The sequence below is a fragment of the Nelumbo lutea genome, chromosome 5 (assembly GCF_056320005.1).
Source record: "Nelumbo lutea isolate HS-2025 chromosome 5, American lotus-T2T, whole genome shotgun sequence".
Lineage (NCBI taxonomy): Eukaryota > Viridiplantae > Streptophyta > Magnoliopsida > Proteales > Nelumbonaceae > Nelumbo > Nelumbo lutea.
This window is the reverse complement of record NC_142688.1, coordinates 461,149-605,327: the sequence shown is the minus strand read 5'-3', so window position 1 is coordinate 605,327 and position 144,179 is coordinate 461,149. Positions and strand designations below refer to the sequence as shown.

The 144,179-nt window shown below is 38.5% G+C and overlaps 6 protein-coding genes, 3 long non-coding RNA genes and 1 pseudogene across 10 annotated transcripts in view; 7 read left to right on the top strand and 3 right to left on the bottom strand.

The window, feature by feature from the left end:
- The first annotated feature begins 1,233 nt into the window (after positions 1 to 1,233).
- LOC148849688 (uncharacterized) lies at positions 1,234 to 2,572 on the top strand. Its single transcript, XR_016099366.1, has 2 exons — positions 1,234 to 1,558; positions 1,646 to 2,572. It is a non-coding gene; the product is annotated as an uncharacterized LOC148849688 (long non-coding RNA).
- Positions 2,573 to 3,140: 568 nt separating this feature from the next.
- On the bottom strand, positions 3,141 to 12,867 carry LOC148849687 (pyrophosphate--fructose 6-phosphate 1-phosphotransferase subunit alpha). The gene is made up of 19 exons (XM_088945404.1): positions 12,403 to 12,867; positions 11,601 to 11,773; positions 11,076 to 11,188; positions 10,772 to 10,846; positions 10,348 to 10,461; positions 10,183 to 10,250; positions 9,858 to 9,941; positions 9,180 to 9,233; positions 8,567 to 8,647; positions 8,371 to 8,464; positions 8,193 to 8,266; positions 7,904 to 8,014; positions 7,753 to 7,797; positions 7,609 to 7,665; positions 5,019 to 5,123; positions 4,815 to 4,931; positions 4,424 to 4,527; positions 3,636 to 3,801; positions 3,141 to 3,507 (listed from the first exon to the last, which is right to left on the bottom strand). The coding sequence occupies exons 1-19, from the start codon at positions 12,490 to 12,492 to the stop codon at positions 3,379 to 3,381; spliced, it is 1,854 nt and encodes a 617-aa protein (XP_088801530.1). The 5' UTR covers positions 12,493 to 12,867; the 3' UTR covers positions 3,141 to 3,378.
- A 33,824-nt stretch (positions 12,868 to 46,691) lies between these two features.
- BUBR1 (BUB1-related (BUB1: budding uninhibited by benzymidazol 1)) lies at positions 46,692 to 52,245 on the top strand. Its single transcript, XM_088947002.1, has 11 exons — positions 46,692 to 47,080; positions 47,213 to 47,272; positions 47,855 to 47,999; positions 48,127 to 48,284; positions 48,657 to 48,738; positions 48,831 to 48,897; positions 48,989 to 49,043; positions 50,425 to 50,593; positions 50,728 to 50,801; positions 51,634 to 51,711; positions 51,802 to 52,245. The coding sequence occupies exons 1-11, from the start codon at positions 46,890 to 46,892 to the stop codon at positions 51,863 to 51,865; spliced, it is 1,143 nt and encodes a 380-aa protein (XP_088803128.1). The 5' UTR covers positions 46,692 to 46,889; the 3' UTR covers positions 51,866 to 52,245.
- Positions 52,246 to 55,828: 3,583 nt separating this feature from the next.
- Positions 55,829 to 56,720, top strand: CP12-3 (CP12 domain-containing protein 3). Its single transcript, XM_088947077.1, has one exon. It carries the CDS (start codon positions 55,965 to 55,967, stop codon positions 56,397 to 56,399), a length of 435 nt encoding a protein of 144 aa, XP_088803203.1. The 5' UTR covers positions 55,829 to 55,964; the 3' UTR covers positions 56,400 to 56,720.
- Positions 56,721 to 56,860: 140 nt separating this feature from the next.
- On the top strand, positions 56,861 to 59,742 carry LOC148849684 (small ribosomal subunit protein uS7 pseudogene; annotated as a pseudogene). Its single transcript, XR_016099720.1, has one exon. The product of XR_016099720.1 is annotated as a small ribosomal subunit protein uS7 pseudogene (transcript).
- A 23,378-nt stretch (positions 59,743 to 83,120) lies between these two features.
- LOC148849683 (calponin-like domain protein) lies at positions 83,121 to 90,393 on the top strand. The gene is made up of 7 exons (XM_088946581.1): positions 83,121 to 86,430; positions 86,524 to 86,661; positions 86,996 to 87,175; positions 87,258 to 87,452; positions 88,777 to 88,875; positions 88,964 to 89,557; positions 89,732 to 90,393. The coding sequence occupies exons 1-7, from the start codon at positions 83,818 to 83,820 to the stop codon at positions 90,086 to 90,088; spliced, it is 4,176 nt and encodes a 1,391-aa protein (XP_088802707.1). The 5' UTR covers positions 83,121 to 83,817; the 3' UTR covers positions 90,089 to 90,393.
- A 4,896-nt stretch (positions 90,394 to 95,289) lies between these two features.
- Positions 95,290 to 101,542, bottom strand: LOC148849682 (uncharacterized). The gene is made up of 2 exons (XR_016098831.1): positions 100,738 to 101,542; positions 95,290 to 100,474 (listed from the first exon to the last, which is right to left on the bottom strand). It is a non-coding gene; the product is annotated as an uncharacterized LOC148849682 (long non-coding RNA).
- A 6,555-nt stretch (positions 101,543 to 108,097) lies between these two features.
- On the bottom strand, positions 108,098 to 109,517 carry LOC148849681 (uncharacterized). Its single transcript, XR_016099530.1, has 2 exons — positions 109,050 to 109,517; positions 108,098 to 108,822 (listed from the first exon to the last, which is right to left on the bottom strand). It is a non-coding gene; the product is annotated as an uncharacterized LOC148849681 (long non-coding RNA).
- Positions 109,518 to 135,214: 25,697 nt separating this feature from the next.
- GALS1 (glycosyltransferase family protein (DUF23)) lies at positions 135,215 to 137,616 on the top strand. The gene is made up of 2 exons (XM_088944537.1): positions 135,215 to 136,501; positions 136,901 to 137,616. Exons 1-2 carry the CDS (start codon positions 135,411 to 135,413, stop codon positions 137,244 to 137,246), a joined length of 1,437 nt encoding a protein of 478 aa, XP_088800663.1. The 5' UTR covers positions 135,215 to 135,410; the 3' UTR covers positions 137,247 to 137,616.
- A 6,561-nt stretch (positions 137,617 to 144,177) lies between these two features.
- LOC148849679 (protein RGF1 INDUCIBLE TRANSCRIPTION FACTOR 1-like) overlaps positions 144,178 to 144,179 on the top strand; it is a 2,458-nt gene continuing 2,456 nt past the window's right edge. Inside the window, exon 1 of the mRNA XM_088943223.1 lies at positions 144,178 to 144,179. This exon is cut by the window's right edge and continues 147 nt beyond it. The gene's annotated coding sequence lies outside the window, so the exon portion shown is untranslated.

The window sequence follows — 144,179 nt, the reverse complement described above, 5'->3', positions numbered from 1 at the left end:
CCCATCTATATGGTAAAACTAAGATTTGTGGATTGAACAGTAAGAAAACCCATTTATTTTGTTTGTCATGTCAATAAAGCTATCGTGATTGATTCCCCTTGGGGTATTACAATGCTCACCACAATATTTTTAGTCATTTGCTTATTATTTGTATAAGCTTCTCAAGTCTTTTGCTTTCACGTTTTAATATTTTTTTATTTGGACATCAAGAAATAATTTTGTGTTTAACAATATTTTTATTTCAACTAATAGAAAAATTAAGTCTTGTAATCACCATGGTAAGGTAAAGGTTGGTCAGTCTCCAAAGGTCCAAAGGTGGTGGCGAGAAAGAAAGAGGATGTGGGGAAGAGAAGAAAGAGAGGAGAGGGAGAGAGAGAAAGGGGAACCTCTTGAGAAACCCTAGGTCATGGTTATGATTGTGTTGTTCCCCTGGGGAAGGATTGCTTTCCCCTTTTTATAGAGAGAAAATTAAGGTTATCAGAGAATGAGCTCTTTCCTGTTAGGAAAGAGGATTTCTCCTATTAGGAAATTAGTTCTTATTAAGATATCATTATTAGAGAATCCTATTCCTCACGGATTCTCTCCGTATGTGACCCTATTATACTGACGTGGCATGGGTGATGTCATCATTCGATGTGCGTATCCGCATACGTAATTAAAAGACGCACGTGCAACTAGTATCTATTCCCGTCTTACCATGATCTGTGGTTCTGCAATGGTGTCAGGTTCATCGTAGTTTTACGCGTGTTCAGATTCATCACAATCACGGATTTATGATGAATTCATTGCAATCGTGCGATGGGTTCTGAATTCACCGCAATCGTGCAATGGATTCTGAATTTATCGTAGGCGTCTATATAATATTAGTTTGACATTTTTTGTACTCAGAATGTCTTAGTAACCACTATGTACTTATAATTCTATTTCTATAACTATTCTGAAAATAAATGATGGGCAAATTTTTTAAACTACTTATATTGTTTAACTAATTCAAAAATTGTATCTTTACTATTTAATTATTATCTTAAAGTATATTCAAATTTTCTGAAAATTGAGTAATTGCCTTCCGTTAGGGTTCCATTACAATCCATCGTAATTCGATTACATGTCACACCACGTAGCTGTTATATTTTGAAAAAGTGGCAGTAATACGCTTTCTGTATTGAAAACAGAGAAGATCTCTCCACCGCAACCTTCAAGCAAGTTTTGAAGTAGCTGTTATATTTTGAAAAAGTGGCAGTAATACGCTTTCTGTATTGAAAACAGAGAAGATCTCTCCACCGCAACCTTCAAGCAAGTTTTGAAGCTCTTTTGTACCCTGTCTTTGTGGTCATTCTTCTCGTTGTCGTCGTGTTTCGGCCGACAAGGACATGCGCCCGGAGGAATTTTTTCTCGCCGCCGATATAGTACTCCTGGGGACCATCGAAATCATCGTTAGAGCCGAGACTAGAAGCACAATTCAGATCAGCAAGTGTAAAGATGCACCATGAATCTTGTCCTTGGTGATTGTGAGGATTTTCAGAATCTCCCACCTGCGAAAGAAAAGAAGAATAAGAGCGTAAAGAACGAAGAACCTTCTCTTCGTTTTTCGTTTTGTTTTTGACTTCTTCTCCCTCTTATTTTCTCTCTAATTTGAAAATTGCAGGTCAAGCATTTGTTCGGCGCAAAGGGTCAAACTTGCATCGTCGAGTTTCATCGATCTGGTTGCAGACTTTGGAGGACGGAGGACGGAGGTCAGAGGGTCTAGTTGTAGAAAGAGCTCTCTTTCTTGCATCATCGAGTTTCGTCAGTTTGGTTGTAGACTTGGAGAACGGAGGGTCGAGCTTCAATTCGGCACAGAGGATAAGAGGGAGCATATTCGTCGATCTGGTTGCAGACTTGGAGGACGGACTTCAGTTCAGCACAGAGGATGAGAGAGAGAAGAGCAGAATCATTGCTCTGGTTGCAAACTTGGACGAAGGGTCTAAATTTCAGTTCCGCTGCTGCTAATGCCCCGGATGTAGCAAACACACCTATGGTTTGTCCCTAGGGAAAGCGGTGAGCTTGCAGAAGACGTGAAGCCCTTCCCTCTGCATATCAGCGAGGAGAAGAAGTCGAAAACAAAACCAAACATGAAGAGAGGGTTCTCGGTTCTTCTCCCTCTTATTTTCTCTGTCACCCATCACTTCCTCTTTTCGTGTGCCTCAACACCCCACCTTGGTTCATCTGGCGAGCAGTGTCAAGAGAACAATTGGGACTACAAAGTCAAGACTGCATAGTCAAGCTACAACTCATTCCAACTCCTACCGGATCTGCAACTCAATCACTATTTCGCTTGCATCACCCTTAGAGAATTGCCTTATAAAACCTTGAGAATGAATCGGAGGAAGATCCCCTTTTCTGCTAAAAACTTTCATGTCTCCTCCGTCCCAAAGATGGGTCGATATTTTGAAAATTCAAAAAATGATGGAAGGTAAATTTTACATTTTTCTTTTTTATGACAATTGTGCAATAGGGAACTTTAAGAAATTTGCCCTTAAATGATCCACTTATTCATCCTTCCTCTGATGCAAAGGATCTCTTTAGTATCAAAGCCGCCTTCTTATTTGCTTCTTACTCCGTTTGAAATCATTATCCAATGCGATGGAAGTGTAATCCAGGGGATGGGTATCTCCTTTAGAATGTGTTTGAATCTATTAATTCTTTTCTTCTGTATGCACGAGGGAGAAAATCTCTATAAGGAAAACCAATTGCAGCAGAACTTTTTGCGATCTACTCTGCTCTGCTGCTGGTTAAAGAAAGAAAATGGAAGAGAATCATCATTTTGTCCGATGCAAAATTGGTAATAGAGTTTCTGGAAAAGGGATGACCTACAAATTTATCGTGGGATATTTCACTTTTGTAAAGTTAGTTATATTCATAGACTGTCAATTAAATCTTTGGATATAGGTAATGGTGTGTTGCGACAGCCCTCCATGTATTGAACCTGTGTTTCGGCTAGCATATAGTTCTTTTTATCCATAAAAAAAAATCAACAATAATCTACTCTATGATGTCAAATTACCATCAACAAGGGAAGGGTGTGATGTGGAATTTAGGGTTTTAGATGGCATAAATTTGTAGAATTTAAAACCACAATTGAGGACACTGATCACTTAAAATTTTCATGAAGGCAGCTCTTTATTTACGTCAAAATGCCTCAAGGTAGGTGTCAGTTGTCATACCTAGCATGTTCAGGATCAAAAACAGACATGGGATGAGGCCAAAAGGGCATTTCAAGTTTATAGATGTCAAGAATATTTTTTAATCTCCAAAAATTGGAGATTGGTAATGATAAATTTAAAAAGATAAATTGTTCAACCGACTCAAGATTTTGCTGGTGCACACAAACTTTTCAAATTAGATCGGGGTCTGCCCGTTGAACGAATGTGCCGACATGACGGAGAGAACCTCTGTGACAGAAGCCATTGCACTCAGTGCTGCTTTAAGAACCTCCTGTGAGCACCCTGGTTTCACAATGTTTCTCACCTGAGAAGCGGGGAAAATACAAGATGTGAGAAAAGATAAATTTAAATAGGTGTGTGTACAAATTCATGCATGTTTTCAAATAACCACAGAATTAACAAGATAAGAATCAGAATTAGGAACCAGAGAACCTTATCAAGATACTCTTGCAGCTTCTTGATCCGGCCCATGTAGTCCTGGTCTTCAACGCACAGGGTCACCGTCTTAGCATCAACACCCGGACCTTCAAACTGAAGGGGTCCTGGGTTTCTGTACACATCGTCCATCAAAAATTTGGCTGCATTTTGTCCAAGCAATCTGTAACAACACCCGCCAAGGAAAACACAACAAAAAGGGAAGAAACGTATATATATATTAGTCTAACATCGACGAACGCAGGGAAATTATGACTTCTATGCAAATCGGAATCTAGATGATTCACCACGTTATGTTGTAGACATCTATCTCGCAAAAGAAAAGATTGCACTTCATATTTATTCAAAATGTAAAAATAAGATGATTCTCAGCTGCAGGTTTATTTTGCTCAAAAACTAGGGTCCATTTGGTTCACAGTCAAAATCAGAATTTTTTTTACTCAAAAACATCACCTATTCCGCCTGTTTAGTTCCGATGGTAATTGAAATAGAATGAATTCCATAATATATATGCACAGACCCCAAGGAGGGTTTGCATTGGGTAAAATAGGGTTTTGGAGGGTTTAAAGTCGCTAGTCTTTTTTTGGCCGGCTAAAATGAGATTCTCATTTCCAAGGGGGAGGTTGGAATGGCCATTCCCTCAAATGTGGAATACCACTCCACCCAACCAAACGGCCAATCCCATACTCTTATTCCTGTGAACCAAATGGACCCTTAAATTTTGTTTTGTTTTTTACCAAGACTCCAAGTAAACATCAACAAAAGACAACATAATAGAAACATACCCATATGCTTTGCCTTTCAGATCAACAGAGGCAGGATGAACAGCAGGTTTTCCAATTGAAGCAGCCCTCGGACCATGTGACCATCGCTTTACTGTCATCATTGCCTAACCAAAAGAAAACAATCAACAATTTTATTCTGAAAAACAAGCATTGTCCAAAAGAACACAAACAATTAAAGTAAAGCTAACTATCTTTCAAGAAGAAAGCACAGAAGGGAATGCAATAAACTTTGAAGATTGTGATGTTCTCAGTAAATGCATTCAATGATAGAGATCAGAGCTACCAAGAAGGCATTTAACAAAGTCTTCTAACTGTGCTGAATAAAAACTTCCCAAAACTACAAATCAAGATGAACTTTGATGCTCAAATATTAACAGAATGGAAAACCAACCGTAATTGGAGCAGCTCCACATCGCCACTTGTTCACAGGATTTTTCAGGTTGGTTATGGTTGCCATATAACCATTCAAACCAGCTGCTAGAATGTGATAGCATACGTGTCCAAGAACCTTCATGAATTCAATTTCTCGTTACTGCAAATGAATAACAGATAACCAAGTAGCCAAGAATAGTTATAATAACCAATGAAAACATACATAGGCATAATCGCAGTCAAATTTTGATGGCAAAGATCCACGAGCCTGATAGCCAAAAAAATGGCAAATAGCATTGAATTTCTTCCCTTTGTAAGTGCCTTCTTTCTGTTCCAAGTCACCAAAGAAATCAGTAATCAGAATGACCCAAGGCAAAAAGAGACCCTGAATATGGCTGACTGAAACCAAACCCTTGGAAAGAAATAAGTCTATTCTCCACGCATGCATTTTGTCCACAAAGAGGTACGTTTTATAGCATTTACAAATAACAATTTACCAATTTGAATGGGTCCAAAACAGAAAAAGAAAATGCCAAAGAGAACTCAGATCCAGTGGAACAAAAGGGGAGAAAAAGGCAAGAGGCGTGCTGTTATGGATGCATTCCTCGGAAAGACGTACCATTGCCGCCAGCAGCAACAGGAACCTGACCCAGCGCCAGATTAGATTAGATCATCTTGCTTGTTCTTATCTTATCTTGTTAGTAAATTATCAGATTAGGATTAGTTTATCTTGTTATCAGATTAGGATTAGTTTATCTTATTATCAGATTAGGATTAGCTTATCTTATCCTTAGCAATATAGAATTGGAAGTCTCCCTATTCAGCAAAGAGACTCCCTAAGATTAGGACTCTTGTAATCTCCTATTTAAGGAGACACCATTATTGAATGAGGATATCGAATATTCAGTCAAAAAAGAGAGTAAAGGAGAGTTAGGTGATCTCTTGAACAAATCACCATTAGGGCGCCTAGATAGGTTCATCAAGAGCAGGGAGGAACAAGGGAAAACAGAGGGTTTCACCCGTGGACCGACCCGTGACGAGATCCTATTCGCGGGCCCATAACAATTTGGTATCAGAGCCGATCGTCATGGGAGATCTACAGCAGCTATCATCCAAGGTCCACGAACTGGAGCATAGGCTCGTACAAACCAGCAGGGAGGTTTGTGAGGTCAAAGACGATGTCCGGGAGCTGCGACGCTTGCTGGAATCGTATTTCTCTAACAGGGAGAGGAATCCAAAAGGGGCTGTAACCACAAACAGCTTCCGACCAGAATTGACGGAGCCGTCCGACGAACAGCAGCAGCAGCAGCAGACTCTTCTTGGTCCTCAGCAGAAGCAACAATATGATCAACAACAACAACTTCTCCAAGCAGCTATTACTAGTCCTAGTATAGTTGCCCCGAAACTAGCCCCTAAGCCCTATGGGCCCTTCAAGGTTCTACGACAGATTGGCAGTGTGGCCTACCAACTGGAATTGCTAGAGACCAGCCAGATTCATGATGTCCTCCACATCGCCTTGTTGAAACCATTTACGGGTGTTCCTCCGGACCAAGTCCCCTCCCTGCCACCCCTGCAAGATGGCAAACTGATTCCCCAACCTAAAGTTGTCATCCGCTCTCGTTTCAATCAAGGAGTTCTTGAAGTCTTGGTAAAATGGTGTAGCTTACCATCGGCCAAGTCACATGGATCCCATTGACAGAGTTCCAAGCCACATATCCGGAGTTCGAGCTTGAGGACAAGCTCGTAGTCCAAGAGGGGAGTAATGTTATGGACGCATTCCTCGGAAAGACGTACCATCGCCGCCGGCAGCAACAGGAACCTGACCCACCGCCAGATTAGATTAGATCATCTTGCTTGTTCTTATCTTATTCTATTGCTCTTATCTTATCTTGTTAGTAAATTATCAGATTATGATTAGTTTATCTTATTATCATATTAGGATTATTTTATCTTGTTATCAGATTAGGATTAGTTTATCTTATTATCAGATTAGGATTAGCTTATCTTATCCTTAGCAATATAGAATTGGAAGTCTCCCTATTCAGCAAAGAGACTCCCAAAGATTAGGACTCTTGTAATCTCCTATTTAAGGAGACACCATTATTGAATGAGGATATCGAATATTCAGTCAAGAAAGAGAGTAAAGGAGAGTTAGGTGATCTCTTGAACAAAACACCAGTAGGGCGCCTAGATAGGTTCATCAAGAGTAGGGAGAAACAAGGGAAAACAAAGGGTTTTCCCCGTGGACCGACCCGTGACAAGATCTTATTCGCGGGCCCATAAAACATGCATGCACATTCCATTTTTGAAAAGAGTGTCTTTTGTTGGGTGAATGATGTAATACAATATAATATTTCGTTGTTAAAAATAGCATTGCAATGTTTCCTTTTTCAAAAATATACTATATGGACTTCAGAAAACTCACGTTCACTTCTTTTCCATGATCACCATCAAAAAAGTTCAGTGACCAAACAACCTCTAAGAACAAGTAAAAATACAGCAAGACCAAAAAAAACAAGATCAACAACCCATAGATGCATCCCTAGGACTATAGCATGAAAAGTATCTCAAAAAAAACAGAGTATCCCAACATAGGTGGATTCTATGGAAAACATCCTTTGGAATAGAAAAATTAGAAAGAGAAATAGAATATCCAGTATGCAATAAAATATTAAAATCATCAATAAAACAAAATATGAAATTACCAGTTAAAAATAGTAAAGAACAAGAACAATAACATACAAAAGAGCAAAAGAAAAGCAAAATGAAAGGTACAGAGAAGAAAGTAATTTACACATTGTATTAAAACTTACCAAGCGTTTATTCATTTCTGCCTCCACCAAATGTGCCAAGAGTTTTTCAGTCTCAATCTGAAGATGAAAGCAAAAGTAACATAAATATAATGATAGGTGTCCATGACTCCATTAAATCATCATCAAGAATTCAAATTTCCATACCTGGGACAATTGAGCTGAATCATCAGACTCGGGGTGAAGGAGAAGCTGCACCACAAAACATCTGGTTTCAGATGACAATCATTACTGATTATAGTTTATATAAATCATCAAGAATGTCTTTCAATTAATGTGAACAGGAGAAAATTTGAACCTGTCTTTTGATAAAGTGGGGCAAAAATTCAAACAAGGCAGATGCCCAAGGTGAAAGTTGTGAAGAAATGTTTTCAACAGAAACACCTTGCCTGTGCAACCCATGAATTTCCTGAGGTGTTGCAATACCAAAGCATAATTTCAGATCAATGGATTCAATTATGATATATGAGACTTTGAGAACAGTTTATCAGCTTTAAGTTCAGCTGAAAATAACCTACGTAAAAAACAATGCCAAAAAAACATATATTCCAGTAAAAAGATGCATGTGTGATGTAACTGTGAGCTACCTGCAAAAGAGCATATATTTCAGGAATGCTTTCTATAAGCCCCTCTGGAAGTAAGATAACCCCATGATACTTGTCTAATCAGAAAAAAAAAAGGAAAAAATAGCATAAGCTATTGTCATGATAACAACAAAATTAATTGTAATATTACTAATATATTTTCAAGTTAACCATTCCAAACCTTGTTCGGCCCTGGCTTGAACTGCATCACAAATTTGTTTTGTTATGTCAAAAAGAGTGAGCTTTGATGAAGCAACCTCCTCACCAAGGATCACCTGAGGGATACTTGCAGAAAACAAACTATATTTAGAAGCCAGGAAGATAAGGCAATTTTGTAACTATATCAACGAGTGCAATGTCTGATAGGAAAAGCTGACCATATTTGGATGTGACTGGAGAGTACATTCCAAAGCAACATGCGATGCTTTCCGGCCCATGAGTCGGATAAAGTAATAATACTGGGAAAAAAAAGATACAGAAATTGAGGATCCAAATAGGTGATCTATCAATTAAGTCCAAAAAAACGTACAATGGTGAATACATAGTCAATTTGAAAGCGGAAACAGAAGAAGCTATGACCAGAATGTAGAGCCCATGCAGTAACAAGAAGGCCATTACCCAATGTTGGCACCAGCTATTTGGGACCTTTGGCATTGTTTTGGTACAAAGTGGCACTCTCAGACTTGAACCCACAATCTCATACTTGACAGACCAAGATTTTACCATTACACCAAGTAATGGTTCATTTTGACAGTACCCCCCTTAGCCTAATTTTCTAAGCCCCCAAAAAACCACCAATTGTTTCCATTGAAGAGAATACCAGCCAGAATAATTACTATATTCATGATTGACTAAACGAGATCTCTTTGCTCACCAATAAACTTCTAGTCAACATAGTCTATTCCCTACATAAACATAACTAAAGGTAGATTTGGAAGAGAAGGAAAGAAAATGAGAGAACTACATTTTCATGGATATCAAATAAATTACCTTCTCAGCAGAGAGAGCATCAGTGCACACATTGCTGATGAGCTGAGAATTGACCTGAAGGAGCAGGGGAGGATCAAGATTAGCAATTTCTTTGGATAGTGTGAATTGAATAACTTGTGCATAGAATGCTTGAGTAAAGGGAGAACAAAAAAATAAATCTGAATCGCCTATCCAGGTTTTACAAACAGCTACAAATACTATATATATATATATATATATATATATATACCAGTATGTTACATTGAAACACCGTCAAAGTCATTAAATCATCTATAAACAAATTTAAAATATACCAGATCCACTCTTTTTACAAAATTATTCTGGAGCAATAACATCTTCGTAATATTAATGAAATGTCATTCCCTTTTTATTTAAAAATATGTGATTATCCAAAAGTCGGCAATGGGAAAACCTGGATAGTATTAACATTTTCAATACCTGGAAATAAAAGATTGACTTTTGGATAATCATATCAAAATAGTATTTAACATTTTCAACCCCTGGAAATGTTGAACTTTTGATTTTCAACCCTGATAGTTAAAGAAGAGCCTGGAATTAATAAACTGTAGAAATTTCAAATATTCTCAATGAAGCTAACATAAGTTTTCCAACATGCACAAACATCATACTATTCAACCTTTATTAATATCAATAATCATGGAAAAAAAAGAGTAATACCTTACATATTGTATCAAACCCAACATTAGCTTCAACAAACTGGTTTTTGAGGTCTCCATTCAATGTAACTGGAACTCCAACCACCTAAAAGGCCCAAACATTTATGTTACCAAAATACACAAAATAAGCAAAGCAAATAAGACATTAAGAAAAGAAGAGAACTCAGGGCATATGTTTTAGGTGCGCAAGGGCTGCATCAAGTATTACAATATTGTAGGCAAGTTTTGTAAAATTAAAGATGCCTAAGAAATACTCAGAATACATTAAAGACATAAACCTAGTGCTTCAAATTAAAGCCTCATTAAACTATTCTAGAATGAAGTACCTTTGTTGTGCATTTTGCTTCTGCAAATGTCTCAGCAAGCTGAGCAGCATCAGTGTTTGATGTTACACCTTCAAAAATTAAAAATGTATTTAATTATAAGAAATTCTAGATCTCTATAAACCTACAACAGATTGTAATCTCATTTGCAAAAAAAACTGTATCTACCTCCAATTATGACAAGGCCATCCAATTTCAAAGCTTTGCATGAGGCCAATGCAGCATTAACCTGTTCAGATGTTCTCATTTGATCTTTCGTCCGGCCAAGCAAATCATATCCACCTTCGCAAATTAAACCACATAAACCTCGACTTGATTATCCCATTGCTAATTGGGGATACATAAATGGCAGAATGGAACTTCAAGATGCTTGCTACTCAAAGGTTATGTTTGGTTTGAAGGAAAAGGTAAGGAAAGGAATGAAAATACAGGAAAACCTATACAAGGTTTGTAAAGGTTTCGCTACATTTCCCTTCCTTTCCGTTCTTTTTCCTTCAAACCAAACACAGCCTAAAAGTTAAAGCATTAGAGATCGATTCAAGGGAAAACATTTGGTAGATTTTTCTAGAGTTAAAAGGGGATGCATGTGAACCTTGGTTTTTGTATGAAGAAAGAATATCATCTGTGATTTCAAGGGTTTTCTGAGCAAATAAACCTTCAGTACCACCTGCATCAGAAAAGAAGAGGAACCAACATTGATGAAATTGTGTTGCTGTCTGAGCTCTTGAGGTAAACAACATTCATTGTCAACCACAACATCAAACTCATGATAGATGGCCTTAACCCCAAATAACTTATTTCCACATGTTCATATTGCATATAACCAAATGGACCACAACTACACAATAAGTTACCAATAAATCCAAAAGGATAAAACCACTCCCAATGACACTTACCAATAAATCCAAGCAGAAAATTGTTAGAATTGTGGATTTTAAGAGCACTGTGAAGGCCCCAGATGACATTATGCCCTCCTGGAGATTGTCTCCCACAGAAAACCACTCCCACCCTGTAAGGAACATTTGATAATGTAAAGCATAACTCCACTTACAAAGCAGGATATACAACATACAACATGTACTAACCACTGCTGCATAAATGCAATAAAAATTGTCGAAACCCTTATAAATTTAGAGAAAATATTCATTGACAACGTGTGAAGTAGAAGCTTACCACTCAAAGTTGTCCACAGATATCATTCTTAGTAGAGAAGTACGGGTTGAGTTTAACGTATCTATTAAATTTATCACAGTAGCATCTCTCAAATGGGGGAACAGAGGATACATGAATAGACCAACAGATTTCATGACAAGGATAATCAGACTCGACCAAAAAACAACAGATGGCAAAAATTAAGTTTCAACTAACAACATTAATCACCACGAGTAAAAAGATAAAGAAAGCAATCATCAAACATATACCTGATTGCTGGATGCTCTGTAATTATCTGAGCATCAGGAACCTGGGCCTTGGGCCTTAGAAAGTGTGCCAAGGGCTGGCCATATGTATGTGGAAAAGCCCGACTGATGCTGTGGGCACCAGAAGGATCTGCAGTTGTGGTTGCATCACCAAATTCCACCCTGACCGTTGTTCCCTGTCAGTAGGAAATATACGATCAGAAGCATGATGGCACATACAAGAAGCGTCCCAGAGATGAAGATAAACACGCTTCAACGAATACATTTACAAAATATAGTAATCAAAAAGCACATGAATTCAATGCATCTTGTGGTCTGCGTCGATTTCAAAACAGCTTAAGACAGATGCACGGGAAAATTCGCCCACGCTACTTCCAAGTAGAAAAATGAACGGACTGCATTAAAAATCTGAAAAATATCAGACAAGATGGAAAAACTCTTGGCTCTATAAGACAGCGGCGCCAATGCAGGCACTAAATCGAATAAAAAAAAGATGAATGAGAAGAATATTCAAATCAACGAAGACTCGACTTACTCGTGCTCCACTAAAAGGGAGGATAAACAATATAGTTCTGAAGATCCGAATTTTGATTCAAAAAGAAACCAAAAACGATAATATATTTTCTATGAAACGAGAAGGAAATATGCAAAGCATGAATATAAAAACATAGAACCAACTACCAAGAGAAAATTTTGCTCATCCAGAATGGAACTAAAAAAAGGGAAAGAAGAAAAAAGGACGAGAGAAAAGGGACAAGAAGAAAAAGGAACCGAAACCCTAGAAGAGAGAAAGTAGAGGCGGTGCCTGGAGACAAGGTGGAAGTTCCGGCTCGTAAAGAGCACGATATTTTTGCAGATCTGAGAGTTGTCTGGGAATGCCAAAATCCGAATCCATTGTTGGCTGTGTTTCTGGTTTGCTTCGTCTGGATGGTAGCGGCGAATACAATGAAGAAGAATGCTACCACCTACCACTCGAAACCTGTTAAGTTGAGCGTCCAATTTATGATGTATCCCTCCCTCCCTAGTTGGTTGGAAACTTGGAACTTGGAAGGCCGTCTTCGCTTGTTCGTACAGCAAAGATGCAAAGATACTGGGCGAGGTGCTATGTATGCCAAGGGCCAATGAGTAGTAAGCGGGTGCGGGTCTGTACAAAAGTAAGGGTAACTAAAGAGTTAGCATCTCCTGCCAACAAAACAGGTTTCAATACGCTACCAACATTTCCTGAAACCACACTCCGGATCTCCTGATTGTGCCCACAGGCAAGAACTCTGTCCACCTCTGTGTGGCTGCGATTTATGTAGGTAGACGTGGGTAAAATTGTTATGGGCAAAAGATTCGGATATGCGGTGTCAAATCATGTTAATAGGATATTAGAATGTGTTTTATTGGCTATAGAGATATAATCTAATAAGTTAAAATAAAAAAGTATGCCAATTGACCGGAGAGTGGGTAGAGGAGGAAGTGTGTAAAGAAATCTAGTTACCAATTGACCAACTAGATTATAGGGTCCTTGACCCCTATAGACACATTTATCGGATTTTTTTTTCTCTTTTCTTTTTGATAATTTATTAAAACACCCCCTATAATTTATGACTTAAACCTCTTTTGAAATTTCTCCTAAAGAACGAAACCCCCCTTCTCTTTCTCAAAATAGACTAAGACATCCCTTGTTTTACCAATTGACCAACTAGATTATAGGGTCCTTGACCCCTATAGACACATTTATCGGATTTTTTTTTCTCTTTTCTTTTTGATAATTTATTAAAACACCCCCTATAATTTATGACTTAAACCTCTTTTGAAATTTCTCCTAAAGAACGAAACCCCCCTTCTCTTTCTCAAAATAGACTAAGACATCCCTTGTTTTACCAATTGACCAACTAGATTATAGGGTCCTTGACCCCTATAGACACATTTATCGGATTTTTTTTTCTCTTTTCTTTTTGATAATTTATTAAAACACCCCCTATAATTTATGACTTAAACCTCTTTTGAAATTTCTCCTAAAGAACGAAACCCCCCTTCTCTTTCTCAAAATAGACTAAGACATCCCTTGTTTGCTGATGCCATCAGACTAAGCCTCCCTTCTGATCAATCAAGATCCTTCCTTTAAAATGTGAGATACATGTCAATAATTTTTTTTTGTTTTTAAACCCAATTTCACCCTTGTCCCTTCTAATCAATTTTGCTCAACTGACAAAGTAATTGGCGCTCATCCACAAAAATCAGAAGGCGTGTGATTCAAGTCAACCATGCTATGAACAAACTCACAATCTTCAAAAGTATCAACCACAACAATAAAGAAGAGATGCAAGTAGAAAATCGAAGGAACCAAATTTATAGTCCTTCAGTCCTCTTCTATGACCTATAACGACTATTACATTAAAGCCATTATCCAAACCATGAACAGCTTTTCTTCTCTGCTCATAGATCTTTAGTCGCCTATACAACCCTAAGCCCTCTTTTAATTGTTGGTAAAGAAGTAAATAAGTAGAAAACAGCGGCAATATCACTACTTCAGCTGATGATCAACAATGACGAGGAGAAGACTACAATAGTTTTATAGTTTTGCAACTCAATTGCATTAAGGTTTCTTCTCATATCAATAGTACTTTTTTCCTTTGTGGAATAAGACTAAGGCCCTTTCGCTCTTTGGTAAGTTATTTATCCGGATAAATGTATTTACCCAAGTAATTGTTTCTTCATGTTCTTTTATTTCTCATTTAAATAAAGTAATGGTCATTTTAGCCATAAAAATCCATTATTAAAAGAGGCATTTTTGTCCCATTCAAGTGTTAATAAATTTTCCCCTAGGTGAAAAAGTTATTTACCCACTTAGGAGATGGGTATCAATTACCTGATTAGGTAAGTGGTACTCAAGAAAATAAACTTTTACTGATCCCCACATGAATCTGAAAAATGAACATGGGATTCTTGGTCAATGGGAATTAAAATCCCATTGACCAACTTTCCCCTCTCTCAAAATCTGAAAAAAAAAAAAAACACCCCCTAAGTGTATCTTGTCTTTTTTCAAATAGTTTAATTATCTAATTTTTTTTTATGATAATGGATTTTTTATTGAATATATGTAAGAGGTCTTAAATCTAAATTAGCATTACATCAAAGTTGTAGTTTGAATGTTGTTACCGCCGTAAGAATTTGATCTCCGATTGTTTCTTCGGACATTGTTAGATTGCAAGACAGAGGGTTTGTGCTCGTGGGCATTTTATAGATGGCATATTAAAACTTCAGCATCCTCACCTTTGGGGACACGGCTTTCTGGTTAAGTTTCAACATTGTTCTCCATTAAAATGCAAGTGAATGGAATTCTCTTTTGTTTCTACATGGCTAGTTAGAGGCTTGGAGAAGTTACAATATTCTTTTGATTAATTTGAATTAACTATGTATTTTTTGTTTCAGATTGTTACAGTTTAGGTGGTTCTCTTTGAAAATTTGAAAATTAATTAGGATAAAATAGTCTTTCATAGATTCTGTCAAATATGCCAGCACATTTTACTGATAAGGGAGGTTTAAGTCCTACGAGAAATAAGAGGAGAGGTATAAGTATTTGTGAGAAACATTGAGGGAGATTCAACTACATATTAACGCATTTACTAAGGTGGCGTTTGATAAATATTAAATTTAAAATCTGAAAAGTTAAAAAGATATTATTTGTGTCTGAAATATGAAAAGAAGCATATATGTTTTTCTACTTTTTAGAGGCTCTAAATAGATAACGTTATTTGTGTTGGATCAAACTTTCGGCATCTAAACTTCCTTGATTTTACTATTTTGCCCATAGAAAAAACTATTTGGTAATTTTGAGTTCAATTTGCACTATCTCATAAAAAATAATGTATTAAATTCAAAATAATATTGAAATAATACGAATAAAAATGAATACAATAATTCATAATTAATAATTAATAAATAACACAAATAAGAATTAATAAAAATATTGAAATAAGTAACACTAATAAAGATTAAAATAATTAATAAAAAATAGTAAAATAAATAATTAATTATTAATGAATAATTAAAACAAATAAATAATTAATATCTAATAAAATTAAAATAATGATTTAATACAAAAATTCATAAAAGAGTAAACAATAATTTATTCAATTCAAAATAACATTGAAAATTATGAATACATTGAAATTACAAATAATTGATAAAAATAAGAATAAAATCTAAAAATATGTACAAATTTAAGAATTCCACTTGAAAATTTTAAAAATTAAAAATATATTATTAAAAAATAAAATAATATTGAAAATACAAATAAATTCCATGAATCCGTGCTATAATTAGAAAAATAATATATAAAATATTTAATAACTATTAACAAATAAAATATTTAATAACTAATACAAATAAAATGATAAAAATTTAAAAGTAACAAAATATTTAATAATCAAGAAAAAAATTAATTAATAAATATAAGTTCCATAAAAATTATAAAAAAAAAAATACTTTACTTTCTAGCATGGGAAAGTTTTAAGGGTGAAAGTAAGGTTTGTTTGGAATAGATTAAAATCAATGCTTCCTTCAAGTGGTGAAGCTCAAACTAATGGAAATGAAGTAGAAAAAGCTATTGGTGTAGGAGTTAAGAGATTGAGAGAACCCAAAATGTAGGTTCCATATCTATATGTAACCATGCCAATGGTGACTGATGGTGCACGATTTGGAAGCTCCTAGTTGAGGAACTACTTGGACATACTTGCGTGGTGAGCTGGATTAATCTACAAAACAATGCTCAGAGGGACCAGGGTGGCAGACCCAGTGAGGTCGCTCTGATGCTTAAGTCAGTATGCTATGTCTTTTGCGAGCTAAGTATGAATGCTAGAGAGCTTGGATGTGAATAATCACGCGTACCTTCGCCTTGAGGATCGATGCCCTTATATAGTTGAGTAGTCGTAAATCTTACGAAAAGGCTTCGGGATCTCCGGGCTGCATAGATAAGATCCGTTCTGTTTCTGAAGGAAAGCAATGCACCAGTTGATTAGGTTTATCACTTTCTTCCGATTTGAGTGGAGTGAGAATGAGCCTTGTTATTAGATGTCGTGATCCCGGGAAATTCAAAGTCCGTTGGGGAAGCTTCTGGAGTCAATTATGTGGCACTTCGATTCTTTGGCCCCGAACTGGCACTTTGGTTCTTTGGCCCTGAACTAAATTGGATGCCAAGGTGCCTTTATGCCGAGGTGGTTTTGGGCCGAGGTGACCGAATACCCAAGCTCTAACTTTTGTTGACTAGGCTCTTTTCGCTGAATTGTCATCCTTCGAGCAGATCGCGTCCACGTAACCTCTACTTACTAGGTCGTGCCAAATCACCCTTCATCAGTGACTACATCTATTGTTATTATTCTTATCCACCTGTTACAACAAACGGCTCATGGCTTGCAGCAAACAAATCGTGCAAATTACAATATGGCAACAAAACTATTTGTGATGTCCAAGGGCAAACAGAAATTTCTTGAGGCTCCTATTTAGCAACAACAATGGTGTGTACTATGTGTAGTCAAATATGTCATCTATCCACTATCATCCTATCCAATGTACTATGTGATGACCCATTCCTATCAATTATCCATTATACATGCAAAACCACCATAAAACCAAAAACTCGTATTGATCAAAACCTTACTATTGCAACCATAGCAGTGCGATGAGCACGATAACTCTTCTATAAATAGGTAGGACACCCTTAGCAAAGGGTACACACATTATAGCACCCTTTCAACCCTTATCTCATCCTTTTGCTTTTCTCATCTACCTAGCCTTTTATCGATTCGATGATCCTTTACTCACTTATTTGGCTTAAGCATCAAAAAACCATTCCCCTTGAGACTTTTTTCCTTTTCTTATAGGTGCATTTGGAAGCAATTTTGTTCATACAACTTCCTTGAATCGTCCAGTTCTTAATATCATTCCCCTTTCATCCGTTGCTTGGTTTTGGATTGCAACAATAATTAATATATTTATATTATATTATATAAAGCAGATACTTGTGTTTACATGCAAGTCATAAAAGTTAAATCCAAATACCATATATCATATATGATGAGTACTTATTTACACTATGGAAGATAAATAAGGAAGAGAATAAGTGTCAAATAATTAGGTGGGAAAACCTAAAATGATACAATATAACTCAATTTAGAAATAATTTGGTAATAAAAGGGAATTGGATTTTAGATGGAAAGATTATTTTTATTTGGCTCCAAATGATAAACAATGTACAAAAGGAATTTAGATGAAAAGATTAATTTATATTCTTATGAGAATATAAAGGGAAGTGACAAAGTATTAAAAAAGCTTGATGGTAGAATTGAGAGGTTCAAAATATAATTAAATTAAAACAACAATACTACAAAGAATGGCAAAAGATAAGAATGTAGAAAATTGGAAAATGTATAAAACCATAAGAGAATAAGTTAAAAAGAAAGTGAATGAAGTTAAATATAAGGCTTATGATGAGTTTTACCATAAATTAGCCAAAGAGAGAGAGAGAGAGAGAGAGAGAGGGAGGAATATGAAAACTAACAAAGTTGAGAGAAAGGAAAATTATAGATATTTCAACCATGTTAAGTGCATTAAAGATAAACATCAAATAGTCTTGGCAAAAGATGAGGAAATCAAACAAAGATGGAAAAACTATTTTGAGCAGTAAGAATATGGTTCTAATGGAGGAAAATCTAATAATACTAATAATGTCAAAAATAATATATACCTTCGTAGAATTAGCCTTATTAGAGTGAAAAAGACACTAAATGAAATGAAAAAGGGAAAGGCATTAGGGCCTCATGGGATTCCAATAGAAGTAAGAAAAAGGTATGGAAGAGGTAGTTTTGTTATGGCTAACCAAGTGATTTTAATAAGATAGTGAAAGGAAATTAAAGGTGATATTCAAAGTTTTAATAAATATTGAGGAATTGAAGTTATGAACCACATTTTTAAACTTTGGGATAGAATAATTAAACAAAGATTATGACTTGAAAAAAATATATCAAAGAACCAATTGGGTTTTATGCCAAGGAGATCAACCTCGGAAGCTATGTTTCTTTTGAGACAATTGATAGAAAAAATTCATTGAGAAGAGGAAAGATCTACATATAGTGTTTATTATGGGTCTTCACCAAGATTCAACACTTAACCCTTATCTATTTGTAATCATCATAGATGAGTTGACTAAACATATAGAAGAGGAAGTTCCATGGTGCATGTTGTTTATGAATGATATTGTTTTAATTTATGAAACTAATGAATGATTAAATGCAAAATTAAGCTTATGAACAAATTTCTTAGGAACAAGAGGTTTTAAAATAAGTAGGACTAAAATAAAGTATATGACATGTAAACTTAGTAGTAATAAGAGTGTAAATCAAAATAAACTTAGGATTGGAGGCCAAGAGAAAACTCAATGTGACCATTTTTTGTACCTTGGTTCAATAATTTATAACAAAGGAGAGATTGAAGAAAATGTCACCCAAATAATTAGAGTAGGATGAGCAACATGGAGAGGTGTATATAGAATTTTATGTGATGGGCGAATACCACTTAGATTAAAAGAAAAATTCTATAAAGCAGTTGTAAGACCATCTATGTTGTATAGAGCAAAGTGTTGGGCAATTAAGAAACATGTCCAAAAAAATGAATGTGGTAGAAATGTGAATGCTAAGATGGATGAGTGAAAAATCTATGAAGGATAGGATTAGAAATGAAGTTATTTGTAGGAAGTTAGGAGTAGTTCCAATATGTGATAAAATGAAAGAGAGTAGACTAAGATGGTTTGAGCACATGCATATAAGACCACTGACTGCTCTAGTTAGAAGAAGTGATTTGTTACACATTGAAGGGGCTAGAAAGCTCGATATAAACCAAAAAGGACATGAATACAAGTAGTAAGAAATGATTTAAGCATTAGTAATTTAATAGTGAACATGGCTTTAAATACAATGGGTTGGTGAAACATGGCTCATGTAGCCAATCCCATATAGTTGGGATAAGGCATATTGATGATAATGATGATGAGTACTTACTTGCATATTCATGTAACATATGCTCTTACACTAGTATAATATAATAAAAATTACAAGAAAACTAGGAAACCCATGTATGTATGTATGCATTTAATAAAATAATTGGTTCAAAACAAGCAATAATTAGAATTTACCTAATTATTAATTGGGACAATCATGAAATTAGATCGGTATAATTGATTTGGTTTGATTGGTCGGGCAAAACCTATCCAGCCCTCGTAAAAATCATCATCCATTCCACTAAAGTTTGGTTAATAATATCCACTTGGGATTTACTTCCCACAATCTGTTCCCACATCCCTTCCTACAAACACCACTACTGTGTATTGAGAACATCTTCCCTTGAAAGACAAGGGAGGTATTCTCAATCTACAGCTATATTGTTCATAGGTAGGGATGTGGGAACACTTTTTGGCAGCAAATCTAAGCCCTTTAACATGGGGGATCTGGTGGCTACAAAAAAGGGTCAATTACTTAGACACCCCTATAGTTTCATGAATTTACTAATACCTACCATTTAGTTTACATTTCACTAAGGCACCCCTATAGTTTGAATTGACTTTATTCCATCTTTAGCTCGAACCATTTGTATATTCATCTATAAATGACTTGGAAGGACTTTTTTTCTCCATCAAAGCCGTTCTACTTCTTATCCAACCAAACAAAAGCAGGGGCAAAGCTTTATCTAAACTAATCACCACCATCACCCATCTTTCCCTTATTACCATGGTTTTCAAAACCAGAATGGACCAGAAAAATCAGGAACTAGTTACCTGACTGGTTCCGTTTTACCCCAGAACCGTTTTTTGGCCAAAAATGGTTGATTTGATCAGCAAATCATTGACCGGGGTGGTTGAACCGTTCAAACCATCCAGCAGTTTTTGGCCATTTTTTAATATTTTTTAATTTCTTTTGTCAGAACAGGCCGTCCATTCCGTTCGAAAGATCAAACCATTCGACTCAATAACTGGACCCCTGAATGGTTCATTGTCTGATTTAGTTTAAAAAACCTTGCTTATTTCTCCTCTTCCTCTTCTACATTGCGTTTCCTCCCCTGTTTTTCTACAACTTAATCGAGGTACACAGACTACCACCACTAGAGAATAAGCTGGACTAGACGTAACCTCAATGTATAGAATACTTACTAGATAAGCAATCAGTTATTGAGGCTGTAGAATATTTAAAATAAAATTCCCTAGATGAGAGATCAAGCATGGCACAACGTTAACAAAACTTGAGTTACCATTGAAAGGTTGAATTTTCTCCTTAAGAGTAAATGAGCTACCATTAGTGAAAACCAAGATTATATATATATTGTGCTAGAAAATGACTAATATAATTCAAATGTATATGGATGAGTGACAAAATTTTATCAAGAATCAAAAAGCAACAAAGTAGAACAAGAAATAGCAGTTGAAACAAGAAGAGAGCAGACAAAATGTTAGCAAAGGTTCAAAAACAAGGAACCATAAGAAGGGGTAGGAGAAGCTAGCCCATGAGTTTGGATGAGGTATCCACCATCTTTATAGCTCGTAATTCAATGATGGCCAAGGATTTCGTGGCTGCCACCGGTGGTTTTGGCAAGTCTTCATTTTGGTTCAAATTTAAATGGTCATGTTGGTGATGGTGTAGCAGAGGGGCCATCTTTTCTCTCCATCGTTGGTGTTGTCTTCGTTGTTTTTTGGGGATTGATCATGGAATTGGGTTTGCATTTGGGTCGATTTCAAGTATTGGCTCATATGGGTCTTTCGATGATCCAACTCTTGACCTTAGGTTATTTGGTGGTTATGGGGAATTAGGGGTGTCAATTGGACTGGATTTGGTCCAATTCGGTCCAGTCCAATGTGAGTCCATTACAAATATACCTAGTCCAATCCAGTTCGATGAATATTTTGGACCATTTTACACCGGTCCAGAGACTATCCAATCTGTTAAAATTCCTGTTAATTTAGATTGGTTTCAACTCAAGCTTAGTCCATTGATACCTACGTTCTTATCTTCTATCAATGGATTAAATATTGGCTCAACCCAATACAAATTCATTATGGACGGACCAGGTCCAATCCAATATATCATAATGATCCATCCAGTCCATCCAAATTCAATGTCTTATTGTTCCGTCCAATCCGTCCAAATGGATTTTGATTTGGATGGAGTCCAACCCAAAACCGGTCCATTGACACCACTAAGGGAAAGTGTCTCAACCTTCTTCCTTTACTTTGTTGTATTTTTAGGGGTTGTTTGTCATGAAAGAATTTGAAAGATTGGTTTTTAATGTGAATATTCATTTGGGATTGTTACCCTTCTTATTGTTCTTTTTTTTTTTTCGCTTTCCATTACAAAAACAAAGGTGAGTAGTGATCTCTCATAGCAACAGTCAAATGCTATAATCACCTCCTCCCTTCCACACTTTTCCCCATTTACTCTTTCTTTGATCCTCTTGATCTTCCTTTACTATTCTCTTTGTCAACCTACAATAAGTAAACCGCTTGAAACTATAGAGGTGTCTCATTAAAGGGGGGTTTAACTGGTGTTTTCAAAATCAGATCGGACTGGATAGTCGGGCCAAAAAATCAGGAATCAATCACTTGTTCGGTTTTGTTTCACCCCAAAATCGCCTTTTGGCAAAAAATTGTTGATTTGGTCAACGAACCGTTCACCCAGGCAATCGAACTGTTGATTCGGACAATAGTTTTTGACCATTTTTTTCAAAATTTTTAATTTTTTATTAGAGAGGACCATCCATTCGATCCAAATAGTCGGATCATCTGACCCGAGAACCAGGCCCTAGAATGGTTCTTTATCTGGTCTAGTTTTAAAAACCTTAGGTTCGACTATGATACTAAAAGGATAGAAAAGACGTGATATTTAAAAAACCTTGTGACCAATAAACCATTATCATAAACATATTAACCAATCATATGGTATTTGTCAAAATTCATGAATGAACTTTAATTGGTGAAAGCTCTTACCATGTCTTTCCAATATCATAGGTTTCCCCTTAGACTGTGTTTGGTTTGAAGAAAAAAGTAGAGTAAGGTAAGTAAACCTTTACAAATCTTATATAGTTTTCTTGCCTTTCCCTACCTTTTCCAATATAGCCTTAGGAAAACCCATATGTTTTAGGTGGCGTTTGATAAACCTGTGTGTTTGAAAAACTTGTTTTTCAGACATTGGATGCATTTTGATTTGTGTGCCCAGCGCTTAACGTGCTCAGACACATTTTAGACTTGTCTCAAAATAAAAAATACCCTCAAATAATTTTGAAAAAGATACGATATGCCCCTATTTTAAACGTAAACCTACCCGAATCGTGTTCTTCCTCTAGAAGGAGACAGACATTCATCACACTGTCAAGCTTTGCCATTTTTTAGGGTTTCAACTAGAATCAGTGGTGAGTGTACATTTTTGGTTTTCTCCTCCTCCTCCTCCTCCTCCTCCTCTTCTTCTTCTTCTTCATTATTTTTATTTCCCCGTTTTTTGTTTTTGGTTATATTCATTTTCTCACTTGGTAAGAGTGAATTTTTCCTTTCTTTGTGTTTGTCATTTCTCCGTTTTTATTTTGGTTGTTGATGGAGCGCGATCCGGCTGGTCTTAGTTGTCCGATGCCTTGCTTCCGAACGGGGTAGCAGGGAACCTGAAACGGAGGAGATGGGAAAGCTCCGGGGGGAACCCGATGTAGAGGCTCCGAAGCTCAAGTTAGAATCCTTCAAAAGCAAGGTAATACCAGATAGCGCAAAGTTTGCATACCTCTGTTGTCGGGGGGCAGGGGGCTCTTATAGTCACTTCGTGTACTCGTCCCGAGGCCCTTGTCAGATCGGGTATGATTACCCTTGTGCTTGTCAATTCGGTCGTCGTCCTTTCTGCTGAGACAGAACCGTTACTGCCTAATCGTCTAACTGGAGATGGCGGTGTCAGTGGCGGTGGCAGGTGGCTGTTTAGAGTGCTGCTGCCAAACATCAGATCCCAAGTCAGTCAGGCGTGGCGCCCTCGGGCACGAACATCCCTAGTGTCAGGCATGGTACGACTTGTTTGGTTTTGTGCCCAGAAGGTGATGCGAAGTGTTGAGCGAGGCGGTCTTGAGCTCGGAGGTATCTATAGGGCAGGTCAGTTCGGCGAGGGGTATCCCAAACTGTTACAAGGTGGGTCAGTTCGGGGAAGTGTATCCCGAGCTGTTACAAGGTGGGTCAGTTCGGCGAAGTGTATCCCGAGCTGTTACAAGGTGGGTCAGTTCGGCGAAGTGTATCCCGAGCTGTTACAAAGTGGGTCAGTTCGGCGAAGTGTATCCCGAGCTGTTACAAGGTGGGTCAGTTCGGCGAAGTGTATCCCGAGTTGTTACAAGGGTCAGTTCGACGAAGTGTGTCCCCTTGTTCTCGCCTAGGCTTGGCCCCTTTTGCCGAGCTGTTGTTTCTGCCACGTGTCACATAATAGAGAGGTCGAGCCAAATCTTCCTTCATCAATTGCCCCCCACTCCTTGCGCCGGGGGTCTTGCCATGGTGCGGGGAGTTTTCGCGAGGTAGCTGGTGGATTTGTCCCTTCCTTCGAACCTTCACTGCACGAGACGCTTTTGCTAGGGTTCTTTCGGTTTCCGAGAAGGCTGGAAACGTGCTTACTCAAGAACGCTGGTGGTTGTGACCGCACGTTTTAAATTTCAAACCAATTCGCGCCGCTGGGACATGACAACGGGTCATTTCAAAAAGGCGTGCCACTGCTGTACGTGCGCGGGCGACTGTCAGGGAGACTTGCGACGCGTCAGTTTCGAAAAGACGCGTGTCAAAGCGACGTCAGTTTCAAAAAGACGTGCGCTGACGTTTCGCTTTTTTCAGAAAGACGTGCGCCAGTCACGTCTCGACCTTAAGGGTTGTGCGGTCGGTAAGAACGTGGGCCGTCGGATCGTCTTCGGTCTGCACGGTCGATTCTTGGTTACTGTAGCTATAAATAGTGGGGGACCCCGGATGTTTTGTCACTTCTGCGGTTTGTCTACTGAGTTCGCGTCCAACCTTTCAGTTCGTGTCCAAGTCTTTTCTAGCTCGCGTCAAGGCTGGTTATACAGTCTTCACGGTTCTTTGGTTTTTCTTCAAACTTTTCGGTGAGTACTTTCTTGAATTCGTCTTTTCCCCAATGTCTAGCTTTGATAGTTCAGACGATTCTTCGAGTAGGGCCGATGTAGGTTCCACCAACCGAGTCGTGTCCCCAGACTGCCTCAGTGATCTTGAGGTGGAGTTTGAGGACTACGAACCAGTAGGTCGAGTCGCTTCGGGCAGTTTGGCGTCTACCTCCCGCCGAGGTCGGATGCTAGACCGGTTTGGCCCTTCGACCATGACGCCTGAGGGGCTTCAATCCATACTTCTGTCTTACAATCTTCCTGGGGGTACACATATTTTATTCCTTCGGGTAGCTTTCCTTGGGAACACGGTCCCGACGAGATCGTGATTTTTCGAGAGCAGCTCGCTGTAGGGTTGCGACTTCCTTTCCATCCCCTTCTCGTCGAAGTCATAAACCACTTCGGTGTCACCATTGGCCAGCTTCATCCGAACTCTATTCGGAACCTGGTGGGGACAATTTCCCTTTTTTGTGAGCAGAACTTTTCCTTAGACTTAGAGATATTCTCCTCTATCTTGATGCTCAAGAGACAGGCAGGTTCTCTTCCTGGGGGGAGACGGGCGTATTACCTTTCTCCTCGCCAGGGTTTCAAGCTTCTGCACGATCTTCCTAATAAGGTCCCGGCTTGGAAGCGGGACTACTTCGGCGTGCGAAGTACACAAGGATGGCCCTTTCAGACCGGGTGGGGTGAGGCCGCTCCCAATTTGGGCGTAACTCTTGATAAAGAGATGGTGAAGGGTCTCTGGCAATGGGCACGGCAAGGCTTAAAGTGCCACCACTACTTAACGGAGGCCAAGCTTATTGTAGCCGGCCTAAGTTCGGGTAGGTTTCTAGCTATGTGGTTTCTTGCTTGCTTTGTTCATTTTTTTCTGATGTCGAACTCGTTTCTGTAGGTGTGATGGACGCGGAGAGAACTCATGGGGGGCGTTTGTTCCAAGGTATGAAGAGGAGGAAGCGGGTCGCCAAGCGAACTCGTATCGAGCTGCCCCTGGATGAGGAGCCCCAAGCCCCAGACCATACGCCAAAGGATCTGCCCAGGGAGCCCAAAGTGATTCCACCGGTGGACGAGACTGCCGGGGCGCCTTACGCTGAAACCACTCATACGGGCGCTCCTGCATACTCAAGTGCTCCTGCTCACTCCGGGTCTGCTCATACGCGGGCTGGGCCCTCAGGCTCGGGAGCTCAAGGGGAGTTTAGGAGCGTGTTGACGCCGAACTACGCTCTTCAGAAGAGTAGGGACGCTACTTTCCCCGAGGAGGTCGCGGCATGGACCGATCTTCCCTTGAATCAGGTCGCTTGCCGCGCCATAACACATGCCATGGTGGTAAGTTAGATTCTGTCTTCCTTTTTTATTCTGTTGCTTCTGTTGTCATTTGCTCACTTGTTTCTTTTGGTAGGTGAATTCTTCGATTCATGCCTTGGCGGCCCAAGTGGAGAGGAGCTCGCGACTGGGGCGAGCTGCTGAGGATGCCGCTCATGCTGCTGAAGAAGCCTTCCGTGCTGCAGAGGCAAATACTCGGGCTGCTGAGGCGGCTGCTTATGCTGATGAAGAGGTTGCTCGCGTCGCGATGGCCAGACAGGCGAGGTCTCAGCGTGACACCGAGGCCATGGGGGTAGTTGTCAAGCATATGGCGGACTTGAAGTTGGATTTGCAGCATCAAGTCGAATATTTTGAGGAGGACATCAGGGAGAGAACACAGATTTTTTCCCAAGGCATTGAAGACGCCAAGAAGAAGGCAGTTGAAGACTACATTGCCTCCCCGCGTTTTGACGATCTGATGGTGGACTCTTACAGGAGGGGGTTCAAGTTGAGCCGGTGGATGATCCGGAATACGTACCCCGACCTCGATGTAAGTGCCATAACCACTTCGCGTATAACTCAGGAGATGGCCAATGCTGCCGATGGCGAGCCGGACTCTGAAGGAGAGGCAGGGCCTTCGGGTGTGGTTGAAGTGCCTTCCGATGGCGAAGAAGTGGCTCCGGGCATGTAAATTTTTTTTTTTTTGCCAATGTACTGTTTCTTGCAATGGAGTGTCTTTTTCCCCTTGCTCATCTTCCCCGAGCTGTTTCTTTGCCGGGTTTTTAAATTTCCGTGGTCTTTTATGCCGCGAACTGATTTTTTGCCGAGCTGATAATGTGCTGTCTACGCCAAAGTTCCTCGGCTTGCCTTGTGGCACATAGGGCCTGATTTCGTCCACTTCGCTAGGTGGTTTATAGGTAGTATCGCTTCAAGTTCACGATGTTCAACGTTCGAGGTACTCATTTGCCTTCCAAGGTTTCGAGTTCGTATGCGCCCCCGAGCGTTGTTTTTACTTTATTGGGCCCTTCCCAATTAGGTCCAAGCTTGCCGATGCCGGGTTCGGGCACCATAATCTTACGGAGGACCAGGTCGCCGACTCGGAAGCTTCGTTGCTTTACTCTGCTATTGTAGTAGCGAGCTACCTGCTGCTGGTATACCGCTGTTCGGATGTGCGCGAGGTCCCTTACCACGTCTAGTAGGTCGAGGTTGGTGCGTAACTCGTCTCCGTTCGTCCGATCGTCGTATGTTTCTAATCGCAACGTTGGTATTTCGATTTCCGCCGGGATCACTGCTTCAGTGCCGTAGGTGAGGTTGAAGGGGGTTTCTCCTGTGGCTGCTTTTTCAGTCGTTCGGTGAGCCCATAAGACACTTGGTAGCTCTTTGGCCCACAATCACTTAGCTCGATCTAGACGTGCTTTCAGTCCGCGTAGAATGGCTCTGTTCATTACTTCCGTCTGACCGTTTGCCTGTGGGTGCGCGACTGACGTGAAATTTTGCCGAATCCCAATGTTCTGGCACCACTCTTGGAACTTGATATCCTTGAACTGTTTGCCGTTGTCGAAGATTAGAACCCGAGGTAACCCAAACTGACATACTATGTTCTTCCAAAAGAAGTTCTGTATGTTTCGAGCCGTAACAGTTGCCAGAGGTTCGGCTTCTATCCACTTCGTAAAATAATCTACCGCAACAACTAAGAATTTTCTTCCGCCTGTTGCTGGTGGGAATGGCCCTAGGAGGTCGATGCCCCATTGTGCAAAGGGCCACGGGCTGGCGAGGTATTTGAGGTCGGAGGCAGGTTGATGGTGGATGTTAGCGTGCTTCTGACACTTGTCGCATTTTCTGACGAGCTCGACAGCTTCTGCCTTCATCGTTGGCCAGTAGTATCCTTGTCGAAGTGCCTTTTGGGCGAGTGCTCTGCCCCCCAAGTGTCTGTCGCACAGGCCTTCATGAGTGTCGCGGAGTACGAACTCGGCTTCGGTAGGTCACAGGCAACGCAAATAGGGGAGCGTGTACGATCGTCGGTATAACCGTTCATCTATTATGACGTATTTGGCTGCCTAGCGCTGCACCCTCTTGGCCGCATTGCGTTCTGCAGGGAGGGTTTCTTCTATCAGGAAGCTCGCAAGTGGATCGATCCAACTCGGCTCTGCTTCTAAGACGGGAGCGACCTCCTCTGTCCCCCCGAGAATACTAGGCCGAGGTAAGTCCTCTATGTACACAGTTCTCATATTGTTGTGACTCGTGCTGGCTAACCGGGACAGGGCGTCGGCCTCAGTGTTTTCTGACCTCGGGATTTGCCTCGATAGCTTCTGCCTTCATCGTTGGCCAGTAGTATCCTTGTCGAAGTGCCTTTTGGGCGAGTGCTCTGCCCCCCAAGTGTCTGTCGCACAGGCCTTCATGAGTGTCGCGGAGTACGAACTCGGCTTCGGTAGGTCACAGGCAACGCAAATAGGGGAGCGTGTACGACCGTCGGTATAACCGTTCATCTATTATGACGTATTTGGCTGCCTAGCGCTGCACCCTCTTGGCCGCATTGCGTTCTGCAGGGAGGGTTTCTTCTATCAGGAAGCTCGCAAGTGGATCGATCCAACTCGACTCTGCTTCTAAGACGGGAGCGACCTCCTCTGTCCCCCCGAGAATACTAGGCCGAGGTAAGTCCTCTATGTACACAGTTCTCATATTGTTGTGACTCGTGCTGGCTAACCGGGACAGGGCGTCGGCCTCAGTGTTTTCTGACCTCGGGATTTGCCTCGATAGCTTCTGCCTTCATCGTTGGCCAGTAGTATCCTTGTCGAAGTGCCTTTTGGGCGAGTGCTCTGCCCCCCAAGTGTCTGTCGCACAGGCCTTCATGAGTGTCGCGGAGTACGAACTCGGCTTCGGTAGGTCACAGGCAACGCAAATAGGGGAGCGTGTACGACCGTCGGTATAACCGTTCATCTATTATGACGTATTTGGCTGCCTAGCGCTGCACCCTCTTGGCCGCATTGCGTTCTGCAGGGAGGGTTTCTTCTATCAGGAAGCTCGCAAGTGGATCGATCCAACTCGACTCTGCTTCTAAGACGGGAGCGACCTCCTCTGTCCCCCCGAGAATACTAGGCCGAGGTAAGTCCTCTATGTACACAGTTCTCATATTGTTGTGACTCGTGCTGGCTAACCGGGACAGGGCGTCGGCCTCAGTGTTTTCTGACCTCGGGATTTGCCTCGATAGCTTCTGCCTTCATCGTTGGCCAGTAGTATCCTTGTCGAAGTGCCTTTTGGGCGAGTGCTCTGCCCCCCAAGTGTCTGTCGCACAGGCCTTCATGAGTGTCGCGGAGTACGAACTCGGCTTCGGTAGGTCACAGGCAACGCAAATAGGGGAGCGTGTACGACCGTCGGTATAACCGTTCATCTATTATGACGTATTTGGCTGCCTAGCGCTGCACCCTCTTGGCCGCATTGCGTTCTGCAGGGAGGGTTTCTTCTATCAGGAAGCTCGCAAGTGGATCGATCCAACTCGGCTCTGCTTCTAAGACGGGAGCGACCTCCTCTGTCCCCCCGAGAATACTAGGCCGAGGTAAGTCCTCTATGTACACAGTTCTCATATTGTTGTGACTCGTGCTGGCTAACCGGGACAGGGCGTCGGCCTCAGTGTTTTCTGACCTCGGGATTTGCCTGATGATGTGTGACCGGAAGTTGAGCAGGGCTTCTTTTACTTTGGCCAAATATGCGATCATGGAGAGATCGCGTGCTTCGTATTCGCCGGTAACTTGGTTTACCACGAGCTGAGAATCGCTGCAGATGACCATGTGTTTTGCCTTAACCTTTCGCGCTAGGTCCAGCCCGGCAATCAGTGCTTCGTACTCTGCCTCGTTGTTGGATGCCACGAACTCAAAGCGTAGTGCGTATTCTACTTTTGCGCCGCTCGGGCCGCACAAGACAATTCCAGCTCCGCTGCCTTGCCGGTTCGAGGAACCATCCACGTGAAGGATCCAGGGCTCCTCATCCCAGTTCGCACTTCGCCTGACCAGGAGAGATGCCACACTGGCTGCTACTTCACGGGGTTCGGACTCTATGGGCTCAGGAGCTCTGGGTTTGCCGCAACTGGGGACCTCGGGCTCGACCTGTGGGGCTTCGTGGCTGAAAGTGCACTCGGCGATAAAATCTGCCAAAGCTTGGGCCTTGATAGCGGTTCTCAGTTTGTACTGGAGGTCGTACTCGCTGAGTTCGATGGCCCATTTCGTCAGTCGACCGGAGACTTCGGGTTTGAGTAAAACTTGTCTAAGAGGTTTGTCAGTTAGGACGATGACGGTGTGAGCCTGGAAGTATAGGCGGAGTTTCCGAGTTGCTATTACTAGGGCGTATGCTAGTTTTTCTATCTCCGGGTACCTTGCCTCTGCTCCCTGCAAAATTTTACTAACATAATATATGGGTCGTTGGACCCGGTCTGTTTCCTTTATCAGTACCGAACTGACCGCCTCGTCGCTCGCCGAGAGGTACAATTCTAAGACCTCGCCCACCTCGGGCCGAGCTAAGGTTGGCACACTAGCGAGGTAACCTTTTAGTTCGTCGAACGCGAACTGGCAGTCCTGGGTCCACTCGAACCCTTTGCCTTTGACTGCCTTGAAGAAGGGTAGGCAGCGGTCTGCTGACTTAGACAAGAAGCGGCTTAGAGCGGCTATGCGGCTGTTTAGCCTCTGAACCTCTTTTACTTTCCGAGGTGGTTTCATATCTAGAATGGCTTTTATTTTGTCCGGGTTGGCCTCAATATCGCGCCAGTTGACAATGTAGCCTAGGAACTTGCCCGAGGTGACGCCGAAGACACACTTGTTGGGGTTCAACTTCATGCTAAACTGACGCAGGATTTGGAAAACAAAATCTAAGTCTTATATTAACTCTTGTGAAAACTGAGTCTAGACGACCATGTCGTCTACATAGCACTCTATCTTCGTACCAATCAGGGGCCCAAATAGCTTATTTACAAGTCTTTGGAAAGTCGCCCCGGCATTTTTTAGTTCGAAGGGCATGACTTTGTAGCAATACAGGCCAAACTCGGTTATGAAGCTGGTTTTTTCCTCATCGGATGGGTCCATCCTAACTTGGTTGTAGCCCGAGTAGGCGTCCAGGAAGCTTAGCAACTCGTTTCCCGAGGTCACGTCCACTAGGCGGTCAATTCTGGGGAGGGGGAAGCAATCTTTCGGGCAAGCTCGGTTCAGGTCAGTATAGTCGACGCACATGTGCCACTTGCCGCTTGCCTTTTTTACCAACACCGGGTTGGCCACCCAGCTCGGGTAATGGACTTCCCTTATGAAGTTTGCTGCGAGGAGATTCTCGACCTCCTCGTCGACCGCTCTCTAGCGTTCTGGGGCTAAGTTGCTTCTTCTGTCTAACGGGTCTGACTACAGGGTCAGTATTAAGTTTGTGAGTTATCAGTCCGGGGCTAATGCCGGGCATGTCGGCCGCGGACCAGGCAAAAATATCTAAATTTTGAAGTAAAAAACTCACCAGTTCGGCTCGTAGGGGGTCTTCGATGGAAGCTCTGATGCTTAGTGTGCGAGCTGGGTCCGTAGCTGAATTCGGGATTGCGACTATTTCCTCCGTGGGCGAAGCTCACTCCTCACCTTGCTCCGCAGGCCGCTCCAGTTCGAGGTCGTCGGCCGCCTTGGTTTTTCCCTTCAGGGCGGCAACGTAGCACTTGCGGGACTCGAGTTGGTCGCCCCGCGCTACCCCTATACCGAAGTCCGTAGGGAACTTCATGGCCAAATAGTAGGTGGAGACCGCCGCCCGTAGGATATGCGTGATCGGCCGCCCTATTATAGCATTGTATGGGGAGGGGGTCACGACTATCAGGAAAATCATGGTTGAGTCTGACCGCACAAGGCCATGTGCCGACTTCCACAGGGACAGTTACTTTTCCGAGGGGCCTGACTTCCTCTCCGCTGAAACCTACCAGGGGAGTGTTCGCACGCTTCAGCTCGCTCCTCTGTAACTGTAGCTGGTCAAATGCTAATTTGAAGAGGATGTCCACTGAGCTGCCCGAATCTACGAGTACGCGCCTGACCTCAAAGTCGCTGATCCTTAGCTTAATGACAAGCACGTCATCATGTGGGTAGTGGACTCCTCGCGCGTCGTCCTCTGTGAAAAAGATTGGTTTTTCGGTCTTTGGTCTCTTTGGGGGGTTCCGTTCTTCGAGGGCCGCTTCGCGAACTGAAGTCTGGGCTGCTGCCGAGGTACACCCCGCTACCACCGAACCTCCCACTATTACATGGATGGTTCCCCGGACTGGCCTCTCTTCCGGAGGTGACTTCTGCAACGGTTCGGTAGGTTTGTTGCTAGACTCGGGGGCATCCTTTTCGTGCTCCTCTTGCCGACATGCTTTATTGTTATTGCTGTGTTGTACAAAGTTTCTCAAGTATCCGCGACGGATGAGTCCCTCTATCTCGTCCCGGAGGTTATTACACTGTTCGGTGCTATGACCATGGTTTCTATGGAACTACAATACAAATTCTTGTTTCTCTCGTTTGGATTTCCCTTTAGGCGAGGTGGCCACTTAACGTACGGAGCGTCTTTGATCGTCATTAAGATCTCTGTCCGCCTTGTGTTTAACGGCGTGTAGTCCGTCCGAACTGCTAGGGGGGCCCGAAAGGACTGGTTCGGCTTCGGCTCCCGGATCGGGTTTTTTCTATTCACCAGGTTGGAGAGCTCGCCTTCTCTCTTTCTTTTCTCGTTCCCGCATTCGGTTCGTTGGTTGATTTCTTCCTCTGTCCTCATGAACTTATCCGCGAGTTTGAGGAATTCGGCCACAGTCGCGGGCTGGTTGGCCACCATGTGCCATTTGAATTCTTTGTGCGTCACCCCTCTTTTGGCCGCCGCGAGCTGCACTGCGGGGTCCAACCGCGGTATCTGCAAGCATGCTTCGTTGAACCGCTTGATGTAGCCCCGAATAGATTCTCCTTCTCTTTGGACCACTCCGAAGATGCTTTCCTCTGTTCTGGGGCACCGTCGGCTGGTGACGAAGTGTGTGGTGAAGACTTGCACGAACTGGGCCCAACACTTTATCGACCCGGGGGCCAGGTTCCTGTACCAAGTGCGGGCTACCCCCCTGAGGGTGGTGGTAAAGGCCACGCACATGCACGATTCGCTGGCCCTGGCGAGGTTCATTTGCGACTGAAAGGCGTCAACGTGGTCGTTGGGGTCGAAGGACCCGTCGTACTTGTCCAGAGGTGGGAGCTTGAAGTCTTTGGGTAAGGGGACCGCCAGGAGTTCCGATGCGAGGGGGGAAGGAACAAAGAGAGCCGGGGCAGCCCCTACCTCGTCCGAGCTCGTGTCTTTGCCTCTGAATTCTTACAAGGCGTGGGTGGCGGTTCGGCGACTTCGTCGGCGCCTTCGCCATTAAGCGGGCCTTGTGCTGGCGCTGCTGGCCTCCGTATTACCGAGATCGATGGGCCCGGAATGCTGGTAGTCTGCCGCCAGGGCGCTGAATCGGTTTTCGGTGAGCGGGAGCTCGGGCTTGGAGCGCTGGGGTGCCGACCTCGCGGGCGAGGTTCCCGACCCTTCTACGGGTTGCGAGGCGGGGATGACATTGTTCTCTCTTCGGCCTGGGGACGAGGCCTGGCTGTTGGGGTGGTTTTGGGGCCGAGAGGCCTTCGCCGGGCGGGGGCGCCCATCCTGCGAGGAGGCCTTGACCGGCCTCGGAGCGGGGTGGCGAGGTGGAAGTAGTGGTTGGTTCAGTGGCAGTTGGGGGAATTGCTGTTGATTGTGATACTGGGAGATGTTGTGCAGCACTTGGTGCTGGTGAAGCTGGTGTTGCTGGAACTGTTGCATTTGGGCTTGCATTGCCTGCATGCACTGCATCAGGTCCTCCAATCGGTTTTGGCTAGCTGCCAGGGGGACGACAGTTGGTTCAGTGAAGGTTGTCTCAATGGGGAGAGGAAAGGGGACGCTTGTGGTAGGAGGGTTTACGGGTGCCACTGCTTGTGGCGCGTTCAAGATGGGGATCCCATCCGCCGAAAGGGGGATGGTGAACTGTCCAACGCACACTACAGGGACCTGAATTTGCTCCCCGGTGGCGTTTGTCTCCGTGCCACGTTCAGTGTTGCTGGAGGAGGCCATGAGTGTTGGGTTTTTTTGAAGAAAAAGGGGTTATCGAAGTTTGGAGGGAGGCTTTTTGAAGCGTTTCCCCCAGACGACGCCAATTGATGGAGCGCGATCCGGCTGGTCTTAGCTATCCGCTGCCTTGCTTCCGAACGGGGTAGCAGGGAACCTGAAACGGAGGAGATGGGAAAGTTCCGGGGGGAACCCGGCGTAGAGGCTCCGAAGCTCAAGTTAGAAACCTTCAAAAGCAAGGTAATACCAGATAGCGCAAAGTTTGCATACCTCCGTTATCGGGGGGCAGGGGGCTCTTATAGTCACTTCGTGTACTCGTCCCGAGGCCCTTGTCAGATCGGGTATGATTACCCTTGTGCTTGTCAATTCGGCCGTCGTCCTTTCTACTGAGACAGAACTGTCACTGCCTAACCGTCTAACTGGAGATGGCGGTGTCAGTGGCGGTGGCAGGTGGCCGTTTAGAGTGCTACTGCCAAACATCAGATCCCAAGTCAGTCAGGCGTGGCGCCCTCGGGCACGGACTTCCCTAGTGTCAGGCATGGTACGACTTATTTGGTTTTGTTCCCAGAAGGTGATGCGAAGTGCTGAGCGAGGCGGTCTTGAGCTCGGAGGTATCTATAGGGCAGGTCAGTTCGGCGAGGGGTATCCCGAACTGTTACAAGGTGGGTCAGTTCGGCGAAGTGTATCCCGAGCTGTTACAAGGTGGGTCAGTTCGGCGAAGTGTATCCCGAGCTGTTATAAAGTGGGTCAGTTCGGCGAAGTGTATCTCGAGCTGTTACAAGGTGGGTCAGTTCGGCGAAGTGTATCCCGAGCTGTTACAAGGGTCAGTTCGGTGAAGTATATCCCCTTATTCCCGCCTAGGCTTGGCCACTTTTGCCGAGATGTTGTTTCTGCCACGTGTCACATAATAGAGAATCTTCCTTCAATCATTTGTATGTCCGTTTTAAATGCCATGTTTGAATCGTTTGGGTATAAAAATCAATGTTCGTACTATAGGGTTTTTGAACCTAAAATTCTTTTTTCTCCATTGTTCGTATGCCATAATGAATTTTGACTTTTAATATTATTTCTGAAAAATAATTTACTATATAATTGCATGGCTGAATCACATGCAAGGATTGTATTGGGATTCAGCTGTATTAGGTTCCTAATCCCATTGATTGAGGGTTTGTATTGGGCTCCTAACCCCATCGACTCACTTGCAAGGGATTCGGCAAAATCTGCGAAGATAAACCAGATTTTCTTAAGTTGGAATATTTTTGAGAGAAGTGCCACACGGTGGGTTATGCTAGCTATTGTCTTTTGTTATTCCCCATGCTTTGTTTTGTTTCAATATAAAAGAGTTCAAAAACTCTATGTTTTGATGTAAAAGCTATGGGTATTGCTATTGGTCATTCTAACAAGGTGGTTCTGTGGTTGAAACATGCATCCCAACTCCATACAATCAAATATACCCTTTGGATTTCAATTCTTTCAAGAAATCTTGGGATTGGTTAGCCCCTGGTGCCTTGCGCAAGAAACCAGGGCTTCAGTGTTTTCACTGGTGATCAAAGTAACTCTGCTTCATAAGAACCTTTTACCACTACAGCAAGTCATTACAACCAGAGCCTAAGAATTTTATACAAGGGAAAACTTGTGACATGCATGAGGCTCATCATGTTTTCATTGTTTACAAAAATAATGTGGTTCATAAAAGAATAGTAGTAACAAGCTGTAGAATAAAAGCAAAGGAGAGATTTGATGCTCTGGTTTTGTGCAAGGACCCCTTGTATGACATGGCTAATTTGATGCCTTGATTGGTGAAGGGGAGCCCAAGAATCCAAGGGGAGATAACCCCTTGTACAAAAATAATCTTGTTGGAAGACGACTACTAGGCTTGGCCCGAGCTTCTTGGTGATTGTCCTTATCAAGATCTAGGCGCACCAAGGATTCCGAATGAAACTGATAAATCAGGTTGTGGCTAGGCTGGTTCGGATCTGTTGCCCATTAGGCGCTACCCACAACATGCCCCACAAATGCTCCAATAGCTCGTCAACCACATGCCCCACAAATCTGACGAGGGCAGATTTGGCCCTCCAGTGGAATTGTGACACGTGGCACCTCGTGACAATTAGGCAAACACCCAGCCAACAACTTACGAAGTTGGTGACCCACCCGGGCACCAGTCTAGCCGGCCTGGCCCACGGCCAGGCGCGTGGCCTGCGCGACCTGGCTGACCTGGATCAGCCTAGCAATGATCCGGCCAAGCCGCCCATAAGACGCCCACCGATAAACTCGGCATGCATACCCCACGAGCTAGGCAGCTCGCCATACGCAGCTCGCCATAAGCAGCATGTCGCTGCTCGCCACTTGTAGAGAAGTTCGGTACAGGAGTAGTTTGGCATATCGCAGGAAGATCTCCTGCCTGACGACCTGGCCTAGACACTAACCCGCCGACTGACACAGGCGCCGACCTGACAACCTAGCCTAGACACTAACCCGCCGACTGACACAGGCGCCGACCTGACAACCTGGCCCAGACACCGATCCACCGACTGACGTAGGCGCCACCCTGACAACCCGGCCCAGGCGCCGACCTGGCCGCCTGACACAAGCGCCAGCTTGACGACCTCGAGGAGTTCACCAACGTACCCTGGTTTTTATGAGATGTGGCGAGTCTTACCATTTGGAGGTTTTTCACCCACCTAACCCGCGAGGACTCCGGTATATAAAGACCTCACCTCATAAAGGGGAGGATGATGGAAAAAAGGGAGGTAACCCCTGCTCTCACTCTCTCATTTCTCTAATATCATCTTCAAAGCTCTCTACAATCAGAGTACTAACTTAAGCATCAGAGAGCCCTCGCCGGGAAAATACACCCGAGTCCTCTGACTCAATTCTCGCAGGTCCCTCAGCTCCAGCCGCCTACAAAAAGGAGGAAAAGATGGAGTTTTCGCATGTCTCTTAGCTCCCACTGCCTACAAAGGAAAGAAGACCACCTCATGTTGTGGGTAGTCGGGTTGCACTGCACCAGGGAGCTCCACCATTCTCTAAGTCACAGACCGCCTACTAGGGAGCTCGCCACTAGGGAGCTCACCCCCAGGCAGCTCACCACCATGTGGTTCGCCACCAGGCAGTTCACTACTAGGCAGTTCGCCACTAGGCAGTTCACCCCCAGGCAGTTCTCCACCAAGCAGTTCACCACCAGGTAGTTTGCCACTAGGGATCTCGCCACCAGGCAGTTCGCCACTAGGCAGTTCGCCCCTAGGCAGTTCTCCACCAAGCAGTTCGCCACCAAGTAGCTCATCACTAAGGCACGTCACCTCCGGGTCAAGTAACGAGGTACTTAGCCAAAAAAATTTTACATCACAAAACATTGGTACGTGGCCGAAAACGGTTACATCACGTCCCATTTGAACCAGGAAACATAGAACCCGAAACTCCTACCCTTCCTTTTCCCCAAAGCCCACTGCTCACTTGATCATCACTGGCATATTCTCTCATTAATGGGCTTGTAAGACTAGTTAGAAAATTAAACCATTGCCAAATGGTTGTTGGTTTGTAGATAGAAGTTTCAATGTCTAGTATAATCACCTCGTGTTACCTTTTTTTATATACCCAACATAAAGGGCATCAAAGTGTTGATTATCTTTAGGATTTTGCATTATGTTCACATTATCATTCTCAACAAATATCATTGTATGGAAATTATAAGGTTTTCCATTGGTGGCTTGACTTTACTGACTTTACCGACTAGTGAAAGCACACAAGGAAGTTTTTGTATTTGCTATTCAGGCTTAGTTTGGAAAGAATATAAATACAATTATGTAGAGTGCAAAATTAAACCTTGTATTTTGTATTATTTTGTATGTATTTGCATTATGCATAATTGTATATGTACTTTTTCCAAACTAAGACTCAAGAAATGAGGAAATAATGGATAAGAAATGCCCTCAAACAACTTGGGAATTTATGTATAATGGAGGGATTGGGAAATAAGGCCTGACAAAAACCCATAAAACAATGAAGAACAGAGTTTATATATAGTACTAGTGGGGACCCGTGCGATACACGGGATTTATTAAGAGAAAGCTAAATAATAGAAAGGGTCATATACTAAAATACCCCTTATAGTTTCATGGATTTACTAAAATCTACCCTATAGTTAGCATTTTACTAAAACACCATTCATAATTTGCAAATGGATTTAATCAATCTTCCATTAGATGACAGTGAAAAATGACAGTGTTGACCCTAATATTCATTTAAATAAATTTAATCAAAAGAAAATAAAAATACCAATTTTGCCCTTAATAAGACACGAGCAATCACTCCATTGGCTATATTTGGTCAATTTTGTTTTTTATACAAAAAAAGTGTTAGGGATATTTTTGGAATAAAACATCATGGACCTAATAGCAAAACAAACACTCCTTAATGAAATGTTGATTAAGTAAATAAGTTGTAAAATATATGGAATGTTTTAGTAAAATGAAAACTATAAGGTAGGTTTAAGTAAATATGTAAAACTATAAGGCGTGCAGGAATGGCAACGGGGTGGGGATCATATTCCCCATCCCCGACCTCGATTCAGATATTGACCCCCATCCTTGATCCTTGATGGGGATGGGTTCCCTGTGGGGACCCGAATCCCCAAAATGTTTTTCAGATAATAGTAATTTTTAAATAAATTTATTTAAAATAAATAAAAATTATAAATTATAAATAATGTTTTAAATATGTTTTGATATATATATATATATATATATAATATAATTAATATAATAGTATATTTCATATAAATAATATTTAACATATATATATATATAATCTAGGTCGGGGTTGGGGTGGGGCGGGGCGGGGACCTCAATCCCCATCCCCGACCCCGACCTCAACCGGGGACTCCTATTAATCACCATCCCTGCCCCACCTCACCAAAACAATCCCCATCCCCAGCCCCATTAGGTCGGGGAAGTCCGGTCCCCTTTGGAGATGGAGAAAATTGCCATCCTTAAAAGTGTGTTCTAATAAATGACCCTAATAGAAACACATAAGAGTATACAATTGTTTTATATTTTCAACTTTTAAATAATTAATAATTATTCATATTTTACATAATACTTTTAATAAAATTTTTATAATACAAAAATAATAATAATTAATTTCAGTTAGGTTTATTAATCAAACTAATGAAACCGACCAACATGATTAACTCGAATAGAGTTGGTCAGTTTTCTAGTATTTTAGGTTGGCTTTGGTTCAAAAATTTCTCAATTCAACCAAGTTGGATAATTTCCCATATTTATTAGTCTAAAATGTTTTATATCATAAATCTAATTTTTAAATTTATTATTTAATAATTGGACTATTATTTTTAAAATTAAATTAAAATTTTAAAGTTTAAATCTTTTGAATAGACACACCAAACAAAAAAGTTGACCCAAACCGATACAACTTGAGTGGGTCGGTTTCTAGAAAAGGTTAGTTGATCTCAAATGACCAACTCCCTAACCTAACCAGGTCAGTTTGGTTGGCCAAATAGCCTAAGACCAAACTGAACCAACTCATGACCACTCATAATTTCAATTAAAATAATAGTCTTATCTCTGATAAATAACAATAGTTTAATCTCCAATAGTTATTGAAAACTTATAGCAAAAATACACAATTATTGAAATATATTGATAATGAAAAATACAAAAATTACAAAAAATACAATAAGTACTAAAAATATATTAACTTTGTCAATAAATAGTATAATCTCAAATAACAGTTTAATCTCTTCTAAATATTAATCAATAACTTATAAAAAAATACATTAAATTTAAAAATTTCAATAATAGTAATTTAAACTCCAATAATTATTGAAAGTTTTCTATTAAATAAAAAACAAAATAAATTTACACATAATTATTGAAAATACATTTATCACAAAAGACAATAAATATTAAATTTAGTATATATAATTATATAATAAATATAGATTAAGGGTTTAAAATTATTATTAATAAATATTATTTTTTTTAGAAAGTTATTTTCTCAAATTATTACTTGATACAAGTAAAATTAATTTTTTACAATATTATGTAAAAGTATTAAATTATTATTAATTTCAATATTATGTTATAATTATTTTTCTACTTTTTAGATTTTTTTAAAATTTATTACATAATTTATTTATTTTAACTGTTTAAAATCTAGTTGTGTTAAATATTTTTTATTTAAAATATTTAGTTATTTAAATACTTAAATAATATGTAAAATATTTAAATTTTAAAATGTTAATTATTTGTTGAATTTAATTATCCATATAATCATAATCTATACTATTATTACATGATTTCATTATTAATTTTGTAATATATTAAATTATTATTAATTTAATTATTATGTTATAATTATTTTTCTACTTTGAAAAAATTTATAAATTTATTACATAATTTCGTTATTTTAACTATTTAAAATCTAGTTATGATAATTATTTAGTTATTTAAATATTTAAATAATCTATAAAATATTTAAAATTTTTATTATTTAAATTTTATTTATTTAAAGCTATTAGATATTATTATATATTTAAAAAACATTTAAATTGATAATTCGGAAAAACATAATTTAAATTGTTAGTACATTATTTCATAATATATTTTGTAAAAAGATAAAATTATTTTTTTGTGTTTTTAATCCGTATTTTAAAGTTATTATATAATTTTGTTAGAATATTTAAATAATTATTAAAACTTTTAATCTAAACTTTCTTTATATAAATATAGATAAAAAGTAGGGGAGAGTATAAATAGGAATTAGAGATAATTTAGGAGAAAAACTCTCTACTAAATTATAGATAAATAAGAATTAAAGATAATTTAAAAGATAAATAGGAATGAGAGATAATTTAGAAGATAAATAGGAATTAGAGATAATTTAGAAGATAAATAGGAATTAGAGATAATTTTAGAGAAAGTGAGGTAAGGTCGTTCATAACAAGATCCAAACCGACCAAACCGACCAACCCGGATCGATCCAACCCGAGTTGGATGGTTTTTATTCCGCACCGGTTGGTTTCGGGTTACAAAAAAACATAAACTGATGGTTCGGTTCAGTTTCGGTTTTCACACATGAAAACAAAAACCGAACCGACCCAAACCGACTTAGATATTATATATATATATATATTTGACATATTTTAGTTTTACTATATATATATATTTCAGTTTTAATATATATTTCAGATATATATTTGTGGAAATATATATATATATTAGCTTTATTTCAGAAATATACATATTATATATAAAATTTTAGATATATAAAATATCAATTTTAATCCATCAAATTATTTTTAATTTCCAGGCATCCAACCTTTGTTTTCTTAGACTTGATTCCTTTACCATTCGCACCGAGAAAATTATTCACAAAACCGACCCAAACCGATTCAAACCGACCATGTCGATTTTACTTAGTACTGGGTTAGTTTCGGTTTCATTTGTAGGTAAATTGACCAAGTCGGGTCGGTTGGAAAAATGCTAGTAAACCGACCCAACCCGACCCGTGAACAGCCCTAAAGTGAGGGATAGTGGGGGAGGTAGCTTAGGAGTAATTTTAGTAGAAGAGATTATTTAATTTATTGGGAAAGTGCATCTCATTGGTTGTTTAAAAAATGATATGGAATTAAAAAAATAAAAAATTCAGAAAAAGGAGAAAATTTCTAGACTTTCTTGTTTTAATATAATAAAGTATTAATAAATTGAATATTATGTTATAATTATTTTTCTACTTTAAAGTTTTTTTTAATTTATTACATAAATTCATTATTTTAACTATTTAAAATCTAGTTATAATTTAAATAATCTATATAATCTAATTTTTTTGTTATTTTAATTTTATTTATTTAAAGCTATTACATATTATTAAATGTTTGAAAAACATTTAAATTGATAATCCAGAAAAAGCGTAATTTAAATTGTTAGTACATAATTTCATGATATATTTTGTAAAAATATAAATTTTTATGTTTTCAATAAATATTTTAAAGTTATTATATAATTTTGTTAGAATATTTAAATAATTCGTATTTTTTTAATTCAAACTTTCTTTAGATAGATATAGATAAAAAGTAGGGGGAGGGATGATAAATAGGAATTAGAGAGAATTTAAGAGAGAAAATCCCTACTAAATTAGAAATGATTTTAGAGACAAATAGGATTTAGAGATAAGTTTGGAGAAAGTGATGGATAGTGGGGGAGGTAGTTTAGGAGAAATTTTAGGAGAAAAGATTATTTAGTTTATTGGAAAAGTGTATTTCATTGGTTGTTTAAAAAATTGCATGGAATTAAAAAATGAAAAATTCAAAAGAAGGAGAAAATAGATAAATAACTTATCTCAAATGAGGACATGCTAACATGGACGGACCAATTTGAATATATATATATGGGAATTTTTCATAAATTTTTACAAACCACTAGTTACCTCTTCAACACAATAATCTTTTTATTTCACTCTGTGGAACAATCGTAATTTACTTATTAAGCAATTAATGTATAATCTAGAAGATGACAAAGAATACTTACTTGCTTTCCTGACACCCTTTGCCTAATTAGAAGAATTGTTTGGCAAGGATACCTTAATCATGCATGGGGACTAATGCTTGGTACCAACTTCTCCGTGCAGTTTGATTAAGTACCAACCAAACAAAGTTTTATTGTAAAAAATGTCTATATTGGCATTTTAGTGTGAAATGAAATTTCCTCTTTAAATGTTTTAGATTTTAAAATGACAATTGTACCAAACACAACCATTACGTGCATCGGGCACCATGCATTTCACGAGTATTCCCCTTAACCAAGAATCAAGAGTGATATACCCCCTTCTTTGTTTTTCAAAAGTACATAAAAAAGCTTGTTTGGTTTGGTGGAGATGCAGACTAAGTATGTGTTTTGTCACCAAAGTGTTTCATAAACATTATGTTTCACAAGTGGGCCTGAAATACAAGTGTTTCATTTCACCGTTTTTTTTTTTGGCAAAGCACAACAAAATCAGGATGCAAACTGGGCATTTAAAGTGATTTGACTTAATATTATAATATATTTATAATAACAATTGTGTGACATCTCAAAAAAATAAATCATCTTTTCAAATTTCAATGTGTCATATCACCAAAGATATTCAAGAAGCTTAAATTTAACATTTCAAGAAACCCCACCTTTCCCATATTCCAAAGCTAATCATTACAAAAATATTTTTCTAAAATACAAGATTGTCAAATGCGATTTCTATTGCCAATTCCATTTAATTGCTGATGTGGCACGCATGACACATCAACAAAAGCAAACACTTGCGAAATGCTCCAGTGCCAACACCATGTAAGTGTTTAAGTGTGTTGACTTTATTTTTATGGGAAATTACTTAAATTATCCCTATGTTTTTTTGATAAATGTTACCCCTCCCTTAGTGGTTGGTCACCTTCCATTTTCATTTGACATCACGTGCCTCTTTAAATATTTCTACCACTCCATAGAGGGATCTTAGTAGACATAAGGACTTTTGCTATAAAAAAGGGGATCTTCAACTAGATGAGGATCTTCAACCAAAGAAATTTCGGTGTTGGTTCTTTAAAGAAAATATAGAACCACACATCTTCAAATACAAAGGTTGTGTTTGGTTTAAAAGAAAAGGTAGGGAAACCTACAGTATAGTTTGCAACCCTATAATTTCATAAAGATACTAAACCTACCCTATTCATTTTACTAAACCACCCTATAGTTTGCAACCAATTTATTTAACTTGTGTTAGACAAAGATTTTGACCCCAACAATTAGAACAAATTTAATTAAGAGGATATAAAAATGGAAATGTCATTCTTGCCCCTATTGAAACATGGTCAAACTCTCTTAAGTCTTAACACATCAACAAAAAGATGAGGATGTGACTTATAATGAGGTTACAACTCTAATTGTTGTAAGCCAATTGTGCCCTATAAACATGGATCACATGAAGGATATAATAACCATGATTGACAATTTTTTTTTTCATCCTAAATTAAGGTGTACGTTATTTATACTTTTATATCTATTAAATGGGAAAAAAATACATGGCTTAAAAAATGGTACATTTGTGAAACACGAGGCTTGTTCGTTTACTCTAACGTCTGGCATATGAAAGTGCAATAATTACATTAAGAAGTATATTGGTATTGGTGAACTTTTCTTTCCTCTAAACTTTGAATGCAAAGGATGTTGTTCTAAACTTTGAAAATTGTCAAATGTCCATTTTACCCCATATATGAGAACTTTTGTTTGTGTTTTGGGGGTATCATTGAAAAACAAAAAGTTGTAAGATTCATCTTTAAGAGATAATAGATAAGAGGAAATGAATATTCATTTTCCTCTTAAAGTTGTAAAATTCCTCTTAAGAGATAAGAGTTAAGAGAAAACGAATAGGTTTGAAGCCTCAATCTCATGCACCCAATGACTTTTCCAACTAAGTTCTATTATGGGGGAGGGTTTTCTTTCTAAAAGTTTGATATAAAATGCTAGGTTAATTTTGTAATAAACAACCATGGTCGTTGCTCTTAAACATTTCCTAATTGGTTTAGGTGGTCAAACGACCATTTTTATTTTTAGATGGCATACAGATGTGTTTGGTAAGAGTGCAAATGTTGAACCAAAGCCAATTTGTGCTTTGGTGGCATTTGGTAAGAACGCATTTGTGCATAAAAATTTGCATCAATTACCAATTCCCAAGGCACACTTGAATTTCAAAATGGATGCAAATTGTGCACTCAAAGTTGGTCAATGTGAAAAAGGTGGATTTCAATATTGAAATTTGTGTTTGCATCCATCATAATTGAAACCATTTGGTAAGAATATGAAATTTATCTACACAAATGTAAACTAAGTTTGCATTTTCATGACATTCATAGATGCACTTGGTTCAGCTTTGTTGGTGTTTGGTAAGAATGCATTTATGTAGCCATAGTGATAGCTTTCACAAATTTCAAAACATGATTGCTTCAAAAATGATAGCAAAGTTTGCATACAAAAAAAAAATGGATGTAAACTTTTCACTCAATGTTGGTAAATGCAAAAAAAAAAAAAAAGTAGATTCCAATCTAGGAATTCATGTTTGCACTCATTACAAATTTACAACTAAATTTATAAATTGAAAACTAAACCAACTTTGCATTTGCATGGACAAGAAATGCACTGTATATAGTTGTATTTGTTCTTTTTCCATACGAAGCCTAAACAATATTTGTTTACGCACTCTTACTAAATGCAACTTAATAAAAGGTCGATTAAGTAAACCTGCTGCATTTTATCAAAAAAAAGTAAACCAATTGCAAACTATAGGGGTGTTTTAGTAAATGACCTTAAGGCCCATTTATTTTGGGGGCCGAAGTGGTTGGTCAGTGGGAAAGTTGACTCACTTTTCCATGTTTGTTTACTAGTAAAGTGTAGGTCCCATAGAAATAAAACTTTCTTCTAGGTAAGTTTTTGGCAACTTACTTGGGAAAGTTTTACGCACCTAGGAGGTGGGTAAGTTATTTACCTATGAAGAGGGAAAATTGGCTAAATTGTATAGGACTAAAATGTCCTTGTTAGAACAAAAAAAAAAAAAATACTAGGGATCCTTTAGGAAATTCGCTCACTTACCCATCTAGCAAAAGAACATGATTAAATGTATTTATCCAAGTAACATTTTCCTAGATAAATCCATTTACCCAGATAAATAACTTACCACCAAACGAACATGGCCTATATAAAAAACTAACAACTAATAGATGGGGGGATAGTCGCAGTTATTTGTTACTTTGAAAAACAAGACAGATGATACATCTAAGGGGGGTATTTGACAATGTGTATGGTTTTGGTTTTGAAAACAAAAGGAAAAAAAAAAAAAACTGCCACACAATATTGTTTTTGCTGATTTTTGTTTTCAAGTTGGACCCATACCTAAAAAAGAAAGACTTCTTATTACCCATTTATGAGTCCCATGGACCCAAACCCAAATTTATTTTGACTGCAATAACCATTACAACATAGCCCATTGACACCTTTTATATTATTTCGTAATAAATAAGGTAAATTGCAGAAACCTCCCGTAAAGTTTTTAATTATTATTGAAATCTCCTATGAAGTTTTGATAATTGCAATCACCTCCTCTAAACTTTCTACACAGTTGCAAGTAGACCCCTATGGTAGAATTTTCTAAAAAAGTACATGAAAATGTCCAAATACCATGCAATTAATTAAAAAAAATATTTATTTTCCAAATTTTCTCTTCATATGAATCACTACCTCAAATCCTTCTAATCTCTTTTCTAAAATTGGCTTATTTTTCAAATTTGCCTTTTATATCAATCACTAAAAGGTGAAGTTGCAACTTGTTTTTGTTATTTATAAGGTTTGTATTGTTGTTTCCTTTAAAACCAGTCTCAGTATGTGCATTGGTATTTTGTACATTTTGATGCATTTTTTTAGAAGATTTTACTAAGAGTCTACCTGCAACTGTGTTAGAAAAGATTAGGGAAAGTGATGACAATTACTAAACTTTAGAAAAGGTTTTACCAATAGCCAGAAACTTTAGGGAGGTTTCAACAATTTAGCCTAATAAATGTGTAATAGAAGCCCTTGTCGTTCATTTCAAGTCCCCAAGAACCCCTACGGATGTTAGTAACTAGTTGCTGCTAAATTTGAAATTTGAAATTTTAAAACGATACTCCCTCTCTCTCTCTGCCCTTCTACATTCGCTACTAGTTTCTGCCACTCCAACCGCAGAATATCAATGGCAAATTTTCATACCCTGGATCCAGAAACTGAATTTCTTGCCTCAAATCAGCAGACGGGAAACGAGTGGGAACTTTTCAAAGAGAACGTCAGGCCTTTGAAGAGAGGCCGAAACATTCGCCTGTTAAATGAGGCTCTCAAATCCCAGACGGATAATCAACTTAGGAAATCCCTCGTTGAGAATCGAAGGTATAGAATGCTGTTGTCTACTATTCCTGTAGGAGTCGCAATTATTTGTTCTTTAGCAGCATCGAGTCTCTTTGTTCTAAGTAGTCTTTTTTTTTTCCTCATTTTTTATTTTTTTCCTTCTTATGCGCTTAGGAAGTTGATTGAGGCGATTGATAAATACGAAGGAGAGGATCCTCTCCAACCGTGGCTTGAGTAAGTAGTTCAGTTTTTTATCTGTTTTTTCTTTATTTGTTAGTTGGAAACCTGCCTATCTGATTTGAGATGGTCGAAAGATTGTATTTATATTGGGAAAATTTATGATGCCGGAAAGACATGATACCGGAAAGGCTTTGACCAATCAAACCCCCTGTGAATGAAAACCCACCTGATTGCTTATGATTCCGGTTGATTGGTTATAAGTTTTCCGGTATCATGTCTTTGATTTATTGCAGTTTTTTTAATAACATTTTGGCCCGAACTATTTCATTTGATTTTCTTTATATGATGCTGTTTCGAGGTTTTGCAATTCTACTGCGTGGGTCTTTTAGGGAAAAAATAAAAAAAATAAAACGCAACTTTCTCTATGTAATTTTCTTTATATATTTAAGGTGGTTATCGGTTTAATTTTCAGTCAATTAAGATTGCGTTCTTTTAGTAGATCACAATATGCGCCAAATGTTTCTTATCAATGGCTTCCTTTAGACTTTTGGCCTTATTGAGTACTTCCACTTCTGATTTAATGTAGAGCAGTGTCATATCTACTCAAACGGCTAAATTATTTATTTTGGCTGTTAGGTGCATCAAATGGGTCCAGGAATCCTTCCCCTCTGGTGGAGATTGCTCGGGGCTGGTTGTGATTTATGAACAATGTGTGCGTACGTTTTGGCACACCGACCGCTACAAGGACGATCTCCGCTACCTCAGAGTTTGGTTAGAATATGTGGGTTCCCATTTATCATCTTAACCTTGATTTTGTATGGTTTAGCTGCTATTAGTGCACAGTTGCGTCTTATGATATTCTCTGTGTTTCTAAGAGTTGCTTTTTCTCCCTTAAATTGGCATTGTAGGCAGAAAATTGTGCTGATGCTGAGATTATATACAGTTTTCTTGATGCAAACAAAATTGGTCAGACACATGCTGTGTATTACATTTCATATGCTACGCACATGGAATCCAAGAACAAGTTGAAAAGTGCAAACGACATTTTCAGTCTAGGAATAGCTAGGTGAGTTTTCTGTCTAAAATTTTCATTTAGTTAGGATGGGTTTCCTGGTGCAATTTCTGTTGTGATTCCATCCATTGTTTAGAATTAAATAACTAACTTATCCATTGTTCAGTTAGCGCTTCTATATAGGAATGCATGGATTAGTGGGGGAAGTTGATAAAAATGTAGAACTACTTGAATGATTGAATCAAATACTAAACTAGACTATGGAAGTTCAAGGGATCTAGCTGCCTGGGATAATTGAAGCAAATATTCTACCTTTCAACCTGTTCTTCTATGGTTTTGACCTTTTCCCAGTGTTCTTGTAGATTCTGTGTTGGTTCTGTCATGAATTCATGAATTTCTGGTTTTCTCCTTCTCTTTATGTATCAGGAAGGTACAACCTATGGAAAAACTAGAAGGTGCTTACAAGAAGTTTCTTTCATGCTCAATGAGAAAACCAAGAGCTGCTGACGTATGAACATGATGCTAGAGTAATTTTATGATTATCCCATTCCTTTCTCATTCTTTCACTAATTAATCATGTATTGCTTAATTTCTTTTTAGGAGGACCCAACAGAAAATTACTTGCCAGTTAGGAGCTTTGGCACAGTCTTGGCTAGGGGTGAAGCTAGTAAGTATTATTAGCACTGTTATTTTCACTCTTAAAATTCCCTTGCAACTGTATGTACTAATGACTCCTAATGCTGTTTCAATTATGGCAGGAAAACATACATCAGAAAGTTCTGATCTTGCTAGAAAGAAGTTGAAACTAGATAGGTACCAAACAGTTTTTCTCTTCTACATGGTTGGAGCTTAGGTTGTTTTTGCAGTACAATTTACCCTTTGGGGTTTCCATTTCTTCAACCTGGAATCATGTTTTTCTATGAGTACGAATCCCTGCTAATGCAAAGCTGATGGTATAAATGTTAAGCTTAACTTAGGGAAGAAAAATATTAGTATCCATGTATGGCATATAAATTTTTTTCCATTATCCAAGCCTTATCCAAGTTATATGGTGTTGGCTACATGAACTCTATATTTTGCCATCCCGTTTTCTTTAATGCCATATCCATTGTTAAATTATGAGTGGTCAAATCATTTCTTGCTCCTTCGACTCATGTCCTTTTTGGTCTACCCCTACCCTTCTAACCACTTCAACTTTCTCTAATTCTATGGGTGACATCCTCCTCAATCTCGCCCTTGTTATGAACTTTCAAACCAAGGTACTGGAAAAGGTCATATTGAGTTATACCTTAGTTTCCAATCTTAAGTGTACCTTGATTTACACTCCTATTATTATTAAATTAACATAGCATATATTTTGTTTTAGTTCTGCTTATTTTAAAACCTTTTGTTTCTAAGGCATTTTTCCATGAACTAAATTTTGCATTTAATCCTTCATTAGTTTCCTCCTAAGTGTGTTTAATCAATTCATCTATGACCAATGCAAATAAATAAGGGTTAAGTGGGTGAAGACCCATTGCAACTGTAAAATCTGATGTCTCTCCCATAGAATCATTTGCTTATGTAATGAATTAATATTTCTCCATTCTGTTATTGAGATTTCAATGTAGTCATCAACAAATTAAGGAGAACAAAGATGAATAGAAAAGAATAATGTCCAAGATTAGGCTAAATCCAATTCCTCATAGAAGACTACCCTATCATTAACCAATAAACACATGATATTACATCATGCCCTGTTCCTATGTAATTGAGTCCAACCAATGTAATTCTGCTCTGTCTACTCCAGAGCATGCTACTTTCTCCCATAGAATCAAAAGCTTCTCTTATAAAGTGTCACATTTCCTACAGATCCTCCTCTCCACTCATCCAACTGATAACAATCTGTGAGTCTTCTTGCAGTCCAATCTATTGAAATCTAGTAAAGTACATAAGTATCATCACTTTTTTCTATTCTCCAGCTTTATAACCCATTTTCCATTCAATAATCTCTCTCTCTCCATCATGTTTCTATTTGCTCTCATCTTTGCTCCCACCTGAATTGACCTTGTAATTTTTTTCCTTAGCTTTAAACCTTGAAATTTCAAGCTTATACAAATTATATAGTGTATTTATAACATTATACTGTTTTTAAAAGCAACTCCTATTGATCTGTTTGGTTATAAATATTGATTTTGTTACTCCATTTCTGTAGGGCTCATAGTGCTCCACTTTCCATCTATAAAGATAAAAATGATGGTCCAGCACAGAGTAATCAGCCAGAATTACCAAAGACTGACATTAGATCTTGGTATACTCTTGGAACTCGGGCAGAGAGGAACAAAGAAAATACTGCAATCCCTAGAAAATGGTCATCAAATAAGGTTCCAATTTGTTTTCAAACCACAGTTCGTTTAACATTTACATGCACTGTCTATAAAGTTGGACATAATTCAACTAGCTTATGAACCTGCTAGCTTCCAATTTAATCAGATTTCCCTTCTTTCAAATTCCACAGAGGCCTGTGTATAGAACTGGAGCAGCAAATGCCAGTGCTTGTATTGAGGTATTTGTCGATGAGGAATGTGCAGAGTAAGTAATTCAGAACTTTAAGGCATCTAATAAGGAAGTATATATGCATATTACTGTGCATTGGGTATTAAGTTATATGGCATGCTTTATTAAATAAATTGGACTTGCTGTTTAGAACCATCACTCTAGAATTGCTTGTGTTGAAGTATTTGTCTATGAGGAATGTGCATAGTATGTAATTCACCACTTTAAGGCGTCTAATAAGGAAGTATATATGCATATACTGTGCAAATCCTGCCTGCACCTGGGTTGGGGGATGGGCTACCTACCGTTGTGTAGCCCTTCAGAAGATATAAAAGCAAAGTAATTCAGCACTTTAAGGCATCTAATAAGGAAGTGTATTTTCATATACTGTGCAATAGCAATTCAGTTATATGCCATTAAATAAATTGGACTCCATGGTTAGAACCATCACTCTAGAATTGCTTACTTGTGGGTTCTTGAACATGGTTCATTATTCTAATACTATTTCTAGGTTTTTCCACCACAGTATATAAAGGATGAACCTCTAAGTGGTTGTAATAGTTGGGATCATTCAATCAGGTTATTTGTTCCATTGGGATGCATCCTAGGTGGATGATATTGATGCCCCTTTCTTGTGGGGCTCTACAATATGTGAAGCACATTCTGGATTTCCTTATATCGATGACCTAATTCTTGGATTGGGTGTAAAATGACTTGAAGTTCCTAGCCATAAAACTAGCAGACTCTTCGAAATGGGAAAAAATTATTGTTTTGTCGAGATCTATGGAATATGGTGAGTGAATGTTATTTAGAGCTTGTGCTAATGATTGCTCTGTTAATTTTTTATTATCACTGTTTTGTTGAGCAGAGTGCAGAAGAAGGCTAATGAAGGTGGAAAGTCTTCAATGTTGCATCTTAGGCAAGGGGATAGTCAAAACCTTATGAAGTAGGCCATATCTATTACTGCATCTGATGTATACATGAAACTATCTATTAGTTTAGTGTCTTCTTATCCCTCTATTATTGTTTTCTGCAGGGAAACAGAACTGTTGAAAGAAAATCCATTACGCAATTTTCCTCCAAACAGTCTTCCTCGCTGAGCAGAGCAGTCCTGCATGTGTGTTGTTGTTGTGGCTTCATAAATTGATTAGCTTTGATCTCCAATGCTTAATCAATTAAATTCTTTTAGTCTGTTGCAGATGCAAGCATATCCATTCCAGTGTATTTGATTCCCCCAAAACACCCATATTCTGTTTATTTTATATGTCTAAATAAGTTGGTCAGTAGTAAAGTGACATTGTCTTGTTCTTATGGAATAAGATATGGACTGTTAAAAGGTAGAGAAGATCAAAATAGTTGGCCCGACCATCTGGGATCTTGCGAGTGGCACACTGGATCTGTGCCTAATTTTTGACATTTCTTTGGCTAATGTAAAATAGGTAAAATGGTTTTGAAGAGCTCAAGCAGGTAAGTTTCTTTACTTTTGGGTTTGAGCAGAATTTCAAATTTCCACTTGGGTGTATAATTCGCTAATGCAAATCATTCATCTGATAAGTAGCTTGCCATGGAAAGAGAGAGGTGCAGATTGGCACAACTTGCCAAGTGAAGTAGATTAATAAAGTTTTGGTTTATCACATATGTTGCAATATCTATGCTGCTGGAAAGACATGATACCAAAAGGACTCTTGCCAATCAATTATGATAACAGCTGATTGGTTATTAGTTTTTTTTCACCTTTTCGGTATCATAGTCAATCCCTGTTTACATATGTTGAATCAAAATTTGCTAGCTCTAAACAGGCCAAGAACTCTGTTATAGAATAGGTACATGGTTTGGAGGATTGCAAATGATGATTTGGCCATTGTGATTGGGTTCATTTAGTCTCAGTTTGGAAGAATTATAAATAAAAATATGTAGAGTTTAAAACCTTGTATTATTCTGTATGTATTTGTACTCATTTCAAAGTGAGTCTTAATCCAAATCACCTTAAGTTTAGTTTAGAATGAGTGCAAATACAAATATACAATGCAAAGCCCTATATTTTGTATTTCTAAACCTGTATTTTCACTAAGGCTCAGTTTGGAAAGAGTACAAATGCAAATATATACAGTGCAAATACATACAAAATATAAGATTTACATACAAAATAATACAAAATATAAGGTTTTGCACTCTACATATTTGCATTTGTACTCCTTCAAACCGAGCCTAAGCCACTCTTCCCAAACTGAACCCTAATTGCAAAATATCTTGCAATGATATTTTTTGGGGTACTGTTTTGATATTCAAAATATGGTTAAAATATGCAGTTGTCTTCATGTCTTGGAAGGTTGGCCTTGTAGATTTCTTTGACGGTCACCAAAGATTTTAACCTGATTTGCTGATTGAGTAATTTTGAGAAGTTTATATTTGTCACTGTTAAGGGCAGTTTAGTCCTTACATATGTTAATTGGGGCAGTGCATTTACCCTACCCCTAGACATTTTGTTAATTTGCCTTTCTCCTCTCTCTTCTAATATCTTGTGATGAGGTTAGTCATCGAGGTTTTTGGGATAGAGTCCTGTTTCCCAGCAGATTCGCCTTCCTTATTCCTCTTTATCCGTAGTTGTGCTCATTCATGTGATGTATAACTGATGTGGCTGAAAGGATAAGATAGGAGGCCACAATAATGGGCGTAGATCGGTTGAACGATGCTAACGTGGTCGAGTTAGGCCAACATGGCTGAGCTATGCCGTTGTGGCCGAATTAAAATGACATGTTCGGATGATAACTAAACAGCCACATATCCTGTAGGGCCAACTCAGCCATGACCCGAATAGATACCTTGAACCAACCCCTCATCTTTTGCCTTATGCATCATCTTGAAAATTATTCTATTAGAAAGAATGAAAAAGATAGGGTAAAAGTAGGTTGGACACTCATTTATCAAAACTGAAAGAAATAGAGGATATGCACTCACAGATTAAATTGCACCACTAAGGAGAAAAACCTAAAGCTTGCATCACTTGGATAAAATAGGTCTAGTCAAATCTATCATGAATTTTAAATATATCTAACTTCAATGCAAGATAACTTGTCCATGAACATTTATAATTTAAGAAATAAAACATTTCAAGAATCATAATTACATTATCACTCATTTACTTCATCACTTGTGGTTCAGTCCGATAAATTATGACTAATCCCTGGAGAAAATGTGGCACGTTGAAATTTAAAAAAGTTGATTTATGATTTAACATAACGTAAATTCATATCCTGCGTTAGAAACTTGTGGTTCGTTAGACAACTTTAAAAATTATTAACTTTAACGGACTTTTAACCGTTAGTTGAAGGAATCCGGTTGAACCGAAAAGCAACCCCCATTTTATTCGAACTAACTCTATTTCCTCTCTCATTCGAGCCCTAACCTAGAGGCGATCTCACAGCACACGGTGTTCGTAAAATGTGGAATCCACCTGCGACGGCAAGAATCCGGCATTTAGCATCGTTGTTTTCTTCTTTTTTTTCTTCCTCCTCCTCCCTGCAAAACTGAGTTCTATTTTATTTTTATTTGTTTTTGAAAGTTCTAGAACGGGCATTGGGCAGAACTTCCCTTGATTAGTTATGATGTAGAAGGGTTTTGGGGTGAAAATGTCTCTGGCGAGCACATGTTGACAACAACACCACCTTCGTTCAGGCCTAATAATACACCTTCGTCGCCAAGCAGCAGGACGGCACGAACATCCGACGAGTTTCCAACTATTGTGAACACAACTCGCTAACCAAGGCAACTTCAGTAGGTGAACTCACAAGTCACAATATGGGCACCTCGCTCTTGTAGCCAAAGAGCTTTCTCCCAGTTTCCAATACCACTTGCACCCTGCTGACAACTTAAGAAGCCATGGCGCCAGGCCCACATGAGTTTTCTTGGGAGTTATGGGTTTAGGATATGGAGTCTCATAACTCAATACAAAGGAAACCAAGAGTTCTCTCAAAGGGCATCTCTCGGTTCTGGTTCAGGAAATGGGAAGCCATGCAGATGCAATGATGTGTATTGAGTCTCATAACTCAATACAAAGGAAACCAAGAGTTCTCTCAAAAGACATCTCTCGGTTCTGGTTCAGGAAATGGGAAGCCATGCAGATGCAATGATGTGTATAGGTAGGGAAACCTTCACAAACTTTATTTTTCTTCCTTTTCCTACTTTTTCCTTCAAACTAAACACAGCCTGATAAAATAATTTTTATAATGACGATTTACTGTTACTGCTGGTTGCTGATGCCACCGGCCACCGATGGTTGACGGGTTAGGGTTTGAATGAGGGAGAGAGGGAGGGAGGGAGTTCGAACGAGGAACACGAGACAATTCCGAGTTTGGTTTTGGGTTTAATGCCGGTCCAACCGTTAGAGGCGGATTGAATGACACGGAAGCTTTCGATTGGTGGGTTCACTTGGGTTTGCGAACTCCATCACCCTGCATTTTCATTTTCATTTTCATTTTGTGTTTTTCAAAAAAAAAAACAGATAAAAGAAAACACTTATGATTTATCAAAAAAAAAAAAAAACACTTGTGAATCAGGGTGGCCCACTTATGAAATGCTCCGATGTCTAACGTCCCCAGTGTAGTAAACCTTAATCTTAATCCGTTCAAACATTTGGTTCAATCCATAACTCGGTCGGTTCTTTACCATAAAAAAACCAAAAAGGAAAGAAAAAAAAAGAAAAGAAAAGAAAAGAAAATCTATGAAACTCGGACACGGTTGATTCATCTGTGGACTGTGGTGGGCGGCAACCGGCATTGCAATGCAATTCAATGTGCTTATGTGCCAATGCATATCATTATCGGCTAGGCTGCCTATGAGCCTATCGACAGATCGACTATCGGGTGGGAATTGGGAAAGCATTCTTAAATCTTTTTATTAATGGAAATTGAAAGTATCGAAAGTCGAAACTACCCTTTTGCTCCAGGTCTGGCCTACTGACTTGTTAAAAGGAAAGGAAAGCCGCCGATATAACTAAGATGTTCTTTCTCTAATCTCTAGGGGTATTTAAAGTAATTAACACAACAAGGGACTAAGAGAGAGGCTGATCATCATTTCACTTGAGGTTGAACTTATATAAACCAACCAGAAATGCTCCATTGTTTTTTGACTGCAACTTTGATGATAACATTCGATTAGGGTTTTCGATAGGCTTTCCCAACTCATCTATTCCAACTCCAAATGGCGTCCTTCCTTTCTCTAAAGGTTACTCCATCTGCAACTCGAGATCGGATCTTCTCCGCCTCTTCTTCCTATTCTATTTCTCCACATTCCAACTCTGCCTGCGACATCCCATTCTCCGTTTCGCTTCCTTTTCAGTGCCGGGGCAGGAAGGTTGGGGGTTTGTCGATAAAAGCGATGGCTGTGGCAAAGTTCAAAGGAACGCAGATGAGAGAGAAGCACCTGACGGAGATGATCGAGAAGAAGGTTCAAGAGGCACAACAAGTGTGCGAGGGGGACCAGACGTCGGACGAGTGTAAAGTGGCGTGGGACGAGGTGGAAGAGGTAAGTCAGGCGAAGGCCGATCTTCGTAGGAAGTTGGAGAAACAAGATCCCTTGGAATCCTTTTGTCAGGACAACCCCGAGACGGATGAGTGCCGGATCTACGAGGATTGAGAGAAATGATCTCACCGCCGCTACCACCACCGTTGTTTGATTGCTCGCTCTTTTCTGGATGAGGATTGAGGAGGGCTCTGTTTTCCGGTGTGGGTGCCTTTCTTCCGGCTCTGGATGATTAAGTAGATATACATGTTGTATAAATAAAAGTTAAGATTAGATCTTTGATGTTGTTGGTCACGTCCTCCTCCGGACTTCGTTTGAGTGTTGATCATCATCGATTTTGATGCCACATGTTTGTATTGTGTAATTGTTTGTTTGTTTGTTTATTGTGGATTTGCAACTTTTTAAAATACAAAAAGTGATGTTGTATTTCCTAAATTGCCTCCCTCTCTTGGCTCTTGGCACTTTGAGTCTTTGTGTGTCGACTACTATTTTTATCTCCTCCTCCCACAGTCCCACTGTGTTTTTGGTAGTAGAATGATGGAATATCCTCCTCTCCTACCTCCTTTCAGGCTTTCTGCTTTCACCGTTTGAATTTTGATGGACGCCTCCGTCGAAGTCAAGTATGGGTATGGGATGGGCTACCCTGGGCTGGATTAGACTTAAAAACATATGAAGCCCCTGTTACTGTTAGTCTCGACCCAGTCTGAGTTTGTGTATTGCTCAAATTGTCGTGTCGGACGTATAGCACCTCTGCAGAGATCGAGAATCTGAGGTTGACCCAATTACCTGTCCGACTTAAATCCATATTTTCACCAAGGAAGAACCGTTTATGGGGCCCAAATAGTGGCTTGTGGCTACCATAGTTCCATTTCTTTTCAACGGCCTAGTGTCTAGTAATAGGGAAAACATCATCGTCATCGTCTCTAACGGCTAGCGCTAAGCCTTTGATCTTGTTCTTTTTGTCTTCTTCGTTTTTTATTTACAGGACTAGAATCCCTTATTTATTTACAGGACTCACTCTTGTTCTCACTACGGACGCTCGCCCGTCCGCGTACACCTTTTAGCTCATCGATCGCAAGTTAGACAGACCTAAAATGGTAAAACCTTTGGTGACGGGGCGGGCTTATAATGAACCCTCCAACCCTGAACCCCCCGAGTCTAACGACAAGCTAAAGAAGGAAAGCGAGTGGGCAGAGCAAGCGACGGCGTCTCCAGATCGTCCTCCTTACTTTTGCTAAGACATGTCTGTACTAGCTGACGACCAAGAGACGCTGTCGGCTTGCGAATTTCTGCTCGGCCTTGGCGCCATTTAACAGCAGTTGGCCGGGTAGCCGTCAAATGTTGTGACTGGTGCGGCCGTGGAGATGTTGTGAGATAGAATATTAAGAATCTTGACAAGAAAAAGAGATGGAGAGGCTGCCGTATCAGCTGGTATCAATTGGTAGACTTCTCATCGGCTTCCAAGTACCATGCTAATGCTTATTATGCTCTTGATGATGATGTTGTCGTTGCGTTGCCGTTGAGTTTGAAGAGGAAGAGGAGGAAGGAGTTGACAGCGGTTATAATGCGGGCCACCAGGTGGAAATAAGGACAAAGATGATGCGCTTGAAGCTATGGAATTAGGGATTGATGATGACACTCAATGACGTATGTTGGCTTCGGAAGAAAATCTTTGCTGGTGCATATGAAGACCAACTTGTAAAGGCACTTAAGCAGAAGGCGATGACAGGGAAGTGGTAACTAGGCTCATGGTGCTTCTTGAATTAGCCAAGTTATTGGAATCACATTATATTGTTTCCTTGCTCAACAGTATAATGGAACCACATTGAATAACTCCTTGCAATTCTTTGATAGAGGACAATGCAAGCTGTGAAGTTCTTCAGTTATATAGTGCTGGTCACGAAAATTCTCTTGCCCTATGGGTCTTCACTTTTTGATTCATTATACTGGAATGGATTAGGTGAATTGTAACCTTATCGATGACCTCTTTGACGATGGAAATGTGCAAGTGTTGATTTCGATAGCTACTTTTGTCAATTTGTCATCTCAGAACCGTGATTCTCAAGGATACATGGATTTATAATATTGAGAAGGGGCTACAATATCCAGGGGCAGATCAAAGATGATGTGGGTTGAGGTAGTAAGGAATAATTTAAGGACTCATTTAAGGATGAATATCATACCTAGCAGAATGGAATGGTGAAACAGGATTCATGTGGCAGACTCCATAAGGTTGGGGCGAGGCTTGGATGATGATGTTACACGTTCTCAAGATATTGCTGCTCATATGCTTGCAATGGGTTTTAGAGGGTCTTGTTTTCTTCTGTGGACTGATGCTCCACCTGTTTTGTATTACATTACACACATTACAGGGGAACCCGTGGGTGGGGACAGAGCAGGGTGCGTGTAAGGTCCACTGACCTTACCACAGAGAGCCTGTGGTTACGATTCTGTGCCTCATTTTGTGGGATGCCAAGTGACCATCTGAACAATCGGACAATTGGTGCTCCCCGCCTGGTTGTATTTCCGTTTTTTCCCCCAATGAACTTATTGCTAGTGAAAAAAAGGCTCAGATGATGATTATATTTTTATCTAAGATCTGATGATAGTTTTACTATTTAGAAGATCCATTCTGTTGCAAATATCTTGGACTCAAATAGTATGACAGAAAAGTGGGTATTTCCAAGTCACCGACTGGTAAGTGGGTGCCTTATGGTTTGGAGAAGTCAAAGAATCTCTGCATCTGCACTCTGCAGCCATGGCATTTTTTGCTCAACCACAGGTGAGGCTGTTCCAAACATGGTCTTTGGATGATGTCCAGGTTGGTGACATATCCTTGGTGGATTACATTGGTAAAACTCCCATACAGCGGGGATGTATTCTGTCAAGAGATTCAGGAAGGTTCAGTGCCCCATTGTAGAGGTTGACCAATTCCCTGATGATGCACAGGAATAGCAATGGGAATAAGCTCATGGCTGTCCATATTGTCAAGCATGCGATGGAAATAATCCATCTCCTCACAGATCAAAACCCTATTGAAGTCATTGTTGATGTTATATTTAACAGTGGGCCAAGAGAAGATGCAACTTTTATTGGTTCTGCTGGTGTTGCGAGGTGTCAAGCTGTTATATCTCTCCTTCGAGGCGTGTTAACCAAGCAATATATCTTTTTACAACTGGGCATGGTGCATGAGAGAGTGCTTTCAAGAATGTCAAGACCATAGCTGAATGCTTGACAGATGAACTTGTAAATGCTGCCAAGGGTCATAGTTGCAAAGGCCAACCGTTAGGAGAGAAGCTCGGTGGACTGTGGGTGTTATCGGTGGGCTGTGGGTGTTTCTTTTTTTTAACTTTTTTTTTATTTTTTTTTCGATTTTGGTTCAGACGGGCCAGTTTATAGCAAGATGTTCTTGATGTATGATTGCAATGGCCTGTTGGGACCGTGCATTGGGACTAGATCCAGACTAAATGGATTTTACACAGTCCCGAAACGCTAAATTGATTTCCCAGTGCAGCAAGATGAGTTCGAATCTGGTCCCAACAGCCATTGCAGTCATATAACAGAAACATCTTTGTCCATCCTGGTGAGATATTCTTATGTACGACTGAAATGGTTGTTGGAATCACTAACATCAAGTGTATGGGAAAGGCAATTTTAAGAGATGGATGGAGATACGCCTTGGATACGTATGTGTATCGGAGAAAAACTAAGATATGCATAGATATGCTTTGAACACTATAAATACTTTAATAAATCATAAAAATACATAACAACATTAATATAAGACCTAAATGAGGTGTATATACATTAAATTAATATATTTTAATGGTTTTATGAATAAATATATTGTAGTTAATTATAATTTCATTAAAAATCTTATACTTAACTATAATTTATAAATTATAATTCTTAAGTTTTAATGTTTAATGAGATGGGAAAAAACCAATTCTCTTATCCAACCATAAAATATGCATTAACACAACTTCTAAGTGAAAATATACTTAATAATTATTTATTATTTAAATAATTATTAATTATTATTTATTTTCAAAAAATATAAAAAAATAAACATTACATAATATATTCAAAAAAATTTATTAAAGAAGAAATTTCAATTGCTCTATGGATATGATAGATAAATCTAGTGATCTAAAACATATTTAGTCCTTATATGCAGAGAAAAAATTATGTTTTCAAATTTTTGTTAATTTATATTTTCCCTAAATATCTCATAAAATTTCCATAAATCTACAGATAACACAAAAAAAAAAGTGACTTTGGATGTAAGAAATGTAGATTAACATAAATTTATACATTCAAGAAAAAGAAATCATAAGATATTATAAAAAATTGAAAAAAATTACCTATTTTTGCCATATTTTTTCAAAATTTAAAAAATCTTCAAAAAAATTAACAATTCACACTTGTTTCTTACAAAATTTTGCAAATCTAGCACTGTAGGAATAAGGTTTGGAGTTTTAGAGTCATTTGGAGGGTGAAAGAATCGTACTTTTTCCTTTTATTTATTTTTTCAATTTTTGGTGTATCTTTTTCGTCAATACGCTACCGATACACCCTGATAGACCTTCGATACACCTTCAATACACCTCCGATATGCCCTGATATGAGTCCGATACGCATGAAAAAAGATGATACACACGATTTCCATGCGTATCACGTAACTATTTTTTAAAGATATGATATGATACGCCTCGTATCGGGCGTATCGTATTTAAACCTTGGCTAGAATATAAGGTGGCCGTGTGGGTCATATACATTTATGTGGCTGTTTTTTTGAAAGATGGTGCCTGCTATCCTCACATATGTAATTATTTCAAATTGTTATTTGGTAAGATTTTTAATTAAATAAATGTTGTTTTGGTTTTTGCAAGAGCCAAAGGTTGGTTAAATACACTTTTTTCATCCACTTTCTTGTTTTTAAGATAAATCTAGAATAAAACGCTTATTACATAAATGACTAGTACCAAACAAAACCTTAATGACTAGTGTTTGTCATTATCATTGATTCCACAACCTATTATATAGCCATTGTCTTGAGTTAATTCAATATCATTTCCTCCTCTCAAGAAGTCTACACCACATAATTAAGGTATTTCCACATTATCATTGATTCTCTTCTGATTGGATCTAGTAAGCACAATATAGTAAGGACGTTCAATAAGCACTTGATAAATATTCTGACAATTGTCAAAGTGATTTCATTGAACAACTTACAATGTTGTGCCTACTTGATTTGGACTACTCTCTCTTGCTAAATTCCTCCACCTTTTCTCTGTTTCATCTTTTTCACTTGTACCACTTTTTCATTAGACTGTAAATTTCACTTGTACCACTTCCATTGCAATCAAACACAGCCTTAACTTCAAATTGCAACTGAAAAATTTGTACACGGTAATACCCTCTCCATTGGATAGGCGATTTCCCCCCGTAAAACCGGGTCCCTGCTTCGAACGGGGCAGGTTTTCCTTGACCCTAAACGGGGATGGGGCGGGAACGGGGAAAATATTTTTTTCCCCGAATTGGGGACGGGGTGGGGACGGATTTTGTATATAATTCCCCGAACCCGCCCCGAACATGAAGGTAAAATTAGTAAAATATCTTTATGTTTAATATTGATATTTAAAATATCTCTAAGTTTTTCCTAAATTTTTTAAATCCTAAAATCCTATAATTCCATTTTTGAAGTACTCCCAAAGTATTATAATTTAATTCCTAAAGTACCCCAAATTCCTATATTATATGTGTAAGTTGTCCACAAAATAAATAATTCTTAAGAAATTGCCTTAGAGTGAGAAAAATTCAGGGATTACCTGTCCCCGGAGAGTGAATGCCCTATCCCACCACTGGTAACGAGACAAGAACGGAGCAAAGTATCTTGACCACGGGGCGGGGATGGGGATGGGTGCCCCCACCCCATTGCCATTGCTGCCGTTGGATGAAGATATAGTACGGCAATGTTTCACAAATAGATTGAAATGGCATGTACCAACTACCAAACATGATTCATGTTTTTAAAAATAGATTGAATTGGTATTTACCAACTACCAAACATGATTTAGGTTTCAATAATTTGTGAAATTTCAAGCCAGTACCCTCTCGGCCTTGCCCATCATACTCAACCAGAAATGCTATAGATTAAAGTACCCATCCAAGCCCATTAATCTCAGCACACAAGCCCGATGTTTACAAAGCCCACTTTCCTACACAAACTTTTAAATATATTTTTTCTCTACCTCTTAGAAGAGTCATTACATAGGAGTTCAAATTCCCTACCGTTATGCTTACAATAATTATCCAATAATAATACACCACGCCAACTTCCTACCTACTGGGCCCACATGTTAGTCTAAGGGGGCGAATGATGACTGACTTTTCATGTAGATTTGTATACCTAGACCTACTTTGGATATACATTTTTATATATATACTAATACACATGTATGTTCATTTTGCACGTGATAGTATCTCCAAATAAAATTATTTCTAATTCATAAGTAGTTAAGTGTACAGTTTCTTAACTGTTATAAGGAGATAGTTTTTTAACAATTATAAATGGACAGTTTCTTAATTGTTATAAGCGGATAGTTTTGGAGTGAGAGTAAATGATATATATGCCCTTTTTTGTGCCCGTTGTATGTTGCTTAGATAAAAGGTAAGAATATCTAATAAAAAATCCAAAAAATGGGACTATTCACTTATATATATATATATATATATATATATATATAAAGACAGTTTCTTAATTGTTATAAGCGGATAGTTTTGGAGTGAGAGTAAATGATATATACGCCCTTTTTTGTGCCCGTTGTATGTTGCTTAGATAAAAGGTAAGAATATCTAATAAAAAATCCAAAAAATGGGACTATTCGCTTATATATATATATATAAAAGAGAGAGAGAGAGAGAGAGAGAGAGAGAGAGAGAGAGCAAAGCCTTGTATTTTGTATTACTACATGTACTCTTTCCAAACTAAACCTTAGTCGTTTTTTTTTTCTTTGAAAATCAAAGGCTGTTTTATTGCAATGAATCTTTCATCAGTACAGGTAATCAAGGGGAAGGGGCCAAATGTGTGGCCTAGAGAGATTACAAGCTTTCTTCACCACTACATGAGCTGCACCATTCCCTGTACAATGAATGAAGGAGATAGTAAGTTGAGAAAGGTTGCGCAAGAGATTCCTACAATCCACCATTACGTGGAAATTTTGCAAAGGAATTTGTATAGTATAAATACATACATAAAATAATACAAAATACAAGATTTTAGACTTTACATATTTGTATTTGTATTCCTTTTAAATTAATAAGTTAGAAGAAATTTAGAAAAAGTCCAAATATAAATATGTACAATACAAATACATACAAAATAATACAAAATACAAGGTTTTATACTCTACAAATATGTATTTATACTCCTTCCAAACATAATTTTAAAAGCAAATTTGAATTTAAATGTGATTAGTTTAAATAGGATTAAGATATCTACTTAGCCATAACCAGATTTTAAAATACGTTTCATTTATTAATTAGAATACCACAACAGGTTGTGGGCCAACAACCCATACAAAGTGTTCATTATATTGGGACAATAGATAATTGAGATTTGTGTGAAATACCGGTAATGCCATATATATATATGTTTTCTGTTTATAGCATGGAAGTTGATAATTGATATGCCCCGCTCTAGGGATAGAAGCAATTTTAAAGGTGGCCGTGGCCTAGCAAGTTGGAAGTTCATAAAATGGGTTATCACTAAAGTTTTTGGATGGTGGGTCGTATTGACGTGAGGCCAAGGCAAGGTTTATTTCTTGCATCCCCCAGGAAAAGTCAAAACGAGGCATGTGTTTGTTGTTAGGAAATTGGAAGGAGAAGCGATTAAGTGGGTCCAAAAGTATTTTATTTATCTTGAATGCGATCGAATTAATGAACTGCACATGTTGAGATGATACTGTTGCATGTGGTTGCACATGGGATTCTTGTTTGTTCAGCTTTTTTTTCCTCCGCTTTTTACTTGTTTATTCAATTCTATCTTTTTCAAATAACAAAATTTGGTTGACGCGCTTGCTTCTGCTTCTGGTCTAATAAGCTGTTATGTTCATCAATGACTTATAACGGGGGATTAAAGTTAATTAGCTTGATAGATGGCTGTATGATGAGCACTACTGTATTGACCGTTTAATTTATAAGATTTTTTTTTTAATTTGCAGAATTATCATAATGTCTTTCCTTTTCCTTTTGGCGTCATTCTTCTCTGTCTTCCAGAGGGGACTGGAGGATAATGAGGAATCCAGAGTCTTTTTTTTTTTTCTAATAAATTTGTTACTATGCTTCATCTATGTTTCGGATTCCGGTATTATAGATTTTCCCGGGGTTCGATAAAATACGAATCAACCGGTATCATAAAATGTGGTAATCAATCGTGAATTTTGATGGATCAAAAAGAAGAAACCTTGTATCTGATTTGATTAATTATTTACAGCTGGATTCTTAATTTCAAATTTTTAGAGCCTGTTTGGGAGTTGGGAGGTTTTCAGCTTTGATTAAAAGTAAAACACCTTGAATTAAAGAGCAATGGGCGGGCTTTATGATTTTTCATTAAACATAGTTTCATGGTTTATCATGTAGGGCCCGTTTTGCAAAGCCAGAAGATGCTGAGTGACCCGTTTGGAAGGGCTTTTACTTTTTACACAGCCGTTTATGGCTTTGCAAGGTGGACTCCACAGGGAAAGCTGATTCAAAGTCAATGATAATGAGCAATTGGGTAGAGATTGATCAAGACTGTATGTAGGGCCAGTGAAACCAAAGGTCTTAAATTATACGCCAATTCGCATACGTTGGGCTGGATGGGTGGGGGTGGACCAGGTCCTGGTGGTGGTTGAAAGAATTCTTGGTACATAATATGTAATATGTGTTGCAGGACCGGTTACCAATATACTTGACTTTGAGGAATGACAATTTTTCCCTTCTTCGATGGGCCTGACTTCTCTAACCCGATGGGGTTGGGGATGTAGATTATTTTGCCAGGGTTGAGATAAAGATGAGGATTAATAGAAATCCCTGATTGGGGTTGAGGTTCTTGTCCCGTCTCAACCCCAAATATATAAATATTATTTATATTAAATATATATTATTATAATATATATATATATATATATATATATATCAAAACATATTTAAAATATTATTTATAATAAATAAATTTATTTTTCAAAAAAATACTGTTATCTAAAAAATTTCAGGGATGGAGGACAAATTTTATCCCGAACAGGGATCGGGGACGGGGATGGGAATTAATTTCAGAATCGAGGGCGAGGACAAGGAATATGATCCCCGCCCCGTTGCCATTCCTAGGCTTTACCTATTGGAACACTTTTAGGTCCTGTTTGCTTTTGGGGAAGTTATTTTTTGGGTAAATGCACTTACCCATGTTCTTTTATTTCCTAAGTAAATAAAACAATGATCCATTTAGCCATAAAAAACTATTATTAAAAGAAGCAATTTTGTCCCATTCAAGTATTATCAATTTCCCCCAGGTGCTAAAGTTATTTATCCACATAAGAGATGGGTATTACTTACGCCTTGGAAGACTCCACATAAATCTGAAAGAAAAAATATGGGTATCTTGGTCAATGAGAACCAAAATCTCATTAGCCAACTTTCACGCCATCAAAATCCTTAGGAATAATCGGGGATTTTTCCCAATCCAAGCGGATTCAATCCCAAAGTCTCCATTACAACCAGCAAGAGACTTTGCCAACTAATCAGTTGTCATCTTGCAAACATTTGATCTATTATGTTATGGGTTATTTAGGTTCAACGTTATTCTATTTATATTTAAAATTTTCTAAATAAAATTTTCCTTATTTGAATAGATGGAGTAGAACTTAGAAAGAATACCTAGTACTGCCAAGTTGCAAAGGTTTCATAGGTATCAGAGGCAAGGCGGAGCTAGGATTTTTTTCTAAGGCTCTATTTGGAAGGAGTACAAATGCAAATTTGTAGAGTCTAAAACTTTATATTTTATATTATTTTGTATGTATTTACACTGTACATATTTGTATTTGTAATCCTTCCAAACTGAGCCTAAGGGATTAAAACCTACCGTGAATTGATAAGAAGAGGCAAATAAAGATAGATAGAACCATGGGGGAGCGGGGAATTCATGGATGAGAAACATATAATATAAGTGGGGATTGTGGGGCATAGGATGAGTTGAGCGCATTGGTTGTGGAAGGCTATGGAAGCAATGGTAGTGCCCCACAATACATGGGTATGGTTGTGGGCTCCATATATTTTATCACTGCTGTGGATTGCTTTGCGTTGAACCAATCCTATCTCCCCATACCCCTTTGGGTTCGACTCATATTAAGCATCGTGGGACTATACAAAGGGGTAGCCCATCTCCATCCCCTTCAACCCTAATCTTGTTGGCAACGGGATTTAATTCCAATATCTAATTCAACGAGTCTTAAATCCTACACCCTCCATGTATGGATATTCTAGTTAAGACCTGTGCGATGCATGGGCTTTTTTTTTTTGTAAGAAATTGAGTTAAAAGGAGTCTTATACCTGTGTGATGCATGGACTATATAAAGGGCATGTTTGATAAAGTTGTTTTAAATTTCATTAATTTTTTATTTTAATAATATTTATTGAGGTTAATTATACCAATGTTTAAAAAATCAAGCAATAATTAGAATCGTTTTGACCATCGGTTTTTGGGTCACTGGTTTGACCATCCAGTCCAAATAGACGAACCCGCTTCAATTTAAAAAATAATTAAAATAAAAAAAGGCTAAAAACCATTGTTCAGGTCAAATAGGTTGATGGTTTGATTGCCTGAGTCAGTGGATCGTTGACTAAGCCAATGATTTTTGGCAAAAAGAATTAAAGGTGAAATAGAACCAGTTGCTTAGATGATTTTTGGGCCAAATGGTATGATTGTCCGAGTCGATGATGGTTCAAAAAGCATTGATTATACAATATTATGTATTGTATAAAATCTATTTTATACATACATAATATAAATATTATTTCTTTTCATAGGAATATAAAATATTATATATATTATGGGTATCATATTATAATATTTATATATAAAATATAAATGATAATATAAAATAATCTATCGTACACATTATCTATTAGGAGATTAGTGTTAGGCTCAAGGTGGATTGGACAAATCATGGTTTTTGAATCGTCATTGACTTGAATAGTTAGATCATTTGCTTGAAAACCATCCAAACAACCAATTCCGTTTCAACCCTAAACCATTCTTTTGCCAAAAACCGTCAACTTGGTCAGCAACCACTGATCCAAGTGACCAAACTGTCAACTTGTTCAATCCGAATAGTGGTTTTTAGTTGTTTTTCTATTTTAAATTTTTTTTAAATACAATGGGTCGTTATTTTAGACTAGATGGTCGAATTATTGACGTAGAAACCAATGGCCTCAACGGTTTTTGGTCTAAGTTGGTTTTTAAAACACTGGGACAAATACCACCCCACCCTATTCTCGGTCACCAAAGTTTGGGCTTCCCTAGAACCCATCCTAAACCCAATCAATAGTTAAAACAATTGCCCTAATCGGGACGAGGCAAGTTGGAGCCTCTATAGGGTGTGTTAAATGCCATCTTTACTTGGGTTTTCAAATGCACTATAGAAAAGTACATTTGAAAAGATGAAAGTTTGGTTGGTATCGGGTTGAATCCCCATAGGGTTTGGGTTGGGTTAAAAAATTATATATCATTATGTTGGGTTCGAGTAAAAGCATTAATTGGATGGTTAGGTTAGGGTGAAGGCAAACCCATACTGAACCCGAATTGTTGTGTTTATTTTTAATTATTTTAAAATTAAATTTAAATCAATTTTAAATTAGTAATTTTTACTTTTATTAAACTTTAATTTATTTAGTAAATTGTTATTGACGTGTAATTCAAGTTATGATATTATGCTAAGTTTACTATTGTTTAAAATTTTTAACAATATTAGAATTTGTTATTATAAGTCAAGTGTAAAGGCAAACCCATATTGAACCTGGCTTGTTGTGTTTGTCTTTTACTATTTTAAAATGAATTTAAATGATTTTTAATTTATTTAGTAAATTTTTATTGATGTATAATTGATGTTATGATATTATGCTAAGTTTGCTACTATTTATTTTTTTAATGTTAGAATTTTTTATTATAAATTAAGTATAATATTCTTGTAATTAATTTTACAGTTATTATTGTTAAAATTGAAAATTAGTAATTTATTTTGATTTTTCTATTATACTAGTAAGTGTTCACATGCTATGTATTTTTATTTTTTTATTATTAATCGGATGCGGATTGCAAATCCAAACCTGATTACATAAACACCTCATCCAAATATTTGATAATTGGGTCGAGTTATGAAGCTTCAAGTATCATTAATAGGCCTACTTACTTGGCTAGATTCTTCTTTTTTTAATATTTAATCTTTTTGGTGTATCTTTTTTTTGTTCATTTATTAAAAAAATGTAAGATTTAAATAGAAGGAATTGAATGGGATGAAAAGTGGTAATTCAATTTATAATTTAAACCTCATAATTAAACATGACTAAATTAAAAAATGAGTATTTTAGTCAAAAGAAAGTTTCAAAATATTATTCATATTTTTAATAGTAGTTTAAATATAAAATTATATATGTGTTCGATTTTTTCCATTACTTTTTTGTATTTTTGTGTGTAAAAATAATTCTAATATGTCACACTTACTTTTTGTTTAATATGATAAATATATGATATTATACATGTGCCTGAATGTTTTTTTGCAAAATTTATGTATTTTTATATTTTATTAACTTTTATTATTTATTTATGACATTAAAGGTTAACATGTTTGACCCAAAATTTATACTGTTGATTTTTTCCAAACAGTAAAATAATTTTATTTTTGGTTAATCCTAAATTATGTATTTCATATTCATTACCAATAAAATAATTCTTGTTTATTACTCTTATTTTTTTAATTTGATTAATAAAAATATCATAAATGTGTATATTTTTTTTTTACATTTTTTGTAAGTTTTTATATATATTTTTTTCTATTTTAAAATTTTTATTACCTAACTATGACTTCGTAGGTTGATCAATTTGATCTGGATGGTTGAATTGCTTAGCCACCATTTGGATTAAAAATAGTTTTGTTTTTTAGTCAGTTTTAAAATTATGGGTTTATATTGTTAAAAATATTATCATAGATTTAATTTAATAAGAGAAAATGGGAGTTAATAATTTAAGTATTAGACTTAATGAGGGAGGGTTAAATGAGGTGGGAAGTAAATTTCAACCTTACCATTAGAGGTGGACTAAATACATAGTTATGGACATTTTAATAACCATTAAAGCTGACATTAAAGTTATAATAAAATGACTTTTATACCCTTTCTCAAACAAAGAAGTAGAGGTAATTTTAGTCCAACAAAAGTTTCACATTGCATTCACACTTTTTTTTTTTATATTTTTGTTTTTCACTATTAATCAGATGCATATTGAAAAATCCGGATCTAATTATGTAAGCACCTCATATTAAGCTACAAAGTTATTTTTATAATGTTTTGTTTTTTTTAGTGTATTATTTTTGTTCATTTATCAAAAAGAAAATATAAGATTTAAAGAGAGGGAATTGAATGAGGTGAAAATTGTAGTTCAAACTACATTTTAAACCTCACAATTAAATAGGGATTAAATTCAAAAAATGGGTATTTTAGTCTAAAGAAAGTTCCACTATCTTATTCATATTTTTAATAGTAGTGTAAATATGGAATTATAGATGTGTTTAATTTTTCCAATTTCTATGTGTGTAAAAATAGTATTGTTATGTACACTTTTTTTTTTGTTTAATATGATAAATATATGATATTATACATGTGCCTTTTTTTTTTTGTAAAATTTATGTATTTTTTCATTTTTTTTGTTTTTTATATTTTATTAACATTTATTATTTAATTATGACATTAAGGGTTAATAGATTTGGCCCAAACATTGAACTATTGATCTCTGCTAAATAGGAAAATAATTTCATTTTTGGTTAGTTTTAGATTATGTATTTCGTTTTCATCATCAATAAAAATAATTATTGTTTATTACACTTTTTTTAATTTAATTAATAAAAATATCATAAATGTGTCTATTTTTTTATGTTTTTGTAATTTTCTATATTTATTTCTATTTAAAAAAATTATTATCTAACTATGACTTCATGGATTGACCAATTTGATTTGGATGGTTGAATTGCATAGTCATCACTTGGGTAAAGAATGGTTTTGTTTTTTTGAGTAAGTTTTAAAATATATGGGTTTATATTGTTAAAAGTTTTGGACATAGATCTAATTAGTAGCATTTATTATTTAAGTTTTGGACAAATATAGAATTTAATAAGAGAGAATGAGAGTTAATACTTTAAATATAAGAGTTAATGAGAGGGGATTAAATGAGCTGAAAAGCATTAACTGAAATTACATTTTCAATCTTCATACTTAGAGATGGACTAAATAACAATTGTAGATATTTTCATCAAGAAAAGTTCCATGCCCTCATTCGTACTTTTTATAATAGTATAGATTAATCAATTTTAAATGAAAATTAAATGAATAATTTTATGAATTACTAACTTTAATTAACTAACCAATTAATTTTATAAACTATTATGATTATTTGAGTTTAACATACAATACAATAGTATGGATAATTTCAATACATGGGGCCCATATTGTATGTAATACCGATAATTAGTTCAAGTTGTTTCTCTATTTTAACCTAAGATGTCTCTCTCTTATTCATCAACATAAATGAATATTACAAAGTAATTAAGAGAGTTTTAGGTGAAAATGTAGAGTCAATTAGAGATATAGATATTTTAGGAAGATTTAGGAAAGAGGGAGGGAGGGGTATGAAGGGGGTAATGGAGAAAGGAGAGAGTAGGAAGGGATGTTTAGAAAAAGGAGAGACTATATGACATAGACCACCTTGCTTTATATATATATATAAGAAAAATAGTAAGATCATGTGGGGAGTGATCAATATATTGGGACTATTGACTATTAAGAAGAGAAAATAAATAAAAAAAATTCATTGACTTGAAACTATATGAAAGTGCTGGGTTTCCCTGCTCATGTGGAGGTGGGCCCACTCATGTGTTGGAATCTCTTTTCCAACACAAATTGAGAAAGAAAGAAAGACAAAAAGGTTAAGACTCTTAATATTCTCTCATTAGTGATAATGATACAAATTGTATTATCTTGTTTTCATAATTAGTGGATGGTGGGGCCCACTTTCTACTGTCCTTTGGCTTCCTCAACAAGCTTCATTTTGTCTTGGTGAGAAGAGTCACTTGGCATTCATGAATCTGAGGTTGGGGTATCATCTTTGAGAAGAAAAAAGAAAAAGAGAATGGAAAGGGAAATTCCTGTTTCACAAGAGAAAAAAAAGGAGGTTTAAGCTTCTTGGTACGTGAGCAAGAGCATGTACAGTCAACCATTGACCATTGTGGCTATTGTTCTACAGTTATTTTACCCAGGATTTGGTGAGTTTCTTGGCTCTTCAACAGTGGTGTTAGAGAGGGTTTGAGCATCTTGTTTGGGGAGATCTTTCTCATATTTTGTTGTTCGATAGCTGTTGTTGTATATTTTAGAGAGATTTTTGTCTCTAAAGTTGATATCCTCTAGTTGGAACTAGACTAGAGAAATTGTAAAACATTATTCTTGTTGATAATAAAAAGTTGGTGGGTTAGTGCCCCGTGGTTTTTTACTCTCACATTAAAGAGGTTTTTCATGTTAGAAGTTCTGGTGTCCTTATCCTCTTATACTGTTTGATTATTATTATTATTATTATTTCTTATTGGCTATTATTTGTTATTTTTTCTTTGATAATTCCATTAACAAGGAAATCCAATCCCAACATCCATGCATGCACTCTCCTACCAAAAAGTAAGGGTAATGGAGGGATGAGAATGTATAATGATTGGGTGTTTACGTGAGCCACGGTAATTCGGTATCATTTGTTAATGGTAGATCAGACCATAATCACACATAACAGCTTTACTGGCAGTGGCACGCGCGAGTCGTGACAGCTGAGGGGATGGAAAATAGAAGGATGAATTTAGTTATTTTCATGTGAAAGTGATTCCAAGGCTAGTATTTAAATAATTAATAAATTAAATATATTGCTTCTGCTTGTCGTAAGTTGTAAGTAGGGAGTTGGATATAAATTATATATTAATGGGTGAATAATTAATACAAACGTGATTGATTGCCCTTTTGCTACTTTATTTGGCGACAAGAGAATAGAGGATAGAGGTAGAGCCCTCCCCAGACCCCAATCCCCATTTTCGTCGGAGATCAATGTCATGGGACGAGTGCCTTACATCCAACCACCTGTCCTGCTGTCCAAACTTATATTGCAATTGCAAGAGCGCAAGCTGATGAGTCGACGAATCCTTGATTATTAAAATCATTTTATTTTTATCGCCCTGCTGTCCCAAGCTGTTTGGTTCGGGTCCTCGCTAATTTCTCTAATTTTGTTGTCATTATTTAGATCATTTGAAAGCAAATAAAGCTGTCTATTATTGTCGTCCCTCACTCATCGGGTGATTGGCATTTGGCAATGCAAACGCCATATGCTTGTATTTGAGCTATGAGCTTGTGAGTCTCATATATAATCTATTTATATGATATCCCATATCAATTACACCCTCCCCCAAGGCATTACATATACCCACCGGCGGTGGGTATCATCACTCTATTTTTTATGCAGAAGTTGATGCAATTTTTTAAGGTTTCAAGTAGATCAGGTGCAAATCCCATCTGATCCCATCTGATCCCATCTGATCCCATCCCATCTGATATATATATATATATACACACGGAGATTATTATTGTTCAATGGAATTAGCCTAAGCGTCTTAAAAAAAAAAAATCTCCTTCCCATGCAATCGGCCTCAAATCAGTGGGTCAGGCTTGAGTCGGGAGCAGATAGAATGGGAACCGACCTAACATGAAATATTGAGGATTTGGAGTTGAACCAAATCCATGATCTATAATTTTTAGACCCAGAACAGATAATTGGGTCTGACCCGATGGATCTGATTATAATAAATAAATATATACATTTAATATATATTAAATATTATATATTATATATTATATGTATATTATACATATAACTTATTTAATATATTATATATATTATGCATATATAACTCGGGTTGGGTCTGAATTGATTTGGCATTGGATGAAATTAGTTCTAAACCAATAATAATCAGGATACTATATCAAAATCTGGTTTGATTCTGATTCCTGGAATTATAACCAACTTAATCTTTTTGGGTCCATAGGTCCTTTGAGTCGGACTCAACCCACTGATAGTCCTACTTCAAATAAAAAAAAAAAAGAAAAGAAAAGTATATAGCTTTGGTGTCAAGGTTTTAAAAATCGATCTGAAATTGAAACCATTATGGCACTTGTTTTTTGTTGACGATTTCAAATGAACAGCTTGTTTCAACTTAAAAATAAAAAAAAATATATAATTAAAATAAAAACCAGCTATAAACTGTTAAATAGGACAAACGGGTTGAAAATTTAATCACTCAAATTAGATTACTGATCAATATAATAGTTTTTGTCAAATTTTAGATTTAAATAAAACAGAATCAATTGCTTGAATGATTCCCAGGCCAAACGGTCCGATCGTTCAAATCAACGACAGTTCAAAAACTGTTTAGAGCTGTTACGTAGATGTGGCGGGGAGGTGGAGTAAGAATTAACAAAGATAGCAGGACATGCACTCCATTTGCACCAATTGATGTAACCACCGTGACCCTACTCTCAATTCTCAAACCATTTATATTTGATGTCTCTTTCTCTATTATTTACTGTATATAATAATACATGACCACATGTTATATTGTGGTGAATCAATGTGAACGGATTCATCTACATTGCTGACTTTTTTCTTTTTAATTTTCTTTCATTCATCTGGTGGGACCGCCTAACATGCGTATCCTTGGTGATGAGTGCTGAGTATTGATCGCTGTTGTGTGAGTTGTGACTTCTTCCTTTCTTTTTTTTTTTTTTTTTTCCTGAAAGATTGAATTTTTTTTTTGAAAGTCCTTAGGCAATCTCAATTATATCTTTGGTCAATACAGGAGAAATAAACTTAGAAGCAAAGGACCAGGTTTGAGAAAAGAGATAGGTGAGAGCAAATTTGGCTATATGGTGAGCTACTTGGTTACTAGATCTCGGATTAGTAGTAACTGAGGAATCATCAAGGTGATTAAGGAGATTCCTGCAACTTGATAAGAGAGTAAGGATACTCCAAGGAGGATTAGGGTTTTCCTCCAACAAGAGCTTGATAATTGATTCATTACCACCTTCAAAGATGGTAAGAGAGAAAACCATGGAAATGGCGAACTTGATACTTTCCAAAAGAGCAGTGGCTTCAGCCACAACTAGAGGAGATAGATTGATCGGAATGGCTTGCGCAAAAATGAAGGAACCCGTGTGGTCTCTCACAACAAAACCCACACCTGACTTTTGAGTGGAGTTAGCACCATCAAAGTTGATTTTAAAAAGCTGTTGGGGGGCTTTGTCCAAAGCACTAGCTGCACCAATCTGTTGCTTGCATGATCCATCAAGTTATCATGATAATTAGAGAAGATCAAAAAGTTGTGAAGAGCTAAGCTGGTAGCACAATGAGCAATAAACTGAGGAGCCTCGGGCCTGTTCTTAAAGATGAGTGCATTCCTTGCAAGCCAAATGTGCCAAAGAAGAGGAATTATTTTTAGTAAGTGAACATCAGTGATGCACCTTGATTTAAAGAGCTTAATCCAGGATGTGATCCAATCCACCAAACTCCTTTTTGAATTTAGATCAGAATGGATAGAAATATGTGCACCAAACCAAACTTGCTTAGCAAAAGGGCAATTGAGAAATAAGTGTTTAAGTGATTCTTCTTCATTGTCACAAAAAGAGCAAGAAATGGGTATATGTTTCAACGCCACATTCAATCTTCTTTTAACAGAAAGAGGATCATGCATAATCCTCCAAATAAAAATCTGTAGTTTAGGAGGAATGAATTTTAGACTCCAGAAATAGTGCCACGAGATCCTGTTACCTAAGAGATGAGCAGAGGATTGTAACAGTTTTTCAGATAATAAGAGTTTATACCCCGAGGTTGTTGTATAATTCCCATGCGGAGTAAGGGTCCAAATCAAAGTATCTTGCATCTCTGCATTTGGGACCGAGAGAGCAATATTGAAAATTTGATTGGATATTGTAGAGTCAAAGAGAAGATTCACCAGATCTCGTCGCCAAGTCATTGTTGAATGGTCAACTAAGCCTGCCACCTTCAAAGGCATGTGTTGGATCCGAGAAGAGTTTAGATAGACACCGATTGGTAACCATGGATCATCAGTGATGTTAATGTTCCAGCCGTTAGCCACTAGCCAATGACAACCCTTGAGAAGGTAGTGACGACATTTCAGAATTCCCTTTCGGATTTAAGAACCACTATTAATTTTGAGTCTCCAAAAGTTTGAGTTCCTGACATATTTAGCATGGAGGATTTTTTCCCACAAAGCATTGGGGTTTTTCAATAAACGCCAACCTAACTTAATAATGAGTGCCACATTCTTCAAATTTGCATCACGGAAGTCAAGGCCACCAAAATCCTTAGGAAACATAAATGAAGACCAGTTTTGAAGATGTAAGGAATTGGAGCTCGAGTCCGACCACCAAAAGTTATGGCAAACACTGTTCAACTCATTACAAATTGATGTCGGCAATATATACGTTTGCATTACATATTGGGGTAATGCCTGAAGAGTAGATTTTATGAGAACACTTCTTCCAGCATGAGAGAGGGTATTCATTTTCCAAGTCAATAACTTTAATTTCAGCTGATATGCTAAATAATTTTATTCAACAGTCTTAGCTCTTCCTAAGAAGAGAGGCCCACCCAAATATTTATCTCCTCGTTTCATGAAGGACACACCAAAGATGGTAGCTATGCAGATTCGTATTCTTCTATGAGTGTTGGTACTGAAGTAAATGGATGATTTGTCAAAATTAATCTCTTGACAAGGCCCGTTATAGAATGTTTGCAACACACCCAAAAAGCGATTTACCTCAGTATAACTGCATTTTCCGAAGAGAAGAAGATCGTCTGCAAACATCAAGTGAGAGATAGATGCCGATTCTAGTGAAGTTGAATCCATGAATTTTCCTTTCCTGAAGCTTAGATTCGAAAAGCCTGGACAACACTTCCATACACAAAATAAAGAGGTAGGGCGATAGTGGGCACCCTTGTCGCAATCCTCTACTTGGACAGAAAGGAGTACTTGGTTTGCCATTTACAAGTACCGCAAATTGGGTTGTAGAGACACATTAATAAATTATGTTACTAATTTCAGCTGAGAAACCAAAGTGATGAAGAACAAATCACAAAAATGACCATTCCATTTTGTCATAAACTTTAGCCAAATAAAGTTTAAGAAGAAAGTTTCCAACTCTACCTTTTTGCTTATTGATGCTGTGAAGGACCTCTTGAGTGATTATTGTGTTGTCAGTTATATTTCGCCTAGGTGTGAAGGCACTTAGGAATGGGGAGATCAGTTTGGGGAGAATCAGTTTTAGACGATTACAAATGACCTTAGCAACAATCTTGTAAATAACATTGCTCAAGCCAATGGGTCTAAAGTCTTTTGCACTTTTAACTGTCTCCGTCTTTGGGATCAAGCAAATATAAGTGGAGTTCACATGTTTAATGTCCTCTGGAATTCTGAAAATATGTTGAATCCAATCTGTGATGTCATTGCCCACAACTGACCATTGATGCTGTAAGATGCCCGCATGCATTCCATCTGGCCCTGTCGATTTCCAAGGACCGAACCCAAATAATGTAGTCTTTACCTCCTCAGCAAAGGGAATGCGAGAAAGCCAATCATTCCCTTCAGGAGAGAGAATAATGCCTAAATTTGAAACTTGGGCATTTGATAGATCTGGAATAGAAGAAGTAAAGAGATCATTAAAATATGAAACCAAAGTTTATGAGATTTCAGCATCATTGGTGGTCCAATTTCCAACAGAAATTTTAAGACAGTAAATTCCATTATTTCTTTTTCTATTGATAGATGAGAAATAAAAGAATTTAATATATCTATCATCATGCAAAGTCCAATCAGCCTTACCGTGCTGCTTCCAACAACTGTTATTCTCGCTTCATCCAACATTCAAGGTCATTTTGAATTCTGAAAATGTCCCGAAGTGTTTTGAAATTAGTTAGCTAGGGATCCTCCTAACTGCATATGTTAACCGAAACTAGGAAATAGTGTTTGATCATTAACCATTTAACCTTAGCCGACGTGGTTTAATGTATACAATCTTCCAATAACCAATATTTGACAATTCAGTTTTGCATCACCTCCAATACCAACACAGATCACGCTTTTAACATTTACATACAATTTTTAATTGCTTCATATATATTTAAAACTTTCAAAATATTTAATTAGAAAACACAACGTGACCACGAAACAGAATTTATGTAATCGATCGACACCGAATAGTTAGGATAAGACTTAGAAAATATATATAGATTATAATGACAAACATAAGAATTTAATTAAATATATTAGTGATGGAGGGAGTCAGCCCCTTTTACTAGGGTAAAAGAAAAAGTGTATCATGGTCATGCACGCATGATGCATTTATAGGTAATTATATGCAATGTACATGTGTGTTGGGAAATGTGGGGGCACCTATAAGTAAATGTCGCATTCTCATCCACATGGACCATGGATGCGTAGGAGCAAGCACAAATACCAGTAATTATTAATCATCATCGCGACTCGACACCAACCCCATAAATCCATTCATCCAAAGTCCAATTCCAAACCATTAGGGCCATGTTTGGTGTTGTGTGTCTATTGTATTTATGTATTGAATATCAGGAAAAAATGATTTAGGTATCAAATACAATATAATAATTGTTTATTGTGTTATGTTGCACATAATTGTCATTAAATTAGTCATTAGGCAATAAAAAAAATGTCACTAAACACCATATAAACCAAATAGAAATGTAACATTTGAAATGTTCATCTAATCCAAGATATATATAGTTGATCAATCATCCAAACAAGATTCAAGCATATTCACCTATGTAGTTGATGAGGGCGGATTTAGCCCTCTAGTCACATCATGACACATGGCAGTTTGGAATAGTTGGATGACATCTAGACACCACCTAAGCAATGATTTAGAGATCCAGATCGCGGTTCGTCTTCACTTCGACCACAACTTAGGCCGACTAGGAGCACCTCATCTAGGGTTGACCTTTAGCATCTCATCACTGGCCGATGTGACCTTGATGCGAGGAGCAACCTCCCTCGAGGGCTTGTCGATTTGACTAAGGTTTATGAGGCGATTTGCGAGTTGTGCTCGTCGACAAATTCGGTATGCATATCTTGACACTCCTAAGTTTCTTGAAAGTTGGCCCACATATCGAGTGTTCTGGAGGATGGTCAATGTGCATGGCAGTTACCTCCGGGGATTTCAGACCAGTTATGCAACCTCCTAGAAATCTTGGATGTGGTGCGTGAAGCCCACACCAAACAAAGCCTATATAAAGGCACCAACCCCAATGACACGGGGGGGGGGGGGGGAGGTACACGTTATTAAGTACATTCTAGCTCTCATACTTTATGATTTTTAGCTCGCAATCCACTACAAGAGTACTAACTTAAGCATTGGAGCGACCTTGCCGGGTTAGCCACCTCGGGTCCTCTAGCATTGTTTCCTTGCAGGTCTTTTCAAAGAACTACCCAGCTTGGCACCCGAGTAGCCTCCTAATTCAATCTAGTCAATTCAGCATCCAAGCCTTTATTCAGTAGAAATACTCCAGCTTGACCTCTGAGTCATTAGACACTAGGAAGTAGTCAGAACAACAAGGTGCGGCAAAAAAATCCTTCATCAATTGGCGCCGTCTGTGGGAAACACTACAAGAAGCTAAGTTCTCACCTTCTAAAAGGCTAAGTCCTCTTCTTCTAGAAAGCTAAGATCTCACATTTTACAAATTTAAGTTCTCACTCTCTAATTTCCATTTTTTACTAACTCAAAGGCATTTTTAAGTAGCACCAACATCGAGAACAAAGAATCAATTACTATGGGGGCAAGAACATGAGAACCCTCCTCAATGACAATCAAGAAGCTCAGTGCATTCAAGCAATTAGTAGCAAAACGACCTCAATAACCAGTAGTATGGTGACATGCACCTCAGAGTAAGGCCTCCCTTGCAGGTCGAGCCACTCATGGTTCTTGTAGGAGTTGATGGCCAACTGACTAAGTAGCTTTGCCAACCTCATTTTAGCTTGGATTAGCCTTATTAGCCTTCTTTGCGAGGTCTCCCCTACAGGTTGAACCCTTTGTGGCTCCCGCGGGAGTTAGCGGCCTATGGATTGTGCGGACGCCTTGCTAGTTGAGCCTTTCAAGGCTCCTGCGCGAGTTGGCAACCTACAGCTAGTCGAGCTGCTTCTGCAAGTTGAGCTCCCTGTGGCTTCTTGTAGGAGTTGACGACCAACGTCTCCAAGGGCTGATGCAGTGCAACCGCGGCATCAACTTATCATCTGACGTCGAAAGTAATGACAAAGCCTACAAACAGAATAGAAACGAATAACCAGCCCGGGCAAGCCTCAGCGATCTGACCTGGATTACCTCTAGCCTGAACTGTGAAGCCTCACTACAAATCAAGCTTTTATGGCCCCCTTGAGAGTTGGAAGCGAGTTGAAAGTGGAACCGCCCTCATAGGTCGACCCCCTTATGGTTCCCGTGAGAGTAGGCGACCCATAGACAATAGAGCCTGCCCCCTCAGGGTGAGCCTCCCATGACTCCAATAGAAGCAGACAATTAGCGGTTCCAAGAGCAATATGCCATGATCTTGTAAGTACCTTTTTGAGGAACCCAATCTCAAGTGACGATGTAGAAGTAGCCACATCTAAGGGTACAACAGAATGACCACTCGCTTAAGCGAACTGGTTAGGCCACACGTCGGCTAAATAATATTATGAAGAGTGACTATGAGTCGCTCTCAGAGCCTGAGGGCTATGGTGTCGAGCTGACAAAAGACCTCGGCACAATATGAGTTCCAGTTGCCTCTTCGGCATAGGTAGATAAGTCCTAGTCGCCTCTTCGGCATGGGTAGAATCAAGAATAAGGAGAGTGGACTGCGAGTCGCTCCCAAAGCCTAAGGGCTAAGGTGTTGAGCTGATAAAAGACCTCGGCACCACATGAGACCTAGTTGCCTCTTCGGCATGAGCAAAATGAAGGATAAGGAGAGTGGACCGTGAATCGCTTCCAGAGCCTAAGGGCTAGGGTGCCAAGCTGATAAAAGACCTCGACACTACATAAGACCCAATTGCCTCTTTTGCATCGGCGAAATAAAAAGTAGTTCGCATTCAACACGAGGAAGAGAACAAAGGAAAGACTAGTTCGCTCTCAGCACCATGACGGATGCAAGCTTGGCCGATCTCTTCACTTCGATTTCAGACTCTACGTCAAACTCACTGGCTACTCTTTTGAGAACCAGTTCGAGTGACACTACGTCGAAGCCTGCCTAGGTGGAGCGACCTAGTAAAGCAATCACGCAGTTAGAATCCCTTCTTGAGGACGGCATGATGAGCTTCGCTCTTGAGGCACTTAGCCGGATTGCAAAACCACTTGATGGTCACATCCCTAATAAGGTAAATGTCCTTGGGGTACCTGCTCAACCTCTCCTCGAGTAGATGAATTCGCTCTCCCCGAAAATCAATATGGTGAGGTCCTGCATAAGGCAGCAAACACTTGAACTCTTCCAACCTGAGAAGCAAATTGGACTGATGCATATGACTACGAGCTTATCAAATAGTCATTCTAGGCCAAAAGGAACGATATACTCCCTTCGTCGAGCTGCCCTCAGCTCGGGAGTGGGGGGCAATTGATGAGGGCGGATTTGAGCCTCCAGTCACATCATGACACATGGCAGCTTGGAACAACTAGATGACACATAGACACCATCTAAGCAATGATTTGGAGTCCTAGGTTGCAGTTCGTCTTCACTCCAACCTAGCAAATTCAACCACAACTTAGGCTGGCTAGGAGCACCTCGTCTAGGGCCGACCTTTAGCACCTCGTCATTGGCCGATGTGACCTCGATGTGAGGAGCGACCTCCCTCGAGGGCTTGCCGACCTAACTGAGGTCCAGGAGGCGATCTGCGAGTTGTGTTGCCGACAAATTCGGTGTGCATTTCTCGACACTCCCAAGTTTTTCGGAAGTTGGCCCACATACCGAGTGTTCTGGAGAATGGTCAACGTGCATGGCGGTTACCTCTGAGGATTTCAGACTGGTTAGGCAACCTCCCAGAAATCTCGGATACGGTGCGGGAAGCCCACGCCAAACAAAGCCTATATAAAGGCACCTCCTGGAAATCCCGAAAATCTCGTAGGTTGCCTCCTGGACCTTAGTCAAGTTGGCAAGCCCTTGAGGGAGGTCGCTCCTAGCGTCGAGGTCACATTAGCCAGTGATGAGGTGCTAAAGGTCACCCTAGATGAGGTGCTCCTAGCCGGCCTAAGTTGTGGTCGAAGTCGCTAGGTCAGAGTGAAGATGAATCACTATTTTGGGACTCCAAATCATTGCTTAGGTGGTGTTTGTGTCATCTAGCTGTTCTAAGTTGTAATGTGTCACAATGTGACTGGAGGGCCAAATCTGCCCTTAGTGGTGATGTATATGCACAATGCCACAATACCTTACGCCTAATTGAATTACCAATAAGCCCATTTTTCATTGGGATCCTAACCGGAAGGGCAACTTTTTATCCCTAGTATAAATAAAAATAGTTATTTTAATATAAGGGAAAATCTATGATGTGAGAAAGACATGATATGGAAAGAGTTTTGATCAATCAAAATCTACTCATGAATTTTGATAAATAACCCTTGATTGCTTACCATGTTTATAATACGAGTTGATTAATAAAAAAAAAATTAGATATTATATTTTTCTGATATCATAATTGAATTCTTAGTATAATTTTCAAAAAATATTAAATAAGGGCATAAGATACTCTTCACCCCCTTCCTCCTCTCGAAGCAGCGAACAACAACAACACAAACCTTGCCCACTTCTCTCTCTCCCTCCCTCCCTCCCCTTTTATTCTTGTTCTTCTTCTTACAAACGATAACAAACCTGTGGTTTAAGAAGAATTGAGATCTGCTCCTCTAGAGTGCTTGGAAAGATTTTGCATAAATAATAACATACAAATATGTACGGTTGAAACATACCGTGAGGTCGGTGTGAGGAACATATCCGATCACATTGGCGCCTCACATGCACATTCTCAACCGTCATCCAGGTCCAGATAAACGCTCGAGAATATGCCACATGGCTCTCGATTTCCAGTGTGGTCCTACCACTTCAACGAACGAGGAAAACGGAAACCTCGTGAAAGGAGCGGATCCTTCGGGAACGATCGCCGACAATCGTCGGTGCGGTGTGGTTTTGGTTTCCGACGCACGTGACAGTTGATTGTTTTGGTCATGAATACGGTAGTAATCTTCCCAATATCCAATCCCAGAGTAGGACTGCAGGAGGAGGATGGGAGAAAGGGTAAGCTGCGGTTTACCCCACGTCCATGTCCATCTACGCCACGCACAATTCCACGGGTATCCATCTAGTTAATTATCTATCGTCTTCGTTTCTTGAATCTTGAGTGGACGACTTAAGCAAAGATAAAACGCGTTTTTTTCTAGTTTTGACTGTAACAGAACCTACTACCTAGCAAAGTAGCAATAGCATTTTGCTTTTTACTTTTTCCGTTAATCTCCCAGTCCCATCGAGAGTCCAGGGTGGCAGAGTTCCAGTCACTAACTTACTCCTACTACTCCCCTACACGTCCTACTCTTATTATTATTATTATTATCCATCAATTACTTTGGATTTTATTAATTAAAATTAAATTATTTCTAAAAATTTCCTTTTATGAGTTTATCGTTCTTCTCAAAGGAGAGAATGGTTTTTGAGTTCGAACAGAACTGGTACACACAGAGAAAGTTTTCTCTCGCCAGCTGTTATATACGTATCGGCCCTTTCTCCTTCCAAAACCCTAATTTACTTCTCGATTTATGTAAGATCTTCTCTGAAATCGATTTTTAGGCAGAATGGCTCTGATTTGCTGATTCCGGTCTCGATCTAGACTTCGGAGGTGCAGTTTCAGGGCTTCGATCTGAAAATTCGATTCGTCAGAGAGTTCCGGAAGTTCTGTTTCTGCATCTCTACCGATCGACGGCATCCAAACTTGTAAGCCTCTCCGATCTCAAAATATCCGGCTTATCTATTTCTGTTTTCAATTGATTTCCACCGGTTTGATACTGTGATCGTGGGGGACAAGGAAAGTACAACAAACTTATTCGATTTTAAGTTCCTTTACTCCCTCGTTTGCTTCATTCCACTCCTTTTTGTCCAATGACGGCGGAGATGGGCGAGCGTAATGGAACTTTTGAGGTTGAATTTGAACGGAAGAGCTCTTCGAATTTGAGTTCCTGTGAAGACCGTGGGAAGATCGGTGCTGAATACAACTGCATTGTGCATGACGGTGCAGAAGAGATTGATCCCGATGCCAAGGACGACGGAGATGCTTCTTATGTTTTTGTCAATGGAGCAGATTCTGCTTCTGATGATCTCGTAGAAAAGGATCTCGATTCAGAGTGTGTTGTGGATCCAGCTGAAGCAATGGAAACGGAGCCTGCAGTCGAGGAAAAACCAGTTCCGGAATACAATGGTGGTTCTTCAAGCGGAGTGAAACTGGTCCAATTTGAAGAATTGAGTTTTCAAAAGGGAGATAAATCTTGTGTAGAGAGGACTTGCAATGTCGAGGAAAATATGGTTCTGCCTTCCAACCATGGTGATACCATGGAAGGCTTGCAAGTCTCACAGCAAGGCGATGAAATTGAGAGGAGTAATACAATTGAGGAGAAACATGAAATACAATTGGAACTGGAACAGCTAGACAGCGAGGAGAAGGTGGAGATGCAGAGTGAATTAGCATCCTCTGCGGTAGTAGAAGAAAGTCTGAAATCTCAAATTACGGTTGGGGAAACTGTTGAACATGAAATACAATGGCCTGGTAATGAGGGAATGGAAGAATTAACTACAGAGGTGGAAGCCAATCAGGAAATTCCAATCTTTATTACAGAGACTGTTGAGTTGGAATTGCAACAGCTTGACAATGAGAAGGTGGAGAAGCAAAATGAATTAGTATCTTCTGAAGAAGTAGAAGAAAGTTCGAAATCACAAATTATGGTTAGGGAAGCTGTTGAATATGAATTACAACAAAGCGGTAATGAAGGGGTGAAGGAATTAACTATGGAAGTAGAAGCCAATCAGGAAGCTCTGATCTCTGTTACAGAGACTGTTGAGTTGAAATTGCAACAGCTTGACAGTGAGGAGAAGGTGGAGAAGCAAAATGAATTAGTATCTTCTGTGGAAGTAGAAGAAAGTTCAAAATCTCAAATTATGGTTAGGGAAGCTGTTGAACATGAATTACAACAGTCCAGTAACATGATAGAATTAACTACAGAAGTAGCAGTCAATCAGGAAACTGTGACCTCTATTACAGAAACTGTTGAGTTGGAATTGCAGCAACTTAATAGTGGCAAGGAGGCTGCAGAGCAAAATAAGTTTGAGGAGGATATGGAGCAGAGTAAGTTATTAGACTTTTCTGTGGAGATAAAAGAAAATCGGGAACCTCAGCGAACCTTATCTTTCAAACAGCTTGAGGAGGAGAAGCTTGAGATGCACCATCATGGGGAAGAGGTTGAAGAACATATTAAATTAGAGTCAGCTAAAGAGGAAGAAGAAAATTTGGAGACTCAAACAAAAGCTACAGAAGCAGTTGAACCCAATGGGTTTGATCAGCAACAAAATTCTGAGGGGAAAGCCAAGCAAAGTCAATTAGATTTCGCCACAGAAGTTGAAGATAGCGTGGAGATTCCTTTGGAGCACTCCTCAGAAGGCTGCAGGACTGAGCTTGAGCCAAGGCCGGAAGCAGTTATTGTAGATACAAGTATACAAATAAAGGCTGTAAATGATTCTGATGAAAGGCAAGAAAAGTCTCAGTGCCCTATTGGTGAGATGGAGACTGAACTGGAAAGTGCAAATAGATCTGCTAGAAATATCCAAAGCTTCTACTGTCCAACAGGTGACTTGAAATTGGAAACTGAAGTTGAAAGTACAATCATTGAACATGATGAATGGGTGCCTGCTGATCCTGTTGATGATCCGGGACTACAATCAGAAGTTGTAAATTATTCCCAAAAGAAAATAGAAGCTTCTCCCACTTGCCCCGTTGATAAAACAGAGTCAGAAACTGAAGTTAGAAATCCTTCTGAAGTCAATGAGAGTTTGGTTGCTGATGCTGATGATAGAAAATCAGAAAATGTTGTTCATAATGGATCTGTTGATGATGCAGAAAGTATAACTACTTGCCCTGCTAATAGTGGGGAATCGAAAACTGTGGTTGGAAATGGTTGTATTGAAGTAGAGATGGAAGAGGAGGATACAAACACTTATGTTGTAAATGCCAGTACTTTGTCCTTGCCTACCTATAATGTTGCTGATGTGGGATCAGAATCTGAAGTTGGAAACATCTATCGTGTGAATGAAGGGGAAATCCCTACTGCAGATGTTTCAAAGTTGGAAGTTCCAGTTCAATTTGGCTCATTTGGAATTAATGGAAGTGTTCCTAACTGTTCCAATAATGTTATAGATATTGAAAATGGAGGTCACTCAACTACTGGAGAAAGTGATGGAAAGAAAACTTGCCAAGAATCTGAGGACATTGAAGTGTTTCATAGGGATGAGAGCCCAAGGTCTTCTTCCCATGAGGGTTCTACTGCTGATGCTTCAGATGAACAGAAGGTAGAAGCAGAGGTGGGCAAAAGGCCTTTCCATTTTTTGATTAAGGTTCCAAGACATGTCGATGATAAAATTAAGGAGCAGATTAGACTTGCTCAGCTACAAGTTGATGAGAAGACTAAAAAACGGGATGCTATAAGAGCAGCAATTCAAGTAAAAAGGGTAATTGATACTTATAGAATTTGCAGTTTTTCTTTTGAATTTTGAGTATATTAGTTAAGTTTGTTGTTATTTAATTAATGCTTCTATGAACAGGCTAGTTGCAGCGAGTATCGTGATAAATTTGAAGGTGCTAAATCAGAGGAGAGAGCTGCACGTGATGCACTGAATGCTAAAAGGCAGGAAATTGATTCTCTCCAATCTGCAATTTCTATTGATGATATTGATGATAGGGTAAGTAAGAAATGTCTCAAATTTGTCACCCTGTTGCTACACCATTGTTAGGCAATTGACCACATCAACAACCTTGCATGTGATATTAATAATTTCAGCAGTACTATTTACTTGTGTGCATTCATTAATTTAGGCACTCACTTAGATGTATGCATAGATGCAGCTAAAATATTTTGTTAAAATTTGCATTAGATCAGTTATCTCTTATGCCCCCAGGATGTTCTATCACCTAGGCTTTCCTTGTCAAATTGACAGAACTATTCTAGAATTTACATTTTTTTTTTCTGATTCTTTTTTTTTTTAACTTTCCATGACACACTTGACTCTGTCCCAGATACATAAAATGGAACATATGATAGAACATGAAACAATGCCTTTGAAAGAAGAAAAACAGCTGATACGTGAAATCAAGCAATTGAAACAACTCCGTGAACAGCATTCTTCTAACATGGGTAGACAGGATGAACTTCAGCAGGCAGTAGACCGGAGGGACAATATTGAAGTGCGATTTAAGGTATTATTAATTGATTCCTATCTCCAATTTGGCCTTATGGTCTTGTTTTTTAGTCACTTATCTGGTTTTTCCATGTTCATAGCTCTTAAAGCAGGAAATCGATTCGTTAAGAAGAAATGTTTTGCAAACTGAAGGGATCACTAAAGCTGTTAGGAAAATATACTTTGAGGAAAATGAAAGGCTAAGGGATTTACAAGCTCAGTTTAAAGCTGCAGATGATCTTCGTCAAGAAGCATATACTTGTTTACAGAATCTGAAGAAAGAATTCTATGATAAGGTACATTCTGTTTTGTTTGTTTGTCTAGATATTTTATTCGGTGAGTTACGGTAAGGGGTATAATATATTCAGAATTTCTTTTGGATGGAGTTCGACTATGATATTGGAAAGACATGATGCTAGAAATACTTACAGCCAATCAAATGGTATCATAAAAGAGGTGGCCAATAAATTGGTTTTCATCAAAATTCTCAGGGGTATTTTGATTGGTCAAAGCTCTTCTGGTACCATGTCTTTCCAGTATCGTAGATTTTCCCGCTGGAAATGTTTTATTTGATCCTTTTCAAAGATTTCCATGAAAAGGTGAAAGCATTATGGCAGAAATCCAAATGGTTAACAAAAGATATGGAAGTAAAGGTTCAATGGGTTAAGCGGTCTGCTAACTCTATGTCAGATTGTTTATCCAAGCAAGGGGTGGAGAGGGAGAGTTTGTTCTGGGCACTGCTGTAATATTTGCAGGTTGTAGGGGAGAGACAAGTCTGTTTGTCTCTCACTTTCTGTGTACATATTGAACCTCATGTACCTACTTTTAAATTCTTAATATAAATCTTGTTGTTACTGATAAAAAAAAAAGGTGAAAACATTAGCTAGTGGTTTATCTTTGTGCTACCAATATGGAGGCTTTACTGACATTGTCACCAAGCCTTTTGTCATGTTCAGAAAGAGATACGCCCATAAGTGATCAACATTTCTGTTGTTAGCCTGCAACCTTAAGATCTAAGAAAAATGGAGGAAATAAATAGCTTGCATCAACTCCAGATGCCCTCCAAGATGAACCTTCGTGAAATATAACATGGTTGTATATCCTATTAATCAGTTCTTCAGCTCTCTTCTGTGAGTTTTCAGACTTGATTTGAACCATTATTACTTGAGTTGTCTTTCAAACACTGAACTCAAAGAAAATGCTCATTTGTCAGCCTCTGCATAGGAAGTTTGGAATTTCTAAAGCTATGATTAGGCATATGTCATAGTTATAGTCTATTCTGACAATGCTCTTGTAGCTAGGAGCTATAAACTGGCCTTCTACTATACAATGATAGTAGATCTCCTAGGAGTTAAATTATTTGTGAAATCCTCTGGAGAGATCATACTGGCAGTTGCTCTCTACAAAAGGACTTTCCATATTGGGCTATTAGTTGCATGTAATTTAACAGAGTTTGCTAGTGCTGAAACCCTTGGTTTGTCCATGTTGTTTTGTTCTTCCTTTCTTCCCCACATTGAAGGGAAAAGATTGATTCTTCTCCTTCTGTGGGTGGAGGGTAGGAGAGAAAGATCTTGACTCATTGACTTCTTGATGCCTGACCTGGGTTGCATGAATTTGCAGAACAAATATTTTCGGATGTACAAGGATGACTTGAAGGTAGCCAATGATTTTGCATCTTCTAGAGATAAAGAAGGTCTTCAACGCCATTGTCTAAAGCAGGTACATTTTTTGTGTATCTTTTACCTTTATTGGAAAACCACCAACTTTTGTATTATGTCATATTAACAAATGAAACATTCTGTTTCAGGTGGATACAATAATGGAACTATGGAATAAGAATGATGAATTCCGGAATGAGTATGTTAGATGCAACACATTGAGTACACTAAGAAGATTAAGGACATTGGATGGCCGATCACTTGGCCCTGATGAGGAACCACCTGTACTACACAATGCTGCAGATGAGATAGTTGACGGTGCTCTTTTAGCCTCATCCAAGATAATCCTCTCAACTTCAGAACAAGAAAAGTCAGTTACACCTTCAGAAGATGAAAAAGCAGATTTTAAGTCCAGGGTAAAGGTCGAACAAAAGAACATTATAGCCAAATCTAAGGTCACCAAACCGGCAACACTAGACAACAGCTCTGTGACTGTTTCTGGTAGGGAAGTGATAAAAGAGGTAATAATAGAAGAGAACATTCAAACAAAAGAGGAAGAGGAACTGGCCAGAAAGGCAGAGGAGTTGAGAAAGGAAGAAGCTGCAGCTAGATTGAAGGAGCAGCGCCGATTGGAGGAGAAGGCCAAAGCAAAGGAGGCAGAAGAGAGGAAGAGGCGCAATGCAGAGAAGGCCCAAGCTAGGGCTGAATTGAGAGCACAGAAAGAAGCTGAGCTCAAAGAGAAGGTAACTCACCCAACTTATTAGATAAATATACTTTAGTGGCATCCTGAAGATAGTATTCCATGGGTAGTCAACTAATTATTTGGTGAGGATATGGAAATCTTAACTCACCATAGGATTTCCTTTTCATTACCTCTCTCTGTAACATTGATCAAGGGTCATATGAACTTTCTGCAGGAAAGGGAGAAAAGGGCAAGGAAGAAGGAAAGGAAGAAGGCAGCTACAGAAGAAACAACAGATGGTGTCAATGAAAGAGAGTCATATCCAAGCTCAGAAAACACCCCACCAGAAGCTACACCAGAACCTGAAATCAAAGAAAAGCCTCCCACTGTGGCAAAGAGGCCTCAGAGACCATCATCATTGTCAAAGCAGATTAAGACAAAGCCTCTTCCTCCACCTCTTCGGAATAGGGGTAAGAGAAGGATGCAGACATGGATGTGGGTCCTTGTAGCAGCCTTGCTTGTTCTTGCTTTGTTTTTGGTTGGAAACATTGGCTTCTCCTATAAGCTCAGTTCACTAGGCTTTGGGTTCTGAAAACATCAGCCAATATACTAGTAAAAGCTATAGAGGTTTGAATAGGATATGCCAGTCATTCTTTTGTGAACCATTAAGAGGCTTTCATTTGTTCTATTTCTTTGTTATCCCTTGGTTAGTTTTATTTTGTTATTAGTATCATCGCATCAACGTCTAGTCTTTAGTATGTACGAGGAGGGCTTTTTCTTTTCATACATTCTCAGCGAGATTGGTTTTCTGTTATTTGCTATAACAAATACGATTAATTTCATATGCTGTTCTTTCGTCCAGTACTACATAATAAAAGTGATTCATTGTGTTTCTTATTTGGATTTTGTTATATATGTTTTTGCCTCACTTTTCTGGTTGAATTTGTACATCCATTGGTGAACCCTGTCTAGGCTTTTATTCTTATTAATAATAGGTAGCCATATCTTTTTTTTTTTTTTTAATATAAACCGGAACTTCATATCAATAGGCCTTTCAACAGCTAAGTTCTCTTCTGTAGAGGGGCAGGGACATTGTTTCAGTAATAATAATATACCTTAAATACATGCACAACAGAAAAAGACCCTTCACTCTGAAAAATCATACAGCTTTCTAGCCACTGAGATAAAGGGTTATTATTGCACAGGTGGGACACGCATTTTGGGTCGGTTGGATAACTCGAGTGGTCAATGCTAGAGCCTAGCCCTAGCCTAGTAGTGCAATCCTTGCATGGAGTCAGGTTGGATCGCTCATGCCTTGTCTTGCCGTGTTGGAGTCTCCAATTCAACCTTCTTAATCAGGACAACATAGCCCATTCCGGACGGTTGCATTGCTTACAACAGTTTCTTTTGATTAAAGTGACATTCACCTATAACACAAGACTCTGAATGCACTCCTACATTTTGTCCGTCCTGCTCTAATTTTATGAATGATATCATCCTCAATCTCTTGTTATAAATTATTAATCCAAGGTACCGGAAAAAGTAGCATTGAATTATCACTTGATCTACAATTAAGTGTTTCCTGAAGGATATTTAACTTTACATTCAATTTCATCAATTAAAATACATCACTAGGAATTTGGGTTTTTGCAAAATGATCCAAGCGCATGGATCTGGCATCTATATTTGCATATGGTAGATTGAAATTGGTTTTCTTATTAGCTGACATTCGTAGTCACATTGGATAATATTCCTCAAGAATGGTAAATTGGAGTTCGACTTATTATCAGTTTCGCTATGTATGTAAATGGCATTAACCTCCCTTTGCATCGCGGGGAGGGAAGCAAGCAAATAGTTTAGCTAACCTTTTATAGATCTATTATAATCTCGGCTCGCTCTCAAGTTTGAATCACGCTTAAAGCTTCAGTTTTACAACAAATATCCAAATCATGCGCGCTTTGAGCTCAGCTCGAACTGTGCTCATGGCAGGAGAAAAGGCAATCAGGGCTGCCCAAAATTTCAATCCACAACATTGGTCAAGAGTTCTTCTTTAATAGGGCTCTGCCCTCTGGGGCCAGTAGTCTTTTGAGCTTTTTGTGAGATGGATAAAATGATGTATCATCCTCAAAGCATAAATTCAAATTCTCAAGAAAAAAAAAGAGCCCAAATTCAAATTTAATCTAATGGTTATCTGTTTCTTTTCTGAAAACTTTTGGCCTCTTGACATATTAGATGGATGGGATTCAAATGCTTTATATATCCTTGGAAATTTAAAACAAATTTTTTAATTACTTTTATAATTTTATAAAAGTAGCAACTTAAGTTTATCTTGTCTTCCTAAGTTTCATACACGTTTTTACCAATTACCATAACATCTGTGAATTTTGGCTGAATTTGGCATTGCTTATTTTAAGGATTTATCTCCTTTTTGCAGTAAAAAACTCAGTGTTCATAAAGAGACAAGTCCTTAAGGAATGCTAAATGCAGTCTTTATCAATTTGACTATTTTTGTCAAACTGTTGTATTTAGGTGATGTTTGGCATCATTGCTGATATCTCCAAGGAAATTTCTCATAAACCAGCGACCTTCTGAGATCACTGATTTCTCAGAAATCAGCAATGGGTTTGTTTTGTGAACTAGTGATTATCAACAATGAGTTTTATTTTATGGAAACTCTCTTATCCACATCAGATGCCATGTCATCCAAAAATAATCAGGATTGGCCTGAAAATGATGATTCCTCTTTTAGGCCCAATTCACCAAACAGCAAATTCAGTAAGGATTTTTGGATGGCTGACGTGACTCTGATATGACATGGCAATGATACCAAACTATTTCTTGAATGTGCAAATATCTGAAAATCAATTCAACATGCTATTTCGTGGGAAACTGAATCCATTAGGCTCAGTTTAGATAGAATACAAATACATAAATGTACAGTACAAATACATACAAAATAATACAAAATACAAGATTTTACACTCTACATATTTGCATTTATACTCGTTCCAAACTGAGCCTTAGTTTGATGGTTAAAGTACTTGGACAGAAATCTTGAGGATACTGCGAACGAATTGGCTGCATTATCTAGTCTTATATATGATCTGAGAATGGGTTTGGGCAATTAGAATTCCTAGGAGAGTGAAGTAGACGGTGAATTACCATTCATTTTTTATGCAATTGATATTCCAAATACTATCTACAGATTTTGCGATACTTGCAGGATTTATTGGAATCAGTGACAAAAGTTACAGTTGAAGCTCTGAGGGATCAACTAGACTTTCTAACACTAAATGCTGGCCTAGGAGTGCATACTTCTTGTTTTCCAGTGTTTTAACCTAATCGTCAACATCCCTCAATTCCCTCTCCAATACAAAGCTTTTCTCATCCAAAAGCAAACACTTCCATCTCAGTGCTAGACACTCATTTCTGGATATTGAGGAGTCTGGTAAAGAATCAGAGGTTGATGATCTCTCTGGCTGTTGATATGTTGGACTCTTCATTTTTTAGGGTTCTTTTGAGACCTTTCTGCGTTGTCTTGAAGGATGGAGGCAATGCCTCTTGAACCCCTCTGAGACTCTCCCCTTGTAACTGAAACAATGAAGCTCCTCCCTGAGGCAAGAGTTTCTTTTTTACGTGGCTTAGGATTTGAGACTTCCTCAGGTAGCAGAATCCGGGAATCTTGCATTTTGTTTGCAGCTCTGAAATAGCTCTGGACAAGTCGAAGTAATTGTACTTGGAGAAGAAAGAATATCATAGGTAATCAAGTTTTGTTTCATGTAAAGGCATTACAGATGTAATTGAGTTTGTTAAAGTTACATATGAAGATGGGTTTGTTATATATCATGCATACCCAACTTGTAACAAAGATCAATATGGCGTAGGGAGGGATGCATTCTTGGTGAATACATCAGCAAGCTGCTCATTAGACCTAATAAATGAAAAACATATTTCATCCTACTCAACTTTCACCCGAATAAAATGTTTATACGCTTCAATGTGATTAGTTCTATTATGCTGAACAGGGTTATGGACAATGTTTATAGCTGCTTTGTTGTCACAATATAATGACATCATGCTGCCTATATCAAAACCCAATTCAGACAGGAGGTTCTTCACCTATAGAAACTCAGTTTCTATGTACCATAGCATGGTACTTAGATTCAATACTACTTTTGGCAACCACAATATGCTTTTTACTCCTCCATGTCATAAGATTTCCTCCTACAATGTAGCAGGAGAGTGCATGTACTGGCTAAGGGCACTAACAACATAAGCAATATTAGATCTCCCAACTGTCTCTATCAAGTTTTTGATTTGCTTCCATTGGAGTATCAACTGGTGTGGACATCATGTTTCCTGTGTCCTGGATAATATTGCATGTTATCCTGTTCCCTTTTCAAAAAGAGAGTGTGGTCAACATGGCATTGCTTATACACCAACTAATGTACTACCTTGCTAAAGGAACCAAACCAAGCTCTTGAGATTGCTTCAATCTATACAAGGACATTTTTAAATAACATACTTTTCCCTCAAAGCCTTCAACCACAAAGCCCTGGTGGTTGTATCGTATATACCTCATCTTCTAAGTCACCATTAGTGGCTTGCAAAATTCACTAGATGACACAATAGGACTCTAATAGATGCCACAGGAGCAAATGTTTCATTGTAGTCCACCCCATACATTTGATTGAATCCCTTTCCTACTGATCTAGATTTGTACCTTTCTATAGTGTAATCTGCCCTATGCTTTACTATGAACACCCATTCACACTCTATTGGCTTCTATCCTTTAGAAGATTTACCATGTATTATTTTTATGAAGGGCATTAACTTCTTACACAATGCACTATTCCACTTAGTTGACTATTTGGCCTTTGTGACAAATTTTGGGATGGAAATATTACAAATGGCAGAAATGTAAGCATGGAATGAAGGAGAAAAGACATTACAAATAGGAAGGTCAATATCATTAGGAACAACAACAATGGGTCTATTGGATTCATGAGGAACAATAGCATCAAAAGGAATAGTATTACCTAGGAAGGAAGAAGGACCGGTCCTCTAACAGTCCATTGGCACTAGACATCTAGTATCTAGCTCTTCAACACCTTCAGATGAGGGTTGAATCCTCAGACTTAAGTCCAAGATGAGAAATAGGTAAAGGAAGTTGAATCTGTCTCTCATCATGAGTGCTACTCTTCTCCCCTTGGGGAAAGGCAGGAAAGAAGGTTGACATTCAAGGAAGGTGGCATCCATAGAACACAAGTCTTTTCAAACACAAGTTCAAAACTTTTATACCCTTTTTGAGTTAATGGGTACCCAGAAAAGACATAAATAGAGACCTAGTTTATCACGGGAAGGAGACAAATTATGGACAAAGCACTAACAACCAAAGAAACAAAGGGAAATGAAGAGAAACAAGGACTTGGGGAGCAATATTTGATAGGGGCCTCAAATTCAAGAACTAGAAATGGCATACAGTTGATTAAGTACAGTGCTGTAGGAATCACATCAACCTATTATCTCTTCGGCACATTCATCTTAAGAATCAAACCTTGAGCCACTTCTAGAAGATGTCTACTTTGATGAAGTGTACCATGTGTAGAAAAAATTGATTCAACTGGGTAAATATCATTCTCTAAAATTCCTCCATTGCATTGGAAACTTCTTCTCTAGAATGAAGCATATAAATCCATATATATCTCGGGTAGTCATCAATAAAACTGATAACATAACAATAACCACCATCATCTACAATAGTTGTAGGCTCCCACACATCACAATGGACAATAGAAAAATGAAAACTGGTTATTTTATTATGTAAAGGATGAGAGTTTGTATAGTGCTTAATCAGATGACAAGTATGACACTGAAAAGAGAAAAATCAAGAGACAAACAAACTTGAAAACAAAACCTTCAAGAACTCAAAGGGAGAATGGCCAAGATGATGATGCCATAAATAAATATTCCCCTTATTACAAGAATCAATTGTTAGACATACAAAGTCAACTTAGACACCTTATCCTTCTGCATGTAAAGTTCGTCAACCGTCCAACCTCTACCAATCATTCTCCCAAAGCCAAATCCAAAAAACACAAGAATTAAGAAATAAAGTTAAGCAACAATTTGAAGATTTTATTATTTTTATAATACTACTAATGAAAAGATCATTTTTCAAGTTCAGCTAGATCCTACTTGCCTTGGAAGCAAGTTCTACTCTAGGCAACATTTAAGTAATTAGTTTCTTAAGATGATAGAATTAAAGCAACAATTACTAAATAAAAAGCACTAAGGTGAAGCTAGGTGATAGGTAGTGCCTTGTCACCTAGTCACCTGCCTAAACATCACCTAGGTGATGAGATTTTTATAATGAAAGAACAAAGTCCTAGAGCAGTTCCCTAGGTCTCATGGTAATCAGAAGTAACCTTTAAATCATAATAACCCTAATCCTCATGAAATAAATATAAACTTCACATCAAAACATAGAAAGTTGGAACCACATATTTATGAGAAGGAAAAGAAGAAAGAAAATAAAACATAGAAAACAGAAGAATCTTTTAGTTCCTTGATTGCTCTTGTATTGATTGGATAAAATATTCAAATTCTTCCTTATATTGAACACTTCTTAAGTCTTAAGGGTTCACGACCAACTCGCCAACAAATGTGATGATTGGACCCAAACAAATAAGAAAATAATAAAAGAGATTAGTATAAGAACAATAAAATATTATAAACCTACAGAGTTAATAATTTAGTGCAATGCTATCAACCATAATATTATTATATCATAAAACAAAAAAATATATATAAAAGATTATGTGGCACCTTATACAAAAATATGCATGTGACCATGCGTTTGCAGAAGGTGACACTCCCAGGATGCCTTATTGCTTAGGCGTTATGCCTAATCTGCCCCCAATTACAACCAAAATACTATTATCAGTTTAGAAGTCCATTCCATGTCCACACATGCAAAAGGTAAAGTATATTATTTTAGTATTAAGATGTCAAACAGTCTGTAAAATGAGATGCTGTACAGATATCACATTTAAAGGCCTCCCAAAAAGGTCCACCCTCAAAAAAGTTGCAGGAAAAAACATTATCTTTAAATACATTATATATAGACATCCAACATTCCTCCACTACAAAATTAATTACCCCAGCTTCTGATTTTGCTTTCTGCTAAAAAAATCCTGTTATTTATTTTTCAAGCAAAATGGCCCACAAAACTGCATTTGAGATGGCTGACTATAAGTATCTTCCTCTTTTGGACATGCCAAAAACCTGCCACCCTTGAAACAATTCCTTCATTGACCTTGGGAAGCACCAGTTTAGGTGAACTGAGTTAATAAAATGATTTAAACTCTTGCAGAAAATCTTCAATGGATGAAAAGATGGTTTGAGGACTCATCTTGCAAACCATATAACAGGCACAGCAGATCTGGAATGTTAAAACCCTTCCTTAGAAACACTTTCCTTTATGAGGCATTTCTCCCATGCCACCACCCAAGAAAAGAATTTGACTTCTAGAGGTGCAGCAACTCCCCATATGGCTTTGCTTGGGAAAAGTTGCCTCTGCTCTTCCACAAGGCCCTTGTAGGACTTAAACTGAAAACTTGCTTGAATGTGCCCAATATCCAACTTCTTGAGTCAGACTGCAATTCTAGATGTTGATTCTGGATCAAAGAGAGAAAATCAAACACCTCTTCCACCTCCCAGTCGTTGAAATTCCTTCTAAAAGCTGCTGTCCATATTACTGCTGCCTTCCAATTGATAGCAATCAGCAACCAAAGCTTGTTGGTTGTCAGCCACATTGAGAAGAGTTGGAAACCTGTCCCTTACAAGTGCTATCACCACACCATGAATCCAACCAGAACCTCAATCTGCTTCCATTTCCAACCTTGTATTTTATCCCCTTAATGAAATGGTAGCATGCTTTATAATACCTTTCCACACTCCACACTCAAAGGATAGTTGGGAACCCTCTACATTCCAGCCATTAGCATTGATTCCATACTTCTCAGTGGAAAACCTCCAAGCCACTTTTCCAATAATGCTGTATTGAACCTTTTTTTCCTGATTCCTAAACCTCCATGAGAAGGAGCCTTGCAGATATCATCCCAATTCACCAAATGATACTTAGAGGAGTCCTCCCACCCAAATTAAAGGACATTTCTCATCCGTTTTTTCTATCTTCCCTGCCATCTAAGAGGGAATTGGAAAAAGGGACGTGTAGTAAGCTGGGAGGACTGCTATCACACTCTTAATTGATGTCACCTTCCAAAACAATATTTTCCCTGTTAACCCAGATTTAGCCAGAGGGTCAGCAAGAGTATTTCGCTGATCTAGGTACCCACTTGAGAGACACAACTTCAGTATTCTCCAAGATACCCTATAATTCTCTCCAAACCCAAGGGACCAAAGGACCATTAAAGTGCCTTCCAATAATCATCGCCCTAAAATGGTAATGAAAATTATAATGGATTAAAACCTGAAGGAGAACAAACATTACACCATCATGTCTGCAATTCCCTTTAAAACTCTATTATTTCACCTCACTTTGTCCAAGAAAGGCCATCTATGTTCTATTTTATTAATTGTCTTTTTCTCTTTTATATTTGAGTTGTGATTAGAACACATCTATGTCTTTGATAAAGGGAGAACACCCTAACGAATAGGCCAAAAGTGAAGTTTTGAAATATTGATACCCCCCCCCCCCCATGCACCTGTATACTTAGGTAGAGGCATGATTTCTCTTTTCACAAGGGACATAGCCCATTTGTGAAAATTGAGATTGCCCTAATTAGCCCTCTAATTTTTAGTTTTACTACATCATGGTCTATAGGGGCCACTGTTTGGTGTAATTGTAAAATCTAAGGCTGACAATCATGAGAACATGGATTTGAGAGTGGCTATGTTGTGAAAGAACATGCTGAAGGTTATGTCCATATCCAATCCACCCCTCCTCAAGATCATTCCTGGTAATGGCTAGTGATTGGGAATCTGACTTTGGCAGACAAAAAAAAAAGGGAATCGCAAGCATGTTAACAGAAGTTAGTCCTTATACAGGCTGAACATTCCACACCCATCAAGATGGTTAATATCAATGCATTCTTACCTGTAAAATCTTAATTTCGGGAGTGTTCAATATTCAAGTCTTGTGTGACTTGTTTATTTCTCAAGAGATAAAAAATATCCCAGAAAAATGCTATATGCAATAATCCATTTGTTTATGAATTAACTAATAATATTCAAGAAGAGGTTTCATTATCTGTATGTTATTTGCTGCTGACATAGTTTTGATTGAGACAATGGAGATGCAACTATAGATTTTTTAGATAACCAAAATATTTCAAGATAAGCTAGAAAAAGTCAATACATCTATAAAGTGCAGCTTTGCTAAAAGAATAGAGAAGAGTTAATATTGGTGGCAAAAGAAAAGAAGTATTTGATGTAGGATAAGCAAAGGTGCTCTAAAAACCTACAGACAACATTGTGCAAGGCTGAAAAGACTAGGCAAAATTTATGGTTTGACCCCCTCAAAATTTTATTGGTTTTCTGAATGTATTGTCCCAAACCCCACCTATGCTACAATACCCCCCCTTATATTGTGATAGGTTCCCCCACCTGTCACTGTTCCCAATTGTGCAAACTCATACAAATTTATGAGGTGGAGGAATCAATAAAAACCCCAAAAAACTAAAGCAACAATTGATGATTAGTTTTGAAGTAGAATAACCCCTAATTAAACTTTCTACTTGCTAGGTTTTCTTGTCAACACTAAGAACTTGAAAAGACTTTAAGAAGAATCATAGGTTCTTAAACAAGGCTTCTAAATTTCGAAGTAGAGCACCTAAGTTTTCAAATACAATTGGAGAAATGAAAATGGCCAAAAAGAAAACAAAAGTGCCAATAAAAAACTAAAAAATGGCAGAACGAAAATTTGGATTCCAGGTTTTGGAAATGGGGGAAAGAACCAAAAGGCAGGTTGACAAGATAGACGATCCATTTGATAATGGTTGAAGTGGCTGAACTGAATAGATTATTGCTTTGTCTTTCTAGTAGGTGTTGGATAAGATAACTGCATAACAAAATATTTGAGGATATAATAATCAGCCAACTTCAGCTTCAGCCATTAAGGAGCTCATAACCCACTTGATAACTTATTCACTAGAAGGAAAAGCAATAAGTCATTCAACACTCTAAAAAGGCCAACTTCTGTATAGAAACAATATAATTAAAAGAAACTACTAAAAACATCGATTAAAAAGCAACTACTAAAAATACTCTGAATAAGGAATAAAACTACCGCTGCAACTGGAGATGGAAATTGGCCAAACTGGCTAAACATAGAAATTGAAAGTAAAGAAGTAAAACGAAAACAGAAATGACCAAATAGAAAGTTAGCTAATGAACCATTTCTAATTTGTAATGTTGTAAAATTTTTGGTTGTATCCAATCATGACAAAATCATATGATAGAGGTACACTGATAACTTAATGGAATAACCTTCTTAGTTGCCAGAAGCGAGCACTACATCAATTGATACACAGAATATAAAGGAATTCCATTATGTATACATTCATACTCCAATGCTAAACTTCTGCCATGAAGCTACAAGCAAGAGCTGTAAATGTTTTCGGAATGATGTTTATTGGACACTTGAAATTTTCGCAGGAAACGAATTGAGTTAGCAAATAAGATCTAAATCAATTTTACATCCACAATGTAATTGAGTCTAGACAAAATTTTCAGCAAGGGAGCTCTGCCGGCACCAAAAAAGAAAAAAGACGTACTGACGAAAATGAATAAGAAATTTAGAAGAAAAAAATTCTTAAAGATTGTAGGCAAACATACGGAATAATTCTATAAACATGTGGGAAGAACAAGGCGAATTTTATTTCTTGCAATGAATATTATGGTCACCATGAACCAACATCATGAGGCTGAGTGAAAACGCAAGCGAGCGAAAGTTCTGTCATCAAACAAAATTTTAGTTCATTCTGACACCAAACTATACCATTTGGAAGAGAAACTTTCACAATAACCCAAAAATTTAGAATAAAAAAAACATTATAAAAAAAATTAGAATACAAAATCCTTTGGGAGAAAAGTAAAAGTTGAAAACCAGGAAGAAAACAGAATTCCGGCCAAGCAAGAGAAAGAAAAGATATAAGATGAGAAGAAGAATATTAGGCAATGATTATCGAACTGAGAGGGAGGGAGAGAGATTTATACCAGTTCAATGTAAGGAAACCAAGTTCACAATCTAAATGCCGGCATTGTCCTTAGGGTTTGCAGGTTCAAAATTCGAATTTGGATGGAAATAAATTTCGTTCGTCTACTTTACGATTTGGTCATTTACCAAACAAATAAGGGTCCGTTTGGTTACGGCGGGAATAAGAATCTGTAGACTGTAGTAGAATTCCAACCGTTTAATTGAACAGAATCGAAATCCCATTCCCATTCTCATTTCTCATGGAATGATATTCCCTCGTTTGACGGAATGGTAATTCTCCCCCTCGGGATTTGGGAATAAGAATTCATTCCACCCATGCAAGTTTTGTCAAAGTTTTGATGGAGGTTTCTCAGATCTTCCCATGCTGGCTATGGTTGTGTTATTTACAAGGCAAATGGAAAATTTTTGGCAGCCTCCTCGAAATCCGATTCGCCTAGGCCTCTCCTTTTCTCTGAATCCTATGCTGCTTTGGAAGGCTTGAAGATAGTGATGAATCTTCAACTCTCTCATGTAATGGTAGAATCCGACAGTACCCTATTGGTGAACAACGAACATGATGGAATAGAACCATCCGATCCCAGCTGAGGTTTGGTCTGTAATTCATGATATTAAATAGGTATCGAGGGAGTTTTCCTTTGCTCTGTTCGTTGGTCTCATATCTCCAGGAACAATGTGATGTAACTTATGCTCATTTTCTTACTAATCGAGCATGTAGGAATGGTCTATGGTTTTCTTTTCGTGATAATGATCATCATCATCAGGCTATTTGTAACAGTTGGGCTTTGTACTATGACTCTTCAGGGGTTTCCCCTTCTCTTTTAATGCAGTAATCCTGTTATTACAAAAAAAAAAAAATCAATTCCAACCCGAAAAAAATAGAATTCCAATTCTAATTGCGAACCAGCAAAAGGAGACACTGATGAATAACTACTGATGTAACCGTTTTCGGCCACGTACCAATGTTTTGTGATGTAAAATTTTTTGGCAAAGTACCTCGTTATTCGACCCGGGGGTGGCGTACCTTAGTGACGAGCTACTTGGCGAACTGCCTGGTGGCGAACTCCTTGGTGGCGAACTGCCTGGGGGCGAACTGCCTGGGTGGCGAACTGCCTGGGGGCGAACTGCCTGGTGGCGAACTGCCTAGGGGCGAACTGCCTGGTGGCGAACTCCCTGGTGGCGAACTGCCTGGGGGCAAACTGCCTTGTAAATATGAGAGAGCTAGAGAGCAGGGTTACTTCCCTTTCCTTTTTTCCCCCTTCCCCTTTGGGGGGTGAGTTCTTTATATACCGGAGTCTTCGCGGGTTAGGTGGGTGAAAAGCCTCCAAACGGTAAGACTTGTCGCATCCGGTTAGAACCGAGGTACGGTGGTGAACTCCTCGAGGTCGTCAGGCTGGCGCTTGTGTCAGGCGGCCAGGTCGGCGTCTGGGCTGGGTTGTCAGAGGGGTGCCTGCGTCAGTCGGCGGGTCAGTGTTTAGGCTAGGTCGTCAGGTCGGCGCCTGTGTCAGTCGGCGGGACAGTGCCTAGATCAGGTCGTCAAACTGGCGCTTGTGTCAGTCGGCGGGTCAGTGTCTAGATCAGGTCGGCAAGCTGGCGCCTTGGCCGGATCATGCGCTAGGCTGGTCCAGGTCGGCCAGGTTGCGCAGGCCGTGCACAGTTCGCGCAGGCTGCGCGTGCACCGTGCAGTTCGTGCGCACCGCGCGCAGGTCGCGCCAGGCCGGCTAGACAGGTGCCCGGGTGGGTCACCAACTTCGTAAGTTTGTTGGCTTGGTGTTTTCCTAGCTGTCACGAGGCGCCACGTGTCATAATTTTACTGCAGGGCCAAATCTGCCCTCATCAACTACTAATGAGTATTTACTATCCTTTTCTTCTTTCAGAAATAATGTGTTAAAGTTAAACTATACGAAACTCCCCTTTTGTCAACTTTAATTTCGTGAATGCGAAACATAAACAGAAAGAAATAACAAGATTACATTGGAGGTCTACAATCAACTCCAGACCATTTAAGTATGCTATGCTATGGCCCTACAGATCTGCTTGGACTGGGATTGGGGAACCACATTAGTTAATTTGCTAATTGCTAGCGCCCCCCCAAAACCTATAGCTCAGACCTCACCAATGTGATTTCTTCATTCTTATGAACCCCACCAAAACCTGCATGCCTAGCGTAGCCTTGAAGAAACCTGGCCGAGGACTGAGGATGCTTCCAAAAACTTGCAACATTCATTAATTCTCGACTTCAGTTGCTTGCCAATAATTTTGCTCATTTCTCGGCAAAGTCTCCTTCCACTACATGTGTAACATATAAAGATTGAGGTGTTTGGATCTGATTTTATGTTTTCAAAAATAAATTTATTTCGGCTTTTCCAAATAATCTAGAGGATGATTGCAGTCGTTGCCTTAAAACATTGAGAAACATTGAAAACTAATTAAGCGAAGTTCTCTGTACGTTTTACCATTAAAATTTGATCCAAACCAAACAACTTTGCATGGTCACAAATAAGTAAAGCATGAAGAATCGATTCAATTTCTTTTTGACAAATTAAGTAAGCAAATTGAGGAGGAATTCATCAAAACATTTTTTTTTCCGAGTTCTCTCTGACTGCTAATGCATTCAACGCATAAATATTCCTGCTATTTAGTAGCCAAAAAAACAAAAAAACTATGTAAAAGTAAAACCCTCCGGATGGACCCCACACAAATCTATTCCTGCACCGATTTCGAGTGCTAGAGGTGATCATGGAGGTGTTTATATTATACCGATGTGATGTGAATGGTTTTGTTTTTTAAAATAAAAAATTACTGTCTTGTGAGCAAAAATAATACATTTTTATTGTAGTTTCACTTTGTTTTGACCTTTGTCCATATAGATATAATGTGTGGGATTGGATGATAATACGTTCTAATTGATTGTTTTTCGTTAATCGGAATCACTTAATTAGGTGGTGTTCGCTAATCTGTATGATACTATGATTGTATTGATGGCAGTTGTTTTTCGTTTTAGCTCTGGCAGGCTAATCATACATATTGCCATTGGCAGACTGGCAGATACCCCTCTCAGTGGATCCAGTTTCATATGAATCGGAGGAGAGGAGAGAATTCATTTACTGAAACTTGTTTTGGATGAATATAAGGTTCAGTTTGGAAAGAGTACTATGTACAATACAAATACATACTACATATTTGCACTTGTGCTACGTCCTTCCAAACTAAGCCTGAATGATGATGTGGTGTCCTCTTAATATAAGAGGGAAGGTTGGAGGAATGTTGTTTGTTTGGCTGGAGGAAGAGCAAAATAATATGGTCTCCACTTTATATGAGGGAAAATGAATGTAGGAAAAAGGTAGACGAAATTTTGCATTTGCTATAAAACTCACACTATCTTTTTCCTGATGGGTGTTTGGCACTGGAGTGTTTTACAAGCGTTCCATTTTTGCTGATGTATCATGCACACAACATCAGCAATTAAATGAAATTGGCAAGAAAAATCACATTTGACAATCTTGTTTCTCAAAAAATAAAAAAAAAAAATGTTTTTATAATGATTAGCTTTGGGATTTAGGAAATGAGAGGTTTCTTGAATCAACTTGGTGGCATGGCACATTGAAATTTGAAAAAAATGATTATTTTTTTTGAGATGTCACTCAATTGTCATCATATATATTATAATGTTAAGCCAAATCATTTTAAACACCAATCAATCTGCATCCCGATTGAAATGAAACACTTATAAATTAGGTCTCACTTATGAAACAAAATGCTTGTAAAATGCTCCGATGCCAAACACCATGCTAGTTACCTTACAATTCTCTCTCATATACAATTGTAACATCATTATATTTATTTCCCATGCATTTTGGCTCCTAGGCTCAATTTGGATGGAGTCCAGAACAAATATGTACAATACAAATAAATGCAAAATAATACAAAATACATGATTTTACACACTACATATTTGCATTTGTACTCCTTCCAAGCCGAGTCTTAGGCAGCGTTTGGAAACGATGTAAATATGTAGAATGTAAAATGGTTCATATAAATTGTAAAATTGGGTTAGTTTTGCACTGACAAATTTACATTCTTACCAAAAAGACCTTTAGCTATAATGGATGCAAACATGAATTCCAATAAAGCATATGCTTTTTTTTTTATCAAAAATCCACTTGAATGTAAATTTAATTCTTTCTTATTGATGTACTTTTACATCTTATTATCAATGTAAATATGCATTGCCCCATCATTTGTTAATACATAAATGTAATATTGCCAAATACAAGCAAAAGTGAACTAGAGTGCAAATTTACTCTGAACCAGGATTTACACTCCATTTGCATCATCATTTCCAAACACAGCCTTAGTAGCAAACAAAACAAAGTCAAACTAAAGCAAAAGTAAACCAAAATTTATACCGTTCACTTATATTAGCATGCATTTACACCAATGTAGATAAAGTCTTGAGAATTCTTACTTCCATAAGAATAGGACAAAATCGTTATTTAAAGGAAAAATTCTTGATTAGTACCATGTACTTTGGGCCTAGTGCCACTTTGGTCCCCGAGCTTTAAAATGCAACAATTCAGTATTCAAACTAAAAACGTGCCAATTCAGTACCTACCATTAACAAACCGTTAAGTGGTATTTGAAAAGACACAGATGCCCTTCGAGTGTCCTTGAATTTTCATTATCAATCATCCAAACATTGATAAAGATGAACAGTCCGAAATCCTTGTCTCTTCTATTCAAGAAAGTTGGGGTCACCAAAATGCTCACAAACGTGACCCCAACTTCTTGAATAAAAGAGGCAAGGATTTGGGATTATTAATTTTTTGTCAATTGTTTGGATGATTGATAAAGAAAATTAGATGAGAGTCGAAGGACATTTGTATCATTTCAAATACCATTTTACGACTGATTAACAATTAATTAACGATAGGTATTGAATTGACACGTTTTAAAAATTTTGATACTAAATTATCATATTTTAAAGTTTGGAGACCAAAGTGGCACTAAGCCCAAAATACAAAGTACTGATCGAGAATTTTTTCTATTTAAATGTAAGGAGTTCTTGTGGGAACTTAATGTCAAGGTAGGGGTGCACAACTTGGGCTTGAGCTTGAACCCACGTTAGATGTAGTTGACATTCTTCAAATCAGGCCTGACAGATAGGTTGATACCATGTGTGATATGTCAAATACGTACATTTGATACAAGGATTATGGATTTTGGATTTCCAGGTTACTGACGTGGCATGAGTGGAATAGCTCAATCTCGGTTGTTTTTCTTTTGGATTAATTAACAATTAAGGTTGTTAATACAAAATTTCGAAACTAAAAAAAAAACAGAAAAAGCTTATTAATTGAACTTGTTTACCAAAAGGATAGAGTTTGATTGGTTATTAAATTATTAGGGGAAATTTAACAGTAGGTCTAAGATCACAATCCCATATCTGATGGGTGGTGTGGATTGGCCACATAATTTCTCCATGTAATATAAAACAGTATAGATCTTTCAAACATGCATCAAAGGCTAACTGATAGAATAAAAAAGGCCAAATGATAAAGTGAAATCATTAACAAAAATTCAGAAGATAAGAAATTAAGATTTTTATTCACTAGTTTTTACTTTTTAGGGAGCTTTTTCTTCATTTTGAATTGAACTGCAAATTGAAACTCTTCTCCCTCACATTCTCCCCTTGGGTTCCAATTGGTTGCATGCGGTTAAAAAGGAAGGAAACCCATATTATTTCTCAACTCTCAACCATTCGGTTTTGTTTTGTAAGTTTAGCCAAAGACCAGTCCAAGGGGAATTCCCTTACATTGCATTTGGATATGATGCAAATAAGTGTGAATGCAAATATCGTAAAGTGTAAAATAGTTCATATAAATTGTAAAGTTGTATTAGTTTTGCACGGATAAATTTATCTTCTTACCAAATAGACTTTTAGTTGTAATGGATGCAAACATGAATTCCAATAAAGCATATGCTTTTTTTTTTTTTTTATCAAAAGACCATTTGAATGCAAATTTACTTCTTTTTTATTGATGTACTTTTACATCTTATTATCAAAATTCCAATATGCATTGATCTGTCATTTAGGCTGCAACTTGGGTCGGGTTGGCCTGAACCCAACCTAAAAAAGTCGGGTTGGATTGGGCCGGGTTGATGATCGGGTTAGGGTTGAAATTCTTGAACCCAACCTTAGTTCGGGTTAGGTTACAGTTGACCCCTCGGGCAACCCGACCCCCTATACTACATGTCATATATATATATAATATACACTGATTTGTTTAGATGCATGATAGTTGTATAGCCCCCCAATATACTATCATGCCTTTCTTTAGTTTAAGTTATTCATAGGTACTTGACTACTTGTTTTTTCCTTTTGTCTTGTAATTTTTATGTGTGACCTATCGAATAGATTCAAATTATTTGCTTGATCCTATGAATTGTTATTAGTGATTTTATTTCCATGATTTTATGTTTCATTATTGTTGATTTCATGAATTTATATTTTTGAGAAAAATTCTATCATAAGTCATAACTCATGATAAATAAATACTTATTTTTTCTACTAGATTTTAAGGGATGGGAAGGTTGGGTTGGGCCCAACCCAATCTGAAGTTGACATCGGGTTGGGTCTGATTGGGTTAGGGTTGAAGGAATTAGTTAGGGTTAGGGTTAGGGTTGAGTAGGTCGGGTTGGGTTCGGGTTAGGGTTGGAGGTTTAGAACATAGGGTTGAACTAGGGTTGGCCTCAACCCAATCTAACCCGGCCCGACTTGCAACTCTACTGTCATTTGTCAATGCATAAATATAATGTTATCAAACACAGGCAAAAATAAATCAATGTACAAATTTATCCAGAATCAGGATTTACACTCCATTTACATCGTTTCCAAACGCAACCTTAGTGATACGTTGAAGAAGCATTCTTATATGAATATGCTCGCCAAAATCCTTGTATATATACCAAATTTGTTTTCAATCTAAAGGATTCTCTTTCCATTGGCTCAGATATGTAGCCAACCTATCCAAAATCAGGGCATAGGATATTTCCCGGCCGTGTGATCAATCACCAAACAAAACATTTCAACATAGAAAAATTTACAGCTAAATAGACATCTTAAAAAATGTGCATACACCTTTAACTAACAAAATTTACCTTTTTTTTTCTCTCTTCTATTTTCTCAATTTGTGATTATTATGGTGACAGTAAATTCAGCCTATATATCCAATAAATCTGGATATTGGAAAATTAAAGCATTTGAATTTTTAAAGCATAAGAAATAAGAAATATTATTTAAAAAATGGAGTTACTGATGACTTAATATGCATTTTCAAATTGAATAGAAGAAAGACAGTATGTAATTTAATTAATTGTATTTTCTCAAAAGCTATATATAATTATCAGTATCACAATAAAGGATATATATATAACATGAAAAGTGAAAAACATTTCACTTGGCAAATAAACCTATATATGCCATAAATTAACAAGCCCATGAATATATAGTACAGAGCTGCAGTAGTCTTGCAGAAGAAACCAACACAACACATGGTTGTGGATCCATCTTACCGAGTATTAGTCTCTGCCCCCATAGCCGCCGGGCGGCCGGCTTCTACCTATAGACTTACTTTTAACCATGCTATCAAAGATAGCTTCTCCGACCCCTTCTCCGATCCCCTCAAGCAGTCCTCCGATAAAGCCTGCAACTACATGGGATGCGAGGCGAACGGCAGCCCCTAACCTGCTAGGCTTTTCGGGAGCTTTGATGCCATTGGCGTAGAGCCCGTTAACCATGTTCTTAGCACACACTGCATGGAGGTAGTAGTCGCAGACTGTGCAACCATAAACCTGGCCACCTGGCCCCTTCCTGTTGCACTCATTGCAGTTGAAATTGGGGTCTCCGCTTGTTAATGTCGTGGTGGGTAAAAGAATCAAGGTATGTGGATGCACCGGAAAATCCATTTGCCGACAAAGCTTTGCACAGCAGGGATGCATCTCGAAGTTACAGGTGCTACAACGGTAAGCATAGCCTTTGGTTGTCTTCCCACAAATGTCGCATCGTGATCGTATAAATCCCCCACCTTCAAATTGATTCAATAAATTATGGAAAAAAAAAAAAAAAGAGTCAGAGCTGAGGGAGAGATCAACCATATATATAGAATGAAAAGATCAAGAAGAAAATAATAATAAAAGGAGGAGATGGGAAGAAGAAAAGCCTTGATGAATGATGATATATAGTTAATGGATATAAAAAAAAAATGATAGAGCTAGAGCTAGAAGACATCTGCGAGCGCGCAGAAATCATCACCTGGTTTAGTGTAGAAAACAAGATGGTGTTGATGGTGGAGGGAGTGGGTGGTTAGGGAAGGCGGAGCCAAGGCACAGAATTCATGTAGATGAACATCGCATTGTTGGCATTTGTACCTGCTCCCTGCTCCATACTCTTTGCAACCGGTGCAGGTAAACAGATATGGAGCCCTAACTTGCACGAGAGGGTGCTGTGGATGACTGAAATGGGTTCTCTCTCCAAAGATTGGAGAAATTAAGGTCTGGGTTTGGGTTTCCATTGAAGGAGGAAATCTCTTGTGCTTGGAAAGAAAAGTTGTGGATTTGGTGAAGGCTTTGTTATTTATCATGGCCTGTTCTGCAGGTTCGCAATATCTGAAACTCGCGCGATGTGTAGTATCGTTTAATTAGAGCCCCAACAAGGAGAATATTTCTGACAGAAAAGAAAAAGTAGCTACGTACTTACTGGTAAGAGATCATGTGGATGCATGGAGGATGCCAACAACGGAACATGTATATATACAACAACAACAACACTGTATGTTGTCAAATTGCTATAAATTTCTTTTTCTTACAAGCTAAGATATTCTTTCAATTCTCTTACGTACAAATTAACACATCCATCATATCTTTATATATCTATGTATCATACATACGTCTACGTCTACAATACTTGAATGCTTGAGACCCACTCGAAGTTGTTCCGTTTTATTAATTTATGAATATTTAACAAAAAATTTAGTGCTTGGGATTGGTGGTATAAGACAAATTCATACTGGCGGAATTTTAATGTGGTATGTATAAGACAAATTCATACAGAGTGACATACGTACGATTAAGTCTTAGTGTATTGTGGACGGACAAACTTTGACCATTTGGATATAAATCCACAGCAATGGATGATTTGCTTTGTATACAGCATTTGCAGTTGGAGCTAGAGCATGCAAGCACGATAAGGTTATTAAGGACAACCGTTAACCAAGCAGGGCCAGCCGCCAGGGTACTGTTTCAAAGAGATCTTGCAGAGTCAATTGAGTGAGTTCTCAACCATCTGATCGATCCGCTTGCACGCAGAAAGTAGTCAGGGTTTCCGGTAAATCAGCACTGTGGAGAACATTTGCAAGGCTAAAACTAAAATACTTATCAACTTCTTCTTCTCTAGTTTCTCAAGATTTAGGAGTACTCCTACGGTTCTACCGCATTAAGCTACGATTTCAAAAACATAGTGCTAGTAATGATATTCGGACCTCTCTCTCTAGATCTCATTCTCTTTCTCTTTGAAAAGAAAAGAAGAAAAAGAAAAATGAGATAAACCAGAAGATTCTTTATTATTGTTCAAATTTTGAGTAAAAAAAAAAAATTGGCAACATCGAAATAATTGGTAGGGGCCGAAGAAGTACAGATTCCCAACTCCAGGTGGTGCTCGATGAAGAAAAACAGAGACCATGCAATATTCCATCAAACATCAAAATCACGCTTTTCTTTTCTTCTTTTATTAACTCGCTTTAACTCTCTAAGAGTATAATAACACACGTGACATCAGTATCTCTCCCGGTGCTTGTTCTGTATACCCTTCACAAATTTTAAAATGACATTAACTACCACTAAGTAGTGAGTATTAACTAACTATACAAGTTTCTCAAAGTTGCAACACCAATCGAAATTTCAATTGCGGAATTAAGCATCAAGCATGCACTGACTATCTATGTCAACATTCAGGTTTAATTTGGATAGGATCCGGGTCCTGTTAGATAGCTAGGTTGGGGCAAAGGTAGGCGAAGAAGACTGTGAAAATGTTGGTGGGTGGGTTTAACCTCTACTCTCTACCCTCCTTTTAAAAGCCCAGCTAGCTCGCCCATTGGCAGTTGAGTTGGGCATGCCGGTACAAGTAAAGAGGGTGAGACGTGAGAGAAAGATTAAAGGTATGATAATGGATGGAAATGGGGGAAAAGAGCAGGGATACAAGGATAATTGGGTAAAGCTTTCCAGCTTTTACATCGTTGGGGCCTAAATCCATGTTCTAGGGGAAAAAGGATTCTTATTCGATTCAAAGCAATGACAGTGAAAAATTTGACAGCCTTTTATTATTCCTTATTTTATTTTTATATATGTATTTTGCTAGCTAGTAGTGATTAAAATGCATAACTGGTGTTCCCTTTTTATTAATAATAATTGGTGCGGAAATTGATGTGATAAAGAAATTAAAAGGGGAAAGCAGCCGTTGCTCCTCCGTCCCCCTCCCCTCACACACTACTTGAGCTGAGTCCCTGCTTCCTCTTCCTTTTTGGCTATAATTTCTATTTGATGATTGCTGTCCTTGCTTTGGGTGTATATATTACCGATCGAACTGGATTGGCATTCATGCAGTCAGTTGTAGGAGTATGTACGCTAGTTGATTAGATGACGAGACTGAAGAATTTGGATGGAGATGCCTTTCTTAGTCAAGTTTATTTGATGCGCCAGCACCAACTGCCAAACCCCAATCATTGTTGTTGGCCTCGCCCGACTGGCGACTCGTTGTGATCATCACTGGTCAACAACTAAAAAGCAAATTAACCAGAACAATCCCCTGGAGTTGGAGCTTTAATTGATTATTATTTGGGAAATCAAAATCAATCATCAATTAATTAAAACAGGAACAAATTAATTAATAGATCAAGACAACAAGTAGTACAAGGTAATTAAGTTGCGGGGGAAACCAGTTGAGTTGTAGTGTTTAAATACGCAAAGAAATCTAATCTAGACTATGGATAGGAGATTAAGACTTAAATAGAGGATATGCATGCATATCTATCTATATATGCATCTTTCTCCTTTCTCCAAACCCCCTCTCCCCTCTTCCTAATTTTTTTTTGGTTTTTTTTGAATTATTTATTTATTTTTTAATTCTACATGATTATCTATTAAACCAATAAATAAAGAAATAAAGATTTGCTTTTCTAATATTTAGTCAAATGACACTATTTTCCCACACTTCCTCCTAAATTCTTTCTAATTCCTATTTATATCCTAAATTATATCTAATTCATTTTATCTCTTAAATCATATCTAATTTAGTAGAAATATTCTCTCCTAAACTATCTCTAATTTAGATAAAATTAGGAGTGTTCAAGGATTGATTCAGTTCAGTTGCAAGTTGTTTCACCAACTAAATCGACCTGATTCATTATAAATTTATTTTCAATAATCGTGTATTTTTGCTATAATTTTCAATAATTATTGGATATTAAACTATTGTTATTTATTAGAGGTTAGACTATTAATTTAATTGAAATTATGAGTGCTCAAGGATTGGTTCAGTTCGGTTGCAAGTTGTTTCACCAACCAAATCGACCAGGTCAGGTTGAGAGTTTGTCACCCAAAACTAACTATCATTAGTGAAAACTCACCAACTTGGATTGTATTTGTTTGAGTTTATTTTTTGTTTGAATTGTTTATCCAAAAGATTTATACTTAAAAATTAAATTTAAATTTAATAAATTACAATAGTATTATTAAAATTTTAAATTTATGACCTAAAATATTTTAAAGAAAGAAATATGAGATTTTTCTCACTTTCCTGTATTAAAAAATTATATTTAAAATATAAAATATTAATATATATCTATAGCCAGGTAAGTTCAGTTTTGATCTGTTTATAAATAACCAAACCGAAACTAACCTAACTTGGTTGGATTGGAAAATTGCTGAACCAAAGCTGATCAGAAATACTAAAAAATCAATCAACTCAGATTAAATTCAATTGAAATTGATTATTAAAAAATTAAAATATAAAACAATTATATACTTTTATGTATTTCTATTGTATTTAACCATTAAACAAATTCTGTACATCGCACTGATCCTTGCTAATATATATATATATATATATATATATATGAGAATGCGTGAGATATATATGAACGATTCTTTGCTCAAATTTCTTTCAAAAAAGATTCTTTGCTCAATCGGCTGGCATTCCTTAGAATTATGACAGGAGGGAAATTAATTAATTAAGTAGCTTAAGTAATTACGACATTTATCCAGCAAGGCTTAATTTGGTGGTGGAGCCGATCAAGCGAGAGCTAATTATGATCGAGGTATTATTCTATTTCTACATTAATCTACAACCTCTAGCTTGCTAGCTATATGCATGAGACATGGGTGATGGGTTATCTGTGAGTAACAAGACTATGAAATTGTAGTAACGCCCCGGGCATTCTGAATCCTGCAGCTACCACTGCATCGGTTACGTTGTTGATGTATATATTTATAATTAATAACTCAATTAATATATTTATATATATATATATATTGACGGATGGGACCATTTAATACAAAGTTTTAATTTTAATGTTGAAATTTGAATTAATTTATATATAGATTGGGGATAACACCCCTAGTAACAAAAAGGGTGAAACAGGAGGGAGACTCCACCGTGCTAGCTGTTTTTGGTAATGATGCCTGAATGGCAGGCAGTGAGGCTGTTGGTCCCTCTATATATATCCACTGAGTCGACCATAGTTAAATACCCATCATATCCCACCAGATTTTGTATAAAACTATCTACCTAGTGCTAACTGCATGCTATATAACTACAACAACGACTATTATTTTTTTTTAGTATATATTAATTATTATAGTATTAATTAATTAAAGAGATTGAGGAATTAAAAGTCACCATTTTTTACTTAACCTGAACGTGAAAATCCTCAATCAGTAGGTGAGATAAAATACAACTTGAGTAGAAATTATGGATTGGCCGATTACCCTCTTACTTATAGGATGGTTGGTTTGTTGTGGAGAAATTTAATTTATGGTCTAATGGAAATGCACAAAAGTTGGAAAATTAGATAACATCGTCACGCGCTTCTGTTTTGAGAAATTTCCTTCTAATTAATTTATTGTTACATCAAATATTAATTTTTCTTTCTTTTTTATTTTCATTTTTGTTAATTAATCGGTAGATACAAATATGTTCTTTCATATGATGTACTAGGGGAACATGTGCGATGCCGGTTCAAATCAGCTCCCACAACGTCCTATAACACATTTCCGCATGTATTGGAACATCTCTCAATGATGATTCCTGATATTATCATTGGGAGATGTTCCCAACACACGGGCGAGGATGTGCTGTGGGACATTGTGGGGGGTTGATTTGGTTTCTTGTGATGTACGAGTTTTGTTTAGTAAGAATTTTAGTATTTATTTGAAAGGGTCAAAGAATAAAGATTTTTAAAATCGAATCAGACAATAAATTGGTCGGGGGTCCAATTCCTGGGTTGAATGGTCCAATTGTTTGAACCAAATGAATGGCTCATTATGACAAAAAATATAAAAAATCAGCCAAACCGTTAGATGATTCGACCACCTAGATCAACAGTTTATTGACCAAATCAACGATTTTTTAGAAAATAACGATTCTGGAGTAAAATAGAACCAGTTACCCAACGGTTCCCGATTTTTCCAGTCCGATCATATAATCCGATCTAGTTTTGAAAACTATGCAAAGAACAACTTTTGCCTTTCTTAGGTGGGTCCCTATTGATAGCTTATCATGAGCTATATATTTGATGAAAATACCAAACACCAAAGAGCCTAAAAGGTTTGTCCATCCCCACATTAACCTCTTTAAATAGCTTATTTGGTTTGCTTCGAATCAGCGAAGTTAGATCGGTTGAATATTTAGTTCAGCTTTCCTATATGAGCCCTATATATACTTCACTCCAATTGTGCGTAGTACGATGTATATGCCTGAATTTATAAATAAAAACTATTATCATTTTTTTATATACAAATTATAACCCCAACCGTTGAACATTAAACGCCTAAATCCAAAATTAGCTATACAAAGCATTTGATCAATGTATGTCTAGGAGTCAAAGTTTTTTATTAGGAGAAAGTATAGCAGCAGTTCTTCGACATTCTCAACTGGGTCAAGCCAATCCAAGTCAAATAAAATTAATTATTTTTATTACTTTTGTTCAAAATTTTATTTATTCAATTATTTTTAAATGGATCTTAATGAAAATATTAAAATTAAGATATCTGTTTCGATTGCATATTTTCCTAATTATGCTTCTACTCTTATCAAGTAATTACAAATTATTATATTTATTAACTATTAATTTTATTAGTTACTTTTAAGTTCAATAATTTGATAACTAATTTATTATTTAATTTAAAATTATGAAATAAATTAATTTTAATTTTATTTCATATTTTTCATTTTTATTAACCTAATTTAAATAAAATTAAATGGGTTTAACATTAGTGAAAAATAATTTTAAAATAAAATTTAGAAGTTATACTAATTGAAGGTAATTTAAATTTGCCCATGTTATAATATTAAAATAACATTATCAAGTTTCTTTAATGTAATAATTCTCAATGGAATTTAAATGGATCTTAAAATAATATTAGTTGTTAAACTACTATAATACTTATAATTAAATTCCAATTAGTTAATTATAAAATTCATATTTTTATTAATTATTTTCAAATTTGTATCATTTAATTTTAAAATTAAAGTCTTAAACTTATTTCTTTTGTCATTTTAAATTTTACTTTTATGGTTAGTTTATTATTAAAAATTACATATTTTCATATTTTATTTTAGTATTAATTTATTAGTTAATTTAAAATTATTTTTATCATTTATTAATTTCAAATTTGTATTAATGTAATAATTTTTGTTGGTATTTAAATTAATAATAAAATAACAGAAACTTTTATTTATTTTCTTAATTAATTGTAAAAAACTAAAAATAGATTATTAGTCAAAACTGAACTGAAACCTATATAATACAGGTACTACAAACACCAAGCACCCATATATAGTGTGAACTGCTAATGGACTTTGGGTTGGGGACCCGTATGTATCATGGGTAGTTGTTTGTCTAGCAAGACCTGAATACAATGAAGTGAGTTCCAAAACAGGTTTTATAAGACCTAAATCCTTCACCCGTGAATAAGAAATAGGTTTGCGGAATCCAATTATGTGACTAGTTTGATTATGATATTGGAAATATATGATATGGGAAAAATTTATAACTTATTAATTGGCATCATAAAAGAGATAGCACTGTTTTTGAGAAAACGGTGTTCTTTTTTTTCTTTTTTTTTTGTTTGAAAACGTTGTTGTTAAGTAACATGTTTTTTGGAACAACAACAATACTTTCTGTTTGGTACTAGTGTTGTATGTCTGTTTTCAACACTAATATCCATTATAAGAAGTCCACATTATGTCATTATTGGCAGCAACGAGCTGTAATATGAGAAAAATGACAAATTCAACATTGCTCTAAATCATACCTTCTTGATTGTTAAGACGTGACTTGAAGCATCGTTTTTTATAAAAAAATAATTTCAAGCAAGCAAACGTTTCCTGAAAAACTGTTTTTTCTGATACAGTGTTAATGTATCATTGATTCATTGTTTTGTGGAGCAACGGCACTGATGCACAAGAAGGTTGGACTTGGTCCCACAGTCATAAACATACCCCTTTGGTTTGGTTAATTACTTTTTTTTCTTTTTAATTTGGGCCTGTTTAACAGTATAATTAGTAGTAGTGGTTTTCCCTTCATCGAATCCGACCTGGGCCTCTAGAGAGAGAGGAGAAGAGAGCATACGACCCCACCTGACAAGAGAACCTAGCCAACCGGTGGTGGATCAGATTCAGATGCATACATTAGTTTGAGTTTTCCCTCTTTCAATGGTCTCTTTTTTTCTGATAAATAACTAGGTCCACCCAGAATGTAAATTAGCGTAAGATGATACTGATTTTTGGAGATTACAATGCTTTTTTCAAAGTATAGTATTTTTTTTTTTTTTTGTTTATTACCGTTTTGGGATTATATATGAGCAAGAGTGGGGAACCGATGGGAATTGTGACAGTTCACAGTTATGTGGTCACAATTCTCTCCCGAATCCTGATATCATAGAGAAATGAACATCAACCATGAGGACGCTAGCATTTGCTGGGTTTTTGTTTTTTTGTTAAGCCTTTTCCCTGGTGTTGTTATATGCATGGTTTTCAAAATCGGATCGGACCGGATGGTCGGACTGAAAAAATTGGGAATCGATTATTTGATCGATTTCGTTTTTTCTTAAAATCATTGATTTTAGTTAATAAATCACTGAATCGGCTAGTTAACTGTTTGAACAGTTTTAATCGTTTTTCAAATTTTTATTTATTATTATTTTTTTTAGAACAGGCCAATTGTTTGAATCAAACAGTCAAACCGCTTAATCAGTAACTGAACCCCTGACCGATTCGAACACCGGTTCGTTTTTAAAAACCATAGTTATATGTGACATCGACAAAGGCCTTGATGACCAAATTTTGTTGGTGAGCAAAGAAACAAAGGGACTCTCGGTCATGAATTCAGCTGGCCCAATGTATACTTCCAGTTCACCCTGGCTAATATTGTAGGCGGTAGGCCAAGTTTGCTGGTTTTGGGCTATAGAATTAAAATGGTTGCTGGCCAGGTTCAGCACGATATAATTTACACACGATATCATTTATACGTATTGGCATCATCATACTGCTTTGTGACTTGATTTGGAATTTGCAAAATTTTGATGAGCAATTTATGACTAATTCGATTTGAAAATGAAAAGGCTGATATTTATATTTATTGGGGCCCCCAATTTGGGGGTGGACATGGTCTTTAATGGGTTGTCCTGGCCTGGAATATATAAGGGTTAGGCTTCTTCCTTAAGACAAGTGGGCCAAGCTGAGGCTTAATTTTGGGCGCAGCATGGTCTGACCTATCTGCATCACTGAGTTGTGGTCTTCAAATAAAATTACGAGCTCTATAAACGGATTGGCACCCTTACTTTGATCGATATTCGATGGCAGGCCATCGGTTAGGTAATAGTGTAAAACTTTTGCTCCGCTTAAGAATCCGTTTGGGAGGATTGAAGAGCACTATCTTTGGGCTTTTCGATGTAGGTCCCATATCAACAAATCTATAATTAAGGGTGATCATGGGCCGGATCGGGCTTTGTATTTATGATAAGGGTTATAGTTTAGGCCTGGGCCTGGCCTGGTTTGGGGTTCCGAGTTTGAAATATAAGTCCCAGCACAAGTTTATATGGGCTTGGACTGGGCCGGGCCAGACTGGGTTTGATTCTGGGCCAATTTCTTTCATATATCTATAATATTTTATATTAAATGATATAACATATATATAAACTTTTATTTTATATATTATATAATATAAAATATTACATATAATATAAACTATACATATCATATTACAATATTTATATATAAAATATATAATATAATGTAAAACAACATGTATACATATGTATATATTATATAGAAAATGTATAAGTTTAAATATATGCGGGTTAGGCTGGGCCCGGGCCGGACTTGAAGTATTGAACTCAAACCTGGCTCTAAAATTTACAGGCCTGATGTGAGTCCGGGCCGTGCTGAAATGATTACCCCTAGTATCAACTATGTTTGGTCAGTCATTCATTTGGAGGGTTGTCTGATTACCTGGAGCTCTTTGAAAAACCTGAACCATCTTTGCTGAATCTTCACTTCAGCCACACAATGTCAATGGACCTTAAAAATGAAGTTTCACATTTTTTCCCTCATTGAACTCATCGAGATAACCCATCTACCAAGCCCCTCCCACAATGTTGGTAAAGACCAATGTTTTAAAAAACTACATGAAATTAGAACTGTTCTGGCCATTGGTTTTTGGATTGATTGGTTTGACCGTTTGGTTTGAATGAATGATCCATTCTGATAAAAAATAAAAATATTTCAAAATAATTAATTAAAATAAAAAAATTGTCAAAAACACTGAACTAGTCAACAATTCCATCACCTGAGCCAATGAATCATTAACCAATTTAACAGTTTTTTACCAGGAATCGAAATTAGGGTAAAATGTAACTAGTTGTCTAAATGATTCCTAGGCCGAATGATCCTATCGACTGGATCAACAACGGTTCGAAAACATTGGTTATGAAAGAATTTAAACTTTGCGATGCAACTAAAACAAGCCTAACCCGAAGACCGAAAACTCAGACCCAACTGGTACGAAACTGTCTTTTTTCACATTTTTCTTATATTAAAGGGAGGATTTAAATTTTAAACTGACGCGTGCAACTTAGGCAGATCCAACCTGAGCATGGGTTGGTCCTGGGTTTTGGGCTTCGATTGATCGTAACCCGGCCCAAATTCATTTTATTTATTTATTTATTTATAGTGGAGGATATAAAGTTTTAAATTCAGTGGTTGGACTTTTCCCAGATGCCAGATCTTTGTAAAGCCAATAAACAATCAATCTGCTCCCCAGACTTTGCTTGTTGTGGTATCTCTAGTTGTTCATCATGCTGGCTCTGTCTTTTAGCATGTTTGTGTGAGACCCAATAGGGTTGTTGATGATTGGATCAACGCATTTTTACAAATAAGACACGTGGTGCATGTATATAGGACACAAGGAAAGTCACGTATGAATTTGGAGAGAAAAACACTCTAGGACTGGGCGCTTTTTTTGAATGAAACATGTTTTTGTGCGTGTTTATGTGTTTGGGTAAAATACTGAAAACGAGTTTGGCCTACTTGCGCCTTTATTATTATCTCTCCCAACAACTCATTTGTTGCAGGCTTACAGCACTAGGGCGCAAGCAGTAAAGCAGAATGGTGGGCGAACATCTATGCTATGTGATGAAGGGTGATTTGGCCCGATCTAGTAAAAAGGGGATACGTGGGCATGGCCTGATCAAAAGATGCTAAGTCAGCTTGACAAGTTCAGTTCGCAACAATGGAACTTGCGTATTTAGTCACCTCGGCACAAAGGCCACCTTGGCTTAAGGATCACCTCGAAGCAGGTCTCACCTCAGCATCAAGGCACGTCGGTATTTAGTCACCTCGCGTGTAGAACCTCACTTGATCTCCCCACCGAGGCGAGGAGACTTCCCAGGTCTCACTTCCTCTCGGGAGCCAAGTCTCACCTCATGGCAGGAGAGACGAACAGATCACCCCACCTTCTTCACAAGGCAACATCGGAAACAGGTCCGGGACACTCAGCCCAACAGGGCCATTCTTCCTCGGCATTCGCATCAAGAAGGCGGATCGTTTGCAAGTAACCGGTTTGGGGTTCTGGCCGCAAACTCAAGGCAATGTCCTTCCATCCGCGACAGCCAGCCCCAAGATTCCACAAGGAACCAGGAGATACCTCGCGGCAAAACAGTACCAGGTCATATAGAAGTTAGCAACACCAATGCAGAGCCGATGAAAAAGCAGCAACGAAGGCATCGCAAGGAACGCCAAACTTTAATCCAGAACAGCCAGCTCGTGAGACCAAACCAACAGGAACAGGTTAAAGGTAAAGAAGAGGCGAGCTCGGTAGCTACAAAGGCCACTCCTCTACTCTCCAGGTCGTCCCCTCTGTCTCCCGAGCTCTTGGCGACCCCAATGCCCAAGGACTTCAAGATGCCTCCCCTCGATAAGTATGACGGATCTTTTGATCCTAATGACCACGTAGACTCCTTCCAGTCCTAGATGTAGCTAGCTGGGGCTGACGAGTCCTGCATTTGCATAGCTTTCTCTACCACATTCAAAGGAGTAGCTCGCACAAGGTATCGTAACCTCGCACGGGGAACAATCAATAGTTGGACGCAGTTCGTGGTGTTATTCACCTTGCACTTCATCACCAAAAAGAAGTGTCTGAGGTCCCAAGAGAGTCTCCTTAATGTAGTTCAAAGAGAAGGGGAGTCCATCAGAAGCTACATCAAGCGCTTCAATGACACCTACCTGCAGATCCCCGACCTAGACCCAACGATGAGACTCACGGTAGCAAAAAAGGGTTAACTCACAGGGAATTCAAATGGCATGTGGTGGCCAATAAGCTGAAAGACATCACAGAATTCCTCAAGCTCGCCGACCAGTTCATCGGAACCGAGGAAGAAATGAACTCGAAGACCGACAATCCAGCTAAGAAAAGAAAAAGAGATGGTGACAATACCGGTAACAACAGTCGTAAGAGAAGAAAGAGCAAGTCCCCAAGCAGGGGAGGAAACAAGTCTGGGAGTCAATCTTCTTCATGATCTCACAAGTCAGATCATCGCTCCAGAACCCCACCTGTTGAAAGGACGAGCTACACACCCCTCAACGCTAAGCAAGGTGAAATCCTGATGGCCACCAAAGACTCTTCCTTTGTCAAGTGGCCACTAGACCTGTTCATGGGTCGGGTGGCCCAATGGGCCGGCCCGGCCCAACCTATAGTTAAACCTAAGTAAACTCGGCCCGACCTATAGTTAAACCTAAGTAAAAACCCTATGTGATGTCCATTTGAATAAATTTTTTGATTTGAGAAGGTTGTTGATTCACTTGTAGGCCCACTCTTCATTTAAATAGAGGAAAAAACATCTGAATTAAAATAGATAATGTCTATTTGAATAGGAAAAATTTTGAATTTCTTTTATTAGGTCGAGTTTCGGGCTCGGGCTTCGAGCTTTTTATTAGGGCCAGGCTCGGGCCCAAGTTGTAGGCCCATTGGTCGGGTCAGGCTCGGGCTCGAGACTAATATTTTTCTATTAATAAAGAGTCAAAGCCCGTTCCAAGCCTAGCCTGGCCCGACCCATGAACAGGTCTAGTGGCCACCTAGGTTGAGGGGAGATCCTACAACCAGAAATCGGAATGTCTACTATCACTTTCACAGAGACCACGGAGACAGTACGGAGAACTGTAGAAACCTCCGCGACGAGATAGAAGATCTCATCTACTTCGGGTATTTGTAAAACTTCATACAGCGAGAGGGAAGAAGCTAAGCAGAACACCAACCAGACTGGTAGGGGGACCAGAGAAAGAATGTCCCCAAGTCCAGCAGTAGACAGAGCGAGCAGCCGCCATGGTAGTTTCCCGAGGAAAGGACGATCCGCGAAGTAACCAATATGATTACTAGCGGGTCCATCATCGCGGGGTGCACTCCAGCAATAGGTCAAACTTCAGCCCTGAACTAGAAGACGAGAAGCAGAACCCATCAAAGCAACCTAGAATTGAGGAGCCTATTTATTTCACGGAGGATGATGCACGTGGGATATAGTATCCTCACGACGACGCCCTAGTGATAAAGCTAAGGCTCAATGACTTCGAAGTCAAGCACATCCTAGTGGACTCAGGTAGCTCGACCGACATACTGTTCAAAGACGTCTTCGACAAGATGCAGCTCTAGGAAAGCAACCTAAAGCTGACAGATACTCCCCTGGTAGGCTTCAACGGCGAGGAGGTCAGACCCCTAGGGTGAGTTTCAGTACCTGTGGAGGTCGGCATGTGGCCAAACATAGCGATGTTTGAGCACATGTTTCTGGTAGTCGCAACCCCATCTCCTTACAATGCCATAGTAGGTCGGCCCATTACGCACGCCCTACGTGCGGTAGTATCCACCTACTACTTGGCAATGAAGTTCCCTACGGACTATGGAGTAGGGGTTGCGCGAGGAGATCAGCTCGAATCTCACAAATGCTACATAGCCGCCCTCAAGAGGAAAACCAAACTAGCGGCTGACATCAAGCTCGAGCGACCTATGGAGTATGCCAAGGAGCAAGCTACACCGACGGAGGAGACAATTCACATCCTGGTCTCGACTGATGATCTAGCTAAGACCCTCCAGATTGGCGCTTCGATCGAGGAGCCACTTCATTCTCAGCTGGTAAGCTTTTTACTTCAAAATTTAGATATATTTGCTTGGTCCACGGTGGAAATGCTCGGATTAGGCTCTAAAATTTTAACTCACAAGTTAAATACCGATACCTTAGTCAAGGCAGTTAGACAGAAAATGCGCAATCTCGCCCCGCAATGCTGGAGGATAGTCGATGAAGAGGTCGAGAAGCTTTTAGCAGCAGACTTCATTAGAAAAGTCCATTACCAAAGCTTGGTAGCTAACCCAGTTTTGGTAAAAAAGGCCAACGGTAAATGGCGCATGTGCGTCGATTATACTGATCTAAATAGAGCTTGCCCAAAAGACTGTTTCCCGCTGCACAAGATCGACCGCCTAGTGGATGTGACCTCAAGGCATGAGTTGTTGAGCTTTCTGGATGCATACTCTGGTTACAACCATATCAGAATGCACCACCGGTGAAGAAAAGACGACCTTTATAACTGAGCTAAGATTGTACTTCTATAAGGTTATGCCCTTCGGACTAAAAAATGCCAGGGAAACTTTTCAAAAACTTGTAAATAAGATTTTTGAGTCGTTAATCGGCAATAAAGTTGAATGTTATGTAGATGACATGGTCGTTAAGACCCAATTTTCAAAATTTTTATTAAATGATTTGCAAAATGTTTTCAAAATTTTACGAAAGTATAACATGAAATTAAATCCCAACAAGTGTGTCTTCGGGGTCACCTCAGGTAAATTCTTGGGCTACATAGTCAACCGACGTGGCATTAAAGCCAACCCTGAAAAAATAAAGGCCATCTTAGATATGAGACCACCCTACAAACTGAAAGAGGTTCAGAGGCTGAATGTCGGATAGCCGCTCTGAGCCGTTTAATGTATAAGTCGGCAGATCGCTACCTACATTTCTTTAAGGCTATAAAAAAGAGTAAGGACTTCGAGTGAACCGCAGAGTGTCAGCTCGCCTTTGACGAGCTAAAAAGATACTTAGCTAGTACCCCGGTTCTGACTCGACCTGAGGAAGGGGATATTTATAGTTGTACCTCTCCATGAGTGACGAGGTGGCCAGCTCGGTACTGACCAAAGAGGTAGATCGGGTCCAACGACCCATCTACTATGTTAGCAAGGTTCTGTAGGATGCTGAAACAAGGTATCCGAAGATCGAGAAACTGGCGTACGTGCTAGTCGTAGCAGCTCGGAAGCTTCGTCCATACTTCCAAGCCCACACCATCACCGTTTTCACCAACAAGCCTCTGAGAAAGATCATGCTCAAGCCCGAGATGTCTGACAGATTGACAAAATGGGCTATCGAACTCAGCGAGTATGACATCCAGTACAAACCTCGAACGACAATTAAAGCCCAAGCCTTAGCCAATTTCGTGGCAGAATGTACATTCAATACTACAACTCCCGATCTAGTCGAGCTCGAGCACACGGCGAAAGCTTCAACCAGTGCGGCACCAATCCCGGTTGGAGCAGGTCCGACCTGGGATGAGGAGCCCTGGATCCTCCACGTTGACGACTTGTCCAATCAACAAGGAAGTGGTGCGAGAATAATTCTATACGGTCCAAGTGGGGTGAAGCTGGAATATGCGCTCTGATTTAGGTTTGCAGCATCGAACAACGAAGCACTAGTCGTCGGGCTCACTCTAACAAACGAAGTGAAGGCTAAGCATATTGTCATATGCAACGATTCTCAAATCGTGGTCAACCAAGTCAGTGGCGAATACGAAGCCCGCAACACCACCATGGCAACTTATTTGGCCAAAGTTAGGGAAATACTATGTGGCTTCATCTCCTACTTCATTAGGCAAATCCCGAGTTCCGAGAACACTGAGGCCAACGCCTTATCCCAATTAGCTATCACAAGCAGCAACACCATGCAGACCGTGTATATAGAGGACTTACCTTGGCCTAACATTCTTGGGGGGGCAGGAGAGGTCGCTCCTGTAACACAAGCAGAGCTGAGCTGGATTGACCCACTCGTGAGTTATCTGCTTCAGGGATCCTCCCTGCAAAACGCAATGCGACCCAAAGGGTAGAGCGCCAGTCGACTAAGTACGTCATCATAGACAAACAATTGTATAGGAGATCTTTCACACTCCCCTACTTGCGCTGCTTGTGACCCTCAGAGGCCGAGCTCGTTCTCTGCAATACCCATGAAGGTTTGTGCGGCGGACACTTGGGGGGACAGGGCTCTCGCCTAGAAGGCATTGCGACAAGGTTACTACTAAACCACGATGAAGGCAAACGCACTCGAGCTCGTCAAGAAGTGCGACAAGTGTCAGAGGCATGCCAACATCCACCACCGACCTGCTACCGACCTCAAATACCTCACCAGCCCATGGCCCTTCGCACAGTGGGGAATCGACAGTCATGGCCCATTTCCACCAGCGACAAGAAAGAGGAGATTTCTGGTCGTAACAGTGGACTATTTTACGAAGTGGGTGGAAGCAGAACCCCTAACAATGATCACAACCCACAATATACAAAACTTCTTTTGGAGGAACATAGTGTGTCGCTTCGGGCTACCTCGAGTACTCATCTCCGACAATGGGAAGCAATTTGAGGATGTCAAGTTTCAGAATTGGTGTGCTGAGATGGGAATTCAACAAAATTTCACCTCCCAGGCGAACGGGCAAGCGGAAGTCACCAATAGAGCCATACTCCGTGGACTGAAAGCTCGCATAGCTCGAGCCAAAGTGTTGTGGGTAGACGAACTGCCCAGTGTGCTTTGGGCATACCGAACCACTATCAAGACTGCCACGTGTGAGATTCCCTTTAACCTCACTTACGGCATGGAGGCGGTGATCCTAGCAGATATCGAGGTGCCTGCACTACGCTTGGAGGCCTACGATGAGGAGACAAATAATGACAAGCTCCATACCAACCTAGACTTGGTGGAAGAAGTACGAAACCTGGCATAACGCCTGGTACTATAACGCCCGGGTCAAGAAACGACACTTCCATGTTGGTGACCAAGTTCTTCGGAAGGTTATGATACCTGGGCCCGGTGTTGGTAAGCTCAGACCAAACTGGGAAGGTCCGTGCCAAGTAAGACAGGTATTTGGGGAAGGTATGTACGAGCTCGAGACCTTGGAAGGGAAGCAAGTACCTCAAGCGTGAAACGTCGGCAACCTGAGAAGATACTACTTGTGATTGCCGAATTAGAGAGAGGACTACGAGTCATTGCTAGAAGCCGAAGGGCCATGATGCCAAGATGATATATGACCTCAGCACTATGAACAAATCCCAGTCACCTCTTTGGCATGAGTAGACAAGTCCTAGTCGCCTCTTCAGCATGGGCAGACAAGTCCTAGTCGCCTCTTCGGCATAGGCAAATCAGCCCTCATGCCAAGGCATAGACAGTTCGGGTATAAACCCTACGACGTCTAGCCCATCTTGGCATAGAACAACAGGTTGATCCCATTAGCTCTAAGGGACAACCGACACCTAAACGAGTAGCCCGTGCAGACAGGTCGGGTATATACCTTACAATGTCCACCCACCTCGGCGTACAATATACGAAGTTACCCTTACTCTTAGTCTAGCTCATTAGCTCGACAGTTCAGGGTAACCTACACTTAGAAAAATTTTATTTCGATTATCCCTACTTGTAGTCCAGCTCGGTATCTCGACAATTCAGGGTAACCTACATGTTACTCCTACTTGGTTTAGTTCGCCAATTCGGGAGTTATGTACACATAACATTTTTGTACAAAGATTGTCAAAATGTTTGTATTTCATTGATGAAAAGTTTTTGAGTACAAGCAAAAAAAAGGGGAAATTTCCACTATGGACCAAGCTCGGAGGCTCGGGGTATACAATATAGAAGATTGGGGGGTTTCTAGTCGTCTCGGGGCTCCTCGCCCTTGTCCGAGGCTTCAGCAAGAGGGTCCATCATACAACTCTCATCAGCACCGGTCTCCTCAACGTCATCGAGCAGGTCATTGTCGCTTTTCGCTTCGGAGTTCAGATCCTGAGCAACTTTGGCGGCCATTTCTTTTGTAATCCTCGAGGTGGTAATGGTATTGAGATCGAGCTGGGGGAACTCACGCCGGGTCAACCACCTACTGAGCTTGAAGCCTTTGCGATAGCTAGCGGTTCTCACTTCGATCATCTCTCACCGGTACTCCTCCGAGGCCTTGTATTCCTCGATGGCCTTGATCTTGGCCTCCTCCACTACCTGAAGGAGTATCTCAGTCCGCTCCTTTAAGTGGGCCTCGAGATTCTCCACCTCCCTCTTCAGCGCTGCCTTTTGCTCTGCGAGCTCCTCCTTCTCAGACATCAACAGTGTGATCAGCTCATTCTTAGTCCGCGCATCCTTTTCAGCTAGTTAACTTCACTACGGGCCATGTTTAGCTCGGTGTGAGCCTCGCGGGAAGAGACTTAGCTGCGAGAGCCCGCTTTAAGTGCACCTCAGACTGGTAAGTCAAGGCGTGGATAGCGGAGTTCACCTGCCAAGAGAAGATAACAAGATTTATCACTAGAGAAGCTAAGTACAAAATCGATGAAGTTAAAGTCAGAAAACCTACCACCATGCAGTGGGTAGCCACTCGTGCTCCGATCTAAGCGACCGGCAGTTCAACCCATCTAGCAACCTCCTCGGCATACACTGCGCTTTGTCTCTTGAGAAGGCTATATTTCGGAGTCAGAATATTTTGAGCTGCTTCATCGTTGCCTGAAGAAGCGGCAGCTGCAGGGGCGGGCTTCGAAGACATTGCCTCCGCGGGGGCCCAGGGCGGGAAAAGCTTTCCGAATTCCTCCTTGACTAGGTCGATCATGGGAGGTTGCTCGGCGGATGAGGGCTGCTCGGGCTGCTCGGGCTCTGGAACGGCAGCATGCGGAGACTCAACGCGAGCTCTTTTCGAAGCTCGCTTGTTCTTCCCCTTCTTCATACTTATGAAAAGCTCGGTCGCGGGGATGTCCATGACAGCTACAACCAAAGCACAGTTAGAAACAATACCAAGATAAAGCAAAGGAAATACAACAAATGATGACCTACCAGGATTCAGACCGGCCTGCACGAGCTTGTCCTCGGTCATGTAGTCCACAAACTTCAGACCGAGCTCCGCCCAAGATCAGAGCGCTTCCCTTGTCTTCAGGTCCAACCTGACACTGGGGTCTTGGATGGCCGCCCTCCAGTGGATCGGGAAAGGCCACCACTCAGTGTTGCGGACCACAAAGTAACACCTTTTCTAGGTCGAGACCTTGTTTGGAAGCTCGTGCAAGAGTTTATAGCCCAGACATGGGGACAGGTAGTAAGTTCACCTGTATTCGGGTAGAACACAGGACAAATTCTTCTTTATAGAAAGAATGGAAGAGAAGATATCAAGATCGAGAGGAAGGTTGTAGTCGTGGAAAAGGGAGATAGTTCCTACTACATTATGAATGGAGTTCGGATGTAGCTGGTCAATGGTAATGTTGAAAAGCTTTATGACTTCGACTATCAAGGGGTGAAGTGGAAGATGAAGACCAACTACGAGTTGCTCCTCAAAGATCACTATCTCGTCGTGACCGTGCTCCCAAGGAAAGTTGTCTAGGGGTATACTATAGACTAAGTTGTTCAGAAGTCTATATCGAGCTACTAGGGACAGTAGGCTGTCCGCCGTCATTGTCGACGGGCCAAAGTTATCTGGCTACCGACCTTGATGCGAGGTGGACGCCAGATCACCTGAGGCCTCTTGCTCCCCCTGGGGTGATTTCACCTCAGGAAGATCGTGGACCACATCTTGATCCGAAGTAACTTCTTCGGTATGGCGATCTACGACCTATGCAGAGGTACCTACCTCGGCCCCAGCGGATCCACCACTCCCATCTAAAAGACTATTGAAACTAAAGCTAGACATGGAAAGACATGGAATCGAAAAGGAGAGCTAGGGAAGACTCACCAAAGAGAAACCAAATTGAAGGAAGACGACCTCGGGAAGACACCGAATTGAAGAGACACCGAGCTAAAGAACTTGAGCGTGACCTCAGACCGAAGGCTAGCAAACTTGTGGCGAAGCAAATGAGTCTTGGGCCCCCTATTTATAGCCGTTGTGTCCGAGAATCAACGATCGAGATCAAAGTGATCCAACGGCTCCTAGGAAAACTGGTTGCACGACCCCCGAGGTTGAAATCGGTTTAGCGCGTGTTTTAACCTTCATGGAGTTTATAGATCATGTGACGTCCGTGCGTAGACTAGACGCGACCTGGGTTATTCTTGGTTGAGTCGGGCGGCCAAACAGGTCCGACCAACGATTCGCCCAACAAGCCACTTGGACCTCGTGCCAAATCCACCTGGACTCGTCATGAACTCCCCGCATCGGGTCGGGACCCTTGGCTCGGGGAGTGGGGGGCAATTGATGAAGGGTGATTTGGCCCGACCTAGTAAAAAGGGGGCATGTGGACACGACCTAATCAAAAGATGCCAACTTAGCCTGACAAGTTTAGTTCGCAACAATGGAGCTCGTGTATTTAGTCACCTCGGCACAAATGTCACCTTGGCTTAAGGATCGCCTCGGAGTAGGGCCACCTCGATGCAGCTCTCACCTCGACATCGGGGTACCTCGGTATTCAAGCCAGTTCAAAACTAAAAGGCCAAATTTCCAGTTCGGAACCAACAACTCTAATCGACACATAACCGACTCCCGCATAACCAACTCCAGAGGTCTCTCCAACGAATCCCGAATCCCTCGAGATCACGATAAGTTAACAGACCTTGACTTTTCCAAGATCACGATAAGGACTTATCCTGATTTCGCAGGAATCGGTAGTGGAATGAGATAAGCCTTACCTGTATGTTGCTCCTTCGGAAGCGGAGTGAACTCTATCTCCACATCTCGGATATCCCGGAACTCTTTCGTGTGCCCCACGAATACTCAACTTTATAAAGATTCCAATCCCAATGGCATAAGGTACACGTGATTTTTCTTCTGTCTAGCTCTCTATACTCCCAAAGCTACTCAGCTTGCATCAGATTACAAACTTAAGCATCGGAGCGACCTCGCCGAGCTAGCCACCCCGGGTTCTTTGATCTTGTTTTGTAGATTTACTCAGCTCGTCGTCCGACTGGAAGCCGAATCATCCTCCAGCAAGGAGCAGTCAAATCGCGCAACATCACTAATGCCTCTAAGTATCATTCTAGTTATATTATGTAAATAGTATTCATACAAATCATTCCAAGACTGACTGGTTAATGTATCGGCTGGTTTATTCCAGCGTTGATGTGAAATCAAATTCTGCAACCAGCATTTTGTAAAAAAAAAGTCTGGGGAAGTTATTAATAAAAAATAGTATGCATACTTAACAAGGTAGTATGACATTAGATGAATAAGCCATGCGATAATATAGGTTCGACTATCATATAAAAAAGATATGATATCTGAAAATTTTCTGATCAATTAACTAGAATCATAAAAATGGTAACCAATCAAGTGTTATTTATCAAAATTCATGAATGGGCTTTGATTGGTCAAAACTCTTCCCATACCATATCTTTTCCACATTATAGATTTCCCGATAACATATGATATATATTTTTTTGTATATATGTTCATAGAGCAAAGAATGTTAAAGGCTTATAGCCTTCTAGGGCATGGGCTAATAGCAACTAAGGACTAGCTATATCATCTGATGTAAGTGGTTTGGAATATCATGATGTACCTCCGAAGTGGATGAGAAATTTATTTTGCACTCACCCATTCCCGGAGGAGCTTTGTAATCTCTTCAAGTATGAAAATTCTTTTTTGTTTTTTCCCGAAAAAAGAAGTCCCAAGTTCTGAGATAGTCGACCTATTATTGATTCTGTTGGACATTCTAAGTTGCTCAAAAGATATACAGGTTGAACTCAAACATGCCCATGTGAGTATAAGTTGATTTTGTTTTTTTTTGGTAAAGATAATAAGTCCATCGAAACGTGATTGGTGTATGTGTTCTTTTTATCATATATTATATGTAGGGGTGATGTCAAGTCGATTCGAGCTTAATATTTGGTTCAACAGAAAAAAAAAATGAGGTTCATTGAGATTTGATTCGAGTTCGATTCGAGCTATAAATATGTAAAAAATTATAATTTATACATATAAAAATTAAAATTTATACATATAAATAGCAAAAATATTATACATAATATGAGTTCAATTAAAATTGTAAATTTCACAAGCCGAGTTTCATTGGATTCAAGTTCAGCTCAAATAGCAGATAAGCCTATATATTGGGTTTGAGTTCAGTATGAAGCTTAGTTTAGACCAAATTGAATCAAGCTTTTCATGAACCAAATTTGAATATTTCATGAAAATCTTGATTGGTGTAAAATATTTTTATATTTTACCAAAAAAGGATAAATTGCAGATTAATACACTATACATTAAGGATAATCTTACATTAGTACCCAAATTTTAAAATGCACCAATATAGTATTTGAACTCCTGAAAATTACCACTTTAGCGTCTGTTGTTAGTACTCCATCAATTGTCTAATGCATGTGATGTCACATGTGACTTGAAACTTTCAAAATCCCAAAATTACCTTTTAAAAGAAACACTTTTCATTGTCTTCTTTTGAGATTAAACCAAATTAGTGGTGGGCAGAACCTAAGTGGTTGTTTGGCATCATTGCCGTTTCCTGGAACAACGACACCACACCAGCGCCACATAGAAAAAAATGGTGCTCCAGGGAACAATCATCTATTTGGAACCGTTTTTCCATAGAAAACGATGCTTCAAGCCACATCTTAGAAATCAGGAAGGCATGGTTTGGAGCAACGCCAAATTTAGCATTTCTTGGAGCTGCAACTCGTTGCTGCCAATAAGGACAATGATTTGGCAGTGATATAGCATTGGATAATGGGTAGAAGTACAAAAAATTTTTCCTGGAGCATTGGTACCAAATAGAAAAATTTATTGTTACTCCAAGAAACATCCTACCTGGCAGCAACAATTACAAACAAATAAAAGACACCATTTTATGAGAAAATGATACTTCCAATTCACAACTGCAACTGTAGCATCGATTCCAAACATATACTAAAAATCTCATCCCAATCTACTTCCTCTCGAAGATGCCTTGATGCCATTTTGAAATCATAGTGAAGAATTCCTTGACCCGGGATGAAAGGAAATGAGTCCCCTTGATATAGGTGGCATGTGAAAGGGACTAAGTTTTCAATGACCTGCCAAATACGAGGGCACTCCATGCTCCTCATCTGCCAGCATATGAAATAGACTAATTTGTATATAGGTCTATAAATGTATTTGATTGTATATAAGAGTAAAGGGCATTTTGATAATTTTACTACCCACTGTAATGGGGTATTAAAGTGAAATCACCTCAAATTACATGATAGCATAGTAAATAAAAAAAAAAAAATAGAATACTCGGATAATATCGAGATCAAATCAGCCCCCACAAGATTGTCCTACAGCACATTTCCTCCTTATATTAGGAATATCTCTCAATGATGATATTATCATATCTGATATTATCGTCAGAGGACTATCTTGTGAGGGGCTATCTGATTTGAACTCCATAATAGCATATTAATAAAGAAAAAAAGAAAAACAGAATACTCGCTGAACTATGTTGGGAAAGGTCTGGGTTGATACAGTTGTTCCACATGGTGTGTTGGATGATGACGATCCACCCATTGGCCCATAGCCCATAGCCCACCCACGAACAACAACTGGGCGAGCTGGGGCGTGCACTCGTCCGTGTCCGTGAAGTATGGTTATTTTGGGGCGGAGTTTCTACGTACTGTCTCTGGACTCTGAGGCCTGGGATCCCGGTACCTGATAGCACTGATGAGAGATGTTTTCAATAGACGGCGAAGATGACATTGTATGAAGCAATGTTATAGGAGGCTGATTTGATCTCTTGGCCTTGGGCCTTTGCCAATGCCAGCTTGCATTATTCATCACCAACAATAAATCAAATCAGGTTAATTACATTAATTCTATGTTGATTGCATTATTAATCGCCAACGCCAAAAAGAATGTTTGATTGCAAATCAATTCGGATTGGCTACATTAATTCTATGTTGATTATATTTATTCATCGCCAACCTCAATAAGTATGGTTGATTATAAATCAAATCAGGTTGATATATGGTCGCCTCATCGACCCTGGCGTTTTCTTAATTCTATGTGGACTCCACGGTCGTGTAAACCCCATTCATTAAATTTTGATTTTATTGGCTTAAGAAAATTAAAGGTCCAAAAAATTGCTTGCCCGTTAGTCGGTTGATTCCTTTTCACAGAAAATAGAAAAAAACAAAGTACTATTATGAAATTAAAGAGAAATAGCAACCATACTTGTATGGTTGTTATGCTGGCATTGATACAAACAAGAAAATGCAGATTTTCGAGTAATTGAGTTGTTATTATGTGGTTGACAAGCGCTTCGCTCGTTAAATTATGAGCTGTTGTATTCTGGTGTTTTATTTAATGAAAATGAAAAGAAAAGAAAAATGAGTGACGGGCGCCCACCTTAGCCGTATAAACTAGTTTGGAACGTTGCCGACAGCTTCGAAATGAATAGAAAATAAAGTTTAAATGAAAAAGAGATGATTGGAAAAACAACCAATTATAGTATCAACACATTTTTCTAATATTGTATGATGATTATAATAACATGCATACATGGTCAAATTACACACATTTGTTAATTTTATCTTAATGGGTTTTTCGTCTTTTAAAATTTCAGTTATAAACTAATAATTTGAATAAACCAAATACTAATTGCTATATATGCTGGTGTACGTAAAGGTAGTTTGGTCAGTTGCTCTCACTAGTCTTGAATGTACTGTACTGTCTTCACGGCTTTCCTTAAAGTTTTAACCTAGCGAATAGAAATAGTAATAGGCTACAGTTGGGTGACTTGTGTCGGTGGGGGACTGGAGAGGGATGCTAACTGACCTCCTATACTAGTTAATTGTCATTTGGCAGAAGGAAGGGAGTGCTCTCTATTATCTTTATTATTATTATTATTATTATTATTATTATTATTATTATTATTATTATTATCCTTCATCTTCACTTATCTAGAATAGAGAGCAAAAGATTGAGAAATTCATAAATCACGGAAACACCAGGAGCAAGTAACGACGGCAATCATTCGGGAAAAACGACAAAACACTTGACAAGTGAGAACACTATCATCTATCGTTCACGATTTCACGTATTGTATTATATATTGTAACATTTGGCTGCAAATATTAAAAACTGGACTCCAATTTTATATTTAATTTTTCTTACCGCAATTTCCAACAAAATTTGCTGTCGGAGTGGCAAGTGTCAGACCATCAATAATTTCAGCTTCAGTGGCCCCAACCTCATGATAAAAAGATACCACAAAACCCTTACTTGTTTCCCAATATTACATCTTCTACTCCCACCTGCTCTCAACTCTCAAAGTCTTGAAAGGTGGAATTTTCTTTCCAGTTTCCCCTCCCCCTTCCACTACTCGCTACTCAAACTCAAAGCATCTCATGTTTACTTATTTACGGGTCCGCCTTTAGGCAATTAGTTAGGCCTATCTACCAGTAGTGGTGTCGGATGATTATTTGAGATTCGATTTTATTTCGTCGAATTCGGATCTTCGGATAATAAGATTTGATTAGAAATTGGATTACATTTGGATCATTTTTATCTGATTTGATATAATATGATTTTTTTTTTATAAAAACACATATATGATGAAAATAATTAAAAAATATCTATATTTTTTTTGTTTTTATTTTATTTGAATTAGTGTATTTTATTTTTCTTTTAATAATTTATTAATTTTTAAAGAAAATAAATCAAATCAGATTAAATCGAATTTATCAATATGATTCGAATTCAAATTGAATCCTATCAAATCTTTAGATCAGTTTATATTCAAATTCAAATTTGAATATATCTGATTCAAATCCAATCAAATCCATTTACATCCCTACTACCTAACCGTTGAAACTGTTTGGATGATTAAAAAGCCCAATAGAGCCTATTTACAGTATCAGCCACTAATTATCGGATATTCACACCATACAACATTGGCCAATGCAGGCTGATTCTTGCTGTCTAACATCCGTATCCGTGGATGTGATGAATTTCTATTTATATATGTAATAAATTATTTGATAAAATCAATAATCAGCAATAACGAATATATAATTTAATTGATAGAAATGATGTAATAAATCTATTAAACTATAAAAGCCACAAAGAAAAAAAAAACCATGTAAAAGGCCTCAATTTCCATCCTGATTTTACAAATTAATGTTTTTATACATGAATTGCAACAAAACCTCTTTTATTTCTTGCTTCCTTCGAGGCTTCGAGCGATGATTCATACTTCATAGTGCTGTACTGCTGTTTCAATGATTTGACTGGCACAATAGGTTTTAATAAACCCACGAAAAAAATTTAATGTCTTGTTCTATGAAAAAATTTTGCACAAAATGTAAGTGTCTGTGGGAGTGAGAACTGAGAGTCTGAGACCCATCGCCCAACAAGACATTAAATTTTTTCACAAAATTATTACGGCCCTTACCACTTACCGAGATTCCAAATCTACAGTGGCACTTCCGTGATTTTAACTAGACCGAAGTCCATTTATATATAAAAGCAGATTATCACAAAATAACCCGCCCAAGGCCCTAGGCCAGATATTAAAAGCAAACACCACTCAAACGCGCTGTCTGTCTCTTCTGTCCGCCTGACAGTCACCCCCAGCGCTGCGCTGCAGTACTTGGAGTTGAGACCTCCGATAGGACCAAATTCCGTCGGAACTCCATGAGGAAGGAGGGAGCACCGGCGTCCGTCTCCGGCATTTCAGCCGGAAAATTTTCCTTCTGTTTTGAAACTAAGCCCTTGGTCGCTACATTGCTTGCCGTAACCTTGGTCATGGCCATCTGGAATCTCCAACCCTACTACGACAACCTTCTCTCCGCCACTACAACTCCACCGGATGCTTCCACCCGCTTTCCTGAGAAAAAACTCTCTGCAGCAGGGCCCGTACCCAACACCGACCCAAACAAGCGTCTCTTCTACGCCTACGGCAACGCGGCCTCTCTATTTGTCCAGATGGGAGCCTACCGCGGCGGCCCTCGGACCTTCGCCATCGTCGGCCTCGCCTCCAAGCCCCTCCACGTATACGGTCGTCCTTGGTACAAATGCGAGTGGATCTCCAACAACCGTTCCTCACCGTCTCTCAAAGCCAAGGCGTATAAAATGCTACCCGATTGGGGCTACGGTCGCGTATATACGGTCGTCGTCGTGAACTGTACATTCTCTGTCAACCCTAACGAGGACAACACCGGTGGAAAGCTCGTGGTGTACGCCTATTACGGGGAATCGCCAAAGAGGTATGAGAAGATCATAGCTTTGGAGGAAGAACCCGGGGCGTATGACGAAACCAGGTATCGTCCTCCCTATAAGTACGAGTATTTGTATTGTGGATCTTCGTTATACGGGAACCTGAGTGCCACGAGGATACGGGAGTGGATGGCATACCATGCGTGGTTCTTCGGACCGAGCTCGCATTTCGTGTTTCATGATGCGGGAGGAGTCCAACCAGAGGTGAGGGCGGCGCTAGAGCCATGGGTGCGAACCGGGCGGGCGACGGTGCAAGACATTAGGGCTCAGGCGGAGTTTGACGGGTATTACTATAACCAGTTCTTGGTGGTGAATGACTGTTTGCACCGTTACCGCTACGCTGCGAATTGGACATTTTACTTCGATGTGGACGAATATATATATTTACCGGACGGGAACACGTTAGAATCAGTATTGGAGGAATTTTCCAATTATACCCAGTTCACGATTGAGCAGAATCCCATGTCGAGTTCGCTCTGCTTAAATGATTCGACACAGGATTATTCAAGGTAAGCACCTCCCACTACTCAAAACAAGTGTTTTTTTTTTTTTAGTTTGGTAAAGCTCTTCAAAACAAACTTGCCGACGCAGAAAGATTTCTTTTTCTTTTTCGACACAGGATTATTGTTATTTGTGTGTCGGCACTGCATTCATTAACAGGCCAGAATTTTTGTGGGCATTTTGAAGAATTAATTCCGGGATTCTAGACGGATTTTTGTTTTTCTTTCTTTGCGTTGCCTAAAATGGAATATTGGTTAGATGCAAAGACGAAATTTGCAGGATATTTTAATTTTTGCACGGGAAGGAGGGGAGGGAAATTATGGGGGAGAATTGGTGGCTGGATGAGAGTTTGGATTAACAGTTAAAATTGGGTTTATTTTAATAAAAAAATTGCTGTGAATTTTCAGACAATGGGGATTCGAGAAGCTGATTTTCCGAGAATCGCGTACCGGAATCCGGAGAGATCGGAAATACGCGATTCAGGCAAAGAACGCATACTCTACAGGCGTCCACATGTCAGAGAACGTCATCGGAAAAACACTACACAAGACGGAAACAAAAATCCGATACTACCACTACCACAACTCGATATCACTAGAAGGGGAGCCGTGCCGGGAGTTTCTCCCCATTTCAGCGAAGAATAATGTTACGTGGGTGGACAAGCTTCCATATGTTTACGACGATAACATGAAGAAGCTGGCGGATACAATCAAAAAATTCGAGAAGAAAATGATCGGAGACGTACATTTGTAGAGTAGAGAAGAAATTGCTGGATTCATGACTAAACACGCGGATATCCTGGTGTGTCGGTGGGATGAAGATTGAGGAAAGGTGGCCATCCGTCCGATTCCAAAGCCCGAACAAGGAGCCAAGGAGGAACCCGGGATCTGACCCACCGGTTGGAGCCTTGGAGGGACAGAAAGAAGGGATTGTTTGATTGAAAAATAGAAAGAAAAAGAGGGAAAGAGAGTGGGAGTTGGTCACCATTACCAGGCACCAGTTGGGTTGGGGGGTGTCCCCCCATATCACTTAGTTTTCCTCATGTAATGATGTAAAGGTGTGTTTTTCCTCGTCGGTATAAGTTTCTTTATTTTTAGAAAAATAATAATTATAAAATTGAATATCCTGTCATGCATGTATGAGTGAAATTGATGATTTATTTGTGGACAGCTTAATTAACGGGCAATAGAGAGAGAGAGAGAGAGAGAGTAGAGAGGCCCACCGACCGCCGGGCATTTATGGTAGCATGTGGTTAAGAGAGAGATGGAAAACTATAAGAAAAGAGATGAGATGTTCATATCTCTCTCTGAAATTTGAATGATTTGGTTTTGCTTGCGCGTCTGTGTGGCAGGCCCCTTTGATGTTTGGGTGCAATTACGGTTTCATGTGTCGGTAGGGCTGTGTGGCGAATTGATGATCAGCACTCAGGTAGTTCAGGGACGAGGTAATTTGGCTGGTCCTGTAAAGAAATAATCGACTGACTGAGTCGAATGTTTCAGTTAGCTAAAGGGGACCATTAATAGGGTCTGGATCCCCGGAGGGTTGAGCTTACATGTTTTTCTAACTTTCTTTCATTGTTTCTTTACTATTATTATTTACATGACGATCATGAATAAATAAAGGGAGTGAATATTATAATATTATTATATAAAGTTGGCTACATGAATGGAGTGTTGCGGTCACTCGGGTAGAATCTGATATGGTCAATGGTCATAAAAGAGTCAAATTCAATTCTATATATAACAGAATCTTTTCCTTTTATTTTCCCTCTCTTTTTGTATACATATATATCCTATCGTATCTTGTTTCTTTTATGAAAAGAATCCAATGGGAGCCCAACTTTCCTTACAAGGTGGAAAATAAGTTGTGTTACTTATTGGGCAGAAGAACTTACCTCTCTTTCAATATAGCTTCCTACCATATATTTGGTTTCATGGTGCTACTACTGTCACAGATTCAGGTTGCAGTTGCAAGCTGCAACTCCGCTTCGGTCCTCGCCTCCGGGGTAAAGAAAGCGCCACAAATTAAGCTGGTTTGCCAGTTGCGTTTCAATCGAAAGTGTTTACCCTGTAATTAATTACAGGGTGTCAATGGACCGGTTTTGGATTGGAGCCGTCTAGTCCAAAATTAATTTGGACGGATTGGAAGGACTAATAAGACATATTTGGATTGGACCAATCTGGTTCATAATATTTACTAGATTGGATTGGACCTCGTCCATCCATAATAAATTTATATTGGATTGGGTTGGATTAAGTCAATATCTAGTCCATTCATATAAGATAAGAATATAAGTGTCAATAGATCAGGTTAGGGTTGAAGCCAATCTAAATCAAAATGAATTTGAACAGATTGGATGGTCCAGACATTGAATTGGATTGGATTGGGCCTGGTCCATTTATAATGGATTCACATTAGACTGGATCGGAGTGGACCAAATACAGTCCAATTGACACCTCTAAGGGTAACGCTAACACTCTCTTGCAGCATTCATCACTGTTGTATCACACTAGAGTTTAACTCAATTTATAATTTAAGTCTTTATTATGATTCTTTTATTTGAACAAAAAAAAATGAATTACAAAGGTTAATATATTTTAAAGTGGATGCATTTTTAATAAGTAATCATAGGGAGTGCATATATTTTTCTTATTTCTATGAGTAGATTGTTTAAAGTTAGCATTTTTTTATGAATGGAGTTTTAATTTTTGGAAATTAAATCCAATAATTGTTGGAAATTACCCTTTATTCGATAATTTTTTAGGTTTTCTTCTAAGTTTCTTGATCTTCCATCATACAATTTAACAGAAAGGGGGTCTTTGTTGGAATCTAAAAATTCAAGAGTGTAATTGTCACTACCCGTACAAGATAGTATTAGCAATTTACCCTTAAATTTATGCTTATTCGAAATTGTTGTAGTCAAAATCTTGTTAGTAGACAAAAAGGAGGAAAGAGGATGAACATAGGTGAGAGCCAAACCAAGTTGCTTCCATAGACTTGCAAAAAGGAGGAAAGTAAATAGAGGTCACCTAGAGTTTGGCTTAGTGCTACTTGGTGTTTGTTGACATCTAGGAGGTCAGTATCTCCTTATCCAATTCTAGTTCTAGTTCTAGTTTCAATTCCAATTTCAGTTCCAATTCTAACTCGATGATGGAGCTAGCTAGTGACTAAAGTAGCTTGGTTGAGCAAACCATAATGTCCATGGTTAGAGGAACCCAGGCCTATAGTTATCTATTTGGGGATAAGTCTTCTTTCAAAATCAAGTCCGAGGAGACCAAGTTTCGAAGATCGATGTGAATGACAAGCACATAGCTAAGGAGTCTAAGGATGAGGGAGTTGAGGTGAACATATATCGTGTGTCCAAGGACCAAGGATAAGGCTGGGGAGTTGTTTGAGGAGGGTGCTCAATTCATCAAGAGTGCCATGGAGCAATGAGACATTGCAATTATTGGATGAAAGTACCATATACCTAAGGAGTTCTAGATGAGGGTGCCGAATGAGGAGGAGAGGGCTTGTGAACCCCATTGGACTAGTTATACGTATATGAAGAAAACCTTAAGGTCGAGCTATGGTTCCCGATAAATGATCATGTGGCTCATATCCTAATGGAACATTGAGTGATTGTTTATCATCTAGTTTTCAACTCAATGAGGTTCCTTATATCTACAACCTGTGCGGCTCGAATCCATCTGGGTGGTCTGTCTAATAGGGTCTTCAAGGTGCTTTTTTTGTGTTGAAGAACCATAATCAGCCTAATAAGAGGAAGTACTTTGCTGCCTAGAATAAGGGCATTTGGTTTTCAAGGGCTCCTTCTAACCACACTTGAAGGAGCAATTTTTCTATGTGAATGGTAGGGGTGATGGTTGTTCGATTAAAATCAAAAGACCAAACTAAAATTTTCGATTTTGTTTTCTTTGGTCCAATTACTTTGGTTTTACAAATTTTCAATTTTTAGATTAGGAAATTCGGTTGAAAAAAATCCAAACTAATCAAACTTTATTGTTTATATAATATATATTAATATATATCTTATATATTATATAGAATATCTATATATATATAATATAATATATATTAATATTTTAATGTAGATTAATATATTAAAGAAGTTCAATTTTAACCGAAATAACTGAAAGTTGAACAAAAAATATTGATTTCAATTATCCATTATTCCAATTTTGGTTGAATTTTCCTTTCCAAATGATGATTTTTATAATTTGGGTTTCTTTGGTTTTGTTTTTAACTGAATAAACCAATTTCTCACCCCTAGAGAACGGGCAAGGGGAGTATAGGTTACCAGCGAGATTTTTAGCCCTTGCAAGCAGCTTTAAAGATCTTGAGCTGGTCAAAAAAGAGCTCAAGCTTTTCACAAATTTGGTCAGTGCTAAGGTTAATGTCAAGTAGTTCTTATTTAAGGCTCCTTGAGCCGACCAAACTTGTGTCCGTATTGATGTTTGCTTTACTTGATGCATCTATGATCGTTCATCGTAAGCTGCCAAAAGGAAGCATGCCTAGACAAAGTCGAGGTAGGAAGTGGTCACCAAGGTAGTCACTCAAGAACACATCGAGATCCTAGGCGATGACCACATTGAGAGAGGGACCTGCAAGGTTGCTCCTCGAGTATTGGGAAGGAGGTCATTTGTGCCAGAGTAGCCTGCCCCTATCGCTGAGGTTGACTTCATGAGGAATAGTCGAGTAGCCAAGGCATTAGCTCGAGAAATTTACCTTCTCATGGATATATGGAGGAATCCAACTCTACAAAGGTTCTTTAGCGCTACACTTACATGTAGGCAATTGAGGTTGGTACTCTTTCCTTCTGTTCACACTATGTAGTTTGATTTTTCCCTACCATCCTAATTAACCTTTTCTTGCATGGCATCTTTTCTATAAATATGATTTGTGACTGCCTCGCCTAGATGTCATTTAAGACAAAGACGAAGAATGAAAGGCTAAAGGCCAAGGCAAGGCAGGGGTAAAGAGGGCACAAGTGATAGAGGAGAAAGCCGAAGAGATCGAGCAAAAGGTTGCCAAACTCGAACCCTAATTAACTAAGGAACCCATTTTGTGGCTACATATAAGGTGTCAAAGGACCATTACGAATGCCCTTAATGAGTATGGGGTGATCACCTTCATGGGCGGTTCTCGATGTGTGGGGTGAACATTGTCGAGCATAACCCTGACCTTAATCTCAATTTTCTGTATGCGTGCCTTGGTGGAGTCTCTCACTAGTAAGGAGGTGGCCGCATTCTTTTTTTTTTTTTTTTATTCTTATTATTCTTACTCATAGTCTCTGGGTGTCTAAGGCGACTTTTTGAATAGTATTGAAAATTTTCTTTTGGAACTAAGTTCCTATGACTAACCAATTCATGCCTAATTGTTTCCTTAGTTTCTTTGTGTGATAACCAATGTGGCCTGTTTGAGGTTGTTACACGTATGCATGGTCGAAAGCTAAGTTGGCATGACCAAGCAGACTTGTCGTAGTGACCCATTTAGGGCCTTTGCAAGTCAAGTCAGGTAGATGGCCAAAATGTTTCTACTCTTTAGTGTGGCTGTGTTGGTGCATCAAGTAGATTAATGTGAGGTCCCTTCTGTTTGAGTCGTTCAATTCCTCGATTGGACCTTCTTTCCCTTATAGGTAAGTTGGACTTGTATCAGTGACTAAGTCTTGGATTATTGGTGCGACCATTGCATGAATAAAGTCCAACTTGACGACTTAATTGGTCGACAACATTCCCTATTGAGCCTAAATCAGTTAGATCTTTAAGTGAGCCATACTTGGTGGTGGCTTGGTCATCACGATATCTCTGTCGGTTTGATTAGGGGCGATCACCCCATTGCTCCGTCAAAGTGTCCTATGTGGGTATACGCACCTAAGGATTTGTCTCGAACTTTGAGTTGGATCTGCATCTAAGAAATGTTCAGAGGGGTATAATTAGGATCATTTGGGGTTTAAATGAGGTAATTGGCTCAATATCTTTTGCATACGTGGAGTCTGTTACTAATCATGTTGGGCTTTCGAACGATGGGCTTGATTATTTGAGGCCCATGAATTATGGTTATTTTGATTTTTGAGGTATTTGTTATGGTCGACTACCATTGTAGTTGGACCAAGTAGTCATGTGGTTAGAGTACCGTCAATTCTACTACTTGTTTTGATAGCTCAAGTGATGTGTCTGCTCGGTTCGACTGCCGATGCGGTAGTAGTGGCTGGTTGGATGCTTGGAATCTTATGTTATTGCTGAGATCTTCCTTGCTTACTAGACAGCAAGGTGGTAAAGTCGTTGATCCAACATTGAAGGTTCTCGACTTGTTCTTATGTGCTAAGTCTAACCTCTAGAACGAGTTGCTTAAGATCCGATTTTTAGGTCAGCTTAAAGCAAATGTGGACACCTATTGGGAGAGGGACTGGTTTCAAGAGTCCATATTAGCATTGGTGTGTGTGTATATGTCTTCAAAAACCATGGTAATGTGGCTTCTCCGTTCGGTTCTCACAAATGGTGCCATGTTGCACTCAAAATCTAGTCAATAGATAAAGAGGAGGAAAGAGGATGAAACAAAGTGAGCAGTTGAATCTAGCTACTTCTATAAACTTGCAAAAGGGGAGAATCCCAAGGTTTGTCCCTAAAGTGAACTCTCCGGTTTTTCAGTCAGTAAGGGATCATGAAATTGAGCCAAAGAGGCTGATTGATAAAAAAAAGTAGGAAAGTAAAGATGTAAAGAATGTTAATCTCTTCAGGCTCCACCGCATTTCAGATAAATTATGCTCCATATGCAATTCATAGGAGAAAACGGTTCAGCACTTACTCTTGTACACTTATCGCCCAATTACTGTTGTACACGCGTCAGCATTCACACGTGGTGTTGACTGTTTAAAAAACAGCAAGTTCTCACATATGACATTTGAGTATTACGTATTAGGATCCGTTTCCAAGTGTGTATATATATGCATTCAAAATTTGTATTTAACAAATCACACGGTTGAGAATGCATATCAGCTTTCGTCTTTTAACGAGCCATTGCCTCGTTAGTTCATACTCCACCTCTGTAAGTGTAAGGTACTGTTATTATATTAATTAACTACCTCAAACAAAATTATTTAAAGGATAGGGGAGTGGGAGCAACCTCAAACACTCAACTTTCAATTTTCCTTTCTCTCATATTTACTTTTCTAAATTTCTTTTTTATTTTAATTTTAATTATAAAGCCAAAATAACCGTGTCAGCCAGGCATCTGACACCAGAAAAATCTGAACCGCCGCCTGTTTATTTTAATTTTAATTATACAAGTTTCTTTTTGTCACGTTTTTCCTTCACGCTTCACATATTACAAAGAGTTTGAAGGAGGGAGGCACTAGGGAGAGCCATCATCTAAATCTAATCCTATCCAATGATGTTCAGCGTTTTCTCTTTTTTTTTTTGAGAAAAAAATGTTTAACCTTTTCGAATGTAATAAACCCACTATAAAGAGGGAATCCCCTTAAAATTAAATTAAATATTAAATATTAGAAATCTTTGCGAAATATTTTATATACATATATCCGACGGGTAAAAACTTAGAAGACAGAATCTTGCTTTGCCGTCTCATTCTGCCTCGGTCGATTAAAAACACCACGCGCGATGAAAAATTTCTGCGACCGATAGATTAAAAACACCGCCTTATATATTTTCCTTCTTCTAACCACCCTAT

Excerpts from the sequence above, each read along its gene's own strand:
- LOC148849687 (XM_088945404.1), bottom strand. The coding sequence starts at position 12,492 with ATGGATTCGGATTTTGGCATTCCCAGACAACTCTCAGATCTGCAAAAA. Across the intron at positions 10,251-10,347 it reads TGGCCTTGTCATAATTGGAG|GTGTAACATCAAACACTGAT; the intron begins GTAGATACAGTT and ends TAATTTTTGAAG. Across the intron at positions 8,648-9,179 it reads ATGCTCTCTCTGCTGAGAAG|TATTATTACTTTATCCGACT; the intron begins GTAATTTATTTG and ends TTTTTTTCCCAG.
- BUBR1 (XM_088947002.1), top strand. The coding sequence starts at position 46,890 with ATGGCAAATTTTCATACCCTGGATCCAGAAACTGAATTTCTTGCCTCA. Across the intron at positions 48,285-48,656 it reads TTCAGTCTAGGAATAGCTAG|GAAGGTACAACCTATGGAAA; the intron begins GTGAGTTTTCTG and ends TTTATGTATCAG. Across the intron at positions 49,044-50,424 it reads AAGAAGTTGAAACTAGATAG|GGCTCATAGTGCTCCACTTT; the intron begins GTACCAAACAGT and ends CCATTTCTGTAG.
- CP12-3 (XM_088947077.1), top strand. The coding sequence starts at position 55,965 with ATGGCGTCCTTCCTTTCTCTAAAGGTTACTCCATCTGCAACTCGAGAT.
- LOC148849683 (XM_088946581.1), top strand. The coding sequence starts at position 83,818 with ATGACGGCGGAGATGGGCGAGCGTAATGGAACTTTTGAGGTTGAATTT. Across the intron at positions 86,662-86,995 it reads TTGATGATATTGATGATAGG|ATACATAAAATGGAACATAT; the intron begins GTAAGTAAGAAA and ends ACTCTGTCCCAG. Across the intron at positions 87,453-88,776 it reads AGAAAGAATTCTATGATAAG|AACAAATATTTTCGGATGTA; the intron begins GTACATTCTGTT and ends ATGAATTTGCAG.
- GALS1 (XM_088944537.1), top strand. The coding sequence starts at position 135,411 with ATGAGGAAGGAGGGAGCACCGGCGTCCGTCTCCGGCATTTCAGCCGGA. Across the intron at positions 136,502-136,900 it reads TCGACACAGGATTATTCAAG|ACAATGGGGATTCGAGAAGC; the intron begins GTAAGCACCTCC and ends GTGAATTTTCAG.